This window comes from Phoca vitulina, unplaced genomic scaffold (genome assembly GCF_004348235.1).
Source record: "Phoca vitulina isolate PV1807 unplaced genomic scaffold, GSC_HSeal_1.0 scaffold38, whole genome shotgun sequence".
In the NCBI taxonomy this organism is placed as follows: domain Eukaryota; kingdom Metazoa; phylum Chordata; class Mammalia; order Carnivora; family Phocidae; genus Phoca; species Phoca vitulina.
The window spans coordinates 32,146-159,659 of record NW_022589741.1 but is presented as its reverse complement, the minus strand read 5'-3'; the positions used below and the strand labels follow the sequence as shown (position 1 = coordinate 159,659).

Sequence of the window (127,514 nt, the reverse complement as noted above, 5' to 3'; positions counted from 1 at the left end):
GAGGGGTGAGGCGCCCCGAGGGCGAGGGGCTGCAGCCGGGAGAGGGGAGGGACGGAGAGTGGGGTCAGAATGTAACTGAGCACAGCGACTATAAGAAACGCAACCCCCCCATGTGTGTAATTATTGGCACATGAAGCTGACTGGAATCAAATGGAAAGACATTTTCTAAATTTTGGGAGAGGCGTTGTGCCAAAGGAGCCATGAGCCCATAGGAAAGCTGGAACTTTCAACTCATCTTCTGTGAACACCTCCGGCATAAAGTGGTTTGGGCGGGTGGCATTAGCTCAACTCTCAAAGGTTTTGTGTGTATATATATATATGTATATATATAAAATTTAATACACACACAGTTGTAAGTTTTTGCTTTTATTAGTCAATCCTGTAAGTCTTTTTCTTTATTGTTTCAGCTTTTGGTGAATGCTTAGAATGGCATTATCCACCTGAAGATTACACATTAAAAAAATAAAGTTCACCTGAATCTTTCTCTAGAGGTTTTATGGTTTCTAAGATTACATTCAGTTGGGGCGCCTGGGTGACTCAGTTGGTTGGGCTACTGCCTTTGGCTTGGGTCGTGATCCTGGAGTGATCCTGGAGTTCCAGGGTTGAGTCCCGGAGTCCTGCGTTGGGCTCCCTGCTCAGTGGGGAGCCTGCTTCTCTCTCTGGCCCTCCCCGCCCCATGCTCCCATTCTCTCTCTCAAATAAATGGGCAAAATCTTAAAAAAAAAAAAAAAGATTATTCAATTTCCTAATGCATTGCATTTATTTTATGGCTAAGGTGGAGACCGAAATCTCTTACCTTCTTCCCTTTATTCAGTATGACTTCATTTCCTCCAATGAGTTAAGATATGTCCTTTATCCTACCATAAAATCTTTTATATCCTTAAACCTCTGACTGAACTTTCTATTATATTCTTTTAATGTTTCTATTTTGTGAATATCCATCTATTTATTGTGGTTTTACTAAATCATTTAATGTTTTATAGAGCAAGTTCCTTTCACTGCTTTCTAAAAATGAATTTACTTGCTTTTGTCACATTTATTCTTAGAAAAAATAAATAATAGAGAAAACCTGTCCCTATAGGGGAAGACAATATTGAAAATACTACATTCTAGGTACGCCTGGGTGGCTCAGATGGTTGGGCGTCTGCCTTAGGCTCAGGTCATGATCCCAGGGTCCTGGGATCGAGTATCACATCGGGCTCCCTGCTCAGCGGGGAGCCTGCTTCTCCTCCCTCTGCTGCTCCCCCTGCTTGTGCTCTCTCTCTCTCTCTCTCTGACAAAGTCTTTTAAAAAAGAAAATACATTATACCCAAATTATACATTTAACACCAGTCTCATCAAACTATCAAACTATAATTTGTGTAGACTTTGACTCATTTTAAGTTTATAATTTTCTTTATATGGGTTTTACAGGTCTTGGTTAAATTTATTTCAATTTATTTTATATTTTGTAGACTTTATTTTGACTGGCTATTGCTAACATACAGGAAAACTACGGAATTTTCTGTTTACCTTTATACTCTAACATTGTTCCAAACACATTTCTTACTCTTTGGTTTAGTAATTTCAGTTAAAAATCTAATTTTTTTACAGTAAAGAATTATGTCATCTGTCAACTAATAGATTTAGATTCTTTTTCAGACTTTTCCTCTTATTTATCATGTTTTATTTAGCTTATTGTAGAAGTTCTTAGTTCATGAGTAATAGTAATGTATAGTGACACCTTTATCTTATTCCTTATATCAGTGGAATCATCTTTGGTATTTCTCCATGTTGGTTTTATTTGAAATAGGTATTCTTCACCATAGTAATGATGTGTCTGTTATTCTTAGTTTACTAAGTTTTTTTAAAAACATACATTAGGAATATTGATTTTTATCAACTGTGCATTTTGGATCCCTGGAGATAGTTAATTTTTGAATTTTGTACTTTTTCTTAAAGGATCTTGGTGTTCATTGAATTTACCACAGTTAATATTCATTCACTTTACAGCATATGTAGAAAATTGAGGTCCAGGCTGTATTTGAATACCTCCAGTGATAGGAAAATATGTATAATGGCAGCTCTGTCCATTCTTTATATGTCTGGATTTACTGAGCCTGGGTGACAGCACCCCATAACTGAGCAGTATTCTCAGCCGACCTCCAACTCCTCTATTACCCAGTCCATACTTGTTAATCTTGCTGTCAAATATATTACACGATGCCCTTGGTCAATAGTTTACTGAAAGCATTCTAATCACTCTACCAAAAGAGAAGTTAATTTAGTCCAACATGACCTGTCCTAAATGAAGCCATGTAATCCCAGTGCTTACACAAAATACCCATATAATAATGTTAGGATGCTGGATGTCTATTAAGCTCAAGTTACAGCAAAAATTAAAATAGGTGGCTAATGTTTCACATAATGTTTCTAATGTTTAACCTAATAAAGTTTTAGCTGTAACAGAGATAGTAAATGTACTTATTACAACCTCACTACTTTAAAAATTCCGATACGGAGGCTCAGAGATGTAGCGCCTGCCAACTATCTGCCTCAAACCTTAATCTACACAGACCTTCACTGAGAGACGCTCAGGCCTTCTGATGCTTGTGGGGTGTTCTTGTTTTTCCCCTGTGGAGTCTTCGTGAGTTAGGAGTCAGGACTCAGGGGCTTTAAATTATCCAGATGGTTTCCTGACTCAACTATTATCTGTAGCTGTCGGCCAACTAACCCAAACTGCGTTTCCCAGAAAAGCTCTTGTGTCCGTGGTTTCCCATCAGCAACAGCAGCTGCCCCGGTCTTCTACGCGGCACCTTCTTAGTGTCTTCCTGAGTCAGCGTCTCACAGGGTTTTCCCAAACTCTGTCCCTGAGGCTGGCGGTCACTTTGTTTTCTTTGCCTTTGGGCTCCTAGCCTGAGACCTTCTAGAGGGCAACCCTTTTCTTATTCATTTTGCCTCACTTGACTTTTCAAAATACTGTTATAATAATTATACCAGTTTTTGTAAAATTAACCAATAATCAATCAAACTGTGCAGATGTGTATAGTAAGGTGTCCCTCCCATCCCATAGAGAACAAAGCCCACCTTCATGCCTGAGTCTTGGAGTTAAAACAGAGTGTTCTGTTTCATCTCAATACCTTAAACAGATGACAGGAGCGCGCGGAACGTGAGATTACGTGACACTCCACCTCTGTGAGAACCAGGATTTCCGTCTTCTTTGGTCCACATCCACTCAACACTGCTGGACTTGATTAAGACATGTTACTAGTTTGAGAAGTTGTCTTCTGTTCTACTGTGTTTTTAAACATAATTGAAGAGATGAAACTTCGTAGATAAGCATACAATGCAGAAAGAGACGGAGGGGTCCTCAGTAATTATCACTTACCAATGAATAAATGAAGCAGGAGATTAAAGGTGCTGTCTGAAATCACAAACTTTCTGTTAGGGGAATGGCTAAAGCAAGAACCCAGGCTTTCAGACTCCAACCTGATCCTCTTTGTGCTTCTTCATAAACTCCTGCCTCTGGGGAGAGATGGGGTTTACTCGTCCAGTACCAACTGTATGTCAGGTAATAGAGGAAGACATGTCTTATGTTGCAAAATGATAAACTGATGTCACATCATCAGTTTACTGTAATAACTCTTTCAGTGTGAAGGTTGCTACCTGAGTATGAAAAACCGTGTGATGAGAAAAGGCACAAACAGCTCAACAAACTAGAACAACAAAGTAATTATGTCTCAATTTTTGTTTTTTAAGTTAAAGACTAACACTTCAACTAACACCATCAGTCTTTTCCAACTTTGCTTTGACTCATAGAATTTGAGTCAAGTTGAAAACATTTGGATATTACTTCCCCCACTAAATTGTTTCCTGCACTTCATGTTTCTAAACAGATTACCTTGGTGCTGTTTAGATTAAACATTAACTAATTCATTCAAGCAACAAAGGTGTTGCGTTCTCACAGATAGCATTTGCCATGAACAAACACATTTCAAGCAGAGTATCTTATTGCTATGTGTAATTACCAGAAAATAAAAACTTTAAATCGTGGCTCCAGATGTTGAGAAATCAAAAAAAGGAGATTCTTAAATCAGGAACAACACACTTAAGAATGACTGAGGTTTTTCAGAGTAAACGTACTTTTGGTGGTCTAGAGTGTTTCCGTATATTTTTGGTCTATACTTCATCCATCCATCCATCCATCCCACATACCTGCGCCACATACAGAACTAGGCTCTCAGGGTGCAGTGGTTCCCACCCTCTTGAACTTTAGCTCCTAGTGTGCTGGCAAACTCAAAACCTCTAAATTTGTGATCTCTTTTTACCCTCTATCAAGTTGATTGCTTGTGCTCACACTTCCAACATCCATTTCATTGCTCACCTGTTCATGGGAAGCGAAGGTATCTTTACTTCAGAATTTCAGACCATCTGGCTCTCTTCACTCCAACTGTAATGGGCTTCAGATCTTTTCATGTCTGGCTCCTCACCCTCTCTCTTCACCTAACCAGCACCTCCTTGGAGAGGCCTCTTTTAACCACCTAACCTGAAATAGTCCCCAGTTACTATCACATCACTGTTATTTTCATTGTGGCCTTTGTGTCTGATACTTTTCATTTGCTTGTTTATTCTCTGTCTCCCTTTCTTCCCTGAAAGCCCTGTGAAGGCAGACAGGGCCCTTATCAGGCTAATTTGCCTCTGAATCCTAAAATGGTGCTTGGTACACAGTTGGCATTGATTAAATATTTGTTGAATAAATGAATCAATGGATTCCTAATTAACTACTTCTTGAACTACTATACTGATTCATCCTTGCTGAGAAGTTTTAAGTTCTCACATCTGTGAAGATTAAGTCAGAATTTAAAACTAAATCTTAAAATTAAAAACGGTTTAGAAATGTAGGAAACATCTGGCAGAGAAATAATTTCATCATTTGCAGTGATGGAAGGAAAGGTTTTCTCTGAAGTAAGCAGGTTGCTGGCCTCTTTGTCGCATCATCAGAAAATGCCTATTTTTGTTGGTTTGCTCAGGAACTGGGAACATCTGGTGTTGGGAACATACAACGTTGCTCATTTTAAAGTAAAGTGTTAACAATAACTTAAGGGGTTGGGAGTGGGAGAGAAAATGCCCTAAGAAAATGAAGACAGTCTGGAGAGTCTCTTGGCCTTTAAAACAAACAAAACCAAAACAGGTTTCTTTGGTTCTTCAAGAATCTTAAAGGAACCTTCCTAGAAAGTTCTCAATTTGTGTGATTTCCAAATGAGCAGACTTGGGGGGGGGGGGGGGGGGAAAGAAAGAGAAGGGAAGGAAGGAAGAGGGAGGGGAAGGAAGGATCAAAGAATCAAAGAAAGAAGAAAGGAAAGAAAAAAGAAGGAAAGAAGAGAAGAGAAAAGAAAAGAGAAAAGGGAAAAGCAAAGAAAGGAAAGAAGGAAGGAGCGCGCGCGTGTGGCTCCGCCTAGTTCAGGGTTATCCCGGCCCCGAAAGTGGCGGCGGCCAGACCGGCTGACTTCTGGGGGCCGGTTCAGATCCCTTTAAAGGTGGGGACCCCCGGAGGACGCGGGGGAGGCCGGGGGGAGCGAGGCCGGAGCCTCGGTGGACGCGGCAACTCAGCCGGGTGCCCCGCTCTGCGCTCGCCCGCGCCGCTGCGCCCGCCGCCCCGCCCGCACTCGCTCCGCCCCGGAGCCCCGGCCCCCTCCCCGCGGGGTCCCCTCGCCGGACGCGCTCGGGCCAGGTCCCCTGGTGACCCCCTGAGTGCTGACTTCTCCCCCGGCCGGCCTGGGAGCCGCTCGCAGAGCTCGGAACCGCGGACGTCCGCAACCCCCGCCTCAACTCGGTGCCCGGGGCGCGGGTCTGCGGGCGGCCAGTCGGACGGGGGTGGCGGGCCCCTGCGCGCGCCGTCTCTGCGCACCGGCCCGCCGGGCCAGCCGACGTGCCTGCCCCGAGAGCCGGCCCTCCGCCGGCCGGGCGCTCGCGCCATGAACCAGAGCCCGGTGTTCGCGCCCCGCAGGGGCGGCTCTCCCCGGCGGGCGGCCGGAGCCGGCGCGCGGCGCAACGAGAGCCAGGACTACCTGCTCTTGGACTCGGAGCCCGGAGACGACTGCTGCCCTCAGCCCCCGCGGCCGGCCTACGGCTACTACCCCTGCCTGTGAGTGCGGGCGCCGCGGGCGGGGGGTGCCGGCGGGAGGGGGGAGCCGGGGCCGCGCGCGTCCGGACACGCGTGTCCCTCCCTGGGCCGTGCGAGCCTGGGTTGGGCCCCGAGCGAGCGGAGGGGCGCGCGCGTCTAGGTTTTGTCCCTGGTGAGCACACACGGGTATGTTGGCTCGGGAGAGCGTGACCTCGGGGTACCGACTCCGCGAAGGAGGGGCAGGTGTCGGTCTCGAGCCCCAGCAGCTCCCCGTCCGCTCAGACCCCTTGGCACTGCGCCGAAGGCACGGGCTGGGCCGCGAGACTCGGGGTCTAAGGGAGAGAGGCTACCCGGCTCAGGGTCCCCGGCGCGCCCCGCGTCCGCGCGCGCTGCTGCCCCTGCCCTCGGCCGGGCGCGCTCGGGCCCTCCCGCTGCCAGACCCCGCACAAGTTCGCAGGTGTCAGTGGAGGGGCGAGCTTGCCCGGCACGCCCGGCCCCCAGGTCGCCGGGTTAGGTCGGGGACAGGGAAGCGCGGGAGGCTTTCCCACCCTGAGCGCCAGGCGTTCCCCGAGGGCGCCCAGGGGGTGCGGGGCGGGAGACTCGTCCGTTGTGGAGGCGAGGGGGTCGAGGGCGTTTGCGGGGAACCCAGAGCGACTACGGGATTTTATTTAAGAATCTGGAGGGGTTTTTCTGCGAGGGAGGTTGGGGGTTGGCGGAGGCGGGCAGGGGGTGGAATGAGTGAGAAGCCTTCCATCCCGCACACGCCGGGGAGCTCAGGGGCGGCTGGCGGACAGCCTCTCTGCCTCTTTGTCACTTCCCTCGATTGGGTAGTGTGGGTTCCTGACGTTCTTTCCGCACGCGGTTTCCCGAGGAAAGCAGATCTCAGCAGCAGTTCGGTAAGCAGCTCTAGAGTACGTGGTGGGGGTGCTGGGGACGCTCAGCTCCCCACTCCATCCCCCCTGCCGGCTCCTGCAAACCCTTGGTCAGGTCTGCCCAGCGTCAAGGACTGGTGTGTTCCCTTTCTCAGGAAGAGGCGAGCCCCAGGAAATGGTGCATCTAATTTTTTCCCAAGATAGAAAAAAGTTGGAACTGGTTCCATTCATCTTTGTGCTGTACAATTGGAAAGTATTTACTATTTTCTTTCTTTCTCAAAAATTAAGATATATATCACATACCATAGAGTTCATCCATTTACATTGTACATATCAGTAGTTAATATATCCACAGAGGTGTGAAAAAATCATCACTGTCTAATTCCATGACATTTTCATCATCCACAAAAGAATCTCGTACTTGACATTGAATTAGAAAATATTTCTATGTCTTATAGCACAGTGCTTCTCAAACCTTAATGGGCGGACGAATTACCCGGGAATCTTGTTAAAATGCAGATTCTGATGCAGCAGGGCCCAGGTGCAGCCCAAGAGTCTGTGTATCTAATGATCTCTGAGATGATGCTAGTCCACGGACCACACCCAGTGGAGCAAGGAGGTACATGCCAAGAACAACAGACGGGAAGAAAAACAAATCAATCCTGGATATTCTGAATACAGCTATTTTCAAACGTGCTTTGAGGGTATATGTTTAAAACATAAGTGAATTTTTTTTTTTTTTTGGCTTAGACTTGAGACCCGCTAAGCCTGAGGGTTAGGTATTTGATAATGTCACCTGCAGCTACTTAAGCAACTTTAAAAAGCTTTTTAACAATCAGGCTGTCCTGTAGAGAAAATTTAAAATTTTTTTCAACTGATCGTCCTATAATTTGTTACTGTGTCTGTGAGAAAAATAATTTTGATTTTAAAAACTTGTGTTTGTAAATTAGGAGTGAGAGAGACTAAGTGAAGTAATAATTCGAAATTGTCCTGTAAACTTTTCCCAGTGCTTTCTTCGAATGTGACCCACCGCCTTATTGATTTATCCACTTCTTAACATTACCTGCTCTCTAAAGAATAAGCATTCTCCTCTCTTACTTCAGGAATCTCAGACCATTCTAAATGTGTAGACCAGGACAGCAGAGAGATGACAGAAATATTTTAATGTGCTTCAGTTCATAATGAACACCCCTGTATCATGTCAAAGATACTATAATTGATTACAGGATGAACCATATTCCAGAATAAGAGTTTGTTTTGTCTAAATCTATTATTTCCATAAGATTCTGTAGTTAGTTTTCATTCTGCTTACTCTGGTGAGGTTTTTTATTTTTTCCAGTTGAATAATTAAGTACAGTCTTTAGACCAGTCAACAACAGTACTTCACACCTATGATGTACGAGATGGAACTGAAGAAAATCCCTTCCTTCTGGTAGAGTACAAAAAAGCCCTTCCTTACGCTTTTGACTTGTGATGTAAGCAATGTCATCTATTTTCCTAGAGTGGGAGGTGAATTACTTGTGGAAGTGGCACACTGGAGATGTGGACATCACCATTTTCTCAAATCATTGAGATTTTTCCCTTAGGAGATCACAAATTATTGCAAGTTGTCATTTCTGTGGGATAAATTCTGTAACTTTTGCTAAAAAATTCTGTTTCGTAGTTTTCGTATGTGGAAAGATTTTTATGTTGTTTATATCATGGGGCTTTTACTACTGAAAATTGTGGCAAATCTTCTTGAGAGCAGTTGCATATATTCAGGCCTTAATAGTGTTTAAGTGGTAACATTCGAAATAGTGTTTAGGAAAAAAAAGATTCCCTTTCTCTCTCTTTCCTACTTTTAGTCAGAAATCAGTTAAAACACTCTCTTTTGATCAGTTGGTGATGGTGATTAGCAAGAAATGGTCTAAGTCCTCCCCGGGTCCAGGAGGTATGTCAGAGAGTTACTTCACTTAGAAGTTAAAAGTTTGTCTCTAGTCTATTACTTTTGAACATGGGGAAGAATCCTGGATGTAAAAAATAATATGGAGGGTTTCTAACTACTCAAGATCTGAAATACAGTTCCATCAACCTTCTGCTTGGGAAGGACTAATTGATTAAGCTCTTGCAATGCGGTAGACTGAGATAATCTAAAAAAAAAATTATGGTTACAGATACCTCGTAAAACTGGATAAAATATTTAAAATGATTTCAAAACATTAACTAATTTTGCAATCAGTGAATCAGTGAAAAAGGGATTATTACCATGTGCCCGAAGCAAAGCAATTAAAAGTGAGTATAGCCTGTGTTGAACTGAGCTGTGGCTGCTTCGTGGGTTATGCATTTGCGTGAACACGGTGGTTGGAGTCGAACGTCTGCATGGGACAGATGACGCTAAGGCCTTGGTTCCAGATGAGCCATGGAGCTGGGACTAAGACATGCCTGCCCCCTGTGTAAGACCAGGACCTTTCCTTTAATGAAAAGTTAGGCTGGAAAAATACCACCAGCAATGAGTGAGAATAAGAAACCCAATTAGTAAGAGAAAAAGAAATCCTTGGCTAAGAATTGTATTCTTTGCTCCTGTGTCATGTGAGTTTTTGTTTTTGCACTTGTTTTTTACACCACTTTCTGACCTAGAAATCTTCATGTCAGAAAATACCCTTGGGGATCCTCGAAGAGTAAAGCACAAAGCCATCCCTAAGCGATAGTACCAATCATCTAGACTGCCAAGGATTTTCAAGGAAACAGCAAGCCCGCTGAAGAAATGCTCACTCTAATACATGACCGGACGCACAAGGAAATGATCAATCACGAATGAGAGTGAGCAGATGATATAATCCCTGGGGAGAGTCAGCAGAAGACACAACAGCAGTTTTTAAACTTAAACACTTGACATAATAGAACAACATGAAAGAGAATGTAAAATGGGCATGTATAAAATGTCGACAATATATAACAAATCAGACCCCAAGAAAATAAAAGACTAATTTTTTAAAGACAGAAAAATCTATAAATGAAAAATAAAATTTTGAAATAACTCAATGGGAGGGTTAAAATGCAGATTAATCATAGCATAATTGATGATAATACCCAGAGTGCATAGACATAAGTAAATGAAAAATATGAATATTATTGAGTTATGGAACAAGAAGATAGGAGCCCCAGAAGGAGAGAACACAGACAACAAGAGAGACACAATGTTTGAATAGATAATGGGTGATGATTTTCCAGAGATGGTGAATTCTCATGTTTATGAAGTACAACAATATTAGTGCAAACCAGAAAACTAAACTCCTTTAAACATATGTTGAAATTGCAGAACATTAAAGACAAGGGGAGATATTTAAAATGAACCAAGATACGAGTGACTTGAATAAGTTCTAAAATAAAAATATATACAATGGAAATGTACTCACAATGTATCTTGATACCTGTTACATAATGTGTAGCTTGTAAGCGCTGTGGTTTTTCTTTTACATAAAAGAAATTATTAATGTTTTATACAAAGTCGGTGTTCCATTGCTGATAGGATCTCTTTAAATATGAATATGGACAAAAAGGCATTTGTATGTCATACAGAGAGGACCTTAGTATCCATTACGACCTTTGAAAAAATAGTATCTATAACCATGAAGCAAAGACCTGGACTTTGATTAAGGGTTTGCAGTTTGGAAGCTGCTAGTAGTGGAAAAGCAAATGTAAAAACCACCTTTGCATTTGCTTCCCCTTTTTCATTTATGAATCAACATCTGCCCCAGTCTCTTGGATTTACGGTGGGTCTCTTCTTTGGAGGTCTGTTCTGCACGACAGAAACTACCCATTTTGTTTCCAAACCTCCCCTGGCTTGAAGTACTCAACATCTGCTGATAACAAATTATTATCATGAACACTTTTTTTAGGGGGTGATCTTTGCAGGTTGTGGAGTTACTGGTAGATGTGCTGAAAGGCCCATATTTGTAACAGAATGTTTATCTCTAGGAAGACATTGCATTTTTTTTTCTAGACAGTTATGTTCCTTGTGTTACAAGAAGTAACTTCATAAGGCAATTCATCTTCACCTCCTAGAGAGTAAATCATAAAGGGAAAACATTTTGAGTCCATTCTTATTTTTCTCCCTCTTTTATAAAATATGCTAAATATAATTGGATCCAGTTGGATGAAATTACCATTTCTGATTGCTCTTTGTTTAAGAATCTTCTGGGACTTTCAGTACAGGGAGAAGGGTTCATCTATACGCCAAATTTCAGTTAAACTTTGGCGTCTAAAATTGGTATGCTGTTCAAGACTCTTAAGCCTTTGGAATTGATTGAATCACATTTCTTACAGAAGGTCTGTTTGCAACAAGCATAGAGAAATGAATGTTACAGATTCCCAAACAACATAGATGATTGCAGCATAATTGTTCCCTACCTAATTCAGGTAACTCAGCCAGGACAAGGAGAAGTGATGTTAACTGAGCTACTTACCCTTTACTGGGAGTTTCTTGAAAATATTTATATATATTTGGGCGACTAACAGTTTTGAATACCTACCTTGTAGCCGGACCTTTTCTACCTGTCATTCAAATGTAGTTTGCTCTTCAGAGTGGCCACTGGGCTATTCGTAATGTCCAATTTATAAATGGCAATGCTGAAATTCAGCAGTGTTGGGGCAGTGACACAGCTAGCGAGTTCTTGGGCTGGGAGGTTGCACACAGTCCCTACTCAGCATCCCCCACAGCTGGATACGTGGCGGCACGTGCCCTTGGAGAGCACACGCATCATTTCTTCTCTGTCTTTTCATAGGGACTTGAGACAGCACAGGTTGGCTCTGATCTACTGAAGCAAGAGTGCTGTCCTGTGCTCATTATATCAAGTTATACTCGGGGTGAGTGGACAAGACAGGAAGGAAGGTTACGAAGAGCATAATCAGTATGCTTTGCCTCTACCTTCTCTTTCTACTGAAATCATCATCTCTGAGGATCGAGCTTTATATTCCACTTCGTCTTTCACTAATTTATTAATTTATTGATTGATTCATTTCTGTTGACCTTATTTGATCATGTGCAGCAATAATGGAAACGGTGGCTGGATTTGTTAGGGGCTTTAGCAGCTTCTATGTGGGAGACTCTTCTAAGTGCCTTGTAGGTATTAAGTGACTTCATACTCAACAAGCCTATGGGGTATGCACTTTTATAACCCCCATTTTACTGATAAGAAAGAGAAAGAATACCACAGCAGAGAGGTTAAGTGACTTGCTAAAGATTACACGCTTAGGACTTGACAGAAGGAAGGAAGACAGGAAGGAGTAGAAGACTTCACGTTATCGCTTAACCAGATGAACAGGGAAGCTAGGCTTTGAAAAACTGCCAGTCTTTTTCACCAAAGGAAAATTATGAATGTACCAAAGCTAACTAATCTGTAGATGACTTACTAATTTTACCAAACAATCCAGAAGGTGAGTAGGACTCCGCAGAGGTTACAAAAAAGGAAGCTTTCTTTTATTCTTCATTTCTGTCTGTCATGGGGATGAAGTCATTTCTGTGCAGTGATGTACCAGGTAGTGAAATGCAGATGTCATGGCGTGATCTGCATAGTTTTTAAAAGCATCTTACGTGGTAGTCATCTGGAAGTGTATATTGCCAGAAGAAATTACAGTGTGGATAGGCACGTTAAGACTCACTGTCTACTCAAGACATGTTTCATCTTTAAATTCCAGTAGCTCTGGTTTGTAGCACAAAACCCTCGCACAAAATTGAGAAGAGATCTCTTCGTGGGAATTACCAACAAAAGCATCTTGGGAGTTATAATAAGAATTAGAAGCGACATGTCTCTAAAGCTCTTTTTGAAATTCTTTTAGGCAGTTAAACTGTAACCAATAAAACTAGTTTTTATTGTTACTATGTTAAGTTCTTTTGGACAAGAATTTTGCAATGAATAGGTTGAGGGGTGGCGGGCAGTGGTGAGATGCACATCCCTCGGCACGGTGAGAATCCCAGGGGAAGGTTTTCTGCAGAACATCTTTTCTTGGAGGGACATTCAGGGCCAGACACTGTATTCCATTTTGCAGAATGCATTAATTTCTTTCAACAAATACTTATTTAACTCCTTTGATGTGCCAGGTGTCATATTTGGGAACCACAAACACCATGTTTCATTGAATCTAAAGTTCTATCAGTTGTGTAGCCTGCCCTGATGTTTTCTATGCGTTGAAAAGAGAAGCAAAAAAATCCTATCGATTAAACTATACTTTAGATTTTTGTTTTGTATCTACTGAAACAGCTCTTTATACTTAATTAGATAGAGATTTGGGTTGTATGTGACTTTTATGCACATATGAAAAAAGGAAATCTAAACAAAATAAACTTGGTTAAAGTATTCCCCAAGTTCCTTCACATCCAGAAATGGATTTTTCTGAGTCACTTTTCAACTCAGAATCTTCAATGCCCATGTTTTCCCACACGAACTTGTCCTCGGTGCCAAAAAGAACGATGGTGACACAGCATTTCCTTAAAGAACTCAAAGAGTCCATGATAGACCAAAAGCTGTTGGTGCTAGGCAATTAAAATGACTCTGCAATTATAGGGAGCTAGCCTGTTTTATTAACAGTTCCTAGTGTCCTGTGTGCTAGAGTTAGGGAAAATGAGAGAGAAGATGGGACAGGAAAGATTATAGGGCTAAGGACATCCTTTCTGGTCTGTCCAGAATTTACAGGCTTTGAACTTTATTCTCTAGCTGGTGTTAAAACACAGATAGGACTATGACAATCTTTTGCTTTATTTATATTATTTGATCCAGCAAACCTGTGTGGTAGTTTCTGTGATTTCCATCTGTAAATGAGGAAGCAGAGGTTTCAAAAACGTAAGGTAACTTCCCATTTTATGTTCGTCAAGCATCTGAACCAGAACTTGGGCTCATAGTTGACAGGTTATGTGAGCTCCTATTGGTGAGCTTGCTTGTTTGTTTTCGACCCTCCTTGTCTGTACTTCTTTCCCTCCGTGGGAATGGCACCTCCCTGAGGACAGGGACCTAGCCTGTAAACAGTGACTGGGGACTCATGAGATGTTTGTTGAATGAATGAATCGATGTTTCTTTTAGACAAAGTGATTTCAGTGGGTTGGCCTTATCTCTAAAGTTCTTTTCTCTCTGGGACTCACATGGTGTTGCTAGGTTCTGCTGCTAAAGTACCATGTTTTCCTCTTAGCTTTTTCAGAAACATTGCAATATTGGAGTTTTATGTTCCTGCAGTTCAGGTCATTTGATGAATTCTAAGAGCGTTGTGGTATACGCTTGAGCCCTAAAATAGTGCTTGTTAAATATTTTTAATAATCCTACAAACAAAAAATATTAATATAAATGATTTCTTTCTTTTTTTTTTTTACATTGTTTTGACAAAACACCCAGGGGGATTTGTCTTTTTTGTTTTTACTAAAATGGTGAGAGGAAAGTTACTTGAATTTTTATATAAGTTAAATGGAAACAATTTTATAAAACTGAACTTCCCAAGACCAAAACTCTTTATATCTAGGAAAGTCTTAAGTACTTGAATGAAGTAATCTAAGTTAAAATCAAGAAAATGAGAAAGTCATGGTTAAGTGAAAATGGTCTGAAAGTTGCGTATTATTGATAATATATTGATAACTTTGATTTGGACTGAGTCATGCCTGGGCAAACCTTCAGAAGTCAGAGTCATCTAGTTGATTTTCATTACAATCTGTCTTCTAAAGATTGGATCAATTATTTTCAAATTGTTTTACAATCCCCCTTACACCCAGAGGGGCTTAGCAGCTATCTTCACCCCCTTCTCTTGCAAGAGTCAGAGACACTCTCACTAGAACATTATAGTGAGAGGTATTTACTAAAGGAAGGGTGTTGCACATTATGTGATGTAAACACAGAGAATATATTAGCAGCCTCTTGTTTAAACATATGTACCAGAGGATGAGGACCTGGTTTGCAAATCTGGCTATATATCAGAATCCCCTGGATTGTTTTTTAAAAATATAGAGTCCCGAAGAATTATGAAAGTCCAACTAAATCAGAATTACTAGGAGGATTGCCTAGGAATAACGTTAAAAAAATTCCCCAGAATTTTGGAATTCTATTGTTTCAGGTACTTTAGATTCACTATGAAAACCAGAGTTAGGAACTAAACCTAATTTAAATCAAGAAAACCATTACTATGTATTTATCCAAGAACAAAGCTATGAGATTTAAACATTCATTTTTCTACCTAGGATCCAATGATCAGATATTATCAGATAAGTCGGGAAATATTATATTTTAATTCAGTAAGTTCTCATCAAATACTACTATATACCAGGTACTATTGATATATTTTAGGAGAATAAATGATGTGTCTATATGTTATGCTTGATACAATGTCAGGAAAGTAATGTAGTGTTTTATGAAAAAGAATGAGAAAAATGATCTTCCTAGTTTATTTCATAAATAAAAGTATGATGCAGTAATTTTAGATTTAAACTAGAGGACAAAAGAATTTTATTTCTATCTTCTTGACCTTCTTCCTGATTTGGATTATCTGTAATTTCAGAAAATATGGAGTAGTTTGTTCTTTAGATCACCCAAGATTTTATGGGATAAAATTTCCCAAAGGGTAAAAATTTTCTTATTAAATAAGCTTATTATCACTTAGCTGGATTTCTTTTTCTGAATATTATGAGGTTTTGAAGACTTTTTTGAAATTCTGCCTCCAGTGATGTAGTAGAATAGATTATCTTGGCAGTCATCCTATTACAAAATGACTAGATTCTGCATAATACAATTTGTGTTTCTGTGCTTGCAGGAAGTGAGGAGAGTAAGCCCCCAGCCTCTGTCTTTGCACATACACAGGACCGAGGCTAGCGGAGCCACAGAGCAGTGAGCTCTCATGAAAGGCAGGATTCTTGAAATCAGGTTCAGGAGACCGCCTTGGACCTGAGACTCTTCAATTATCACTGGTCCCCTAGGTTCTCTACAAATTGGTGATCCTTGGTTGTGAGTGGGTATTTATTTAATTCATCTTACAGAAGAAAATAGCCATCATAAGTGGGAGTCAGCAGAAACCACATATGAGCTATAAATCCCCCAAAGAATTTGTATAAGGATTAATGATAAGAATAGAAAATGACTCTGTATGAATTACGTCAAGAAATAAAGATGGAATCCTACAAGTGAACAAGCAAAAGAAATTGTCCAAGATGAGCAAGCATGTTGAAAAAAAACCCAACAAAAACAATACAACTTTCATAAATTAAAAAATATGTGTTGTTGGAGATAAAAAGATCAATGGATGAAAGTGTGGAAGACCGTGTCCGTCCTGAAGGAGAGTTGCTTGTATGGGAGAGAAGTGACCTGTGCCCTAGAAGGTAGGAAACCAAGAAGCCTCTCAGAATGCAGAAGGAGAGTGTAATCTGTAAGAGAGGCTAGCAGATGGCGAGGCTGGATTGGAGAGACATTCCATATATTCCAACCCCTTCCACAAGGAACACAGAGAATAGATGAGGAAATTGCTGACAAATACTGGCGGCATCTTCTGAACTGATTAGAGATGGAGGCACAGTGAAGCTACAGCATGTCTGTGACGATAGGTACGGAGAGGTCCACACACAGGGGTGAGGCGCTGGAGCCAGATTCGGACAGACTCCTTGAAAATGCTCTTGTAAACAGTGAGATAGTATTTGACCACATGCTGCTAGTCCTGGAAAAAAAGTATCAAAATTCAACATTCAATGTACGGTTTCTACTGAATGTGTATCGTTTTCGCACTGTCATAAAGTCCAACAAGTGTACGCAGAGCCATCATCAGTCAGGGACAGTCTGTACTAGACTGGAAAATTTCCCTAGGAGGGTGGTCTGAGGTAGCAAAGGAGTGGGAGCAATATGGGATACATACATAGATAACCTTAAGTAACCATTCTCCTATAACAGTAATTCTAATCTGTGGGTTTAAAGGACAGAACTAAAATGCTCAACAGTATCATGTAAGCTGGGAGGGAGTTATCAGACTTAAAATTCTGAGTGATGTTGCTTGGGAGGGGTGATGCTGTAACTCTATGCTGTAAATTTTCAAAGGCAACCTGTACAAGAATATATAAGCCTAGAAACAGAGTGTAGAACTCTACCAACCAGTGGAGGGAAAATAGAAAGAGGAAAATAGACAAAGAACTGGGGAAAAAGAAGCCTAGAAAAGGAAGCAGGGTAAATTCAAAGCAAAAAATAAGATGGTAAAAACAAGTCCCTATGTATCAGTTAAGATAATAAATTTAACTGACAAAATTCACCAAGGGGGGAAATAACAGATTTATAAAATAGATTTTTCTTAATCCAGCTATTTTTCATTTAATTGTGAGACATATCCAAAATGTAAGGAAATGGAAAAACTGGGCATCAAGAGAGGAAAAAAGATATATCTGGCAAACACAAAGAGAAATATGGGTAGGTACACTAAATTGGAAGAAAAAAAATGCTTTAAAGGAAAAGCCATTAGTAGGGAGATAGAGGACCACTACAAAATTATGATGTTGAGCATCTTTTCATGTGCCTGTTGGTCATCTGGATGTCTTCTTTGGAGAAATAGCTGTTCATGTCTTCTACCCATTTTCTAATTGGATTATGTGGTTTTTGGAGGTTGAGTTTTGTAAGTTTTTTATTATTTTGGATACTAACCTTTTATAGGGTGTGTCATTTGCAAATATCTTCTCTCATTCAGTAGGCTGCCTTTCAGTTTTGTTGATTGTTTCCTTTGCTGTGCAGAAGCTTTTTATTTTGACGTAGTCTCAATAGCTCATTTTTGCTTTTGTTTTCCTTGCCTTAGGAGACATATCTAGAAAAAAATTGCTATGGCCGATGTCAGAGAGATTACTGCTTGTGTTTTCTTCTAGGATTTAATGGTTTCATGTCTCACATTTAGGTCTTCAATCCATTTTGATTTTATTTTGTGTATGGTGTGAGAAAGTGGTCCTGTTCCATTCTTTTTCATGTAGCTGTCCAGTTTTCCCAACACCATTTGTTGAAGAGACTATCTTTTCCCCATTGGATATTCTTTCCTGCTTTGTTGAAGATTAGTTGACCATATAGTTGTGGTTTTATTTTTGGGTTTTCTATTCCATTCTATTGATCTGTGTGTCTATTTTTGTGCCAGTACCATACTGTTTTGGTTACTACAGCTTTGTAATATAACTTGAAGTCTGGTGTTGTGATGCCTCCAGCTTTGCTTTTCTTTTTCATGATTGCTTTGGCTATTCATGGTCTTTTGTGGTTCCATACAAATGGTAGAATTGTTTATTTTAGTTCTGTGAAAACTACTTTGGTATTTTGATAGGGATTGCATTAATGTAGAATGCTTTGGGTAATATAGACATTTTAACAATATTTGTTCTTCCAATACATGAGCATGGAATGTCTTTTCACTTTTTTGTGTCATCTTCAAATTCCTCCATCAGTGTTATATATGTTTCAGAGTACTGGTCTTTCACCTCTTTGGTTAGGTTTATTCCTAGGTATCTTATTGTTTTTGGTGCAACTGTGCAACTGTAAATGGGATTGTTTTTGTAATTTCTCCTTCTGCTGCTTCATTATTGGTGTATAGAAACGAAACAGATTTCTGTACACTGATTTTTGTATCCTGCAACCTTACTGAATTCATTTATCAGTTCCAGCAGGATTTTGGTGGAGTCTTTAGGGTTCTAGGATCATGTCTTCTGTAAATAGTGATATTTTGACTTCTTCCTTACTGATCTGGATGCCTTTGATTTTTTGTTGTTGTTGTCTGATTGCTGTGGCTAGGACTTTCAGTACTCTTTTGAATAAGAGTGGTGAGAGTGGACATCTCTGTCTCCTTCCTGACCTTGGGGGGAAAAGCTCTTAGTTTTTCACCATGGAGGATGATGTCAGTGGTGGGTTTTTCATAGATGGCCCTTTATTATGTTGAGGTATGTTCCCTCTAAGCTTACTTTATTGAGGGTTTTTTTAATCATGAATGGATGTTGTACTTTGTCAAATGTGTTTTCTGCATCTATTGAAATGATTTTATGGTTCTTATCCTTTGTCTTATTGATATGATGTACCACAGTGATTGATTTGTGAATATTGAACCACACTTGCATCCCAGGAATAAATCCCACTTGATCGTGGTGAATGATGTTTTTAATGTATTGTTGAATTCGGTTTGCTATTATTTTGTTGAGAATTTTTGCATCTGTGTTCATCAGGGATATTGGCCTGTAGTTCTCTTTTTTAGTGGGGTCTTTGTCTGGTTTGGTATCAGGGTAATGCTGGCCTCATAGAATGAATTTGGAAGTTTTCCTTCCTTTTCTATGCTTTGGAATAATTTTGGAATGGTTTGAGAAGAATAGGTATTAACTCTTCTTTAAATGTTTAAATTTGCCTGTGAAAACATTTGGCTCTGGACTTTTTTCTTGATAAGACTGGATAGAGGGTTATCAATTTTATTGATTTTTTTGAAGAACCAGTTCCTGGTTTCATTTATCTGTTCTATTGGTTTTTTTAGTTTCTCTATCATTTATTTCTGCTCTAATCTTCATTATTTTCCTCCTTCTGCTGGCTTTATTTGTTGTTCTTTTTCTAGCTCCTATAGGTGTAAGCTTAGGTTGTTTGAGATTTTTCTTGCTTCTTTTTTTTTTTTTTTTTAAAGATTTTATTTATTTGACAGAGAGAGACACAGCGAGAGAGGGAACACAAGCGGGGGGAGTGGGAGAGGGAGAAGCAGGCTTCCCGCGGAGCAGGGAGCCCAATGCGGGGCTCGATCCCAGGACCCTGGGATCATGACCTGAGCTGAAGGCAGGCGCTTAATGACTGAGCCACCCAGGTGCCCAAGATTTTTCTTGCTTCTTGAGTTAGATTTATATTGCTATAAACTTCCGTCTTTGAACTGCTTTTGCTGCATCCCAAAGGTTTTAGACTGTCATGTTTTGATTTTCATTTGTTCCCATGTAATTTTTTATTTCTTCTTTTATTTCCTTGCCAACCCATTCATTGTTTAGTAGCATGTTATATATTCTCGATGTGTTTGTGGTCTTTCCAGATTTTTTTCTTGTGGTTGACATCTAGTTTCATATCATTGTGGTCAGAAAAGATGCATGGAATGACTTCAATCTTCTTGAATTTGTTGAGGCTTGTTTTGTGAGCTAATATGTGATCTAGTCTGGAAAATGTTCCATGTGCACTTGAAAAAGATGTGTATTTTGCTGTTTTAGGATGGAATGTTGTGAACATATCTGTTAAATCCATCTGGTTCAGTGTGTCATTCAAAGCCATTGTTTTCTTGTTGATTTTCTGTTTAGATGATCTGTCTATTGCTGTGGGGGGAGGGTATCAAAGTCCCCTATTATTATTGTATTACTATCAAGTAGTTCCTTTATGTTTGTTACTGTTTTATGTATTTGGGTGTTCCTATGTTGAGTGCATAAATATTTACAATTGTTACATCTTCTTGATGGATTGTCCCCTTTATTATCATATAGTGTCCATCCTTGTCTCCTATGACAGTCTTTGTTTTAAAGTCTATTTTGTCCAATATAAGTATAGCTATTCTGGCTTTCTTTTGACTTTCATTTGCATGATAGATGTTTCTCCATCCCCTCACTTTCAACCTGTAGGTATCTTTAGGTCTGAAATGAGTCTCTTATAGGCAGCACATAGATGGGTCTTGTCTTCTTATCCATTCTGTCACCCTGTGTCTTTTGATTGGAGAATTTAGTACATCTACATTCAAAGTAATTATTGATAGATATGTATTTATTGTCATTTTATTATTTGTTTTGTGGTTGTTTCTGGAGATTTTCTTTGATCCTTTCTTGTCTTTCTCTCTTTCGTGATTTACTGATTTTCTTTAGTGATAGATTTGGATTCCTTTCTCTTATTTATTGTGTGTTTATTAGTGGTTTTTGATGTGTGGTTACCATTAAGTTTGCATAGAACCTGTTCTTCATATAGCAGTCTGTATTAACTTGATGGTGGCTTAAGTTTGAACCCATTCTTTACTCTTCTCCTCCCCACATTTTAGGTATATGTTGTTATATTTCATTTCCTTTCATTTTGTGAGTCCCTTGACTGATTTCTTACAGAAATGTTCACTTTTACTCCCTATGTGTTTCCTAACTTTATACTTTCACTTTTGGTCTTTCCTTTCCACTCAGAGTCCCCTTTATTATTTCTTGTAGGGCTGGTTTATGATCATGAACTCCTTTAGTTTTTGTTTGTCTGAGAAACTCTTTATCTTCTATTCTGAATGACAGCCTTGCTGGATGGAATATTCTTGGTTGCAGACATTTCCCTTTCAGCACATTGAATATATCATGGCTTTTCCTTCTGTCTTGGAAAGCTTCTGCTGAAAAATCTGCTGATAGCATTATGGGTTTTCCCTTATAAATTACTGTCTTCCTTTGTCTTGCTGCTTTAAAATTTTTTTCTTTATCACTGTATTTTGCCAATTTAATCACAATATGTCTTGGTGTAGATCTGCTTTTGTTGATTTTGATGGGAGTTCTTTCTGCCTCCTGCATCTGAACATCTGTTTCCTTCCCAGATTAGGGAAGTTTTTAGCTATTATTCAAATAATTTTCTGCCCTCTTTTCTCTCTTCTTCTTCTGGGACTCCTGTAATATGAATCTTACTACATTTGATGGAATCACTGAGTTCCCTAAGTCTATTCTAATTTTGTGTAATTCTTTTTCTCTCTTTTGTTCAGCTTCATTACTTTCCATTACTCTGTCTTCTAGGTCATTAACTTGTTCCTCTGCTTCTTCCAGCCTGCTGTTCATTTCATCATGCGTGTTTCTCTTTTCATTTTTTGAGCGCTTTGTCTCTGCTATGTTATTCCTTATCTCTGTGTTATGGGTCTCACTCATGCCTTCTAATCTTTTCTCAAGTCCAGTGAGTACCCTTATGATTATTACTTTAAATTCTCTATCAGGCATATTATTCATATCTATTTCACTTAGATCTCTGGCCGTGACCTGTCCTATTCATTCATTTGGAACAAACTTCTGTGTTTCCTCTCTGGAAGACTGGCAAGTTGATTCTGAGGTTTATTACCACTACACTCTAACTAGCTGAGCTAACTGGCCAGCCTTGATTCTGGGATTTACACAGATGTGCAGACAACCAAATTATAGTCAGTACACTTGTGAAGAAGAATCATCTGGAGGGACTTGTCTTACCAAATATCAGAATACATTATAAGGTTATAAAATTAATTAAGCCAGTGTGATATTGCTGTAATAGACTAATTGAATCAAATTTATAAGAAAGAGGTGGCTGGGCAAATCAGTGAGGAAAAAAACATTTTTTATTAAATGGTGTTAAGGAAATTGTATATCCATATGGGCAAAAAACCCAGATATTGGATCTCTACCTCACATCCTACACAAAAATCCATTACAGATGAATTTTAAGGGGCAAAACATCTATGGTTTCTTTAAAATTTTTAATGACTTTGGGGTAGGAAAGGATTCTTATGACACACAAAAATCACAAAGCATAAATTATAAAATTGACAAATTTAATTCATAAAAATTAAGAAACTCTGTTTATCAAAATGTATCATAACAAGAAAGGAAGGACAGACTACAGACTGGAAAAAGAAACTGACCACTTATCAAATACTGAAAATTTATAAATTCCCTAAAAGATGGGCAAAGATACATAGCTTTCTCACAGCAGCAGAAACACAAATGACCAACAATCATCCTCAGTCTTATCAGTAATCTGGAAAACAAAACAGTCACAAAGATATATCATTTGAAATCCACTAAATTGGCAAAAACCTAAATGAGCTTGATACTATCAAATATCTAGAATGATATTGATCACTGAAGCCCTGTACCCTGCTGCTGGGAATATATACCAAAGGAGCAGTCTTGTTAGAAAAAAATTGGGTAAAACTTGGTAAAGGTGATGATGAGAATACCTTAAAACTGGACACTTTTACTCTCCTAAAGCAGTGGTCTTGATGATATTCACATTGGTTTTTCTAAAAGAATGTTAAAAAATATATGCTACTGCACATCTTTAAGGTACCATCTGAAATTTTTCATTATAGGGTTAAATAGTTGCAAAGGATGTAATTGCCAATATATTGCGGAAATCAACATTTGTAAATAGGATGGATCCAGTGCTTTTAAAATGTACCTCATTAAAGCTAAATGCTAGCAATGTAAGATTCATAACCATTAATTTAAAAATACACAAGTTCTTCTTTAACATATTTACTTTCTTCCTTTTACTTGAAATTGTGTTTTCAAATAACTGTCACACATAATATGTCACACATATTTTTTTCTTAAAGGCTTTTTATTGGTGACCTTATAAAAGTTTTCTGAAGCAAGAAAAAACCTATATAAAATTTTAAAATTAAAAGTTTCTTCTGAATTTTTAATTAATAATTACAACAATAACAACTAATCCATAGAGCATTTCCTACGTGCCATGTACAATTGTAATTACTGTACATATATTAACTTATTTTATGCTCACAGTGTTCTTAAACAGAACTTGTTCTTGTCTGCAGTTTACACTTGAGGAGTTTGAGGCACAGGGAGATTAAGTAGCTTTCTCGAGTTTTCACAACTAATAGTGGGTTCAGGATTAGATCCTAGACATTTTAGCTCCAGATTTCAGATTTTTTTTTTTAATCAAAACCTCACACACTTTGCTCAGTAATACTTTATTTTTTTTGTTAGTATACTAATGATCAGAAATGTATCCTTTAAAAAGGTGGACAGGGCAGCTTTGGGTGCCCTGATTAAAGGAGGCTTCGTTTGAACTCTGGGACATTTGTTTCATGTTTAAGGCTGTGCTAGGCTGCATGAGGGCTCTGCTTCCCTCTGTGAAGAGGAAGGAGATTGAATGGAGGTGGGAGGGGAGAATCAGTGTGACAAATGGACTGATGGACTGCAGATGTGTTCTAAGGGAAATCTAGGGGAGGTTTTAGGAAAGTGCATGTGGATATGGATAATTTGAAAATAGATTTTAGTAAAACTCTTCCAGTGTTTGTACCTGTTGCAAAGTCATTGAGTGCTCCAAGGGTGTGGGTCCTTCAAGTTAAAGACAGCTGCCCTAGAGCCTGACTTCCCCGAGTATGAGCCCAGGATCACTGGGGAACTTTCTAGATATCCAGAATGACTGCATCAGAAACTCTGAGGGTGGAGTCCAGCCACGTGCACACGTGTATGTGTGTGTGTATGTGTGTGTATGTAAATGCACAGCCTGACTTTGGACCATGGTTTTCATGCTATAAGTTCGCCACAGTTCTCAGATGCTACTTTGGTCTGTCATTGCTATATTTCACCGAATTGAAGGCATCATCATTGTAAGATAAAATCCAATTTTAAAGATTTTAAAATGCAAAAAAATGGGGTAGCTTTCGATTGAATAAATATGGTCTTGCCTTGCCTACGAGATTGGTCCTCCTGGTGGCGAGCTTCTGGCTTCCTCCCTCTGTGTTCTCTTACCGTTCAAGTGTTCCACTTAGCCAGTGCTGAAGGGTAAGAGGAGTTGTTGAGCAGGTGCTTGCTGAGTGCACGTCAGCGTTGGCCTACTTGGCTATTGTGTGTTCTCTGGGTTCTTACTTTTCCCTTCTCTGCCCAGACAGAGATTCATTCTGAGGAAATACTAGTGCTCAGGAAACATTTGTGGATTCATTGCCTGATTTTAAAAGGAGCGGTCAGCTGGTATCAGAAATTGGAGAACATGGTGGTGTCTCTGGCTGTGGACAAAGGGAAATAGCCCCTGCTTCTGCTCTTGGACAGTGAGCAAGGGGAAAGAGTGTCCTTTGCTGTGAGGAAGATGGGGTTAGAGAGAGCAGAGAAGGAAATAGTCTCTGGGCTGAAAAGTACGTGTCTCTGTTATCTGAAATCCTGGTGTTTGTTTACTGGACTTTTCCCCTTGTATCCCTGCTAGTGTGTAATCTTAATGAACGGATGGACTTGGGAGTCACTTTCCACTCTATTCCTAGTGCCTAAAATAACACCTGTCTCATAGAAGACAATCAAACATGTTTTGAATAAATGACTGAATAAATGTGTTGCCTGAGGTTTACCAATGCCTGAGAGGAGTTTTTGTGTGTGGAAAAATTATTTACAATAATTGATGTTTTAATTTTATTCACTTGCATTGAATTGCAATATGTAAATCCTAGTTTTCTCAAGTTTTGTTTACAAAATTTTATTTTTGAGATATAATTGACATATAGCATTATATTAGTTTCAGCTACAGCGTAATGATTCAATATATGCATATATTACAAAACGATGACCACAGTAAGTCTAGTTAACATCCAGGGCCACACATCATTACAAACTCCTCTTCTGAGAGCTTTTAAGATCTACTCTCTTAGCAACTTTCAGATATACAGTAGTGTTACTGGCAGCAGTCATCTTGCTGTATATCACATCCCCAGGACTTAGCTGTTTTATAACTGCCAAGTTTGTACTTTTGACCACCTTCACCCATTTTGCCCACCCCCCACCTCTGGCAACCACCAGTCTGTTCTCTGTATCTTTAAGTTGGTTTTGTTTTGTTTTGAAGATTCCACTTATAAGCACAGCAACCTGCAACCTGTGTTTTTTTAAAATTTTTTTATTGTTATGTTAATCCCCATACATTACATCATTAGTTTTTGATGTAGTGGTCCATGGTACATTGTTGGTGTATAACACCCAGTGCTCCATGCAGAATGTGCCCTCTTTAATACCCATCACCAGGCTAACCCATCCTCCCACCCCCCTCCCCTCTGGAACCCTCAGTTTGTTTCTCAGAGCCCATCGTCTCTCATGTGCAACCTGTGTTTTAACATCTTAGTGTTTCCTAAGCTTAGTGAGCTTAGTGTTTAGTTCTCCAGGTGATTCTTTTCTAGTATGTGTTAAAATTTGAGAGCCACCACCCATGAGAAGTTCTTACTGATGTGCCCCAGGATATACATACAGGAATGTTCAAAGCATCATTGTTTCTAATATCAAATAATTATGCAACAATCCTAAGAAGATATTGTAGGCTACCTTAGGTGTGTGCGGGTCAGGTCAGAAAACAAATTAACAGCAGAGGATGTTAGCATAGCCTGAGCCACTAACTTTCCCTCACATTAGATTTTTATGGGAGGCGGGGAGCAAGTTCTTTGGATTTTTGCAATGTGTGCATCCATTTCTGTAGCTCCGTGCAGCAAACATATAACCCTGCTCTCTCCCAGGCCATCCTTTCTTCATTCTGAATGTGCAAGTAGAAAATGGAACAAAGAGGAAAAATACTTAATATGAAACTAGTTGGACCATTCTTAGGCAAAAGGAAGAAAACGCAGATCTGCGCTCACCTTTGCTCTGTCCTCTCCACACTCACCTCCTTGCGCTGTGCTCTGCTTACTCCATTTTCCCAGAATCACTGGTCTTTCTCCATATCCTGCCTTCTCTTTCCTCCTCCCTCCAGCCTCATTTCTAGAATTTTCATCCTGACCATCTTCACTCCATTCATATTTGACTTTGCAAATTCATTCATTCAGCAAATGTGTGGGGAGCACAACCGTGTACAAGGAACAGGAAATAAAAATGGTGAACAACCTTGGTGTCTTGGTTTATGGAGTCTAGATTTTAGTCATGGAGACCGACAGCTTTAAAATTCTGTGGTATTTCCTACCTAAAATCTACTCACCCTTGAAGTCTCCTTGAAATTGATTTTCCTGACACAGCAGCCCCACCCCATCCTGTGAGCACATGGGACAAACAGACACTTGAACATTCACAGTATCCTCAGCACTTGATACAGCATCTGGTCCTGAGGAAGCCATCTCTCAGTATTTAACAAGTGCATGACTCAACACGTTCTTGTCCTCATTCCATCCCTTGAGGTCTCTGTTGTCATCATCATCACCATCATCATCACCACCATTATCACCGTTATCACCATCACCATCATCACCACCTTCACCACCATCACCATCATCATCACCACCATTATCACCGTTATCACCATCACCATCATCACCACCATCACCACCATCACCACCATTATCACCATCATCACCATCATCATCATCCTCACCACCTTCACTATCATCATCATCATCACCACAATCACCACCATCACCATCACCATCATCACCACCACCACCACCATCACCATCATCATCATCACCATCATCATCATCACCATCACCACCATCACCACCACCATCACCATTATCATCACCACCATCACCCCATCACCACCACCATCACCATCATCACCACCATCACCATCTTCACCACCACCATCATCACCACCACCACCCTCACCACCATCACCACCTTCACCACCAACACCACCATCACCATCATTACCACCATCACCATCACCAGGTTTTTAAAATTTTTTTAAAAAGATTTATTTATTTTAGAGTCAGAGAGAGTGAGAGAGCATGAAAGGGTGTAAGGGAGAGGGAGAGAATCTCAAGCAGGCTCCCTTGCCTGAGCACAGAGCCTGACATGGGGCTCGAACTCACGACCCTGAGTTCACAATTTGAGCTGAAACCAAGAGTCGGATGCTTAACTGACAGCCGCCCAGGTGACCTCCGTTGATCGGTTTCTGAATAGCACTGTGCAGTAGCACTTCCCGCAGTGGTGGAGGTGCTCCGTGTCTGCTGTGTCCGGTACAACAGCCACTGGTATCCAGCACCTGAAGTTGGCTGGTGCAACTGAGGAACTGACTGTTCAGCTTTATTTAATTGTAGTTAATTTGAATTAAAAGTTAAATTGCTGCTTGTGGCTAGAGGCTACCATACTGGTCAATGCTGGTCTAACCCTTTATACAGGTTAGTTTCCCAGACTGCTGGCAGAGGAAATGTTAATAAGGAACTTAAACTATGTGCCAGGCACTATCCTAAGCGTTTTGCACGTATTAACTCATTTAAACCTCACTATTACCCTGAGGTGGGGTTTAACAGTGTAAGATGAGCCTTTTATTTTGTTTTTGTTTTTTTTTAAGATGATACTTTTAAAGTGAAATTCTCTCCTAATGATGACTTGAGCCCTACCTCATGATGCGAGACTCAGCAGAACCTGTATGATCTTACTTGGAATTGAATTCTCTATTTAATTTTTTTCCTGCTTATTTTTAAATTTTCTTTTTGTTTAACTGGAAAGGAGAGATGATGCTCAGTTTGAAACATTAGAAGGACACAAGTTGCTTTGTTATAATAAAACTAAGCGTGCACACAAAGTATATATTTTTTCCTTAGGTTTTTATCTGTGTGCTCTTTTCACAGCCACTTAAAGAGAGTATTCTGGGTCTTTTATCATAAAATATCCAGAAGGCACAGCTTGTTTTTGTTTTTTACTTTTTTCCCTCTGAGCTGCCCGATGCTCAGCACATCTCAGCCCATCCTCTCCCTGCCTGTGATGGACCCACACCTGACCCCCCCGCCCAGGAGTATCTGGGACAAAACCGAAGCCACTTTAAAATTTCAGGTAATACAGAAGGAAGCATTTTCATGTCGTGAAAGGAGTGAAAAGGAAAGAGAATAGGGAGGGAATTGTAAAGTGTGATTTGCAGAGGGATTTACCCTGCCAAAATTCTGGGACTCAGGGTGAAGCCATAAGCTTCTCGAATGTAGGGACTGCCCCACATTGGTAGGTACTAAATATATAACGGCTTATTCACATCCTTGCGAGTCCTGTTGGAATTGGGTGATTCCCCTAGCTTCTTATCTCCCTCTTCACACTTCTTTCTTTAGTTACAACGTTTCTTTTTAATCCCTTATCTTTCTTTCTCTTCCCTTCTGTGACCTGAGCTACCCAGTGTCAGGAGGATTAGAGAAGGTAGAGAAAGCAGAATTAGGAAGCACTCACGGTCAAAGCAGGTTTGGATTTTTAGTATCACAAGGTATTTATTTTACCACAGGTTCACTTCACTCATCCTGGCAATTTGAAACCATTTTTTTTTGTGATGCTACAGTGCATTTTATGCATTTGTGAGGAATGTACCAAGCAATTCATTAATAAGTGTGAAAGGACCAAAATATCCAAGGATTTTGCTTTCTTAGAAATTGAATTGTAGGGCATTAAAGGTAATCCCTGGAATCCCAGTACTGATACACATTTTCAGGTGTTTTGTTGAGAGAGAGAGAGAGAATGGAGGGGCTTGTGTGGAACGCAGCCTGTTCCGTCCGCCTCCAGCCTAAGGAGCTTCTCTCCCTTGTGACATCCCGATCGGATGTAGAGCAGAAGGACAACAATGATGACAGCCGCAGTCCGGGGACATACTCAAGAGTCTGCATGAAGGCGAAAGCAAATTTAAAAAGTTCGTGGGGAACAGGCTTCTGAGAAAATTAAAGAGTTGGCATGAAGCTAATGCATGCAATTATAAAGCTAAATACCAGACTTACTGCATATGTTTCTAATGGGTTTGATCCTCCCATTTAGCTCATCAGAAACAACAAATAAGGGGAGACAGTACTTCAGAATTTATCTCTATGTCAGTTGCTATCAATTTGCCTAACAATTTTATATATATATCTAAAAAGATGAGTTACTCAAACAGAATATTATTAGTGTAGGAGGAAAGTCTCATAATCTGCAAACCCACTAACAGCACTGATATTTTATTGGCAGCATGGTGTAATGATTGACATTGGTAATGGGACCCTTGAGTCATCAAAAGAGGCCTAAATTGGGGGCACCTGGCTGGCTCAGTTGGAAGAGCGTGTGACTCTTGACTTCGGGGTTGTGAGTTCAAGCCGCATGCTGGGTGTAGAGATTACTTAAACATAAAATCCTTTTTTTTTTTAAGAAACTTAAATTGACGATTCTGAACATTAAAAAGGACACATGTGTGCAATGCATTTTAGATTTTAAATCCAGCGTAGATAACAGAAGCGTTCACGCTGTCTGACCTGGTAATGAGCTGTGAGGCCCCTTATGTGGATGCTCGGTGATGACACTCAGGGACAAGCTGAGCCTCGCTGGGGGGCAGCTCAGCAAACCAGCATCCACAGGCTGACTCCCCTTTCCAGCATCAGCCCTCATCTTCCTCCTGGTCCTACAACAAACATGCGGATGCCTCTTCCTCTTCCCTCTGCCTGCCTTAGGCTGGTCTCCTTTTTGGTGGGGCACAGCCCTTCGGAGAGCGCTTCCCCAGCCTCCCCTGCACCCCGGGCTGGTGCTGCTGGTCCCCGGGGCTGTCATCCCACTCAGAGCAGATGTGTCCCCCTGGTTGCTTCTGCGTCTGCTGCGTGGAGCTTTGGGGCACAGGGCTTAGTAATACACTTGTTGGTTGCAGAGCCGTATGTCATACACACTATTTGAAAAGCCTGATGCTTGGAAGGGTGGTCCAATGCATCAGTCTTGCCGACTCTAATTCCTAGGCAAGTGATGAAAGCAAGTAAAGCAAGTCTGATGTAAATTAGGGACATGATGGCTTTTCGAGGATGCCCTGCTTTAAAATGGCCGTCCCCACTTCGCCCTGGTCAGTGGTCACCATGAGGCACGAGGGGCCAGTGTTTCTAAATCCTCTGATTTCTTAAAAGAAGCCAGAAGTAAGATTTTATATGTGAAATATTCTGATTTTTAAAACTCAAAGAAGTCCAAAAGGACTATGGACCAAATCTAACTCCCAGACTGACAGGTTTCAAGGATTTAGAATGAATAAAAGGTCAGTTTCCAAGAAACCCTAATTAGAGATTGAAGGCACTTGGCTCAGTAATATACTGCCATGATGAAACTCAGTACTCCATTCCCCAACCCCCTCCGAAAAGAAGAAGGTTATCATCTTGGTGTCATAAAAGTTTTAATTTCTATTTCTCATCTTGGGCTGACAGTATTTTTCCACAGCATGTCCAGCTATTAATAGATAATAGATGCTTTCAGCCATTGGAAAAATGAGTTCTGAAAAAATGCTGCAATGATAGTTATTTCAGATTACTAAGAAATTCTGTTAACAACAGAACCAACCAACCAACCAAAGTTTACCTTTAGTTGGAGATACCACCATGATGTATCATGGTTTTCAAGGTTTAAAAGTTTAAAGTATTAAGTCTTAAAGTCTATGGGGGTAACTTCATGGAGAAACACTCCCGAGGGAATGGCTGACATTGTGCTCCTCAAAATTTTATAAATAAAATTGTATTTTCATAAGGTTCTCCACATTTTATATCTCTGACCACAGGAAAAAATGACTGGTTCTCATGAAAACGGGTACAGCCCACCACAAACTCAAACAATCTTTGACATCTGTTTTACATTAAAATTTTGCATCTTGTTCTATACTGTTCCCATGATCATCTGAAAATAAAATAACTTTTCCATCAGCACGTCTTCCAGAAAGATGTAATGTGTTTATCCATAGCTTTTATGCCCTTGGGTCTTGCTGTATGCTCCGGGGCTCCTAATTGGGGGGAAGTCCATGGTTCACATCAAGGATTATGATGGGAAAATACCAACTCCATCTCTTCCCAAGCTCAGGCCACGAGCAAAGAAACTGGGCACACAGGACCCTTCCTAGACAGGAAGAGGTAATGGGGAGCCAAGAGGAGGCCTTTTTAAAATAATGGAGTAAAAGGAAGGTCTGTTTCAGCGTGGGGAAAGAGCAGGATACCATGGGGCAGTGTTGAGAAGAGAGGTGTTTGGAACAGAAAGAGTAGGATGGAGCCTCCCACAGGCTCTCTGGCCGGTTAGCACTGAGCCTGAAATGAAGGCTGATTTCACCTGCAGGAGAGGGAGCTGTGGGATGGCCTAGGGAACGTGACTTCCGCATCCATAGCATGTCACAGGGGAGGACTATCACGCCTGAGCCCTCCCGTTCTCTGCTGAGCCCCGTGGCCTCCTGGGGGGTCGGCACACAGGCAGGGCTCGTGGCTTCCAGGCTACGCTGGCCCAGCGCCGAAAATCATGCACAGTAGTACCAAGAAGTACAGCCTGGAGCGGCCCGACACTGGGAGGGAACTTTGTGGCTTGATTTAGAGTCTGACATACAGAACCCAGACAAGTGTGAGGAGCCTGGAGATGGAGGGAGCAGGGCAGCTCCGTGTCCACACCCAAGGGGAGGATAAGGCAGGGTGGGGAAGTAGGGCCCAGGTCTACTGGGGGAGCATCCAGCTCTGAGGGCTGCACCAGCTACTGTCTGTGTGAGCCTGGTGTTTGCAATAACTTTCTTTTTTAAGTAATAAGGAATTTGGTAGATTGGCTGTATTTCACTTTTATTTAAAATTTTTCCCTCACTAATTCTTTATCTCAGGAAACAAACTGAGGGTTGCTGGAGTGGGGGGTGGGGTGGGAGGGATGGGGTGACTGGGTGATGGACACTGGGGAGGGTATGTGCTCTGGTAAGTGCTGTGAATTGTGCAAGACTGTTGAATCTCAGATCTGTACCTCTGAAACAAATAATGCAATATAGGTTAAGAAAGAAAAAAAAAGAAGAATGTAGCAGGAGGGGAAGAATGAAGATGGGGAAATCGGAGGGGGGAGAAGAACCATGAGAGATGATGGACTCTGAAAAACAAACTGAGGGTTCTAGAGGGGAGGGGGTGGGAGGATGGGTTAGCGTGGTGATGGGTATTAAAGAGGGCACGTTCTGCATGGAGCACTGGGTGTTATGCACAAACAATGAATCATGGAACACTACATCTAAAACTAATGATGTAATGTATGGGGATTAACATAACAATAAAAAAATTTAAAAAAAATTTTCCCTCACTGGGTAAAGCAGAGAAAGGGATGCAGTGAGCTGAGAACTTGCCCCCTCAGATTGCCTGGCTGGCCCTGGGCGCCGGAGGGTACGGTGCAGGCCGGCGTCTCTCTGTGGAGCCAGGGAGTTCACCATATTCCCAATTCATACATACTCTATACACAGGGTCATACAGGCAAGGGAAACATGCAGGATCCCCGCACACTCAGCCTTTGCTTATTCTCTTAATAGTTAGTTTTCCACGTTGCTCACCTTTTGGATAGGCTCAGGCGCCTAAGTAATAGACTAAGCATAATATACATGCAAATAAAAGTTTAAAAATATGAATATATGCAAATCACAGCTTTTCTGTCCAGCTTCTCTGAAACCGACCCCTTAAAGAAACACACACACACACACACACACACACACACACAAGTAGAAAGGAAGAATTTCCACTTTCAGTTCTCCTGTTGAAGTGATACAGGGTACCATCTCAGGCATCCTTCCCATTGTATACAGCGGTCCGTCCGCCCAGAATGCTGATTCTTCCTCCCTCATTACCTACAGACCCGCTTTGCATCCTATCCGTGCAGTAAAGTGACCTCCCTGTGAATTCAGCGGCAACCCAGGCCGAGTTCAGCATGCCTGTTTCTGTATTTCCATGTGCGTTATGTATACCCCAGTACAGTATTTAGACCAAGCATGGAAGATGCTCCAACTATGAACACTTACAACAGTATCTAGTACCGAACAGGTATTCCCAAAATGCTGCTTTCTCCCAAGTGTCTTGTTTTCCAGTGTGTACACCCTCTTGCCACGGGCTTGCCCTCTGGAGCATGACAAATAGTAAGTGAATTTGTGTGGAGAGGATGACGTGCAGGTGCATTTCTCTTCTAGCACTCACTATGGAAACCGGAAGAGTTGTGAATATAATAGAGGAGCTTTCTCATCCATATTTAGTAGAATATTTTATAATTCTTAGTGGACCTGTTACAGTATGTGCTGCGCTGCCAAGAAGGAAAAGAGGCTGGAAACTATTAGGAACATGCTTTAGGTGGGTTCTGAGGTATTGATCAGCATTCTGGATCATAACGCCCAAGGGCGTGAGACTGGTATCACTTGGTTTGGGCTGACATCTGCATCCAAAAGGATCTGATCTGATGGGTGGGCAAGGCGACAGGAATTGACTGGTAGTAATATTTGGATTCAGCTTGTAGTGTCATCTTAATTATTTTTTATTCATCCAGTTTGAAATAGGATATGAGCTATAATAAGGATTAGGATTTAGGGAGAGGATTACAAAGCCTAGTCAGGGGGAAACAAAAGCTGGTCTCAGGGTGGGCAGCTGTGGGGAGGTTATCCAGAAGAGCTCAGGGGACACTAATGTTTCTGCATGAGACCTGTTTCCATTCTAGAGTAATCGGATAGGACGAGTTCAGGCTCATGGTTTTGAGCATCAGCTGCTGAGGCAGACATAGGAAGAAGGGACTTTGGTTCCCCCTCCCCTAGAGCTCCTATCTGACTTCCCATTAATACCCTACTTCCTGAATTTCTGCAAACCCACACTTTAGACTTCTCTTTTCACAGTAACCGAATATAACTCAGTTTCTTTTCTATTTTTGAAGCAAAGAACAATTTCCTGGTTCTGATATTTTAATTTCATTTTTGGCACTTGAGACAGAAAAAAGCACACTGGGTAAACTATTTGTGTTGTAACCAGCATTCATGTTCACACCGTAGCATTTGTACATACTTACTCTAGGCACTGCCCAGGACCCAGAGTGAGACCTGATCCTTGTCTACTGGGGTAAGACAGATACTCAGTACTACAGAAAAATAATAACATAGGAGTTGTGGAGGAAATATGCACGGTTTGAGACATTTATAATCTAGTTAGATTTTTAAAATTAGGTAACCTGATAGCTAAGACTGAATTTCTTTTAGAATTTGTTGTTGGAGTATCAAGCACTGTTCTCTTCTTGCTTGGGGTAACAAATAAACAAACATAAATTGGATAGAAGAAACATATGTCTCAGAAGCAAAACTTAAAAGTTTCTGGCCAACCTCTTTGGTTTCTGTTTTGTGTCAGAATGGATTGACCAAAATTTTATTATTTGGTCCAAGATGCTTCCTGGACCGTCTTGATTCTTGATGTATAAATTACTGAGACAGAAGGTGGTAAGAATATTTAGAACCATGTGATTTCGGATGATTAGAAAATCCTGCCTCATGTGGCTTTGTTATTATTTTTTCAAAAATAGGTCATTGTTTCAAAAATGGGTTATGTGGATTTCTCTGCGTCATCTATTTCTTGTATCTCTTACAGCCGGGATGGGAGCGGAGTACCTGCTGCACAAGTGAAAATGTGCCCTCAGTGGTCCTGGCCTCACTTAAAGAAAAATCATCACTTTATAGGTTCTGCAAATAATTTATAAATTACAAGTAAATTATATGATCTTATGGGGATGTTCAGAACTGTCTAGAGCTTTAGGTTTAACTTCCCTTGCAAACTTACAAGCTAGCCTGTCACAGTTCCGTGGATACTGGTCGAGGCTACAAGCCTGGGTCGGAGGTAAAGGCAGTTTCTTGTCAGAGTGATAACAGACGCTGTGGGTTCTCATCTTCGGATCTGTGCCCCAGGCCCCAGTTTCCACAGGGAGACGTGAAAGGACGAGGCGGTGCTGCCCTCGGTGAGCTGCCCTGCAGGAGAGGGACGCTGACCTGGGGAGATGAGTGGGCAGTCGTCGTGCCTGCCCCATGCTCTGCAAAGAGACCTGTCTGTCTTCCAAGGCTCTACTGGACAGACATCCTTGAGGTTATAGTTTGAAACAGAGGACAGACATTGCCTTGAACACAGGTGTGTAGAAGTTGTAGACCCATCTGTGAATTGGATTTCAGGAGTCTTTTTGAGTCAGTAATTGGTAGAAACCATATATTGGGGGAAAATTGATTTAAAAATTATTTATAGGGGCGCTGGGTGGCTCAGTAGGTTAAGCGTCTGGCTCCGGCTCAGGTTATGATCTCAGGGTCCTGGGATCGAGTCCCGCTTCAGGCTCCCTGCCCCGTGGGGAGTCTGCTTCTCCCTCTCCCTCCCCCCTCCCTGCCACTCGCTCGCTCTTTCTCTCTCTCAAATAAATAAATAAAATCTTAAAAATAAATGAATAGATAAAAATTATAACTACTGGGAAAAAATTGCAGATTCCAACTGTATGAGTAAGTAGTAAGAGCAATTTACCTTAGGTTTGAAAATGATAAATCAGGTATTTCTAAATGTTATTTCTTGGAAGAGTGATTTAAATAACATGACTTTTTTTGGTCTTCCTTTGAACTCAGTTTACTTTTATTTTGAGGTATAGTTGACATAGCATTATGTTAGTTTCAGGTGTACAATATAATGACTCTATTTGTATATACAGTAAAATAATCACCACAATAAGTCTAGTTAACATTCACTACCATACATATTACAAAAATTATTTTTCTTGTGATGAGCAATTTTAACATCTATTCTTTTAGCAACATTCAAGTATGCAATGCAGTATTATTGCATATAGTTATATATATTATTTAGAATATGTATACAGTCTCCATGCTCTACATTATATGCCCACGGCTTATTTATCTTATAACTGGAAGTTTGTACCTTTGATCCCCTTTACCCATTTTGCCCACCCCCACCACCAAACCACGAATTTGTTCTCTGTATCTGTGAGAGTTTGTTTTCCTTCTTTTTTTGGATTCCACATATAAGTGAGATCATGGAGTCTTTGCTTTTCTGTATCTGATTTATTTCACTTAACATGATGCCCTCAAGGTCCATCCATGTTGTTGCAAATGGCAGGATTTCCTTCCTTTTTATGGATGAATACTATGGCATTGTATTTCTGCCTCTCTCTCTCTCCTGCATTTTCTTTATCCATTCATCCATCCATGGGCAATTAGGTTGTTTCTGTACCTTGGCTATTGTAAAGTGCGGTGAACGTGGGGCTGCAGATGGCTCCTCAGGACAGTGATTTTCGTCTCCCTCCCATACATATCCTCCAGTGGAATTACTGGATCAAATGGTAATCCTATGTTTAATTTTTTGAGGAACCTGCACACTACCTTCCACAGTAACTGCAAACAATTTGCTTTCCCACCAGCAGTCCATGAGGGTTTCCTTTTCTCCTCATCCTCTCCAGCACTTCCTGTTCCTTATTATTATTATTTTTTTATATTGGCCATTTTACCAGCTGGGAGGTGGTATCTCATTGTGGTTTGGGTTTGCATTTCCCTGATAATTAGTGATCTTGAGTATCTTTTCATATACTAGTTGGTCGTCTGTATGTCTTTGACAAATTTCTATTTGGATCTGCCCATTTTTAATTGGATTGTTTGGGTTTTTTTTTTTCCTATTGAGTTGTATGGGTTCTTTATACGTTTTAGATATTAACCCCTTATCAATATTTCTCCCATTCAGTAGGTTGCTTTATCATTTCTTTGAAGATATCCTTTGCTGTGTAGAAGCTTTTTAGTTTGATGCATTTACTTATTTTTTTTTAAAAGGGAAATTATGCAAAAAAGAAAAACAGTTCGAATGGTCAAATCTAATATGTTTGGCTTTCTTTTTGACAAACTGTTTATATAAAGACTTTGTTATTAAGATTGTCACCTTAAATTGGCCGTAAAGACGGTTTACTCTTTAGTGCTTTCAAGTACGTTGTGCTTACTGAGGGTCAATCCATGATATTCATTTAGTCCTTTTAATTCATTCTGTAGTTTCCCGGAATGTGTTTACTGATTAAATGCGAAATACTCATTTCCAGGAAGTTTGAAGCTGAATTGTTTATTTATAGAAATGTTGACTTGAAAATATGTTTTTATATGGAGAAGATATTTTCTGATTTTCAGCATTTTCTCCAAGCACACCAGACTGTGGATAATAACTACGTTGCCCTAAATACTTACATACCTATAGTCATATAACTACTCTTAATGGAAATGATTGTTTTAACTTTGGTTAATGCTGCTCCAAAATTAGAGGTTTCATTTTTAAATCACATTTTAATTTATTGTAAATATTACAATCCAATAAAATATAGGAATAATCTTTTATCCCATGACACTATTAAGTGAACCTAATGAACATATAATTAAGTAGATGATATTATTTTTTAAATAACAATGAAATGCAGCAACATGGAGTATTAAGAAGTATTACATTTGGTCAGAGCACATTTTTCCAAATGTAGAGAGGCTATACCACCTGCTGTCCACACATCACATATTTTTTAACTTAATCTGTTTATATTTTATGATGTATCAATGTCTGAGAAACATTTACACATAAACAATGATGTATTCAACTGCCCTCTGTCCTTCTTTATTTATGCTTATGATAAATAATATAAGTTTTGCCATTGAAATTAAAATTTCTTTTTCCTTTTTGCTCTTAAAAAACACTATGCTGTGTTTTAGGGTTATGGGAAATATTATTGGTTGCACAAAGATTTTCATAACAGCAACAACAGAAATCAAAATTAAGGAAAAAGGTATCAATACATCTGAACTCTAGCAAATCGAATTGTATTTCTTTCAGTTACCTTCTTGTACTCATCCATATATATGCATGATTTTATAGTATGTGTCTCTGTATCTTTTTAAATATAGTAGAATATCATACCTGTTTTTTCACATGTGTGATATGTATTCTTTATGATAATCATGTTAAAAGTCACATAAAATTATATTCAGGAACTTTCTGAGGAATTAATTATATGATTAATAATTTACTTATTGTCAGACGTGTAAGTTATGATTCTAAATTTTTGTTCTTATATAAGTGTTGCCAAAAATATCTTACATATATTTTTAATGTACTTTAGATTCTTTTTTAGACTAAATTAGAAGTAGAATTTCTGAAGCACAAAAACTTAATATAAATATTTTCATGATTCTTAAACCATATTATTACTTTTCATAAAGGCTATTCCAGTTTCTGTGTCATCAGCAAAAAAGGGCAGATATAAATTTCACTTCAGTATAATACAGTTTTGGTGATATCATTCTTTATACTGCTGCTAATTTATTGTATGAAAAATAATCCTCTTACTATTTTTAATTTGCATTTATTTAGTTATTAGTTGATTGAATATTTTTCCATGTGTTACTTTACTAATTATATTTTATATTATATGAGATATATTTCCATGAACTTTGACTATTTATCTATTAGGGCCATAAAATTTTCCTCACAATTTTATATAAGCCCTTTTCAAAATACAGTGCCCTAACCCTTTGCTGTCTTACTCAATGTAGTGTTTTTCTCTCAGCCACTTTCTTTTAATTGAAATTATTTTATTATAAATATTTAAAATGTTTGTTTCATTATGTCATTTCATTATGGTCCCTTCTATCTCACTCAGGTTTTTAATTATAATACAGATATGATAAATATTGAATGCCTCTTTTCTTGGGTTTGTTTTTATTTAGTTCACTAAATAAAATACATGAATATTTTATTCACATTTCCTTAGCTATATGATATAATATGAAATACAAATTATACAAATAATTATTTTTCCATATAGTTGACTTATTTGCCTCACATAATTTCCCCCCACATAATTTCTTTTGTAAATATTTTAACTTTTTTATTTCTTTAACTTAAATATTAACTTTTTAATTTATGCATTATGGTAAAATGCATATAAAATAAAACTTAATTTTAAACATTTTCAGGTGTACAGTTCAATGGTGTTAAGTACACTGACTTTGTGCAACCATCACCACCGTCCACCTCCAGAACTCTTTGCAACTTGCAGAACTGATCCCTGTACGCTTTGCACAATAACTCCCATGAGCCTCTTTCCCCAGTCCCTGGTAACCCTGTTGCTACTTCCTTTTTTTTTTTTAAGTCCTCGTCCTCCACCCCCAACCCCCCACCCCCATACTGTAGCCTCTGGTAAACTACCATTCTACTGTCTTTACTATGAGTTCAGGGTGTTTTTTGTTTGTTTTTTTTTAATAAAATATTTTTCACATACAAGTGAGATCATGCACTTTGTCTTTCTGTGTCTGACTTATTTTACTTAGCATAATATGCTCAAGATTTAACCATGTCACAAATGGCAGGGTTATTTTTAAGGCTGAATAAAATCATACATATATCAAATTTTCTTTACCCATGCATTCATCAATGGACATTTAGGTTGTTTCCATTTTTGGGCTATTGTGAATAGTGCTGCGAGGTGCCTGAGGCTGCAGATATCTGTTCAAGATCCTGATTTTATTTCCTTTGGCTGTATACCCAGAAGTAGCATTGCTGGATCCTATGATAATTCTAATTTTAATGTTTTGAGGAACCACCATACTAATTTCCGTAATAGCTGCACCATTTTTTATTCCCATCAACAAGGTAGGAGGGTTCCCTTTTCTCCACATCCTTGAGAATTCTGTTAACTTTTGACTTTTGATCATAGCCATTCTAAGGTAGAAGGTGATACCTTATTATGGTTTTGATTTGCATTTCCCTGTTAATTAATGATGTTGAGCATCTTTTCATAGACATGTTGGCCATTTGTATATTTACTTTGGAAAAGTTTCTATTCAAGTTTTTTACCCACTTTTAAATCAGTTTTTTTTTTTTTTTTTTTTTTTGCTATTAAGAGTTCCTTATATATTATGGATATTAACCCTTTATCAAATACATGGTTTGCAAATATTTTCTCCCATTCCATAGGTTACCTTTCATTTTGCTGATTCTTTACTGTGCAGAAAGTTTTAGTTTGACATACTCCCACTGTATATTTTTGTTTTTGTTTCCTGTACTTTTCGTGTCAGATCCAAAAAATTATTGCCAAGATCAATGTCAGGGAGATTTCCCCCTATGTTTTCTCCCAGGAGTTTTATGGTTTCAGGTCTCATGTTTAAGTCTTTAATTCACTTTGATTTTATTTTTGTATATGGTATAAGATAAGGGCCCAGTTCCATTCTTTTGTATGTGAACATCCAGTTTCCCCAACACCATTTATGGAAGAGACTGTCTTTCCCCCATTGTGTAGTCTTGGCACCTCTCTTGAAAATTAGATGATCATATATGATGGGTTTATTTGGTGGTCTCTGTTTTCCACTGATCTATGTATTTGTTTTTTGTTCCAATACCATATTGTTTTGATTACAGGAAGTGTGATACCTTCAACTTTATTCTTCTTGCTTAAGATTGCTTTGGCAATTTGGGGTCATTTGTGGTTCTGTTTGAATTTTAGGATTGTTTTTTCTGTTTCTCTATAAAATGCTATTGGAATTTTGGAGGGGATTGTACTGAAATCCGTAGATTACTTTGGGTAATATGGGCATTTTAATAATCAATCATCTAATCCAAACACAGGATATCTTTTTACTTACTTGTGTCATCTTCAGTTTCTTTCATTAATGTTCTATGGTTTTCAGTGTGTAGCTCTTTCGCCTCCCTGGTTAAATTTATTCCTAAGTATTTTGTTCTTTGTAAATAGTAATCCAAAATCTCTTAATGAAGAAAAGTGCAGGACTAGAGGGCTTCTAGTGAATTCTATCAAATTCTGGGTGAATTCTATCAATTTAAAAAAGAATTCTATCTATTTAAAAAAGAATTGATACCACTCTTTCTCAAACGCTTCCAAAAAATTAAAGATGAAAGAACACTTCCAAATTCATATGTTGAGGCTGCATTATCCTGATACCAAAGCCAGACAAGGATACTACAAGGAAAAAAAAATCACAAGCCAAACGCTTGATGAACATTAATGTAGAAATTTTCAGCAAAATATTAACAAATTGAGTTCAACAGCACATTGAAAAGATCATATGCCATGATCAAGTTGGATTAATCCCTAGGATGCAAAGATGGTTCAATACATGCAAATCAATAAATGTAATACATCACATAAACAAAGTGAAGGATAAAAATCATATGATCATCTCAATAGACAAAGAAAAAGTATCTGACAAAACTCAACATCCATTCATGATAAAAAACTTTAAACAAATTATATATCGAAAGAATGTACCTCAACATAATACAGGCCATATGAGATAAGCCTGCAGTAATGTCATATTCTGTAGTGAAAAGCTAAAAACTTTTCCTTTAAGATCAGGAACAAGACAAGGGTGCCCACTTTCCACACCCAGCATGGAGCCCAACACAGGGCTTTATCTCATGACCCTGCGATCATGACCTGAACAGAAATCAAGAGATGGACACTTAACCGGTGAGCCACCCAGGCGCCCCCTTTTGAATTTTCAATAGATGCCAGTAGCGACTGTGATAAAAGGTGTTTAGTTGAGTAGTGAGTAAAGAATCCTTGTTAGAGTTAGTGGGGAAAGTGTAGGGTTAAGAGGATGGAGGCCCTAGGTCTGTACAGGAGTTTTGAAAACTGCTATCTGGGGGGAGTTTTTTTAAAACCACACTTCCAGTGTCTAACTCTTGCACCTTTTTCCTACATGAACCTGTTGAAAATACCATAAATGCCCCCTTATCTGACCCTATTGGGAAGTAGCTAATAGTTTGATTAGAAGAATGAATTGAAGCAGAGACTTATGAAAAATGCCTTACCCATAACTTAACACTTTAAGTTAAAACATAAATTAGGATTGATTCACCAGTATTTTGATTTAGCATCAAGGTTGTACCTTGAACATATTTAAGAGTTGGAGTCACTAATTGGTACCTCAGGTCTTTCTCCTGTCAGCCACACTAAAATACATCATTTTTTATTTACAATATCAGTTTTGTGCACATAGAATGAGAAGTTAAAAACTCCTCCAAAACAATCTGAGTATAGAATTCTTCTAGATTTTTATGATTTTCCTTCTTTAGAATTGCTTTACTCCATCTAATGATAGAGCATTTTTTCTTAATAGACTCATCCTTATCAATTCTTGCCAAAGTATCCAAATTACTCTTCATAGAACTGAAAAATCTCACTTTACATCCCTATTAGTAAACACACATAGCTGGTTTTTATTGAGCTGTTGGAGCAGAAGTGTACATTGGCCACAAGCATTCAGTGTGCTGGGAGCATCAGTGCATTTGTTTTCCAGACGGCCAACATTGGTTAATCCAGGGGTTAGGGCCAAGGGGGTCAGGTAAGAGTCATTGGATTGCCTTAAAATTGAAGATTTCACATACATTAAAGAATGTGAGGATTTGAATTTCTACTGAAAATATCTAACTATGGTTTCATGTATGTAGATTTCTTGTGTTTATGAAAAAAAGCAAAGGTAATTAAAAACAACAAAAAAGTAATGATAATAACTTTATTTTTGCCCTCGTGCTTTATAGAGAGACCTAGCACACATACAGAAACGTAAATAAAATATACATGTACAGTTTAAATAATAACTGTAGAATGAGCTCCATGTAACCAATGCCAAGGTCAAGGCACACATTGCCAAAACCCAGAAGACCCCCTTCCATGGGCTTCCTTCCAGTCTGACTCTTGGGATGATCATTTCTTGGTTTTTCTTTGTACAACCTAAGTATTTATCCTTAAACAATATACTGTTTGAAGTTTCTGTAAATGGATTGTGCCATTTATATTCTTTTCTTTTTAGCCTAATTTTTCACTTATAATTTTGGGATTCATCAGTGTGGTATGTAGTTCTAGTTCATTCATTTTCATTACTGTATGGTATCCCATTGTACTATTATCGGTACATGTGTGGTTTCTAGGTTTGGATCCTTCTCATGCTGCTCTAAGCTTTCCTATGTGCCTGTCTTGGTGCATGTGTATTTGAGTCGCTGTAAGCCCTGTCAACTATGGCAGGCACTAGACAATGACTATGTTTAAATTAATAAGATTAAATGAAATCCAAACCTCAGTCCCTCAGTTGTGCTAGCCCTGTCTCAAGTATTCAGTAGACACATCTTACTAGTAGCTGTAATACTGGGCAACACCAATTACAGAATATTTGTCACTCCAGAAAGTTCTCTTGGACAGCCCTTTTCTGGGGTGCGTACCTAGGAGTGGAATTACTGGGACCTGGGATAGATATATCTCCAACCCTAACCAGACAGTGCAAAACTAGTGGTTATACTAGTTTACATACTAGTTTATATTTCACTCAACAGTATGAGAATCCTGCTCCTAACTACACTTCTACGTTCCCGAAAATGGCATTAATCAGGGCTGCTGTAACAGAATACCATACACGGGGGGCGTAACGATGGAGACGTACTACCTTAGAGTTCTGAAGGGCAGGGTCTGAGATCACCCCTCCCAGACCTCTCTCCTTGGCTTGTAGACGGCTGTCTCCTCCTTGTGTGCCTGTGTGTGTCTCTAGGTCCAAATATCCCCTTTCTATGAGGACCCCAGTCATCACAATTAGAGCCCACCCTGAGGACCACATTTTACCTTGATTACCTTTGTAAAGACTCCGTCTCCAAATAAGGTCACATTCTGAAGTACTGGGGGTTAGCATTCAGCATAGATCTGGTGGGGGGCAGAATTGAACCCATAACAAATCCTTTAGATGCCTTAGTATTTGCAAATGTGATGGAAGTTCAGTGGTGTTGCTTTGCCACTTTATTTCCTTTGATTCTACAGAGGTTGGGCACAGTTCTCACACATCGATTGCCCACTGATAAGACCCTTTTTTTATTAAGCGCCTGGTCAAGGTTTTTTACTCTTCTTCTTTTCTATTAGCCTGCCTATTTTTTTCATTTTTAAAAAAGATTTTATTTATTTATTTGACAGAGAGAGACACCATGAGAGAGGGAACACAAGCAGGGGGAGTGGGAGAGGGAGAAGCAAGCCTCCCGCCGAGCAGGGAGCCCGATGCGGGGCTCGATCCCAGGACCCTGAGATCATGACCTGAGCCGAAGGCAGACGCTGAACGACTGAGCCACCCAGGGGCTCCTGCCTGCCTATTTTTTTCAAATTGCTTTAGAGGAGTTCCTTTACTACGCTGCTTTGTTGGTTATGTCTTGCAGTTATATTTTCCTACTCTGTGGTTTGCCCTTTATTTACTTTATTTTAATGAAAATAAGTTCTTAAATATAATGTACATTGTTTAATAAACGTTTCCTTTATGGTTGGTACTTTTTTTTTAAAGATATATTTATTTGAGAGAGAGAGCATGAGCAGGGGGAGCTGCAGAGGGAGAGGGAGAAGCAAACTCCCTGCTCAACTTGGAGCCCTACGCAGGGCTCGATCCTGGGACCCTGAGGTCATGACCTGAGCTGAAATCAAGTCAGACGCCAACTGACTGAGCCACTCAGGTGCCCCTATGGTTAGTACTTTTTGTGTTATTAAGAAACCCTTCCTGGGGCGCCTGGGTGGCTCAGTCGTTAAGCGTCTGCCTTCGGCTCAGGTCATGATCTCAGGGTCCTGGGATCAAGCCCCGCATCGGGCTCCCTGCTCCGCGGGAAGCCTGCTTCTCCCTCTCCCACTCCCCCTGCTTGTGTTCCCTCTCTCTCTGTGTCTGTCACATAAATAAATAAAATCTTTAAAAAAAAAAAAAAAGAAACCCTTCCTTACCCGGAGGTTATGACCATTTTTTTCCTATACTCTCTTCTAAAAGCCTTGTAGTTTTGTTTTTCCTATTTAGGTCAATTTTCTACCTGGGATTGTTTGTGTTAGGTAGGGGTAAAAATTTTTTTAATTAAAAAAAAAAAACAATATTCCCAGCATCATTTATTGAAATTTTACTTTTTCTCCAAAAACTTTATCTGTACAAAATTTCCATAGGTCTGTCAATACTACTTTATTCTGTTCTTTTGGTCTATTTTTCCACAACTAGGTCAATATTATACTTTCTTTCATACCAAAGCCTTATACTTATTAGTCTTATCTGATAGGGCAGGTCTTTGCAGCTTGCTCTTTTTCTTTAAGTTTCTCAGCTACACTTGACCCTTTGCATTTCCTGGTTTTTTATAGCCATGTTTTGTCAGACTAAGTTCCCATCTATTCCTAGTTTGGGAAGAGACTTTTTTTTTTTTTAAATCATAAATAGATGTTGAATTTTATCAAACATTTTTTTCCTGCAGTTGCACTTGACTTTTTTGAAAATTCACTACTTCCCAAATGATGTGCTAGATGCTTTATATACATCATATCTAATCTTCAAATCAGTTTTGCAGAGTAAGTAATATTATTGCCATCTTGTAAATAAAAAAAAAAAAAAACCCACGAGGTTCAGAAAGGCTAAGTAGCTTGCCCATATTTTTAGGTACTAAGTTGAAAAGCTGGGATTCAAAGTGCGGTGTCTCTGGACACTTTATTTGCTTATTCATTCATTTATACACGTATTTATGCAATACCTTGTTATCGAGGGGCCTACACGTTCCCTTGAAGTCTCCACCGTTGCTATCTTCATGTTCTCAGCACGAGTATACAGAATTCTACGATGTGCTGCCAGATCCATCACTTTTCTACTTCCTGGATGAATTCAGATAATCTATCTTTACTTTCTCCTTTATTGCTCTCTTCACTGCATGGACCAAGCTGATGGTCACAGGCAAAACAAATAAATGGAGGGACCCTCTATGTGAAAACCAGACAGTACCAGGCATGCCGCAGGATACACTCCTGCCTGTGTTTAGCACCTGATATGAAAAATACAGTGATCTCAATAGAATTAGGCAAATGGAGAGAGGTAGTGGTTGTGGGAAGAAGAAAGTGATCGTCATCATCAACGTTGAGTGTTGGCGAAACACTCATAATGTGTTAGCTGAGCTCTAGGAAACGTGCTGGGGCTGAGGCTAGATGTGTGTTTGATCTTCACCAGGAGACTCTGTGAGAGTTAACAGAGCATCAGACCAGCATTTGAAACACCCAGGCAGACTATTCCATGTGATGTGTCGAGAAAGCTATTTTATGGATTATTAGCAGAGGTCGTGTGCCTTGTGAACGTATCGATTTTTTTCTTCAAATATGGCGGCAATATTATGGGCACACATACGTGATGTGGGTGTGAATAAACACTAATACAGACCTATTTCTCATTCAGAAGCAAACTCTTATAGGAGTCACCTACCTAAAGGACTAGGTGATCTTCACAAATCAAACCCAACAAATTCCCAAGATACGCTGATAGGACAGAGTTTCTACATAAAACAGACTGCTGGTGCTCCCACTCCATTCCTTGAAAAGTTCAAAAAGTATCAAGTAATCTGAAGACCACTAGGCAAATATCTGCTTTCTATATTACTTTTTGGCACTGGATATTGATGTGTGGGGTTTAGACGAGCTAATAATTTGACTTTCCTTCAAACATTGCTCATCTTAAGTCTAAACATGTCATTTGTTGAAAATGACTGTGTGTGGTTCATTGGCTATGTGTTCATTGACAACAAGATTTGAACAAAGTAAATTCCCACAGCATTTTAAAGGATCTCAATGATTTGGTTGGCATGAAATCTAATTTTTGAAAAAGTTTTATTGAGTTAGAAATTACATACAACAAAATTCACCCTAAGCATATGGTTCAGTGAGTTTCAGCAAAAGCATACAGTCATTAATTTCCAACAAAATCAGGATATAGAACATTTCATCACTTCAAAATTTCCCTCTTGTCTCTTGACAGTCACTTACCTCTCTTGACCCATGCCCTTGTAATCACTGACCTATTTTTTGTCCCTCTAATTTTACCTTTTCTAGGATATCATATAAATGGAATCACACATACTTTTTGTTTCTGGCTTCTTTAGTTCAACAGAAAATTTTCGAGGTGGATCCATGTTATTGCATGTCTCAATAGTTCGTTAATTTTTATTATTGATGAGTAGCATTTCATTGGATGAATCTGCCATAATTTGCTTATTTAATCATCAGTTAATGAGTTGTTTCCAGGTTTTCTTGATTGTGAGTAGAGTTGCTATGGACATTTGCATATACACACTTATGTTAGTATTTGTGCTCATTTATCTTGGAGTAGGATTGCTGGGTCAGTGGGTACATGTAACCTTAACCTTACAAGAAACTGCCAAAGTGCTTTTCCAAATGGCTGTACAATTTTGCATTCCCAGCAGCAGTATGTAATTTCCAGGTGCTCCACACTTTTGACAAACTTGGTATTGTCAGTCTTTTTAATTACCCATTTCATGATTAATTAGGTTGAGCTTTTTTTCATGCACATATTGGCCTTTTGTATATTTACCTTGTTGTAGTGTCTTCTAAATCTTTTGTCCATTTTTTGGAGAACTTGTCTTACTGAGTTTTTTATATGTTCTGGACACAAGTTCTTTTTTTTTTAAGGATTTTTTATTTTTTTTTGACAGAGACACAGCAAGAGAGGGAACACAAACAGGGGGAGTGGGAGAGGGAGAAGCAGGCTTCCCGCTGAGCAGGGAGCCTGATGCAGGGCTCAATCCCAAGACTCTGGGATCATGACCTGAGGTGAAGGCAGATGCTTAACCACTGAGCCACCCAGGCGCCCCTGGACACAAGTTCTTGATCACATATTTTTTTGTCAATATTTTTTCCCTGTGTGAAGTTTGTCCACTTTCTGAGTGTCTGTAAAAGAGCAGAGGTTTTTAATTTTGATGATGTATAGCTTATCAATTCTTCGATGGTTTCATGTTAAGAAATCTTTGTCTAATTTAAAGTCACAAAGATTTTCTCATGTTTTCTTCTAAAGATTTTTATCTTACATTGTCCATACCATGTCTATACCATGTGAATCCATGTTCATCTTTTATTTCCTTTTTAAAAGTCATTTGTAATTACACATAAATCACATTCACTAAGCATAAAGCTAGGCTTATATAAGTATAGCTATAAAGATTTGTTCAAAATTTGTTTAGACTATTTATTGGCCTCAACAGCAAAGTATTTTTACTTTTTAGTTGACACTATTTTCTCTTCAGTTTTGTGTTTTTCTGAGTAATGTGGCTTTTTAGCACTCATGATACAGAGTGTAAATTTTAGGTAATGAAACACTCACTGAAGGTAAAAATCATGATACAGTCATCATTTGGTTTCTGATTGGTTTGGTTTTAAAACTGCTAGTTTTAATAGTGATTATCAGCCAGTTGAAATCAGTATTTATACAAGACAAACTTGCAAAACTAACCAACAGAGCTATATCTGTCCCAGCAGGATATATTTTTAGATTTTCATTTTAGGTCACTGTCTTCATCAGTGGGACCAAATGAAGTGACCAAGTTACATTTTTTTCAGTCAAGAGGTTTAGTTGGCATCCTACTTATGATTGATTGCAGTGTTAATTTATTACCTATTTATATGAGTGTCACGGACAGATGCCCAACAGACCCTGCACTTCTGAGTCTCTATCCCAGCTGATTATGTCCTTGGATTACAGTGGTCAAGACACTAGAGACCAAGACACTAGAGACTGGAGACAAGCAATAAACTAAATACAGCTATGGTTCTAATTTCAGTTATTTTAAGACTATCTAGGGATCTGTCTTCTAATAAAGCAACCACCAGCCACTTTACCATTAACATTTTAGATTTGACATTGCAGATCCCAATCCGAATTGTCCAAAATTTGCCTGCTATTTCCAGATACTTCAGACTTTCAGGCACATTATATATTTTAAGATAATAGAAACTATAGGGTGGTTCCTGCTTGGAGGAGTTCTGGTTAAAGTCCTTCCTCTTGGCCACTTGAGAACGCATTGTCATCAACAATGCTAAACATGCATGTATGTGAACACACTCTGAGCTTTTAGGTCTTAAATTACTGAGAATACTAATAGAGTATTGCTGATTTTCTCCAGCACTGCGTGGCAGTTGGAAGAGGCATCCTCCAGCCCAACATCTTCCAAGGTGTTTTGCAGTTCTTGGCAAAAGTAGGCATGCGTGGAGCCCTCATCAGAGATGAAGAATTCCCTCATCCTATCCATCCTTGCAGCCTGCTCCTGTCATTTTTACATAGGGCAACACAGTTAAACAAGAATGAATTTCAGTATACTCCAAGCATGGGTGATAACTGTGAACATTTAACACTACATAATCTTGGGAAAATATGCATATGATAAAAAAAATTAAATATATGTACTGTAGGGGCATCTGGGTGGCTCAGTCGGTTAAGCGTCTGCCTTCAGCTCAGGTCATGATCTCAGGGTCCTGGGATCGAGCCCCGAGTCAGGCTCCCTGCTCAGCTTCTCCCTCTGCCTCTGCCCCTCCCCCGCTTGTGCTCTCTCGTTTGCGCTCTCTCTGTCTCAAATAAATGAATAAAATCTTTAAATATATGTATATGTACTGTAAAGAATACCTTGTCTTGCCTTTCCTTCATGTCTTTAAGAATAATAAAAATTTAAAAGATAACTGCCCCGAGACCCTAAATCTACTTAGTTCTCAAATTATTCTTTAGACCTTGCACTGTTTTCTGTGTCCGCATCTGCTCTTAGTCTGCTGATAGCCGCCCCATCTCAGCCAGAGAGTGGAGGCCCCAGGCGGTCTTCTGTGTGTCTACCCCATGGTGCTGCCTCATTTCCACTGCAGATAATTGTTTCAACATTTCCTAGAAAATCAACACTTTTACATGGATGCATTGCTCATTGCTAAGAGGGACTGAAGTTTTGAGTAGTTTTTCATCTTCTTCTTATATAACTTCTTCTTATATAACTCACTCAATTCCTTGCTGTATTTTGACATAACTGGAGGCTTTAAAAATGATTTCGTGTTTCAAATCTATAATTAATCACAGAACAGAAGTATACGATCCCACTGAAACTTCCAGGATCAGCCGTGAATGGTTGTTGCATTGGCCACCTGCTAGCTTCTCGGGGTAGACGCACCTCATCTGCAGTGTGGATGTGGCCTCACTTCGCAACACCCCAGATTCATAAGGTGGGTGTCCTGGGACATAGCTCAATACATTTTAAGTAACTTTATAGAGAAACTTAACACTAAATTTCTTTACGAGAGAAGCTGCCATTTGGTGACTGAAATGTGGCCTAATTTTTAAGAATAATTTTACAAGCAATTTTTCAAAAGTGTGGCTAGATTAGGGCCAGGATTCTGGGAAGATGGTGACAACAGAAAAAGCATCATTCTATTTTTTAAAGGTTTTAAAATTATTTGAGACAGCGAGAACAGGCAGGAGGGAGGGGGAAGGGGAGGGGGAGAAGCAGGCTTCCCGCTGAGCAGGGAGCCCGATGCGGGGCTCAATCCCAGGACCCCCGGGATCATGACCTGAGCCGAGGGCAGATGCTTTACAACTGAGCCCCCCAGGTGCCCCCAGAAGCATCCTTTTAAAGGATTCCCAATTATAATTCCCACATATAAACAACCAAGGCAACTATTTAGCAAAACCAAAAACTGATGAACCGCATTCACAATAAAACTGGTGATAAAGTATCTCCACAAACCACAGACTGGCAGGCTGATGGGCCACGGCTAGGGACCAGCGTCTGTCCTGCAGAAAGCACAGGGACACTTGGTGTGGCTGCGAGGAGCTGAGGTGCTCAGGGGCCGGCAGCCTGCGGCTGAGCCTGGGGCGGTTTGCTCGCTCAGCAGCGCGGTGCAGGGGCTGGCGGGAACTCCCACACGCCGGAGCAGTCCAGACCCCGTGAAATCTCAAAACAGAGGCTTTAGAGCTGCTTTCTGGGACGAGACCTCACAATGAAGACTGGAGTTAAAACTAAACGTGCTAAAGAGGACAGAGAAGAGAAAGAGCGGGTTCAAACAGAGTGGGCGAGCCATGAAAAGACTTAAATGCATATCACTAAGTGAAAGACGCTGATCCGAAAAGGCTTCAGCCGTCGGCTCCAGGTATGTGACATCTTGGAAAAGACAAAACGATGGGGACACTAAAAGGATCAGTGGTTCCCAGAGAGTAGAGGGGAGGGAGGGATGCGCGGAGCACAGAGACTCTCTTGGCCAGTGAAACTGTTGTGTATGACCGTGTATTGATGGATGCATGTCGTTATACACTTGTCCAAACTCCTAAGAGGAACCAGAGCAGGCGTGAACTCTAATGTGAACTGGGGTCTCTGGGGGATAATGATGTGTTGGTGGAGGGTCACCTGGTCTAAGAAAGGCACCCTCGGGTGGAGGGTGTTGATAATAGAAGAGGCCGTCGGTGAGCGGGGCAGGGGACCCACAGGAAATCTCTGTACCTTCTGCTCAACATTTCTGTGAACCGAAAACTGCTCTAAATAATAAAGCCCCTTAGAAGGAAGTGGGTGTGTTTGTTTTCATTAACTACTGTAAAAGATTGCCACAGATTTAGTAGCTTAAAACAACAGAAATATATTATCTCACAGTTTGTAGTTCAGCATTCTGAATGGTCTCAGCCGGTTCTCTGTCCCGAGTCTGACGCCAGGGTATCAGCCGTCTGGGCTCTTACTGGAAGATTCTAGAAGGATGCACTTCCCTGTCCATTCAGGTCAATGGCAGGGCTCGGTGCTTGTGGTTGTAGGACCGAGGGCCCCATTTCCTACGCATCTGTTCTGAAGCTTGCTCTCCATCGCTAGAGCCTACAAGCCTTCTCTGGTGGGTGGCCGTCTTCATCTCCTCATGTGGGTTGAGTCCTACTCACATCTCCTGTCTCTCTCCTCTCTGGTTCTACCTCAATTCCTTCCTCCAGCTGGAGAAGGTCCTCTGCTTTTAAGGGCTCATGTGACTAGATTGGGTTTACGTGGATAATCTGGGATCTCTCCTTGTGTTTTGTTTTATGGTTGATGAACTTCCTTATATCTGCAGAGTCCATTTTGCTACATAACACACCTATTCACAGGTTCCGGGGATTAGGATGCAGACATCTTTGGGGGACCACTCAGCCTCCCCCAGTCTGGGAGGGGCACAGAGCTCCGAAATCTCCGGAAGCAAGCTGATGATCAAAAACAACAGAAGAGGGAGCTCTGTGACATTAGGAAAGTTTTCCCGAACTCTGCTTCCTCCTAAAAGTTCAGAGAAAATAAATTCAGGTAAAACAGGCAACAGAAAAGCATCACATGGCCTTTTTTCAAAAACAAACTAAAAGATGATATAGGATGTGGAAGAACAGTATTCAACAGAATGAGAAAAATTCATAAAACTGAGGTTTCAGAAATAAAAAAAAAGTGTAGCACAAGAAATAAACACAACAGAGCATGGTTTAAGGGACGCAAAAGGCGGAATAAGACAATACACTGAGTATAAGAGAGAGAAGAAGGTGATTTAAAGGATTAGAAAATCACACAAACATGAAGAATACACAATTCAACATAAAGATAATGGAGGTCTCTGGAAAAATTAAGAATGGGTCCAGAGACCAGAAAAGAGTCTGAACAACAGTAACTCAAGAAAGCTTTTTGAGTGTATTTGAAATTATATATTGAAAGCACAATGAGTACCTAAGACTATCAGCCCAGAATGACCGATGTCAAGCTACGTTCTGGTAAAACGACAGCACTTTAAAGAAAACACCGATTTGGCTTCTAGGCGAAACTGGCCAGTGATTCCTTAGGGGCAGAAAATCAGGTTATTGTCAGGCCTTTCCTGACAACAGTATTTGATGCTAAGAGAAAGTGGGGTCCTGGAAAGAAACGCTAGCCAGGGATTTTCTGTTCAGCAAACTCACCTTCAGACATAAGGGGTACAGACAAACTGTGAACAACATACCAGAGCTCAGGGACGTGGTTCCCAAGACCTCTGTCTGAGGGAGCTTTCAGGGAATGTGCTCCTGAGTCCCGAGTGAACAGAGGATCATCAGCAGAGGCATTCCATGAATTCTTATTTCTGGAGCTCAGACTGCAGGGTATTCACAGGGAGCGTGTAGAATATGGTCGTACGCTCACACAGAATATGGTCCAACTGCCAAAAAATAGAGGGAGAAGGAAAAGCACATAGGCCAAAAATCAAATAAAGAACAAAAATCCACATTCCAGGGGAGATAGAGGTGACAGTTCCATCAGTATTCGTCCTTTTGAGACAGTCACATATGTAGGGGGATGAAGTAAATGAATATACATGGGAATGGACATGCGATTATGTATAGATATAAAAGAACATTATCTTAGAAGATTTCCCGAAGGAGGTGACGCTCAGCAACTGCATGATGTCCCCCCAAGTCCCAGGTGTGCACGTGTGGGCGACACCACCATAGCCCTGGGTTCAGTCCAGACCCCTTCCGTCCCAGTTCCTCACTCCTCACAGCCCGTCAGTCTGCAGATCCTACCGATTCTGCCTCTGGGGGAAGTGTCCACGTGCACCCTGTCCTCTCTGTCCTCACAGAGTGGCGGCTCTCGCCTGGGCACTGCAGTCGTCCCCTGATGGGTCTCCCTGCACCTCCATCCCAGCGTCAGAGGGCAGGGTGGTGTCTATAAGACACACGAGTGCACGCGCTCCGTGGCTGAACGCATCGGTGGCTTCCTGGAATCTTGCAGTGGAGGATGCAGCCCAGGCTGAGTTGTGAGCCCTGAGGGCCAGCGTGCTTCTTCCCGCTTTCTGGTCCTCCAGCCCTACCCGGCTTCTCCGGGCTCCCCACACAGGCAGCGGCTTAGGGCCATCACATTAACAGTGTTCTCCTCTACGGTGCGTTCTCTTCCTCCTGCCGTATCTTACCATCTGGTTTCCACTGAAGTGTCACTTTCTCCAGAAACACTTGCCAGATCTCAACCCCGGACCAGAGACACGGCCTGAGTGTGTGGCTCCAGAGCTTCTGGGGAGCACTGAGCGCTGGTAATTACATTTTTGATGCCAGTCTTCCCGCTGACATGGAAGTTCCTCGAAGAGAGAAACCTGCCTACCTACTTCCCACATGATCCCCATTTCCTGTCACAAAGCACTTACTGAATGGATAAGGGAATGAGGTCTAAGTAGGACTGGGGTGTAAAAAAGTCTGCTACCTTCCTTCTTCTAATCTTCGCAGTTATTAAAACCAAGTGTGATGTCACCTATTTTATATTTACGGGAATATTATTTATAGGAGATTTCCACATTCATAGTCATTAATCTGCCTCTCAACTTTTTTAAGGCAGGTCATTTAATTTACTTGCAAAATATTTCATTCTTCCCATCCTAACTTCTAACCACAGTAAAAGCTGGTTAACTAGGACCCTCCATTAGTTAGTAATGCTTTTATGTTCTGCTTTTAACAGACTAGGCAAACCACATGGGAAAAAAAAAGTCTATTATCATTAAATTTACTAAATGTAAAGAAAACCACTAAGTCATATCCCAGAGTTAGCCCAGTTTACTACATTTTCTATATTTGAGGTTGTTCAGAATAATAATGACCCTATAGTCCTCTGCAGTCCCAAGTTATGAAAAAAAATGGATTTAATCATCTTGGCACAAAAGTCGATAAAATCTTTTATGAAGACTTCCAATAACAGAGGTTAAAGCAAAAAACAAAATGAATAAATTCTTGGGCTAGTCACTAAGTTAACCACAAAAATAAATTAACCAGAACATCTTACTTCTGAGCATTCTGGAAAGTTCTGAACCCCTCTTTAATATGTTATTCTACATTTCTTAATTGCTCTGGCACCCCAGATGATTTATATGTTTCTTTTCTCACATAAATTTTATAGCTATGTGTGAACAGTACGTGGTTCCTGGTGTGCAAGTCAGGATTTCCTAATAAACCATTGTTTTAACTTCTGAGAAATCACATTGGATTACAAAGTCACTCTGCCGTGAAGTGGGTGTGTTAAAGAGCTGTGAGCCTTCTCTGGCTAAATGCCCCTTTATTTCTAAAGTATGTCGGTTTTTATTTAATCTTCCCTTCAACTAGATCAAGAACGTGTAGAGTTATTGATCTTTTGCCTGTCGTATTATTCGGCTACCTATTTTCTTTTTTTTTAACCTTCCTTGACATTATGGAACTGTAAGTGTAGATGATTTGTCCGTTTTAGGGTAAGGTGGTTTGACTCTTGGCACGACCCTGAGCATGGGTGGCAGCGCGGGTGATACTAGAATGAAAGGGAGCGAGCGAGGGCCAAGTGCAGCACCAGACGCGAGGGAGGGAGAAAATGTCTCGTCTGCAGGGACTCTCACGAAGAGCTGTGCAGCCGCCTGCACTAGATGGGCTGGAAGCTTCCCGATGGGCACCTAGCGTCTAGCGCCCAGGAATCTAGCAAACAAGGAGGGAGGAAGAACAGCTTTTATGGAGAGAAGTTCTGCCTCAAACTCAGGTTCGCCCCGGAGTTTATAAAACAAAGTAAGAGCTCCTCAGAGTGGTGGGAGGCAGCCTTGGGCACAGGGATGCATGGTGTCTGATTTCTAGTTTCCAAGTAGCCGAACTGAATGTAGCTTCAGCCAGGAGCCGATCTAGGCCTTGTGGGGCCTGATGCTGATATAATTTTAAGGGCTCTGTTTAAAGAATATACAAAATTCTGAACATAAGCTTACCAGAGTCCCTCCCCGTGAGAGGCTCTGGAGGTTGAGCTTCCGAGCTTTGGATACATGTGCCCAGGGTCCAAGGTACAGGAGGTTTAGGACCTGACCTGTCCCTGTTGCCCCTAAGTGTGTTTATTTACATATGTGTGTGTGTGTGTGTGTGTGTGTGTGTGTGTGTGTATTCTAAAATGCATGGGCTAAGAAAGCACCCCACAGCAAAGGCAATGGTCCAGCATCCCCGTAGATTTCTGGGATAAGAGAAAACAGACTACATGTGAGAGTTAATACCAACAGCAATACAATAATGAAACAGTGATAATAGCTCTTATTGTATTTGATGCGTGCCAAATGCCAAGCTAAACAGCTCTCTGTAACGTTTTACCCAGGTAATATAGAGGCCAGCAGCACTCTGAGGTATTATTTGCATTTTAAAGATAATTTTTAACCAAAGTATTTCATAGTAAGATCATATTCGTAAATTTGCACCTGCTGCCTTGTGATCTGCATTGTATTGGCAGATCGTACACGGTGGACACACGTCCATGTCCGTATCTCAGGGTCTAATACTGCGTAAATGTTTCCATTACTCTGAATTTTACCTTTTCCATCACGCATGCCTAAAATCATAAAGAATAATACATGTAACAAATTTATTTAGTCAAATAGATATAAATCTCGCTATAGTTATAGATATTCAGACACTGATAAAAATAGTTTCTACTCCATTGCATTCCAGAAAGGATTTGGGGTGGCAGTAATTTGAACGGAATACTAAAAACAACTTAAAAGGAGTAACTATTTAGCTACTTCATTTTAAAACATATCCTTTTGTAAATAATTTCATGAAGATGGGTAATCAGTTTCAAATTGTGCACCATTGTTCTCATGAAAGCGGCAAGGTGTCCATGAAAATAATTAGACATCACAAGCACACACATCCTCATACACACCCCACTTAATGAAGGCATGTTGTCTATTAGGTTAATAGTACTGGGGCTTGTCATAAAAATGGAAATCGTGAAATTCCTGTTTTCCCTCAGTGTTATATAACAACACTTGCTCAGTTCAATCATTATGGGTATAAAATGATCAAAGCAAAAGACTGCTTCATAAATTTTTTAAGTGTCTAGAGGCTTGAATTTTAATTGAATATAGTGGTTTCAAGTGTTGTTTTTCAAATTGGTGAAAACATGTTCAACCAAGATTCAGAGGCGATGATTCAACAGAGCCTTGCAAAATCCAGAAACCCCATTTAGCGTTTTCAGGGGAAGTGCAGATTTCAGCAGGAAGTACATGTATTGCAGGAAATAAAAAAAAAAGAAGAAATAATTTTTATTCCTGACTTAACTGAAATCGCCCTTATGTTGCCTTATCCAGGGTTAGTACCGCTTACGAGAGACCCCACAGCCTTGTACCTATACGATGTCTTGAAATTGTAGCCTTCTACATTTCTTCAGTGTTTATGTGTACAGTGAATAGTATAACTCATTAGAAACAGGATCTAATCCGTTATACTTTTTAAAAAATGCATTCCCTGTATTTTGGAAGCTCAGCCTATTTAATTAAATCATCTTTTGATATTTAGAAAATTCTAGAAGATATTTACATATAAAAACAAAGAGGCAATTTAGTAATCATACACCTAGAAAAGTCCGCTCAGTTAAAAATAACTCTAGTTATATTGGTCCTGATTTTAAAAAGGAAAAAGAACACTAAAATATACAGAAATATTTTTTGACAGTTAAAAAAATATATAGCTTATATATAACCTTCTAAGGGCAGAAAATATACCATAGTTAATTTAATGGTCAGTGTTTAATACAATTCCCCATGGAAATTAGCACTCAGAACTTTTGTGAGGATGATGGTGGTCCTCTGTCCTCTGGAGGAAAGAGTTGCATTGATAGAGGTGTCTGCATCACCCCAGAGTGGTCATTGTTAAAAGGACCCACACAGAGCAGAAGAGAGACATTCATGTTCACACTTTACTCACGCCCATGTTTTGAGCACTGCACATGCCAGAAATTGTGTGAGGGGCTGGACACAGGACATGGTTCTCGTCGCCTTGGAGCTTCCATTCCCCACATGATTGAAACACATGGTGATGAGCACCGAGCAGGGGAGGCAGCTGGCGAGTGGGGGAGGCAGCCCACAGGCTCTGGAGCAACCGCCCCGCCCAGGGAGGCAGGGAAGGCTTTCCTGACGCCTGCCTCAGTCCCCATTCCCGCTACCCTAGTACAAGCCACCCCTGTCTGGCCCCCTAGCTCCTACCTGGTCATTTGGCTCCTTCCCTTGCTCCTCTCCGCTCCAGACCTGATGTGGATGCTCTCTGTGTCACCACATCACCCTCAGGATGAAGTCCAGACATTGTGGTATAATTCAAAGGATCGTCCCCCCTTGCACTGCCATTTTCCTCCCGGCTCAATTTCTAGCTCTCCTGCAGCACGTGACCCTCAAGGCATATCAAACTACCTTGAGTTCCGAAGGTCTGTCATGTTCTTGCTTATCTTCTGCCTTTGGGGCATGCAGAACATCCTCTTTCCCCTTACGGAACCTTTACCGGGCTAGTTCATATCCTTACTGTAGGTCTCCGTTCAGATCCGTTCCTCTAAGCCGGAAATACGAGTGTCATCCTAGTCTCTTCTCTCTGCCTCCTCTTTTTATTTTTTAAAGATTGTATTTATTTACTTACTTAGATAGCGTGCAGGAGCAGGGGGAGGGACAGAGGGAGAGAGAGAATCCCAAGCAGACACCCCACTAAGTGCAGAGCCAGTCGAGGGGCTCGATCCCAGGACCCTGAGATCAAGACTGGAGCCAAAACCAAGAGTCCAAGAGTTGGACGCTCAACCGATCGAGCCATCCAGGTGCCCCAGTCTGCCTCCTCCTTTCCATTCCATCACCAAATTCCAAAAATTCTAGGGCTAAAAAGCATCTTGCCGTGGGCCATTTTAAAATTGTTCCTACTCATTCAAACACACTTACAAGGTTAGTATTCTTATTCCCCATTCTCAGAGAATTTGTTCATCTCAGAGATTAAGTTACTCACTCAGGATCACATACTCAATAAGTCACAAATCTGGAATATCATTCAAATTCCATCTGACTCCAAGGCCAATGTGCTTTACCATGGCAAGGGATATACTAACAACCATTGTGTTTGTTCCAAAAACATCATTACTTTGAGACGTTTAACTTCATTGTGCTTGTTTCTTCCATGGTTATACAAAAATCAGACACTAGATTTTTACATATTTTCATCTTTTTAACAATTCCTTTTAAATCTCTACTTAAAGTAGTTGCCTGTTTTAATCAAGGCAGTAAGACTTCATGGTTGCATATGTATTTCTAAAGGTTAGAAAGTGAGAGATAATTGGAAAGTGAATGATTTAGGTGTTTTTTTGTATCAACGAAAAATTATTTAAAAAGTAGTATAGGCTGATCTCACTTTTATGTGGAATCTAACAAAGTTGAATATGCAGAAGCGGAAAGTAGAATGGTGATTACCGGGGCCAGGGAGGTGGGGGGAGGGGGAGATGTGGGTCAGGGCACAAAACTGAGTTGTGTAGGACTAGTAAGTCTAGACCTCTAATGGAGAGTGTAATGATGATAGTTAATAACACTGCACTGATACTCTTGTGAAAGAGTTCCCGAGACCTTTTACGGTACAACTGAGTAAGTTTGTTTAAGGAGTGCAGGGCCAGGACCCGTGGGTAGAAGGAGATGAACTTTTGCTGTGTGAAGCTGGTGCTGACATGCTGAGTGCTCGAGGGGGAGGGGACGTGCAAGAGAGTCTTAGATCATAAATTTCTTCTTCGAGTTTCTACTTGTAAAACTACTTTTGCACGATTTCTCTGGTCCTTATCATTCAGTTTGATATTAACTATCAGTGAGATGTGCAGGCAGTCATGATGTAGGACAGACGTTAGGGTTCGAAGCTGACGGCCAAGAAAGAATTCTTGAGATGTCTTTGGTACAAAAAGGTGGTTTTATTAAAGCACAGGGACAGGACCCATGGGCAGAAGGGGTAGCACGGGGTCATGAAGAGTGACCCTTTTTGTACTTTCAAGTTGGGAGGGGGTTAGGGATAACGTAAGTCTCAAGGAATTTGGAAACAAGGTTTCCAGGACCTTGACGGGGCTAGCTGTTGTTGGGAAAGGGTCATTTATTACCATCTAATAAAACCTGAGTCGTGAGACCCTTCAGATGTGTATCGGTGGGTCATATGCTTGGGGGATGATTGCCAACACGTATCTTGGGGGGTTTAGAGATAAATGATGTTTCCAATGGAATTTTTATATGTTAAAGTAGACTTACAGGATCCTGGGAGTTGGGCTAGGATTGACTTTTGCCCTCAGCCAAGTATTAATGAGGCAGCTGAGTCCCTGGAGGAAGGTCTCTCTGCCTCTTTCAAGGACTTGTCAGTGGGCTGCAGGGAGTAGGATATTTAGTTTTTCTTCTGTGTTTGTTTTCCTCATCGATGAGAGCCTTTAAGAATGTAGCGATCAGCACTTAATTGATCCTTACCAAAGCTAGGCAGGCTCTCGGTCAGCTTTCTGGGCCACAGGTGAACATTTTTAGGCTTCTATCCCGCAATACAGAAATTTGCTAAGAGAGTAGATTTCATGTACTCTCAACTCAGAGGAGGGAATGTGACTATGTGAGTAGATGCGTTAAGTTAATTAACCTGATTGTAGTAATCATTTCAGTGTGTATGTCAAATCATCATGTCATATACCCTAAACACACTAAATATACACATTCTTTATTAAATAATAAAATAAAGAAATTCTTTTCAGGCAAACATGCCATTAAAATTCTGGATCTCCTATTTTAAAAAAACCAAACAGCACTGTAGGAAATTCTACCACCTACCCATAGATGACCACTGCTGTCAAATTTTATTGTATTTTATAAGGATAGTATATATACATACATACATATATATATACATATATATATATAGCACTGTGTACACACAGATCATACCACATACCACGTAGGGGCTGTTTTTAAAGCGGGAAGGTAGGTAACTGTGCCTCGTTGTCAGTAACCCGTTGGCTGGTTAGGGCCTGTGTATATTCTGAGGTGGGTCATCAGACGCGTTCAGCCCGGCGGTCGCCATGGGCCTCTCTCCTTTCCATCACTCAAGCCTGTCTGCCCAAAGGTGGCCGCTACAAGAAGTATGCATGAGAGGCTGCTTTTAGAAGGAGGAATGCTAATGAATCATTTGGAGAAAGGCAACAGGCTAGCAGTAAGTAATCTCTGTTGACTTTGGCAAGCACAAAGCCCTTCTGCTGGGAGAGATCCCTCCCAAATTAACAGCCATTATAATTTTAAAATGACAAAGGAACACAGGGAGAAATAAGAGAGGAAAGAATATTTTCCTCAAATGACATGGAAGGGTTAGAAAATTTCACATAGAATCGCTCTTTCCATTCTTAATCTTTTGGTGCAACATTAGAAAAATTTTAAATGACTTTCTTTTCTACCCACATGCACGTGCCTTAAATGATCATTGCAAGTGCAGCAGAGTATTTGAGTTGTGATTAGATGTATTTTTTATCTCAAATGTAGAACCACTGAAATGGTTTAGTCTGTCTCTCCTAGAATGCGTTAGTTCTGGTATGACTGATTTAAAATGTTTCATGAGAAAGAAGAATAGAAAATTCCAGGCAGTGGGAGATAGTGGCAAATGTCCAGCCTCCAGTCTTCTGTGGTATCCTTGAGACAAGACAGAAGAAGAAGGGGCAAATAAACCCACAGAAACCATGTCTGTGGCGTAACCTGCAGACACTGTTGGGCAGGAGGACCTTTCTCTGCCCTGTGGTCCTTCTGGCCAGACGTACAATCAAATTGACAGGAGACAGATTAACAGGAGAAGAATCACACCTAATAGACCTGCGAACAGGGAGGCCACAGGGACATGGAATTCCAAAGACAATGAGGCAACCTGAAGCTTCAGTGAGCTCAGGAGAGGGGTCGGGTTGGAGGACACACAGGGGAGGAAGCCCATTAGCAGAAAGGTGAGAGGAGATGTTTGGAACAACCAGGTTGCACTGTGATGCAGATGAGTTTCTTAGGTGGAGCAGACTCTCTGTGAATAGCTCTCTTCCTGGTACCAAAAGGCGGTTGAGGGGGAGTTAAAGAGCTTTTCCTGAATCTGCTGGGTTTGGGTTGCTTTTACTCTAAATCGTGTGCCTGCAAAGGTGGCCCATCTTGGGGCAGCCTGCCCGTGACCCCTACAACAGGGGTGACCAGAGTTGAAAATAACCGCAAGAAGGAAAAGGAGAACCTACTAGATCCTAAGGCAAGATCACGCATCCTCCTGCCCCGCTCCCCTCCATCCTGGCCTGTGAACACAAGGACAAGCAAGGACAGAGCGAGAAAAACTGCGGGAAAGGATGGAGAAGAAAAACTTTAGAAGAAAACTGGTGAATAAACTGGGGTTGATCTAAAACTACAGCCAGAAGGGGCTAAGCTGACCCTCCGTCTGAAAAATACTAAAAAAAAAATCTGTCCAGTAGGTCAGAGCACAGACTGCAGAGAAAGGACTTAGAAGGATGCATGGTTGGAAAGAGTATTCTTCAAAGGACACACGTTCGAGGGAGAAAGGCAAAAATGAAGTGAGAAGTGCCTTTTGGCTACTGGGTAGTGAAAGAGAAAAGAAGCAAGAGGGAAAAAGGTTCTGTCTTGGAATACGGCAGGTAACCAAAACCACAACCCCATCTACTGCCGCCTGAGCAGCCAACAATCCACGACAGTCTGAGCTCTGCAGCACTCCCGGAAGACAGTGCTACTGGACCAGAAATTTTGCACAGTAATAATAATTTAAAATAGGAACAGAAAAAAGTTCCAGTTGTCCTGCATCCTCACTGGAGCATGGTACAATTATTCTTGTTAGTTTTGGCCATTCTAATAGGCATGCAGTATATCTTATGGAGGTCATCATTTGCATCTCTTTCTTGGCTAATAATATGGAGCATTTTCCTCTGCTTATTTGTCATCCATATTTATGTTTTGGTAAAGTGTCTGTCAAAGTTTTGCTTATTTTTATTTGGTTCTTTTTGCCTTTTTTTATTAGATTTTTATTATTGAATATTGTACGCTCTTTATATATTCTGGATATAAATCCTTTATCAGATACATGATTTACAAACATTTTCTCCAAACTGTGGCTTTTTTTTTTTATTCTTTTAACAGTGTCTTTCAAAAAGTGAAAGTTTTTCATTTTGACGAAGCCCAGTTTACCAATTTTTAAAAATTCATGCGTCATGCAGGGCGCCTGGGTGGCTCAGTTGGTTAAGCATTTGACTCTTGATTTTGGCTTTGGTCGTGATATCAGGGTCGGGAGATTGAGCCCCACGTTGGGCTCCTTGCTGAGCTGGAGCTTGCTTAAGATTCTCCCTCTCCCTCTCCCCCTCCTTGCTCGTGTGCTCTCTCTCTCTCTCAAATGAAAATTAATAATAAAATTTTTTTAAAATAAATTTACTCTTAAAAAATAAAATAATAAAAATGTTTTTGCTAATGCAAGCTGTGAAATTTATAGGTATAAGGTATCTATCATATGCTACCATCCTTTTAATGCCTGTAGAATCTGTAATGATGCCTCTCTCATTCTTGGCATTAGTAATTTGTACTTCCTGTCTTTTGTGTTGCTAACCTGGGAGACTTTATAGATTTTACTGATCTCCTCAAAAAACTTTGTGTAATGCTGGCACCGAAGAAACACTCATTTCCTTACAGGCGGTGAATTCGGGCCATCCCTGTGCCTGCTTTCCTTCAGACAGAGTTTCCTGGGAACTCGCTGTGCAGGCCCCTCTCCAGGATCAAGAATGCACTGGGAGATATATAGGATGCCTTCACAGAGCCACTTCTTGTGAGAGAGACAGATAATACACGACAAAGAGGCAAAGCATAGATGTTATGCAGCAAGATGGGGGCAAAGCAGTAGTGGAGATTGAAATGTTAAAGATTAGGGCTTTACTTTCAGTCGTCATGAGGGAAGGCCTCAGTGAGCAGGTGTCTTTTTGGTGCAGACTTGAAGGTGTTGGGGATGTGTTCACAGGTATCAGGGGAAGATCTTCCAGGAAGAAGGTAGAGGGGGTGCAAACACACAAGTGTGCTTGGTGCTTCAAGGAGAAGGAAGGAGGCCAGTGTGGCTGGAGCAGAAGGATGGAGTGGGGTGCATCCAATACAGGGTCAGTACAGAGAACCAGTCCCGGGTCAGAATGTGTGGGGCCTCATGGGTCGTAGTAGAGATGGCTTCTGTTTTGAGACAGGGAGCCATTGTAGGGTTTTAGGATGAGAGGTGACAGAATATGAACGGTGTTTTAAAAGTACTATTCTGACTGCTATGGTGAGAAGAATTCTGTGGAGGGAACAAAAGCCGGGTGGGAGATGATTGCAGCCATCTAGGTAATATGGCCTCAACCAGAGTGGGAGCAAGAGGTACTCAGACCCTGGGTTCATGTTAAGGTACAGTTGACAGGATTTCCTGTTAAAAGCTTTTGGGGTATCAAAGAGAGAAATAAGTGAAGGATGCCACCAGGATTTTTTTTATTTCCTGAGTAATTAGAAGATGGGAATGCCATTAAATGAGATGGGGAGCAAGATCAAAGAAGCAGGTTTTGGAGAAAACATCATAATGTAGAATTTTTTCGCAAGTTCTCACCTGACTTCAAGTTGTTCAGCTTAGTGTCCATGAAGGTAAATGTTCCACTATTTAAAATAAAGAAAGAATCAAAATTACATTAACCAGAATGGCCCTTAGAGATTGCTTTCAGAGCGAGGGAAGCATTGACAGAGAAGGTAGATGGTGCTTGTCCTGCAGGTGCACTGTTGCTGAACATCTGGTCTACCCAGTTGGTCGAGGGTACGGTCGTGTCTTTGGGCGAGTATACTCATGGTTTGTGTCACTACCCTGGCCCTCAGCTAAGAGCTGAAGAATACAGACCCGACCAAGCTTTTACTGAGGCCAAGTCTGCTTTTCTCTGGCTATAATCTAAATGGGAATGAACTTAACATCAGCCATGGGAATATCTAGGAAATAAAACGTTGTTTCTTAAATTTGATATCCTGGGCGCCTGGGTGGCTCAGGTGCTTAAGTCTCTGAATCTTGATCTCAGCTCAGGTCTTGATTTCAGGGTGATGAGGTCAAGCCCCATATCAGGCTCTGCACTTAAAAAAAAAAATAATTGATTTTCATCCTGAGAAAATCTCTCTTAACAGGACCAGAAACTAATTTCCTTTAAATAACTAATTTATTTTAAGGTAATAGTGTCTTGGGATGAACATGCCTCAATAGTTTAGGGTTAAAAGTGGATCCTCAGTATTGGGCAAGTACCTGGGGTCTTAGTTTCCTCACGTAGAAAGTATTTATATAATTAAAAAATAATTTTTACACATTTCCTCTTCTCAAAAATCTGAAGGCAGGTCCTTGAAAAGTGAGAAAGTTGGAAGAGATCATTTCTAAGTGCTCATCTGTCATTTTAGTCTGGGTTCTACCGTTATTTCCCTGGTGGATAAAGTGGAAGCCATGTAGATACATATCCTGTGCTCCCACATTGACGTGACTACATCCACCCAACGACTCACAGCGTCGATAAGGAATTGCAGAGTGGGATGTGCAGAGGAGAGCGGAACAGTGCGCCAGGTTCTCAATTTTAAACCTTACTAGCATATCGATATAATGCAGTTCATAAAAATGGTGTGAGTTGCGTTGACAGGGACTGAAGTTCATTTTTACCCTAAAAGAAGGAGGGTAAGACAAGCATAACTTTTCCCTAGAAAAGTGGAGCCTTGCTTGTTTGTGCATGTGATTCCGAAGCCTCTGAAGAGCTAGTCAGCTAGTTTGCTTCGTGTCTTGTCAAACCAGTGGTGTCAGTGGTCCTCCTTTTCACCTTCCTTTAGGGAAGTCCTACAGCTGTCACAGCTCCAGCCGCCTTGAAAATCCCGTTTTAAATCCAGGCTCACTGACTAGCCCCGAACGGCTGAGTAGAGGTGCAGGTGGAAGGAGACGCGCCCCATTCTTGGCTCAGTGTAAGTGGTGGCTTTCTAGCTACAGTGGTCCCTCACACTATGTAGCTTGCAGTGTAATTCAGTGTTCTGTTTTTGTGAAATTGGTTTTTAAAAATACAGATAAGAAAGGAGATAAGGCAAAAGACCTTGGCTAACAACCTTGCTCCTAAAAGCATTATTATGGAAGAGTAGAAAAAAGGGTGAGACCCCTCTTCCCTCTAAGGGGATTTCCTTGACCTCGATCTCTGTGACAGGGTCCAGAGCAGCAGCTCCGGGGGGCCCGTGCTTCCCAGGACTTACTCGGGGTCAATGCTGACTAGCCCGCAGGGGCCCTAGAAGCTCTCCAAGTGGGGGTACGCGGTGAGGCACACATCCCTCTGCCCGTCTTACTATAGGAGCTCTCCTCCAACGGTGCCGGTCCTTCCCTTTTCTTCTTCGGGTGGGTTTGTGCTAAATATCTACTTTTCCCAAACTAATGTCTATCGTTTAGGGCATGCAAAGATGGAAAAGCTATAAAAATAAAGTGTTGTAGCAGCTGCTTGCCGAAGCATAGAGGCAAGTAATAATTCAGAATGAGCACACAGAGCTTTTCCGGGGGAATCAGTGACAAATTCTTAGGTGGGGGGTTGGGGGGAAGTTTAAATGGTGTTATTTTTATTATTAAAATTATAGCTCTATGTTTCACAAAATAAGAATAAGATTTAAAAAATGAAATACGATGTCTGTGAACCCAGGTAGACATCCTGCTTTACCACTTCTTGTTTAGTATGAATTTAAGAGTTTTCTGTGTATTATAACTAGCTCTAGGTCTTGTAGAGGACTCCATTCTTTTTAAGAGTACTCCATCTTAGCTGTTTTCAGCTGTATTAAAACAGAATAACAACACTTTATACATAAAGCCAACTTCACCAACTACAGTGAAAAGTAGACAAAATAACATTGATCAAGTGACTGGAATGTAGTAAACCTTTAGTAAATGTCGGTTCTCATCCTCACAGTTCTATTGAAATTAATATAATACCCATGTTCATAAGAGTTTATTGGATAGTTTTACGTTTAAAACTAAAACACGAGGGGTAAGTATATAATGAGCTTACAGGTAACTCAACACAATTAGTGTGCTAAAAACCAAACTCTACCAAATTGGCCTGTTTGATTTTACTGAAGGTGGGTAAGTATATTTCAGTTTACTGTAAGTAGAAATTACTTGAAAATACTGTACAATAATAACAAAACTATGTATTGTGCATTTACAATTATCAAGTAGTAAATGGCTTACGCTCTCCTTACGTCAGTGAGAACAGTGAGTATTGCATACATTTATTAGAAGATTAAGACTTGTAGAGCAGGTAGGTTTATGCCAGGGCTATAAATAACATTTTCCACAACATTGTCACCCTCCCACCAATCCTGTGAAATGGGATCATTATCATTCTTATTTTGGAGGAAGCCGGAGCCAGCACATGGCCAGAATAGAGCCTGAATCTGTGTCTCGTTACTCTGGCGTCTGTGATTTTAACTGCTGTGAATCTGGGGTACTTGATGAAAATTTATGAATTTGGTCACAGGATGAGGAAAAAAATTGTGTAGCTTAAAAATGTGTGACATTATGATGGTAAGAATGGTATGATGGACAGAGCATTAGAATACGGATTAGTTTTGAAGGTCATTGGGCAACATTTACAACTTAGGATATTCTCTAACACTTACTTGCTGTGCCAAAGGCACCTGCCCCTGTAGGTTATTGGAAGATCTTGGTTGTATCAAGTGAGTGTGTAAAAATTGGTTGATTTAGTCTTATGAGCATCCTCTTTTCAGGTATTAAATTCCTTTATTCCCACAGATCCATGATCTGAAAACGGGTGTGTTATTGATTCAATTACTTGCTTCTGTCAGGAGAAACCTTAAATGAATAGGCTGGCATTTTATAGGAAGTGAAGCAGATACGGTTACATCTGCAGAGCGGTCTGTGCGCCTTCCGCTCGGCTGGCTGAATGAAGCAGGAGCCTTGTGAACAGTCACTTACTTCATAAATAAAGGCATAGACAAGTACTGGGGGCAGAGGTACTTTGTGTTGGTTATTGATGAGTGACATTCTAAGGGTATACTAAAAGTAGGTTCTTAATAGGGAATAACATCGTTTGAGCAACTAAAAAATGTGAAAAAACACGATGCTCTCCACTCACTTTTCTTTTCCTACTTCTTTTCCATTATTCACTCATTTGCAGATTCATAAGGCATTTGGGCACTGTAATATGAAGGTGAGTCCAGGTTTTAGGAGCACACGTCCATGCCGTCGGGGAATGATGAGGGAAGCCGAAAACAGGAGAACAGGGCTAGCGAGGCTGGAGCACAGAGTACACCGAAGATTAAAAATATACTAAGGCAATAAAAATGCCTTTCTAGCCCGTTGGTGTACAGAGAAAGAAAAGTCAGTCTGTTTCGGGCCCACGGTAGAGATTGTAAGAGGTCATCTTGTTTATTCAGAACTCCTTCAGAACGGGAAAGCACTCAACAATAACGATTGAGGACATTGAAAGTCCGTCATAGATGATAATCCATTACCTACAGCCTAAGTTCACAAATCACGAATTGCACAGTAACCCTGCAAGATCTTACCTGGTCCACGCCCTCACCCACCCACGTTCCAGCCACGGAATCTGCAGCTTGGAGAGACGAACCCGGAGCAAGGCGCAGAGTCAGGGATCCCGATAAAGCCAGTCCTTCTTCAACGCTGTGTTCTTCCAGTATCTCGAAGGCTTCCCAGAGTTGCCTCAAGTCCAGATCCCCAAGAACTCTGTCCTCAGCAACCCTGAATTTGTCCTTAATTTTTCTAAACTTGGGACTGCAAATGATGCAAGCTCCAAACCCCTCAGAACAGAACTCCTTGAGCTGGAGACCAAACCCTTGGGTTCTGAAGCTTGAATCTTCTAAATTGGAATCCTTAGCTCCTGGGGAGTTACCTAAATGTTCACCTTCCTCCCTGAGGTATAAGTCCTAAGTGCTGAACTGAGAACCCCAATGGAACCCACAGCCCAGCTTCGAATCCTGAGCCTCTCCCCCTTTAGTTCAGCTGAGCCAGGAGTCAGAAAGTCCTTGGGGGACGGAACCCCGGTGCCTTCCAGCTGTAATGGACATCTTGCCCTTTCCTCTGGACTCCTGGCATAGACAAGTACGGTTCTGTCTGCCCCAACAGCTTCTTGCCCTCCTCCCTCCCCTCTGCTGACTTCTCCCTGACGCACAGACTGAGTTGAGAACTACTTGTTGTTAAGTTATAGAGTACACAGTACCCTTCCTTTAATAATAGTCATTTTCCTGTAGTGTTTTGTTGACTGCGCTCTTTTCTGTGCTACCTTGAGTGTCTGTCCCTGCCGTCTCTCATGTCACATGTCCCATGTGCCTAGCACAGTGTCTGGTACTGTAACGATTTGAGCTGATGAATGAATGAATGAACGAACTGTTAGGATCGTGTTGGTGCATGTGAGGTCTGAGGGCTGTGTCTAAAATCATCCCCCATCAGCAAGGAAAGGCATTCCATAAGTGTGGCTTCTGAACGAGGTGACCGTGGGCTGTGTCGTCCAGTCATCTTTCCCTCTGTGTGTTCGCTGCTGCGTGCGTGCCAGGCTTGGGTCACCTGGCCCCTGTGGGAGAGGCTGGGAGCGTGTCCATGCCGCTTACTGAAGCCCGTGTCTTTGCTCTGCCAGCTCCACTGGTCAGCAGCTTCAGTGTGTGCTGGACACACAGTTCCAACAATTCCAAGTGCTTCTGTGACATCACATTACTTCCCTCCTCACGCTCAGCGTCAGAGTGACTCGTGCTAAGCCTCATGTGAGGACTGACTTAAATGCAGGTGGACGAACCTTAGTCACAGGCTCATTTTTAAAGATAACTGCCTGGAGTTCAATGTGGGTGTTTTTCCTGACAGCGTATAGAAGGGAAGATAAGCTCAGAGAGATGAGAGCTGATGCATCTGTGATTCATAATAAAAATCTACACTTGCCATCTCTGTGCACACGTTTTCAGCAGCAGTTTCTGAGGGCGAAAATCATGGCGAGGTCAGGGTCTCTCTCAGAGCGTGCGCTGGGTGATGTGGGCTTGGCCCTCCAGGTACGCTCTCCACCGCGCCCACCGTCCTCAGCCTGTGGGGGCTGGGCATCAACGCAGACTGTGGGAGGCATCCATGGGCTCCTTTGTCCCCAGGCTGAGTTGGGAGCAGCCCATGGGAGGCCCCTATGGGATAACAGAGGGCTGGAGACTGAGGTCAAGGGACCAGTTCCCCAGCTCTCTCCTTGAGGGTTGGTTGTTGCCCTTACCGAAGATCAGAAACTCTGTGATGGGCCCTCACCTTACAGTTAGCTGTCTAACTTGCAGTGACCCTTCATCCTTATGCTCCTTCCGGACTAAGCCAGCACTGTCCTGGACCGGGGTAAAGCATAGCGCCATGTTGGATTTCCATAATTCCTGCCCACACATTCCTAGGGTCTCCTCATTCAGCTCCTCAGATTCCCCCAATTTAAGTATGCTATTTTTTTCCTGCCTGGAATCTGTCTTACACAGTGGTTACTTGAGGAATGTGAGAATAGGTTTTTGTGGGGCGCCTGGGTGGCTCAGTCGTTAGGCTTCTGCTTTCGGCTCAGGTCATGATCCCAGGGTCCTGGGATCGAGTCCCGCACTGGGCTCCCTGCTTGACAGGGAGTCTGCGTGTCCCTCTCCCTCTGCCTCTCTCCCGGCTTGGGCTCTCTCTCTCTCAAATAAATAAATAAAATCTTAAAAAAAAGGAATAGGTTTGTGTATGTGCAGCCCTTTGACAGTTTCTGTTAATAGAAGCAAACCATTTAAACCTCTTTTTTTGATGAGGTAATTGGGATATATTTTGCTTGTATTACACATAAACTTTTTAGTATTCTTGAGAATACTCTATTAAAATAGATCAAAATAGATGCATGTGCCCAGAGAGCTACTGAAGAACGTTTCAAAATAACCCACAAACTGGAGGCTCACAAGAAACTGACATTTCAGACTTAGTTATTTTATAAAGAATCTGTAACTGTTTCATTATTTACTCCTGTTTTCATCCTCTCACAGGGTCAGGTTTCTAATTTATAAAAGCAAAATATCAATTGGTGATAAAAATAAAGAAAAAATATGTAACATACACAAGACATGCTGGCTCCCAACGAAAGTGACAAACAGTTCGGGCATCAGCTGTCACTCGTCGGACTCGGCAGCGGTGTGACTCGTGACACATTCATGTGATTTGTGTGACACATTCGTGTGACACATTCGTGTGACTTGTGTGACATTCGTGTGATTCGTGTAACACATTCGTGTGATTCGTGTGACTCGTGACACATTCGTGTGATTCGAGTGACTCGTGTGACACATTCGTGTGACTCGTGTGACACGTTCGTGTGATTCATGTGACACGTTCATGTGACACATTCATGTGATTTGTGTGACTCGTGACACATTCGTGTGATTTGTGTGACTCGTGACACATTTGTGTGACTCGTGTGACATTCGTGTGACTTGTGTGACACATTTGTGTGATTCGAGTGATTTGTGTGACACATTCGTGTGACTTGTGTGACACATTCATGTGATTCGAGTGATTCGTGCGACACATTCGTGTGATTCGTGTGACTCGTGACACATTTGTGTGACTTGTGACACATTTGTGTGACTTGTGTGACACATTCATGTGATTCGTGTGACACATTCGTGACTCATGTGACATATCGTGTGATTTGAGTGACTCGTGTGACACATTCGTGTGATTCGAGTGACTCGTGTGACACATTCATGTGATTCGAGTGACTCGTGTGACACATTCGTGTGATTCGTGTGACTGATCACCCAGAAGGACAGTGTTGGATGGGACGAGACGCCTCCTGGGGGAAAATGGAAGCTGATTGAGTCAAAATCAAGACTTGCTCTCTCAAAATCCCTCTGGAAGTCACAGGATTTGGTAATACATTGTGAACATGGGTGGTTATGCTCTGTGTGGGGTGTGAAGGACAGGAGGAGAGAGCAGGAAAGGTGACAGGAAAGGACAAGAAAATCTCCACTTCTGGATTGAGGCAAGTCACAAGGATGCCATTAAAAAGATATGCCTTTCAATTTCCTCTGTCCCTATTAAGCTTGATGCTAATTTGAAAGGAATATGCCGCGTTAAACATACAGCAGGACACACTGAGGCTCAACCTCTGTTTTCGTTTGTAGGGTTGTATTTGCTGTTGGCTTAATGGGAACAAATGGGCTCCAGGCTTTGAACTTTATTCCTTTAATATTTTGCAATGTGCCTTTCTTCTAAGCACTGGGGATCTCCTGGTGAATAAGGCCAAACAATCCTTGCTCTCCTGGGACAGAGAAAACCACTCTCATTGTTTACTGCTCCTCAACCCTGAAGGGGCAGCCAGGGGTGTGTGTGGCCAGGGAGGAAGCAGACAACGTAAACACAGTGTCATGGTTATAAAATTAGAATAAAAGTACTTTTATCCTTCATCCTCCTAAAGTGGTTGCAAAATTGCTAGTTGTGTTGACTGTTAATCTCTAAGTACTCAAGTCTAATTTTTCCCATGGATAATTGTGCAGATAATAAAACATATGCTCTGGAATTCCCTTCATTTTCACCTTCTGGCTTACATCTGACTGTCCACTATGGTGGCTCTTCCATGCTGCGTGGATAGTTACACGCCACTTACATTTTTCACATGTCTGCTTGAGTAGAATTGTGCTTTAATTTTAAAATTTCAAGGGTTTTTGAAGCAAAAAAAAATAAAAAGTTAAGCTACGTACTTAATATAAAGCTTAGTTTGTATAAGAGCAGTTCCATTTGGTAAGAGCACATTATACTTGAACAGAAAATAGAGGAATTACTACACATGCTCTGGGCTCAAAGCACACAGTCCAGTCGACTCAGAAGCTAATTTGCATTGCCGGCATTTTCAATAGAGATGGATTATTCCATCTCTCACTATCTGGGGTAACAGGCAATATTTCGCCAGCAAAAAGAATCAGGAAAATGAGGGATGTAAAAACTGTTGATTTTCATCACCTAATCAATATTTGAGTACCAAGGAGGCAGTGGCTCATTACTTTCCTTCCTAGAACTGGTATTTATGTATTGTGATAAAACAAATTTTTAAAATACAGACATGAAAATGTAGGTTAGTAAGCATCCAGTCATGCTACATATGACTAAATGGATGAAGAGAAATTCTTAATAAATATTTTTCTTAAATAGAAGAACTGACTTGGCAAAAATGTGCCCTTTAGCACATCTAGTAGATGGTTTTACTAGGTTTCTTTGCAGTTAATGTACAGTTCTACAATACAGCCTTAGAAAACCCATTCTCAGAGGGGTAATATAATCCAGCAGCATTGAACATCTTTCTTGAAAGTCTTAAAATGTGTATTCCTTGAGAAGTTGTTTTACACATTTTGCTTTTGCATTTGAAAGGCAGGGATTAAGCAAGACCACTTGTGACAAAATACCATACATAGAGCCTTTTCAGGCTACAGTTCAGGGAGTCCGAGGCAGCAAAGTATGCATCTTGTTTGGTCACCTTGCTGGCAGCCCTCCCTTTATCTCACCGCCCCTGCAAGGAGGACTGCCTGCCTTGTGTGTGCAGTGGTCATCTTCCTCAAAGCAACCTCAAATGCCTCTCTCAGCGTTCTGTATTGGTCTCCCCTGTCGACAGAGTGCCCAAGAGATGATGAAAATCCAGGCCTTTTCATAAAAACGTATCTGACATGTATGTCACTCCAATGGATTAATGTTAGTGCTTGCAACGAGGAGATGCTTTAAAACTGAAGGAAGCATTCTCTGTGGAAATGTTTTTGCTGTTTCCTCAAAAGAACGGAATCTATAGGTATGAAAGTCATAATAGTCCAGAAGGAAAATGGGACATATCCTTAGGAATAGTGGCTTGCCAGGGTTGAACCTGCCATTTATTCAGATAAACAGGCATTCAAGTCATAAATTGGTATTTTAAAATTTTAGAATTAAAGATGTCACAACTCTAACTCAGTGTAAATTTAGAGGTGTTATGTGAATGAATAAAACTCTGGAAACCAGATTAAAAATTGAGATATGAGTAAAGTTACTGATAATAATTTTTCTTTCTTTAAAAAGACAAGTCACTCAATCTGCATTGCAGTCCTTGCTTTTCCATGGGTTTTCCACTTGAGTAAGGCTGAGAACTGATAAAGTTGTGGTCTTCTTGTTCATAGAAATGCATATTCCTGCGGCTGTAAAAAAACAATGAAGCCCAAAGTTAGGCACTTTCCACATTTGTAATTTCAGTTGACCCTGGAAAGGTCCTGTGACATGGGCTGGAGTAATTATTTCACCCATTCTTATAGAAGAAAAAGAACAAAACAGACTTGGTTCTTGGTCTTTTGGTAATTGGTACTAATTTGTGTCCATTTTGTGCTTTTTTGGTTTTGTTTTAATAGCATGAGAACTTTTCCCCCACATCCTCACTCCCAGTACTTTCATCTCACTTTTATAAATCCCCTCATCTTAGCTCTTTTCTCCTTTGATTTTAGTTTTTCTTTTTCAGCACATTGCTCATGTTCAGCAGACGCTTCCCCTCCCCCTCAGGTTTGACGTTCCTCTGGCTCACAGCAGCAGCTAAGGGGGCAATATGTGGGGAGGCAGGACTGGAGGGGGTTCTTAGAAGCCAGAAGAGTGACAGAGAGAAGGGGCGGGGCTTCAGAATCTCAGAAGGAAGGTGATGGATGGCTGCTTTGTGACAAGTCTCGGTGACCTCTTCGCAGTTCTACCTCATACATTCTGTTAACTCAGAAATAATGCCGCTCTTCTAAAAACTCACCTCCAAGAATCACCTTTTGCCAATACTGACATTAACAAATTCTTCTGAGGGAAAATTGCACTCTTTTAAGAAAGACATTGGAATTAATACTTATTTTTTTAATGGAAAAGAATATCTACTAAGGATCACCAGCTTTTTGAGGAAAAACTCTGATATAAAATACAGAGTACAAAATATTCATTGAAAATCAGTATAGGGGCGCCAGGGTGGCTGAGTCAGTTAAGCGGTTAAGCATCTGCCTTTGGCTTGGGTCATGATCTCGGGGTCCTGGGATCGAGCCCCGTGTCAGGCTCCCGCCCAGTGGGGAGTCTGCTTCTCCTTCTCCCTCTGTCCCTCCCCACCCCCACTCCTGCTCTCTCTCTCTCAAATAAATAAATAAAATCTTTAAAAATTAATTAATAAATAAAAAAATAAAAAGCAGCGTAGGAGTAAATTCTCTGAATTGTTCTGATCTGTGTAGAGTCTTTATTACTAATGTCTCTGGATTTAGATAAGAGAAGATAATGTGTCTTTGAAAGCAGCAAAGGTGTTATAAAGAACAAAAAGATGAGAATTAAAAACATAATAGCAGAGAAAAACTTTCAAAACACATATTAGAGGATAAAGTTAAAGAAATGTCCAGAGTCTGTGAATTGTGTAAGACTGATGAACCACAGACCTGTACCTCTGAAACAAATCATACATTATATGTTAAAAAAAAAAGAAGAACATAGCAGGAAGGGAAAAATGAAGGGGGGGAAAGCGGAGGGGGAGATGAACCATGAGAGATGATGGACTCTGAAAAACAAACTGAGGGTTCTAGAGGGGAGGGGGGTGGGGGGATGGGTTAGCCTGGTGATGGGTATTAAGGAGGGCACGTACTGAATGGAGCACTGGGTGTTATATGCAAACAATGAATCATGGAACACTACATCAAAAACTAATGATGTAATGTATGGTGATTAACATAACATAATAAAAGAAAATTAAAAAAAAAATGTCCAGAGTATAATGCAAAAAACAAAAACAAAAAAAGAAAACACAAAACCAACCAAACAAAAAAAATACAGAATTAACTGGAAAATCAGAAAGAAAAAATAAGAAAATTAAATAGTAATCCCAGAATGTCCAGCATCCAAAAGGAGTCCTAGAAACAACACTGACAGCCAGAAACAAAATTATCAGGGACATGAGTCAAAAATATTTCTCAGAAAAATAAAAAATATTTCTAAGAAAAGGCCACATGTTTCCAGATGAAAAGATTTACTGGGTGCACAGAACCATGGAGGGAAAGAGATTCCCTCTAATAAAAAATTATGTAACTTTAGGGTAGCAGAGGCAAAGAGACTATCCAGAATCATATTTCCCAATAACAACTGCAAAAACTAGAATCTAACAGAACAATTCTTTCAAAGTTATTGTCAACCTAGAATTCTCTACCTAGCCAAACTACCAATAAGATTGTTGATAATACAAAGTCATTTTTAGACATGCAACATCTGAAGAAGTCTGCCTCCCATGCGTACTTTCGCAGTCAGCTCCTGGAGCATGGGCAGAACTAAGAGAGAGGAGGTTCTGGGATACAGTACACAAAGAACCCAACACAAAAGCAAAGCGAAGAGAATCCTTGGGAGGATGCCAAAAGGAAGATCCAAAGACAACATACATTCGAGTCTAGACTGCATCCGGGTATAGGTTAGCAGATATTCTTCAAGAAGCTAAAATTCAAAAAACACATAGTATGTTGGACGAGTTTAAAGAAGATACAGATTGAAGGAGAGTAGAGTTTTGTTGAATTAGTCATAAGTACACAGAACATGAAGTGTATGAATACGGAAAGAGAATTTTTAACTACTGGGTTTCAGGACACAGGGGGAAGTGAGGAAAGACACCATGGTGTGCTGCTTGTCACGGCCGGGACTAGCCCCGCATTATCCGAGCATCATAGTTACCTGGCAAGACTTACGCTGTAACTATGGAATAACAGGGGCCGTGAAGTGTGTTTATGTGTGTCCATGTGGGTGTGTGTGCGAGGGGAGGGAGATTGTGAAAGTGAGATAAATGCTCAGCTTTGGTGGGAAGTCTACAGATAATGACAAACTTGGAAAATCAGAAATCACAATATTACTAAGTTATATGGATATAAGGATTGAAATTATAAAATAATCAGCTAAAATAGTTGATAATATTGCCTCTGTGGATCAGGAAGAGGGGAAAATGAAGAACAGAGGGTTGCTGTTTTTTTATAACATGCTTATAGAGTCCTTAAATTGTGCACATGCATAACTTTGATAAAACTAAAAATGGAATTGAAAACAAAGCAATAGCTAAAGAAATCAAAATGTAGAAATAATTCCCTTATTACTTAACAAAGGTTCCTTATACAGTATCTAAAGACCCACTTTTTTTTTTTTTGAAAGATCTGAGTTCATTACAATGCAGTTGACTAGAAAACCCAGGTGTATCTGTGATACACAACACTTCAGTAATTAGAATGTCAAGAGATGACCTTATATCACGATACATGAAAACTTTAGAAATTTCATGTACTTTCTGGAACACACATAGCATTTACCCATACAGTATAACTCAACATTTATCATTGGTTTGACAATGTTTCTCATGTAACTTAACATACCAAATAAACAAGCCTAATTAGCCAAAATGACTTCAATTATATCAAATCTTGGGAAGTTTGTTAAAAACCTCAGAAGGGTTTAAAGCACATGCCTAGATCATTACACAGCTTAATATTTAGTTCTCTATTTACCCAAGGTGGCAATAAGAGTTTCTACAGAAAGTTATATAGTTGTTAGCAAAACTTAGCCCCTTTAATAATGAGAAATTTTAACTTTCATAAGTGATCAAAGACCTGATAAAGACAAAAATATAGAAACTTTGGCTTTCTGGGTAGATAAAAGAAAGAAGAAACTTTGTTTATAATTTCTTATCAAAAACAGACCAATAATCCAAGAAAACTTTGTCTCTCGAACGGAAAAGCCAAATCTCAATCTTACACTAGTGTAGTTTTATTTTTATTTATTTATTTTTATTTATTTATTTTTATTTACGTTCAGTTAGCCAGCATATAGTACATCATAAGTTTTTGTTGTAGTGTTCAATGATTCATTAGTTGCTTATAACACCCCGTGCTCATCACATCATGTGCCCTCCTTAATACCCATCACCTCACTACCCCATCCCCCCACCCCCTTCCCCTCTAAAACCCTCAGTTTGTTTCCCGGGGTCCATAGTCTCTCATGGCTTGTCTCTCCCTCTGATTTCTTCCCGTTCAGTTTTCCCTCCCTTCCCCTATGCCCTATGGTCCTCCATGCTATTCCTTATGTTCCACATATGAGTGAAACCATATGATAATTGTCTTTCTCTGCTTGACTTATTTCACTTAGCATAATCCCCTCCAGTTCCATCCATGTTGATGCAAATGGTAGGTATTCATCCTTTCTGATGGCTGAGTAATATTCCATTGTATATATGAACCACATCTTCTTTATCCATTCATCTGTTGAAGGACATCTCGACTCCTTCCACAGTTTGGCTGTTGTGGACATTGCTGCTATGAACACTGGGGTGCAGGTGTCCCTTCTTTTCACTACATCTGTATCTTTGGGGTAAATACCTAACAATGCAATTGCTGGGTCACAGAGTAGCTCTATTTTTAACGTAAAGACCCACTTTAAAAATTACTGGAATTGTGGCATATGTCTAGCCATTGGCCCTTGACATCATTTTTAATTTATTTTTATTTTTTTATTTTTAAAGATTTTATTTATTTACTTTAGAGAGAGAGAACGGGGGGTGGGGAGCAGAGGGAGAGGGATGTGCTCCTCAGTGAGGAGCATAGAGCTTGATGCAGAGCTCAGTCTCACAACTCTGAGATCATGACCTGAGCCAAAATCAAGAGTCAGATGCTTAACTGACTGAGCCCCCACGTGCCCCCCTGGACATCATTTTTTAAATTTACGAAGTTGTCTCTTTAATAAAACATCGGCTTGGTTACTTTTGAAGAGACCATGGATGGCTGAAGGGCTTAGTGTTGAGCGAGTCTATGGAAAACACTGGTGAAAATGGCAGCATACTCTTTGAGCTCCTTAGAGAACCATAATCCATTTCTGAGTTGCTGACGTCTTGCTACTTCTTTGGCCACCACACTACGATAGACAAGAGATTTGGTATCGAGATGGATAAGGACTCATAGAAAAAGATAATTAGGCCCCTTGGAGAGGAGGATCGTTTATGGGGTCTTTGGACTTTAAGTCCCAAAGTTCTCTTCCTACTGGGAAATTTGTGACAGTCTTTTGAGGGATGGCTCTATAAACATTTATAAAGAGAGGAAACATCTATCACATCTATCATCAATCACACCTTTTTCCTTCTCTTCAGCCTCTCACCTTCCTAACATGGCCCTTCCTTGTTCTGCAGGGAATTGCCCATTTGAGTCTCTGGTTGGTGATAGTGATAAGGATTGAGCCTTAAACTTTAAGACATAAAGTTATAAATCAATAAGGAAAAGAAGGCATCACTTTCTCGTATCCCACACTGAAGGCTTACGTTGAAGTCTAGCCACCTCCTTGAACACTGTCTCCATCACAGAAGTGTTCTTTTCCACCTACGCCTTAATCACCCTGTTTTCATTTCCAGTGATTTTTACACCTTGTAGAGTCCAGGTCCTATTAATGAAACCTGTGCTGTAGCATTTGGTTGATCCCTCCTCTGGAGAAGCTCTCTACCTGCACCCAACCTCTGTCCCACACTCCCAACACACCCTCGCCTGAGTCTTACTCATCCTTCCGTGTTTAGCCTATAACTTTCTCCTGGAAGCATTGCTAGATGACCCTGCTCTGGGTTTATCATGACAAACAGCTGATAACAAGGCACTGTGCTGATTCCCAATTTCTCCCAAGACTATAAGATTTGTAAGGGCAGAAAAGTTTTCTTTTCTCACCATTGGTTTTCCTGGGCCTTACCCTCTGTGATTGAAACACACCTATTAATCCCGATGTGAATGGCACAGAGAGATTGTGGGAATTGCCAGAGTCTCCACCCCAAATGGAAACATTAAAATCTGCAAAGTGCTTGGCTTTCTTAAAGGAGAAGCTCTTGGAATCCATTAACAAATAAACGCATCTTCATTTATATTGTAGTTGGTCTAGAGACGATGAGACAACATCTAATGTACTTGAGGGTTGCATTAGATGAATGGCAGGTCATTTGGCACAGTAAAATGCTCTTAATAGGATTTGTTCCCAATCTTTCTATTTTATTACAGCCGAGACACCGACAATAGGCTGGCCCACCGGCGGCAGACGATTCTCCGCGAGAAGGGGAGAAGGTTAGCTAACCGGGGACCAGCATACATGTTTAATGATCGCTCAACAAGCTTATCTGCTGAGGAGGAACGTTTTTTAGATGCTGCTGAATATGGCAACATCCCGGTGGTGAGGAAGATGTTAGAAGAATGTCTCTCGCTGAATGTCAACTGTGTGGATTACATGGGCCAGAATGCCCTGCAGTTGGCAGTGGCCAATGAGCATCTGGAAATCACAGAACTGCTTCTCAAGAAAGAAAACCTGTCTCGTGTTGGGGACGCCTTGCTTCTCGCTATTAGTAAAGGTTACGTTCGGATTGTGGAAGCCATTCTCAGTCATCCAGCTTTTGCAGAAGGCAAGAGGCTAGCCACCAGCCCCAGCCAGTCTGAACTCCAGCAAGACGACTTTTATGCCTATGATGAAGACGGGACACGGTTCTCTCATGATGTGACGCCCATCATTCTGGCTGCCCACTGCCAGGAATACGAAATCGTGCACACCCTCTTGCGGAAAGGCGCTCGGATTGAACGGCCTCACGATTACTTCTGCAAGTGCAGTGAGTGCAACCAGAAACAGAAGCACGACTCCTTCAGTCACTCCAGATCGAGGATTAATGCCTACAAGGGCCTGGCAAGTCCAGCGTACCTGTCCCTGTCTAGCGAGGACCCCGTCATGACCGCTTTAGAGCTGAGCAACGAGCTGGCGGTGTTGGCCAACATTGAGAAGGAGTTCAAGGTAGGTCCTGGACGTGAGGGCTTCACTCCCCAGAGCTGGAGTCCAGGGTATTTGTAAGCTTCCATTGGGTGCTCAGTTAGTCACTGTGGTTGGAAATAACTATGTGTTTTCTGAACAAGCTCTGTTATAATGAAATGTAGTAAAACTTGTGATCACTACCATTTAGAGATGCTCTACTGTAGACGCTTTACCTTTGTTATGTCTAATTCTCATCACAGCCTTGAGAAGATACTAGTTGCTTTTCAGATGATAAGATGGAGGCATAGAAAGGTGATTAAGGCCCAAGACCAACGACTGGTAGTTGGCGGAGCTGGGATCAGAATCTGGGTGTGCTGTACTCCAGAGCTGGGTTCCATCTCCCGTGGGACCGTGTCTGGGTTCAGAGCACAGTGGGAGGTGCTGTTGAGGCCAGAAAGACGAGTGAGCGGAAGGAAGTCATGGTGTGACCGGGGGACACATGCACCCAGAAGTAGGTACACTACAGAGAGAAAGCACTGCATGAGCTCTGCAAGTCCAGAGAGAGCAGCGTTCAGTTCGGATTAGTTCTCAGGGAAGTTACAGGTACGATGGCCTGTCAGCGGCTTAGGGCAGAACGCATAGGATTCGGGGATGCCGAGGAGGGAAGAGCTACTTCAGAACAAGGTAACAGCAAAAACAGAAGTTTGTAGCTTCGAAAGAGGTCGTCACTCAGAAGGAACGTTGGGGAGTGTTTCTATAAAGGGTACGTGGAGAGAACTGCCACATGCCACTTGGTCCGCATGCTTGTGCTGCCCCAGAGGGGATGAAAGCCCGGATTCCCAGCCCGATCTCCGCCGTCTGTCATCTCTCTCCAGCTCAGAGGCTGTCAGGCAAACACTCACCTCTAATTTACTAATGTGTGGTGCGGCCCAGAATTAACCCACCAGCCTCACTGTCTCTTGCAAGGCTGTACTTTGCACATGCAGTGTAAACTTGTTTAATCTCACTAAACCTCAGTTTTCTCATTCGTAAAATGGAAATAATAACAGCACCTACCTCACAGAATGGTTTTAACCTATCTGAGATCACAAGACTAAACAATGGAAGATCTGTGATTGGATTACAGGGATATTTACGTGTAAAAGCCCCAGCCCGTAGCCACTCTACTGGATAGTGAACCTGGGGAACATACCCGCTTGCAGACTTCATGATCTTCCCCAGGACCCTAATTGACTATTGCATGAAAAGGGTAAAACTGTTTCCTTGTGACTGTGCATACTATCTGACCAGATAGACAGTTTGGAAGTAGCGTGAGCTGTTCTCAGTTAAGCATAATGTGTTTTGTCAAGTTGCCCTTAGAGAACCTGTTTGCACCTGAGTTAGCAAGGGTCGCCTGTGTAGACGTCACTAACCTGTAATGGAAGGCCACTTGGCGTGATTTACAGAGAGGAGCCCAAGTAGGTGCTTCATACTTATAGACTTCCCCCAAATATCACCTTACTGACTAACATCCAGAGCCACTCGTAGTCCAGCGTCTTCCTCTCCTGATTCTTTCTAGGGGTATTTCCATCCAAGCACACCAGTGGTTTCAGGATGGAGGAGACAACTAGCAAAGCTGTGTCTCCAAGAGTAATCTGCCGCTCAGGCTGTGTGACCTCAGGGGACCTTAGATTTTTGATGTGCAAAATGGGAATAGTATTGGCCCTACCTGCTTCCCAGGTCTTCAAAGATCAAAATAGAAAAACATTCTACGGGGCTCCTGGGAGGCTCAGTTGGTGAAGTGTCTGCCTTCTGCTCAGGTCATGATCCCCGGGTCCTGGGATCGGCCCTGCGTCGGGCTCCCTGCTCCTCGGGGAGCCTGCTTCTCCCTCTGCCACTCCCCCTGCTTGTGTGCTCTCTCTCTCTGTCAAATAAATAAATAAAATCTTTAAAAAAAAAAAGAAAAGCATTCTACAAAGAAGAGACAAAGTGGCATAATTCTTAAAGGCAAAGAGTTTGGGGCCAAATAGAGCTGGATTTAAAGCCTGATTTTGATACCAAGTGTCTGCATTGGACACATTATTTAACCACACTATTTAACCAAACTAAGCAAGGTGACTATGAAGATTACAGGACATAATGGAATCCATTTGCAATGCAACAGACTCGAGTTCGTAGGTTTTCTTGATTAACGTTGGGCTATAAATGGCCTCATTTCAATGGAAGAGAAAAACCAGGGAGGAAGTATTAGAAAGACCTGAATGAAGATATTAATGCCTGGTATATATAAGTTAGAGTTTTTTTAACTGAAATGTGGTTGACACGCAGTGTTCCATTAGTTTCAGGTGTACAGCCCAGTGATTCAACAAGTCTGTATGTTTTGGTGTCGTGTGTCACCACACAACACTATTACAAGACCACTGACTGTATTCCCTGTGCTGTGCTTTTAATCCCGTGAACCGTTCATTCCATAACTGAAAGCCTGACCTCCACTCCCCTCCATCCATTTTGCCCAGCCCCCTGCCTCTCTGGCAATCATCCCTCTGTTCTCTATTTATGGGTCTGTTTCTGCTTTGTTTTGTTTCTTAAATTTCATATTTGAGTGAAATCATACAGTATTTGTCTTTCACTGTCTGACTTATTTCATTTAGCATAATACCCTCTAGGTCCATCCCTGTTGTTGCAAATGGCAAGATCTCACTCTTTTTCACGGCGGAGTAATATTCCATTGTGTGTATATACCACTTCTTCCTCATCCATTCACCTGTCATTGGGCACTTAGACCGCCTCCATATCTTGGCTGTTGTAAATAATGCTGCAATAAACAAGGGGTGCATGTATCTTTTCAAATTAGTGTATTCACTTTTCTTTGGGTAAATATCCAGTAGTGGCATTACTATATCCTATGGTATTTCTACTTTGAATTTTTTGGAAAGATTTATGTGAGAGAGGCCGGGGGCAGGGGGGCATGCGCATGTGTGCTAGAGCAGGGGGAGGGGCAGAGGGAGAGGGAGAGAATCTCAAGCAGATCCCCTCGTTGAGCACAGAGCCTGACAAGGGGCTCAATCCCAAGACCCTGAGATCACGACCTGAGCCGAAACCAAGAGTCTCTTGCTTAACCCACTAAGCCACCAGGTGCCCCTTAATTTTTTGAGGAGCCTTCAGACTGTTTTCCATAGCATCTGTACCAATTTATATTCCCACCGACAGTACATGCAAGTTCCCTTTTTTCTATAATCTTGGCAGCATGTTATTTCTTATCTTTTTTATTTTAGCCATTCTCACAGATGTAAGGTGGTATCTCATTGTGGTTTTGACTTGGATTCTCTGATGAATAGTAATGTTGAGTATGTTTTCAAGATGTAAATTTTTGATGACTATGATCTACACTTCCTAATCTTCCCAACATAATATTAGGTCATCAGCAATAAATTATAACAAAAACATTTTCTTAAATTTTCTTTTCTCCAAAGAGAAGAATCTTGGTTTTCAGGCTTTATATTAGATCTTCTCTTTTGACCCTGATTTTGGTACATAAAGTTCCTCGATAGTGATTTATTAAATAGATAAATGACATGTTTGCTTTTCTCTGAAACCTCTCCAAATGTCCTGTGTTTCTCAAGTTTACCAACATAGTTTACAAGATCTTCCAAAAGATCTATCATATGTGGGTTATGTGCTTACTGATGAAACCATGAACATAAGAAATACTATGTATGCAAAGTACCATGATCAGGCTGAGGGAAAGTTGCTTACTTTGTATTTTTCCTGAACCCACATGTGAGTTTGGCAGGTTACATGACTTTTTGTTAGCTTTGATTATGTTTTAGACAAATCTCCTTTCTTTGGATATGGAGAAAATCTTTATGGTGCTAAGATATTTCAGAAATCCCTCAGCAGAACAGCAATTAAAGCACATTAAAAGAACAGTAAACCAAAAGAGAGTATTTTTCTGTTTGTTTTCTCTACAAACCATCAAGTCACTGATAAATCTCACTGCGTAGCATAGTAAGCGTAGTACTTCTCTGTTATTGATTTTTCCTTTGCTTTGTCTTTCCTAGAATGACTACAAAAAACTGTCAATGCAGTGCAAAGATTTTGTTGTTGGACTCCTTGATCTGTGCAGAAATACTGAAGAAGTGGAGGCCATCCTGAATGGGGATGTTGAAGTGTGCCACAGTGGGGGAGATCACGGTCGTCCAAATCTAAGCCGTCTAAAACTAGCCATTAAATATGAAGTAAAAAAAGTAAGGTCAGGCTTAAAGCCCCATTTGCATTATTTCCATTTTTCTTGGTGCCATGTAAGGATGAAGGGCTTCCATGATTAGCTTGAGCTGGCTTTTTCTAATATACAGGTGCACAAGGCAGGTTCTCTCAGCAATCCCAAGAGCCTAGCTGTGAGTCATTTTAATCTACTCGACATGCCAGTCTTTGAAATCTAGACTTGTTTATGCCGTGATTGTCGCTTTCCTTTCCCTAACTAATGATATAAAAATGACAGCGTGTGTCCAGATTATAAGGTATTGGTTATAGGGGAGGAACATCAGTGTTTGAGATCCAGTGCCATTTCCCATTTGTTGATGTGTTCCTGCTCGGGACCTGAGCCCTCAGACCCCTCTAACAACACTATTTGTGGAATACTTTCCATCTCTGTCTTCACAGAATGTCCCCATTCGTGATTGCTTTCTTAGGTTAGGTATCTTTATAAAAACAGTTTTTAAGGATGGGTTCTATAAAAAAAAGTCTATGTAGACTTTTTTATTATATAATAAAATAGTCTAATAAAAGTCATATATGCTTACGGTAAGTTTTCAAGCAGTATAGACGTGCCCACTTTTTCTCTTCCCAATTCTTTTTTTTTTTTTTTAAGATATTACTTTTTTTAAAAGGTTTTATTTATTTATTTGACAGAGAGAGACACAGCGCGAGAGGGAACACAAGCAGGGGGAGTGGGAGAGGGAGAAGCAGGCTTCCCGCAGAGCAGGGAGCCCGATGCGGGGCTCCATCCCAGGACCCTGGGATCATGACCTGAGCCGAAGGCAGATACTTAATGACTGAGCCACCCAGGCACCCCTAAGATTTTACTTTTAAGTAATTTCTACACCCAACGTGGGATGAACTCATAGCCCCAAGATTAAGAATCGCACGCTCTAGGGACTGAGCCCGCCAGGTGCCCTTCTATATTCCCAGTTCTTTTTTTTTTTTTAAAGATTTTATTTATTTATGTGACAGGGAGAGACACAGTGAGAGAGGGAACACAAGCAGGGGAGTGGGAGAGGGAGAAGCAGGCTTCCCGCAGAGCAGGGAGCCCGATGTGGGGCTCGATCCCAGGACCCTGGGATCATGACCTGAGCCGAAGGCAGATGCTTAACCGACTGAGCCACCCAGGCGCCCCTATATTCCCAGTTCTTAATGGAGAGTAGTTAATCACTATTATATTCCTCTCCACAAATTTATATCTTGAACATCTTCACATTTCAGTAAATAAGCATCCATCTCATCTTTTCAAAGGCTGTGTTGTTATATTATTATTTCATTTAATCTGCTTACTATTTAAGAGTTAATTTTTTGGGCGCCTGGGTGGCTCAGTCGTTAAGCGTCTGCCTTCGGCTCAGGTCATGATCCCGGGGTCCTGGGATCGAGCCCCGCATTGGGCTCCCTGCTCCGCAGGAAGCCTGCTTCTCCCTCTCCCACTCCCCCAGCTTGTGTTCCCTCTCTCACTATCTCTCTCTGTCAAATAAATAAATTTAAAAAATCTTTAAAAAAAAAAAAAAAAAGAGTTAATTTTTTTCAGGTTTTTGTTAATTCAAAATATTTGCCAAGTTTCCCTTCAGAAAAAGTGTACCAGTTTATATACATGCCAACAGTGTATCAGAGGGCTTATTTTTTTCTACTCAAAATGCGTGTTATTAAATCTTACCATTCTGAGAAGATATACATTGTATCATGTTTTAATTATCTTCAAGGTTAACCATCCTTAAGCACTGGTAGTCCCTTTATCTAACCTTTCAATATTTTTTATCAATTTTTATTTCACATTGTTGCTTTTTGTCTATCAAATAATGTTGCCCTCTGTCATATGTGACATTCATTTATAAAAAGTAAATATGCGAGAATAGAAAATTTTTGAAAAAAAAAACCAGGTAGAATTTAATTATAAAGTTTTCTTAATTGAAAGAGTTTATGGCACAGGAATGAAAATATATCAATGGAATAGAATAGGCAGTCCAGAAATGGGCCCATATACAAATGGGAATAAGTAGGTGTAGCATTGTAGGTCTGCAGAAAAGGTGGCGTGCTTTTTTAAAGTATTTAAATATCTGGGCCAGTAGGATGTTTACACCACTCTTTCAAGATGGAAAAAAACATATGAGTCCTTGTGCAAAGCATTGATGAACCTTTTTATAATATTAAATTTCAGAAATTTTTCTATGCTTTCAAAGAAAGCCCATTAGTCATAAAGGAAGAGTTTGATAAATTGGAATTTTCAAATTTATATGATATGTGTTAGAACCTCCTGCCGTCTTGCTTGATGCCTGTCAACTGGATGTTTTATGTTTGTTCTTTCTCTAACAATATTTTTTGTCAGGGACCACAGAGCAAAATACTAGAACACAAGGAAGGAGTTTCTGAACTTTTCTCTAATGAAACTATTAAATGATCTGTTGCTTCCCTGCTAGTTTGTAGCTCATCCAAACTGTCAGCAGCAGCTTCTGTCCATCTGGTACGAGAACCTGTCCGGTCTACGGCAGCAAACGATGGCAGTGAAGTTTCTGGTGGTCCTCGGGGTGGCTGTCGGATTGCCCTTCCTGGCTCTCATCTACTGGTTTGCTCCGTGCAGCAAGGTACATCTGTGAAGCCTGCCCGTGCGCCGTCCCCCCGACGTCTGTCCAGCTGTGTAGGTCCGAGCCAGCTGAGCAGGGAGAATTCTAACTCCCGCATGAAAATTTCATGGAAGCCACAGCTGGGCTGAAATCATATTATTATTTTTAATATTACAAAAATAACATCTATTTGCTATAGGAAATAGAGGGGGAAAATGGATAGAAAATTAACCCATAATACCACCACTGCTGAGTTGAGAAAGGGTACCGAGTTACTGTTCAGTATATTTCTTTCCATCCCCTCTGTAGGTGTGTCTATTCATATATATCTATAAATTTTAATGAGGTCATAGTGTGCATTGAGCAGATATTTCAAATATAATCCTAAAAGATAAATTTTTTTTTGTCTTTTATTCCTCCTCTGGCAAAGTTTGAGATGAAAGTTCTTTTTCTTGTATTTATTTTGGCTTAACCTGACCAGATAAATCTTATTTCAAGTAAAGAACAATCAGGTAAACTCTAATGTGATGCTTGTGTCAGTGAAGAATACTTATTTTAGGGACAGAATACACTGTAACCGGACAGCAAAACCCATCTGCCCAGACTTTGGTGGAAATCATATGTTCGAATGGACCCGCCTTTCCTGAGTGTGACAATTCAGTCTGGAATACAGTTGACCTGTCGTTTCGGGAACAGGCACAGGATTCTGACAACAGTCTTATTCTTCATGTTTTTGAAGCCACATTTCTGGAATGGCTCAGTCTCAGCTCTGAGAGTCAGACTGAAATAATTCTACAGCTCTATGGCTAAGATCTCTGCCACACCATCCACGTGCTGTGTAGAAATGCCAGTCGAATCCTCGCTGTTCTTGACACGTGTGGGCTCATCTTCAAACACCTGTAGTAGGTGGAGACAAACACCTGTGTCTCCATGACCAACATGTTGTCTTCTTATTACTTTGTCACATATTTGATGCGTCAGCTTGAAGGGACCTTTCTAAGTGGGTCCTGGTGACAGTTGGTGCCGGGCTTCCCGTATAGAGGGACCTACAGAATTCCTCCCAGTACAATGATGCGAGCTGCTGGAAACTGAGTAGTTTTCCCTGAGGGTAAAACCTGTCACTTCCCTTAAAACATGTAAGGCCCCCAAATTGAGCTTTTATAAGTAAAACATAAATGATGAAAAGAGTGAGATTTACTAGAATGAGAAGTTAGTAGCATAGATCTTCTGGAAAGTTATAATTTTCCTTTTCCTGCCTTTGTCATAGGCATGACAGATTTCACTTTGAAACAGAAATTCTGAATTATCCTTGCTGCCCCACGGGCCACATCCGTGTATGTGGGTGTTCTCTTCGTCCCTTACATTTCCCGAGCGTCCAGAGATTGCAGCTGAACTGCGTGAGCGGGGGCGGGGCTGTTCTGAATTACCCTCTGATTCCTGATTACTCTGTGATCAGTTAAACCGTAGTATCTTTCCGAACTGAATGATTGTCCTTCTCCACGTCCAGTGCGTTCAAACGCATGATGCCTCCCAGAATGCTGGTGTTTCGACAAGAGACTATTTTTGGCAGTCCTTAGAGTTTCTTAGATTTTGATTGAATCCTCATTAACCTGATTTCCTTTACTATTTCTTCTTCCCTGGTCATGTTTCTTTTCTGGCATCTGTTTTCCATCCCATTTATGAACCCTGAGGCAAATAATCAAATTAAAAGGACGCTGTCAAGGTATTTTTTTTTTATCTAAAATCTATTTTACTGCCTGTTATTTACCTTTGAAGTATGATGGTAAAGTCGGTTTTCACCGTTTTTCCCTTAGCAATGAACATAAACATTATTTACAGGTTATGGGGGAATATTTGCTTAAGCTATATTAATGCTTTTATTTAAAATACTATTTTAAATACTAGGGGCGCCTGGGTGGCTCAGTTGGTTAAGCATCTGACTCTGGATTTCAGCTCAGGTCATGATCTCAAGGTTGTGAGTTCAAGGCCTGCGCTGAGCTCCACACTGGGTGTGGAACCTACTTAAAAAAAAAAAATACTACTTTGAAGACTAAGAAGTTTCCAACATATCCATGAGAGTTAAGCCAGATCAGATCGCAGGCTTGTGCACCTTGACGGAGTCTCTGTCCATGTAAAGTTGGTTTTCTTTCCTCAAGTCTGCTTTCTTCTTGCAGAAAGTTTTTTCTTTACTTGTTTTCTTTTTTCACCATAACCCAAATATATTTTATGTTCATTACAATAAAAATAGGTCATGTCGTGACTTCAGATCATTTTAGCTTAAGCTAGCTTCAAACTTGTTATAGTATATTATTAGTTTCAGGGGTAGAATTTAGTGATTCATCAGTTGCATATAACACCCAGTGCTCATTACATCACGTGCCCTCCTTAATGCCCATCCCCCAGTTACCCCTTCCCCCCACCCACCTCCCCTCCAGCAACCCTCAGTTTGTTTCCTAGAGTTAAGAGTCTCTCATGGTTTGCCTCCCTCTCTGTTTTCATCTTATTTTTCCTTCCCTTCCCCTATATTCATCTGTTTTATTTCTTAAATTCCACATATGAGTGAGATCATATGGTATTTGTCTTTCTCTGACTTGTCTTACTTACAATGGAATATTACTCAGCCATCAGAAAGAATGAAATCTTGGGGCATCTGGGTGGCTCAGTTGGTTAAGCGTCTGCCTTCAGCTCAGGTCATGATCCCGGGGTCCTGGGATTGAGTCCCACATCGGGCTCCCTGCTCAGCGGGGAGTCTGCTTCTCCCTCTGCCTCTGCCTCTCCCCCTGCTTGTGCTCTCTCTCTGTCTGTCTGTCTCTCTCAAATGAATAAAATCTTCAAAAATAAAAAAAAAGAAAGAACGAACTCTTGCCATTTGCAACGATGTGGATAGAACTAGAGGGTATTATGGTAAGCAAAATAGGTCAGAGATTGCTTCAACCTTTTCTGTTCCTATTGGTATTTGGCAGTTAGGTATTTAGTCATCAATAAATACTTGAAGAAAGTATAATATATAATATCCAAAACCAAATATTTCTTTCAATACTTAACCTCAAAAATTTGTCAGGTGCATCAATTATTCACCTTATTCAATTGGTAAGTCCCCTTCTTTACAGTTTTTTTTTTTAATAAATTTATTTACAGCTGAGCATATATAGATGACAGATTTTACTAAAATGGATAATTCAATTCCTGAAGTCCACTGAATAGTGCCAGAATCTCTGTTAGTTTAAAGGGAAACAATGCTTAATGATTTATAGTAAGAAATAGAGGTACGGGGGCGCCTGGGTGGCTTAGTCGGGTGTCAGACTCTTGGTTTCTGCTCAGGTCATGATCTCAGGGTCGTGAGATTGAGCCCCGTATGGGGCTCCACACTTAGTGGGGAGTCTGCTTGTGATTCTCTCCCTTCCCCCCCCACTTGCACTCTCTCTCTAAAATAAATAAATAAATCTTTAAAAAAATGAAAAGAAATAGAGGGTTATGAATATCCAAACACATCATTTTAGTTTCCTGCTAACCAAATTCTTATTTGTTTGTTTTTTTGCTTTTTTTTGCATTTAAACTGGCACGTTTCATAAGCAGCAAAGATGCCTGGTTTGATTCTCCTCTCCCCTTTCTGAATCAAACCAAGAAGGGCCACACCCCAGAGGAGGAGGGAGGCAGGAATTGCACGCTCTGCCCCGAAGGCAGGACGCTGACTTCATGCGTATCTAGGACAGTTGAGCTCACGTCCCAGAGCTCTCTGACCTGCGGCCCACCCCACTGTGGGCAGCTTTGTTCTCTACCCCATTTTTATCCCGAACTTTTTTAATATATTCATATTTTTACAGAAACGTAGTTCAGGAAAAGAGGCAAAAGAAAATCAAACCTACCCCGTCACCCATTTGTTTTTGCTTCACCCTTATTTGATTACTTGAGAGTTCTGTTTAAACAGGATCTTTAAAAACACAAACAAAATATACTCTTTGATTCAATCTAATGAGCATTCTTATGGAAGTATGATTTTTAGACATTTTTACAGCTGATTTTTATGAAGTAACTGTGGGTTGGCTCTGCAGTATATCTAAGTGTATCTAATTCTGTGGATCCATTGTCTTAAAGCTGGCTAGCTAGATCTAGACAGAGGTAGATAGATACCCGAGCACGCATGCATCCTGATATTCTGCCTGGCGTAAGATTCTCAGTATCGAGAGAAGAGACTAGGGCGCCTGGGTGGCTCAGTCGCACGTCTGCCTTCAGCTCAGGTCATGATCTCACGGTCCTGGGATCGAGCCCCGCGTCGGGCTCCCTGCTCCGCGGGAAGTCTGCTTCTCCCTCTGGCCCCCCACCCCTGCTCATCCTCACTCACACGCTCTCGCTCTCTCGTGCTCTTTCTCTCAAATAAAGAAAATCTTTTTAAAAAGAAGAGAGAAGAGACTGAACTGTATGATTTATTTCAGCTTTAACTTTTATGATTTTGAAAAACATATAGACAAGTAAGGCTTGTAGGAACAGAGAACAATGATCACATCCCTCCCATTACAGCATTTAGCTTTTTTCAGTAGAAGAACCTTTTTTTCCTCGAAAAATTGACATAGCTCTGTACTTTAATGAAAAAATAAGCAGTTGTTTGTAAACCACACAGAAGCATTAACTGTGAAATGGGAATACCTGCTTTTAGACCCCAGGTCCACCACTTCTGAGCTGGGTGACGTCTAGGCCAGTTTCCGGATCTCCCTGTCTCAGACTTTTCATTGTCTACATGGGCATCTGAGCGGCACCTGCCCTCAGACTGTTGCCATGGTGACATGAGTGGCCAGAGTAAAGCACGGAAGTGACACCTGGCACATACGAGTGCTGGCTAGGTGGTGGTGGTACTAGTTGACACATTTTTCTGTTATAATACATTCAATTGAGAATCTGTTGAATGTGTTGAGCGGTCTTCTAAGAGAAACTGCACATACATACTGAGTCATTCAGCATTTCAGGGGAGGCGCAGAGCCCTTGAGACTCATCCCGGACACGTACCGCCCCTCTGCCCACCGAGGATTCGTGCATCTCACACGGATACTCATCCTGCACTGTAGGAGACAGGAGCTCTGACTGCCTGCGTGTTTCATATGAAGAACCTGATTTTCACATCATTTAAGACTTTTACTCACTGCCACTCAGCTCATGAGGGAATGAACCTGGAACCTGAAGTTAACATGTTGGGCTTTAAATCCAGCGTCGTTCCAGGACAGGGCTCCGAGTACTTCATGGGACCTGCCTGCTGTTGGGATCGTGGTGCTCAGGCTGCTTCCCTGGTCAGCAGGACACCCAGCACCCAGCCTCACGTGCGCCCGCGTCACTGACAGACGCCGGGAGGAGAGCAGACAGGCGGATACGGACCAGTGCAAAGTCGATTCTGCTCCAGACCTTTACCGCTGCTTCTTCGATACTTTATCCTCACTAAAGCAGTTTGGTGTTTATGAATAATGATGATACTATGCTCTGCCTTTTGTTGTAAAATATTATCTTGTCAGTGTTATATAATATTTTAAGAACTTAAGTATCATTTAACAGAGGAGTGAGCTGATTGAATTATAAATCCAGAATATCAGCGTATGTCGATGAGGGGTGTGACTAACATTTTCAAATGGCGTGAAGAATTGTTATTCTTTCATCAGTTATATAAATATACATAATTATCTTAGGAGAACATTGGAATACACATTTATTCTTGTGCATGTGCATGTGTGTTTGGCAAAGTGTACGAAACAAAGTTAAGATTTTCTTTCGGTGTGTATTGTGGCAGATGGGGAAGATTATGCGAGGACCATTCATGAAGTTTGTAGCACACGCTGCGTCCTTTACCATTTTTCTGGGACTGCTAGTCATGAACGCAGCTGACAGATTTGAAGGCACCAAACTCCTTCCTAATGAAACCAGCACAGATAATGCAAAACAGCTGTTCAGGATGAAAACCTCCTGCTTCTCGTGGATGGAGATGCTCATTATATCCTGGGTAATAGGTAAAGACTGATATTCTGTCATCCTTTGTGTGTGTGTGTGTGACATTCGCAGCTGGACCAACCAAGGCTGGTTCCTTCACCATCGGGTACACAGATGAATCCCCCACGCTGCAGTGCACCACACACCAGGATTTTCTTCGTGTTTTTAATGCGTGGTTATCTTGAGTTCATTATCAGGGGCACAGTCTTCTCACACACCACGTGCTTTTTAAGTTTCCAAGAAAAACCTGGAAGAAAACAGTAGGATAGTATTGATCAAATCTGGCCAGTGACGAAGTAATGCTATTCATATTTTGGGAGAGCTGGGACTTCAGATTTAAAAACAACCACATGATTTTATGTTGAGACTTAGTAGGAACTGAGCTAATAGTCACTCACATTTATTGAACAGCTATTATGTACAGAACTGTTCAAAGCACTTTACATACATCAGATCGCACAGTTCTGTAATCTGTAACATGACACTAACATCTACTTTATAGTGTTTGCTTTAGATCCCCCACAAAGTAAGCGAAGCAGAGAGAATGCTTAACTACTGCACTCTTTGTCTTTGGAATCAATCATACACATGGCTTGTTGTTAAGTATAATGCAAATGAGAAAGGTATTTCAATCGGATGTTTATGAACAAATAAATTCAGTAGTTAGGTGGTGCCTTTGTTAGGTAAGGAGGGTACCCAGGTGAATGAGACAGAGCCCTTGCAGGGAAGGAAGTTAAGTGTGGGGGTCAGGTCAATACGTAAATCGATGGCTGAAACCTATGTGACAAATACTATAATTGAGGCGTTATTAGGATAATATGAACATACACAGGTTGGGTATCTAAGTCTGAGTGAGGTGGGATGTAGGAAGGGCAGAGAAGACCTCCCTGCATAGCAGCTTCCATCTAAGACTTTGGAGCGAAGGCAGTGTCACCCGACTGAGTGTTTGGGGACTAAGGACACTACAAGGCCTGGAAACATTGCGTGCAAAGCTGTGGAGCTAGGACGGCCCCTGGCACACCTGAAATGTCAGGTGGTGGGCCCTGCTGGGGCGCAGGTGCATGTCAGGAGGTGGGGCCCTGCTTGTATGCAGGTGCATGTCAGGTGGTGGGCCTGCTGGAGAACAGGCGCATGTCCGGAGGAGGGCCCCGCTGGAGCATAGGTGCATGTCTGGAGGTGCCCCTACCCCCCCGCTGGGGCACAGGTGCATGTCAGGTGGTGGGTCCCTGCTGGGGCATAGGTGCATGTCAGGAGGTGAGGCCCCGCTTGTATGCAGGTGCATGTCCGGAGGCGGGCCCTGTTGGAGAACAGGTGCATGTCCGGAGGTGCCCCTCCCCCCCACTTGGGCACAGGTGCATGTCAGGCAGTGCCCCGCCCCCCTCCACTGGAGTGCAGGTGCATGTCCAGAGGGGGGCCCTGCTGAAGTGTAGGTGCATGTCCGGAGGAGGGCCCCGCTGGAGAATAGGTGCATGTCTGGAGGTGCCCCTACCCCCCCGCTGGGGCACAGGTGCATGTCAGGAGGTGGGGCCCTGCTTGTATGCAGGTGCATGTCCGGAGGCAGGCTCCGCTGGAGTGCAGGTGCATGTCCAGAGGGGGGCCCCGCTGAAGTGTAGGTGCATGTCCGGAGGGGGGCTCTGCTGGAGTGCAGGTGCATGTCTGGAGCTGAGCTCTGGCTAGAGCGTAGGTGCCTTCGAAGGCAGGGGTGGTGGTAGGCGGGGTGGCGAGATGGCTGATGGTGGCTTTCAGCATTGGGGATGGGGTGCCACCACATCTTAGCGAGGTGACAGCAGCTGAGAGGTGGGTAAGTCTGGAGGCTGAGAGAGGACCATGGCCTCCCCCCAACCAAGTCGGGTGAGGGCAGGGACTCAGGCCTTGAGGAAGCGGGGCTGGGAGTTCACTGCGCACACAGGGGGAGCAGTGTGGACTCCACCTGGGATCACTGGGTGGTGGCTGCGCTTCTCTGGTGGGGGGACAGAGGGACATTCCTGCTTGGCACCAAGAGCATGGTGGGTCTGGGTTGTGGTTGGCTTTGAAGGGCCTGAAAATGGGATTTTCAGGTGACGATGTCCACTAAATACTGGAACGCACAACACTGCATCACCTTAGAGAAAGAAGGAGAACTTGATTTGTCACTATTTCTTTTCTAATTTAATTGACATTTACCAGATACCATAGAACTATGAGAAATAAATTACATTTCACTGTGAGCATTTGATTTAAAATAAGAACAATCATTTGGACATTGGCTTTATCTCATTAAACTAACCACCTACATGCTGGTTTTTCTATATTTAAAGTATATACAAAGTTTTATTTATATGTTTTAGTATATATAAAGTACGTAACACAGTGCTTGGCACATAGGGTATGTTTAATAAATTTCAGATAATTATGATTATTATTAAACTTTTCATTAAGAGTTCATGTTACTTTTAGGGGCGCTTGGGCGGCTCAGTCAGTTAAGTGTCCTGCTCAGGTGTTTTTTATTTTTTTAAGATTTTATTTATTTGAGAGGGAGAGAGAGAGCACGAGCTAGGGGAGGGGCAGAGGGAGAAGCAGGCTGCCCGCAGAGCAGGGAGTCACCATACCTTACCTGCCAGGTGCCCCTGAACATCTTTTAAATATACTTCTATGTATAGAATCAATGGATTAAAGATTGTCGTTTGATGGGGTGCCTGGGTGGCCCTGTCGGTGAAGCATCCAACGCTTGACATCAGCTCAGGTCTTGATCTCAAGGTTGTGAGTTCAAGCCCCGAGTTGGGCTCCACGCTGTGCGTAGAGACTACTTAAGAAATAAAAAAATAAAGATTGTTGTTTGAGCCCTCTCGAGCTTTGTCAGATTGCCTTCCAGGATCCACTGCTATGGCTGGCCTCAGATCTGTGGGGACATGGGAGTTAGGGTTGGATGGGTGGGGTGTGGCCAGATTTTGAAGGGATTTAAATCTCAGGCTGAAACCTTTCAAACTGATTTTGTTTTACTGATGAGCTAAAGCTGGAATGAAATTGAATTGCATCATTTTAACCCCTTTCCAATGCAGGCATGATATGGGCCGAATGTAAAGAAATTTGGACGGAAGGCCCCAAGGAATACTTGTTTGAGCTGTGGAATATGCTTGATTTTGGTATGTTAGCGATCTTTGCGGCATCATTCATTGCAAGATTCATGGCATTTTGGCATGCTTCCAAAGCCCAGCGCATCATTGATGCAAATGATACTCTGAAGGACTTGACCAAGGTCACATTGGGAGACAACGTGAAGTATTACAATTTGGGTGAGTCTGTACTGCACAATGTAAGTTAATAAAAATGCAGAGTTTCCCGATAAAAGAGAGTCAGTCAGAGTTTGGTTACTACTCAGATCTCACAGAATTACTGGCTTCTTCAGGAGCATCTGTGTCTGAAGAAGCAGACTCCCTGCTCCTACCTGTGGTCTTTCTCCTGGCTGGAAACCTCTGAATCACAAGAATCCTGTCATTTTTCTCTCTTGGACCAGTTGGCAAACTGCCGTTGAGAATGCCTGTCGTATGTCTTAGATTGATTTTCTTTGTGTCTGCTGAAGACAGCACACGTTTGAGTGTCACTTCCATTTGAGGTACTAAACTATGTGACCACAAGGGACCGGTTGGAAACCCGGATGGCTCCTCGTAAGTCACACCACTGTTCCCCAACCAGGCTTTGAACTCGATGCGAAACAGAAAGCTGATCAAGTTCAGGGTGGATGAGCTAGTCTCTTAGCCAGTGGGCTCAGTACAGTCCCCCCCAGATGAGGCAGATGTGTCCTCGGGTCTCCAAACAGTGGTGGACAGGGTGGCCAGTATGAGATGGTGTGAGATGCCTTCATGGAGGAGCAGATGAGATTCTCAGGAAAAGGAGGACGGAGCTGAGCCCAGTATACTCAGTTATCCACCCTCCCAGGGTAGCAACCAGAGGAGGCTTTCCACCCCCCAGGAGGAAGGGGAATCAGGATGCAAACAGATTCAGTGGGTGCTTAGGGGAAGTCCCTCCTTGAAGAACCCTGAAGTGGGGACGATAGATCCCCTTTTCAATACTCATTTCAAATGCCCTGGTAAGAAATCCGTTAATGTTCGGCTGACATCTCTGTGGGTTTATTGGCTGTATCACATAGAGATATCTTTATTAGCATTTTTAAATATTTATTTTAATGGTTAACACTTCTTCAATACACAGAATTTTAAAAAGTCACAGCTATCTATCTATGCATTGTACTCATAGACTTACTATAAAACAGGAAACTGCTTTTACTAGTCTCTTGTATCCCTTCCTGATTTCACGTCCCAGCAAATAAGCAAATATAATCCTATTTTTCCTCTCTCTTACACATCGTTTTGCATTTTTCTTCATAATGGTTTCTTAATTGGGTTTTGATGACCTAATATAATAATGCCAGAAAAATGAAAAAATGAATACTTGCTACATTTTTATGCGAAAAATGGACATTTTTGAGCGACCAATAAGAATTACTTCTAGTACGTTGAAATAACTGCCAGGATTTTGCAAACCCCAGATTACATTACAGTGGAATTATAAGTTTAAGGTTCAATGATAAATGCTACCCTTTGTGTAGTGCTGACATGTTCTACGCACCAAGTATATGTTGGCCTATTGAATTTTCAAGTAGATGAGAGAGGGAGGAGCGGTAGTATCTCATTTTTAAAGATGGGAAAATAAAAATAAGAGAAGTTAATCTGTACCAGTTTTTACACACACACACACACACACACACACACACACACGAATTTTTGCAGATACCAAGTCCCTAGTTTGAACTCTTAACCATTATGCTATATTCTTATGGAAAATTACCAGCAAATCAGGAGGGTCATTTTCTTCTAATTCAGAAGCTTCAATATACTCAACCCTTAAAGATCAAATTTCCAACAGACATTTGATTGCTAATGTAATTATATTTCTTTAGCAGAAAAGAAGTTACCTAAGTAAACAACTTACAGAAACTCATGATAACTCTTGTCTTTCCTCTTTCCTAGCCAGGATCAAGTGGGACCCCTCTGATCCTCAAATCATATCTGAAGGTCTTTATGCAATTGCTGTAGTTCTGAGTTTCTCAAGAATAGCTTATATTTTACCAGCCAACGAAAGCTTTGGACCTCTGCAGATATCGCTTGGGAGAACAGTGAAGGACATCTTCAAGTTCATGGTCATATTCATCATGGTGTTCGTGGCCTTCATGATTGGGATGTTCAACCTCTACTCCTACTACATTGGTGCAAAACAAAATGAAGCTTTCACAACGTATGTGATCTCAGATGTTCTGATGGTAGAGATTGCAGATTAACTAAATGTTAGCTTAACAGCGTTCATAGGTGTCCTTGGGGTGGGTGATGTTTTGGCGAAGACTTCATCTCCAGTGAGAGAATTTTTAAATGAATTGGAAAAACTCAAAAATGTAGGCACCTTCCTAATACTAAGTCGTTAATAACTAACATTTTTAGCGCCAGTTACTCTGGTAAAATACCTCACTCACATCATTTCATTATCTCTGTTTCACAAAAAGAAGAAACTGAAGCTCAGAAAAGTTAAATAATATGCTGAATGTTGCATAGCCGCTAGCCTATGGAAAAGCCGGGACCTCAGCCCTTGTCCCGGACTCTAGCCCCTGCACTCTTATAACGTATGCTTAGAATCGATTACTCAAATGTTAGGTCGTCTGTGTTACAATGAGAAGCGCCAACTGAAATGTGACCTATTATTAGCCATAGTCTTGTCAGTGCAGTTTATCAGAGAGATGACACCAGCTTGGTTAAGCCAGGGGGCTTCGCTTTGGTCAATAATTACGCATAAAGCATTGACATTCCCACCCAAGACTTGTCAGTGATTTTGGTAGTAATGTCTTTGTTTATACTGTCATATTTTCCTTAAGACACACACTATTATTATCTACTTATTGGACACGAGTAGAAGTATAGATAAGCAGGAAACCTAATAGGACTCTAACAAACTGTATTATTTTTATTTATTAATACATTTAACATTTCCATTGCCAAGGCTATGGATTGCTTAAACGTTGCTATCTGTGGTTATGAAGTTATGTTAATAGCATTTTTTAAGTCCTTATTATGTGCCAGATATTGAGCTGAGTGCTTCATCCCTGCAACCATCTGGGAAATAAAAATTATTGTACCCATAGTACAGAAAACAGGTTCAGAGAAGTAAAGAATTTTGTCATGAATATCTGGTGATTCACAAAGACACTAAATCAACTCACTTTTATTATGGGATTATTGTCATTTATATACTGTACTATCTCTTTATTTTTCCCCAGAGTGGAGGAGAGTTTTAAGACACTGTTCTGGGCTATCTTTGGACTTTCTGAAGTGAAGTCAGTGGTCATCAACTATAATCACAAATTCATTGAAAACATTGGTTATGTTCTTTATGGAGTCTATAATGTCACAATGGTCATTGTTTTGCTCAATATGCTAATTGCAATGATCAACAGTTCCTTCCAGGAAATTGAGGTATAATTTCTATACATTTGTATGCTCTGTGACTACATGTTTTAACTTATTCCAGGCATCAACTCAGCAATGTGGTGAAAGTACATTCTCCTTTTCCTCATTTGTTCTTTGCCTGTTTTATATACTTGTCTGGCCAGTAATCTAGAAAATATTAACTCTTTGCTTGGAGAAATGTTGTCCAACTCATTATGTAAAAAAAAAACAGTAGAAATACTATGTCAGGTTGAATTTATATTTTATTTAAAAAAATTATTGCTTATAAATACGACTAGTCTCCAAATCCTTTTCGTAGTGGTGTTCAAAATTGACCCTTTCCCAAATTTAGCATGATAGAATAAGTTTTTATTCCAGAAATTTTGGTCAAATTTATGATCTCCTGCAGAACAGATTAATCAAATTTATGATCTCCTGCAGAACAAAAGAGTGAATAATTTTTCATGGTGTTTTTTAGAATGTAGAAAAATACATTTATATCTTTCAGAGTATTTATAAACATATGCACATTTTGAGATCTTTCGTTCTGTAAGTCTGGTAAAATTTCAGATTTTGGAAAGAGTGAGTAGAACTTTAACATTTAAGAAAAATCTTGGACTGGTTTTTGGGGTCTGAGAGTGTTTGCAAGCTCTAGCTACACGGTGTTAGAAGAATCTGGGTGATTCTGTTTATGCCTCTCTTTGTTCAACTGTCATGTGTGTCTGTATAGGATGATGCTGATGTGGAATGGAAATTTGCAAGGGCCAAACTTTGGTTTTCCTACTTTGAGGAGGGAAGAACTCTACCTGTTCCTTTCAACCTGGTGCCAAGTCCAAAGTCCCTGTTTTATCTCTTACTGAGACTTAAAAAATGGATTTCTGAGATGTTCCAGGGCCATAAGAAAGGTTTCCAGGAGGATGCAGAGATGAACAAGGTAATTTGACTTGATAATTTAAAATTATATTTTTAAACATTATGATCATTAAAACCATGGTACTATATCCTTTTAAAAAGAAGTGGTCCATGATGACATGTCCAGTCATTCCCAAATCAGCATGGTCCTTTGGCTTGTGTCTGTTTAGCAGGAGCTTACTGGAAATTTCCTACTTAAAAGAATGTAGGAAAAATTCATGACCTGTAACTATAATAAAGTATCACCTGTAGTGGGCGCCATGTTTGCTCTTGTGGCTTCAGGCCCCCCCGCCCCCCCTTCAGTTCACACAGCATGGTGAAGCATCAGTAGCCGATGATGATGTGGGGGACTTTGACAGACTCTTCTACATTGAAAACTTCAGAAATCAATTACTCGCATGTAATATGGGAGACTAGGCTTGGCATTAAGTAGTTCAAGAAAGAAAGATCGAAGGGTATTAACCAGAAACAGTTACCCCATGTGGCAGTGTGATATCAAGAAGCCATAAAAGAAAGACATTCAGCGTGTAGATGAGCAGGTAGGATGTTCAGAAGTGTTTCAGGCACAGGTGGGATGTTGTGCAGAAGTGTGTACGGGGTGAGGGCTGTCCTCTACACCCAGGGGAACATTGAGATAGATTCATTCAGAGGAGAAGGGCCAGCGTGGGGACAGGTGTGGATAAGGTGTCATATGATGGGGAATGGAAGGATCTGGCTGTTACATCCAAAGAAGGAGGATTGAAGGGGAACAAGGTAAATATCTTTAGAACTCCCAATTTTGACTAGGGTGTATACTTGGTTTTTTTTTTTTTTTTTTTTTTTTGTCTCTTCAAAAACAGGAAGAGAGGAAATGGGCAAAAGTTGCAAATAGTTCAGTTTTAGTTCTGTGTAAAAACAAACTTGTTATAACAAGATCTATCCAACAGAGGGGGCTGTCTTGTGAAGTAGTGAGTTCCCCATCATTGCAAGCAATCAATAAATGCTGGATGACCAATATTAGGAGTTTTTAGAAGATCTTCCTACAGCTAGTGGGCAGTTGAGCCAAATGATTGTAAAAGTTTCTTGGAATTCTAAGATTCTATCACTGAGAGAAAAGAGAAACATTCTAATTTCTGCTCTGTTTTGCCATTCACCACTTGGGGTTCTCAAGTAAATAATAAGCTCTCTGAGCTTCAGTTTCTCCAAGTGTACTATGGGAATTTATATCTACATATAAAAAAAAAATCAAATAAATATGTAAAAGGGCTTTGAGAATTATAAAGCCCTCTTTAAATGTAGTTATTATTATACTATTTGTGTGAAATTTTTGGAAAAATACACCATTTTAATTACCCTCTTAATCTTCCAGTGTCTAACTTCTAGAACTCAGTGAGTTGATGGCAGGAATTTCTCTCACTTTACTTTTAAGTGTGACATTTACAGGTCTAATTAGAACTACAACCTGAGGGGCGTTCAGTCGTCTGAACATCTGACTCTAGGTTTCGGCTCAGGTCATGATCTCAGGGTCATGAGATTGAGTCCTGGGTCAGGCTCTGCACTCAATGGGGAGTATGCTTGAGATTCTTTCCCTCTCCCTCTCCCTCCGCACCCATAAATATATAAACCTTAAAAAAAAAAAAAAAAAAAAACTGCAACTGAGGGAACTTAGTGTCCAGATGAAGTTTCTAAGTGCTTACCAATGGGAAGAATCCAGTAAGAACATGTTTCTCTTCTTGAACCTTGCTATAGAATTAGACCCAGGTGGCTTTTAAAATATGGAAAAAAGAGGGGCGCCTGGGTGGCTCAGTCGTTAAGCGTCTGCCTTCGGCTCAGGTCATGATCTCAGGGTCCTGGGATCGAGCCCCACGTTGGGCTCCCTGCTCAGCGGGAAGCCTGCTTCTCCCTCTCCCACTCCCCCTGCTTGTGTTCCCTCTCTCGCTGTGTCTCTCTCTGTCAAATAAATAAATAAAATCTTTAAAAAAAATAAAATAAAATAAAATATGGAAAAAAGAATGAAATTGTTTTTGTAATTCTAAATGTAGAATTTGCAGTTGTATTCATTTTACTGTCTGTTTTTAGTTTTATTATTTGTTTCCTATCTATTTTTAAAAGAGAAATGAAGAAAAGAAATTCGGAATTTTGGGAAGTCACGAAGACCTTTCAAAATTACCACTTGACAAAAAACAGGTGAGATCACATTTGAAAATACGAAGTCATGCATATGACCAGGCTTATGTTTTCAGAGAAAAGGACAAATGTTCAGAAGCAATTTCAAGAAACAGGTAATAGACTCACAAGAGAAGTTAACGATTTTAATAATGCCTCAAAGAGTCTGTTATTAAGAGGTGAAAATAATCCGTGTATATATTTAAGAATTGCATATAAATTTAAGGCAGATATTAGACATATATTTCTGGGTACTTATGGGTAATGAAATATAGGAAGGAAGAATTAAAAGGGTAGAGGAACTCATCGGGGACTGAGGGGGCATATGACTGGGGTCCCCACAGCAATGCAGGTGCCCAGGACGCACCCGTAGCGGCTGGTTGGGGAAATCAGTGCCCACTGTAGTCAGTGCAGCTCATAAGGAGCAGTGGGCCCTGCAGGTGCGTTAGCCCCTACCATGGGCGGCAGCATTCCCAACCATGAGGACGTTTGCTTCCTCCTCGTGTGCACGGTGGGGGCACAATACAGGCTGTCACCAAGGGGCATTATCGATGAAATCATTAGGGGAAGGGCGGGGTGTCCAGTAGGACTTGCGTTCAGCTGCACATAATAAAAGCATCGCGGAGGTTTAAACGAGACAGCTGTGTGTCCCTCTCTTGTTGAAGTCCTCAGACTTAGGCCCTGCAGGACTGTTGTCAGGTGGAGGCTCCGTGATTCTCCCAGGTTTGCTGTAGTCAGACCCAGATGACAGCTTCGTGTCTCCCGTCACAGCCGCTTGTCAGACCGGACGAGGAGTCCAGGTCAGAGGCCATTTTGCTTTGTTTTCAAGCTAAGTCCGTTACCTCCCCCAACAAAACCAGAATGCTAGGAAGTATTGATACAGTATCGATCTAAGTACTGGGAAGATTGGGATCTCATCTCACTTCCCGCCCCACAGCAGTAATTCAATGTGCTTCCCAAGCCTTACTTTCCTCATCTGTAAAGTAGGGAGGGCCAAGTTGTGAACCCATCACACAGGATTGTTGGGAGGATTCGGTGATGCTTTGTGAACGACAGACATACTTGTGCTGAACGGATGATGCATGCATGAGAACAAATCATTGCAAAATATGAGAAAAATTCAAGGGAATAAAAATTTCTGTTTTCCTTTATGATAGAAACTATAGTATCTCAGAAATCAAATAACTCTATTTTCTTTGTAATTTCTCCAAAAATGTAGAAAATTAAAATTTATTCTAATCGTCTGAAAAATGCATTTTATATCCTTTGGTAAAAAGATTTATTTATTTATTTTAGAGAGAAAGAGAGAGCATGTGCATGTGGGTGGGGGGCAGTGGGGCGTGCCAGGATGGAGAATCCAAGCAGATCCCGTGCTGAGCACGGAGCCCGACGTGGGGCTCAATCCCACAACCCCGAGATCACAACCTGAGCCAAAACCAAGAGTCAGATGCCCAACCAACTGAGCCACCCAGGCGCCCTGCATTTTATATCTTTTAAAGAGGGTTGGATCACCTGACAGTTTCCAATACCACCTATTTTAATCCTGGATTAAAATAAAGTCTTTAAGAGCAATATTGAGCCTGTGTATCTGACCCCAGTTGTGAATCAATGAAATGTCAATTCTAATGTCAGTTGAACCATCCTGAGACCCTTTGGTGTGTTTTTTTGTTGTGCCATTGTGGAGATGTGCTGCTCATATCTTCTTTCAAGGAATGTGATCAGCAGACAGCCTCTAGTGCCTTTGGGGTCCCCCAGCTTTTCCACGGTAGCCACACTCTAGGTCCCAGGCATTTCCCGCAGGACCCGTCCTGGGGCCGTCTTTGTGCTCAGCTCCCTGTTGGCTTGGCTGACTTTCTGAGTCTTCTTGCCCTCCGCGCTTTCACGGGTGAGCCAAGCCTCAGGTTCTGGAAGCTTTCTCTGCCTCCCCTGCTCCTACTCCCCGTTGTCTCTCAGAGGCATGATTCTGGGTACAGCTCATACTTCTAACTTGGTCTTGGCATTTGATTCCCAGAGGACTAAAGTAACACAACTATCTCCTTTACTTTCCCTGGCTGTGTAAGCTTGTGATGAACAAAACTTGGGGCACATACCTTGCTTTTGCTTGATACATCAACTGCATTCCTGGGAGAATGCTTTTTAAAGCAACCATTTATATTTCTAATGGATTTTGCCTGTTGTTACTGAGAGGGACTCCCACTGGGACGTGCTTGGCCCTAACAGGTACTAAGAAAAACCCTCATAGTTCATTCTTCCTTACCCAGTGTGCGTGGCTTTGCTTTCTTTTCCATAAGGTCTACGTCTGAAACAGTCAGGTTTCCATTTCACTTGGATCTTCTCTCTGACCCCTTGAGGGTTACCGAGGTCAGGCTCATGAGTACTGTCTTCACAGCTCTGCAGACCTGCCACGGAAATCAGGAGGATGAGCCACGTAATAATGCTGTTACCTTGGATGATGCCCTGCAGCTCTGAAGGTCACTGAGTTGGGTGGCTGCTAGCATTAGCTTTTCAGACTCAGTCTGAAAGGGTGGCGTAGTTAAAGTCAGTTCCGCCGTCCTGCATGCCCTGCGTAAACTGAAAGTGCCAAATTACTTCTTGGAGAACGGCTCTCTGCAAGCTCCAGGAAAGATCACGCCCAACTGGTGGGTTTGAGAGCGGCCTGCGCGCCCGACACGGTAGACCGATGAGGAGCACACACGTTATTGCTGCATTTTCTGTCCACTCGGCTCTGGGTTGAGTGAGATGTGGAGGTCATGTTTATTAGTTATATATCTGGGAACTGATTAGGTCAGAGGCTGTCTAATCAATCATCGCTGCCCCAGGGCGGCGTCTCCACTTGATTTTGCACAAAGTCCCAATCCCCTTCTCCGGGCACATTGAGTTAAAATCTGTGGCGGTGGGCTTGGTTGGCAGTGTGTATTCTAATAAGGAGTTCGCATATTCTAACGCCATCCGGGGTGGGATCACAGAACGCTCCATTCCCTGAATGACTGTCACGGACACGTCCGTCCACAGCAGTATTCAGCGTGAAGCAGGCGTGAGCCCACACAGTGGGTAGGGGATACTTACCTCCCACAGCCGTGCGTGAAGCAGGCGTGAGCCCACACAGTGGGTAGGGGATACTTACCTCCCACAGCCATGCTGGCTGTTAGCCTCGTCGAGCACTGGCTGTGTACCAGCTGTGTGTTCTACACAACTTATCTCTTTAATTACCACGAGGAGGGAGGGAAAACTATTTCCCCCGTTTTATGCATTAGCAACCTGAGGATATAGGGCTGAAGTTCCTGGCGCAGAGTCGCATTTGAGACAAATGACGGAGCCAGAATCGAATTCACATCTACTGGATTCTGGAGCAGGAGCTCTGGAAGCACCGACGCACGGGCGCGCTGTCTCCTGTCTGCATCCCTGCCGACGGCACAGGGTGTCTGCACGGTTTGAGCTCCTCGCCTCGTTCCCGTCCTCAGGCTAAATGCTTGCATCAAGCTAACTCCTGGGAAAGGGGCGAAAGAAAGCATGAAGAAGGCAGGAACTGGGTATAAATGCAGAGAATAGGCAGCAGCTCCTTGGGTAGCTGTAGACGCCGCGTCCTGCCCCCAGGGGGTCATGCAGCTTCCCGGCACCACGAGGGAGTTTCTCCCCATGTATGATTTCTTTCCTAGAATCGTCTGACACATATTTATTAAATACCTATGTGTTAGATAGATACCTATGTGTTAGATAGATACCTATGTGTTAAATATCTATGTGTTAGACACTGATTAGAATTTTTTGTTATATTTGCATCCAATTTCATATTTCAGGTTTAGAGAAGAGCTAGTCACATAAAAACGATCCGAATGAATTTGTAACTGCTTAGTCATAGACCATTGAATGCCACCCGTGGTTCCCAGCCAGGGGTGGTCTGGATCCCCCACTACCAGCGCCTCAGGATGCATTCGTAATTCCTGGGGACACTGTGGCTGTTGCAACCAGAGAGGGGAGCTGTTACAGGCATCTAGCGGGTAGAGGCCGGGGATGCTGCTAAACATTCTACGAGGCACAGGAAGCCTCCACAATGAAGAATCATCCAGCCCAGAGTGTCAGAACTGTTGCAGTTGAGAAACTCCGGACTCTGCCCGTGGAGTGCATGCCCTGTTGGGGGGGTGGGGGCGGGACGCTGTGTGTCGTGCTGAAACCGTATGAATGCACGGTAGCTGTGGTCACGGACACCTTGACATCTACACTCTGGAAAATCTACAAGCATACACATTCTCCGGTGAACAGAATACCACTTTCTGGCTTTGCTACCACTCTTACCTCTTCCAAGCCGTCCAGGGTAGGGCACCAGCCTCCTGCCCTAAATTCATTCTTCGTGTTTCAGATGTATCTTTACCTTGTTGCTGAGCTGCCACCCCCTGGTTTATGAACCTGGATTGTACTTGTCTTGTAGAGCAAGGGGTCTAGAAAGCGAGTGGACCCGTCAGGGACCCAGAAGCTCTTCTTGCTTTCACCATCCACTGCTTTTTCAGCACTTGCCCTCTGTCGGGCGGTGCTTGCTCTGGGGACACTGGGATGAGGTAAACAAAATCCCTCCTTCATTAGAGCCTAGCAGGATGTAGACAAGCCAGTGAATAAAGTAACTGTCAGTTGTGAAACATTGTAAAGGATACAGAAGTCGTAGCTTGCTCAAGATCTCTTTTTCATGGGGTGGGCAGGAAAAGGCTCTCTGAGGAGCTTATGTTTGAAGCTAAATCCCAAAGAGTGAGGCAGAGCAAATCAGCCAGCCAGGCAAAGGGTGTTTCAGGAACTGGGAACAGCAAACACAAAGGCCTTAAATTAGAAAAGAGTAAATGAACGAGGGCCTCGGTGATGTTAATACACTTTTAAGCACGCCCCACCCCCCCCCCCACCAAAAAAAAGATGATCTCTATAGGCATGCAGTGTTGTGAGCTGCCTTAATTGGGGATGGTTGGCATATTGAGTTTTAAGGTCCACACATACATCTTCAAAAAAATCCCAAAGAAACATAATTTTTCACTTTCCTGTTTCCATGAACACCTTTTGGATGTACTAATGGCCTCCAACGAAAGAAGAAATGATTTGCAATCATGAAGCTGTGCATTCATGAATAGGTGGTAAATAAATCAGAGGCATGATGCACTAAGAGTCCCCCTGTCTGGATCCTTTTCCTCTAGGAACCTGTCCTCACCCTCCATGCTTTATCACAACCAGTGGGGGATGAAACTGAGCTTGAATCTAGTCATCCCATTTCATGATGATGCCCTTACGGCGTAAATCACAGTGAAAACCAGGAAGAACTGTATCATCATAAAAATAAGGGAATAGGGGCCTGGGTGGCTCAGTTGGTTAAGCAACTGCCTTCGGCTCAGGTCATGATCCTGGAGTCCCTGGATCGAGTCCCGCATCGGGCTCCCTGCTCAGCGGGGAGTCTGCTTCTCCCTCTGACCCTCCCCCCTCTCATGTGCTCTCTCTCTCATTCTCTCTGTCTCAAATAAATAAATAAAATCTTAAAAAAAATAAGGGAATAACTATATTTTTAAAAATAAATATTAAAAATTACATTACTAAAAATATAGTTGAAGTTTGCGTTCATTTCATGAATTCATAGATCAGTAGGACTTGAAGGAGCACAGGTGTCCCCTGACTCCCTTTCTTGTCGGATCGAGTGCAGAAAGTTCCGGCGTGTCTTCTGCCACTCCCCAGCAGCCTGTGACAGAGCAGAGTTCAGCCTTCAGCTTTATGTCAGGAGCTCGTTCAGAGAACCCACGCTGCCTCTCTTTGCTTAATTTGGCCAATGATATAATTATATCTTCATGTTTTTTGAAGTGAATATAAAGTAAAAGAATATGGATATTTTGCTGACACTTTTAGAGAGGTCGAAAGGAAAGCAAAAACAGCTACGGGGAAAGGCGTGCTGTCTACAGAATATTTTCAGAATTGCATATTGCGCTTTATGGGCCTTACCAGCCTTACTATATGTTTTTCTATTATTATAACTTGGCTAGATCATAACTGTTTTGTTCTCCATTGAATACCCAGACCCTATAGCACAGCATCTACCTATAAACACTCAGTCAGTGTGTACCTGTTCAGTGGGTGAATGTGTGCCGAGCTACTTTATTTCAGCATGTGGCCATTTAAAACATCAAAGCATTGAAGTTAAGGATTTAATTCTCAATGAGCTTTACTTAGAGCAACTTAGATGTCATTGGGAAATATAAACCATGCCTGTCTTTGAAGATGGTCTTGGAGTTTCTTGTCCTCTGCAAAATAGTTGTGCAGCCGAAAACAAGCAAAAAAAAAAAAAAAAAATGGAGCTGCTGTGTTTTGCTCAGGTTTTCCTACTTATTTCTTTTTAAAACCAGTTTTTCTTTTTACAAAATGCCATAGTTTCTTTAATCATTCTCTTAGCATTGTAATATGGTCCTTTACAACCTTTATTACAGATTGCTTTAGATCTTTGTTAATTGCCTGTTCAAGCAAATAGATTTTTTGAAAAGTACTGCCCAAATGTGATACTATGCAGATCCTGAAATTCAAATACAGTCATTGGTTACTTCTTGGCACCTGAACAAAGTCTTAACCCTGGTGTTACCCTGGGACCCCCATCACACCCTACTGCAGGTGTGGATGCTGTGGTCATTTCTGCTGGCCTGATGCTCCCTTATCAATGGACTTCTGAGATCACCACCATTACTTTCTCAGCTTGTTTGCCTCTCCCTCTATCAGAGACATACCTGTGGTAAGGGTAAAGTGTCATTCTCATGGCAACACGATTGATCGTCATGAAGTCGAGGAGGCTTCTCAGACAGTCTTGATTAGCCATCAAGAGGCTGAGCACATTCAGGCACCTGTGATTTATCTTGGAAGACAGACTGTCAAGCAAATTAAATGAAAATGTACATATGTAATGAATAAATTCCTATATGTAACTAATAAATATCATCGCATTATTTAAAAGAAAAAGAAGAATTTCTAATTCTTTTCAAATTACAGCTTGGGCATAGTAAACAATCAAGTGTGAGGAGCTCAGAAGATTTCCAGTTAAACAGTTTCAATAATCCTCCCAGACAATATCAGGTAAGCATGATATTTTTCTTAAAGAACTAAGGCTAATTATTTGTAATATTTAAAATCCCAAACTATGTGATTCTTTAAATGAAAATAACCTATTATGTTGTTTTTCTCAATATCAAAATAATGCATGAATTCACATATATGCTAAGTACTGGAGATACGTAAGTAAATAAAATAGATGAAGTCTTGGCATCTCAGAGCTTAGAGTCTACATGTTCATTGTAAAGAGTCTATTCTCACGAAAAAACATACAGAAGAGAGTAAAACGTACCTCAGACCCTACCACTGAGATTTAAGGACTACTTACTTTCTGCCAGGTGATTTATATGTATATGTATAATTTTACATATAATTCAATATTATTTACATGTATATGTAATATTATATAAATGAGAATAAATAACAGTTTTTCACGTCACAAAACATATATTCATATTAATTTTAATGGATATATAGTATTCCTTTGTACAAATATATGATAATTTATTAAAATAATTTCCTATTGATGGACATTGAAGGGTTTTTTCTACTATTATAAGTAGTACTAATGGGGCGCCTGGGTGGCTCAGTCATTAAGCGTCTGCCTTCGGCTCAGGTCATGATCTCAGGGTCCTGGGATCAAGCCCCGCATCGGGCTCCCTGCTCCGCAGGGGGCCTGCTTCTCCCTCTCTCTCTGCCGCCCCCCTCCCTGGCTTGTGCTCTCTCATTTGCGCTCTCTTTGTCTGAAAGAAATGAATAAAATCTTTTAAAAAAATAAGTAGTACTACTATCAACATACTTGTCCATGTCCCCAATTACATCCTTAGAATAAGTTCTTGAAAGTGATATTTTCCTGTCCACCATTTAATTTGGGGTTTAGAGAGTCATATTTGGCTTAACCGTGGATCCACCCAGGACTTCCGGCCCACGGTACTGAGCCTGCTACTCTTCATGAAACGTGTAGGGTGAACGCAACATTCTCACCGAAGAAACTTTGTTACACTGAAACTAGCCATTCCTGAATTACTAGCAAATATAAAACCAAAACTGATTACATTTCTTGGTAAGGGAGGTCAAAGAACGTAAATGAGTGTGTATTTGCTTAATTTCCAGTTTCCACATGCGGTATTATCCACACCTTTAACCTCCCCAACTGAAAGGCTGTGTTTTTCTCTAATACTCTGCAAATAAAGTACAAGCAATGAACATCAAGGAGTAGATGTTTGCTCTAAAACTATTCTTTTCTCAGGAATTAATCTCTGAGTCATTAGCTCCAGTAATGTAAAAATTGCTTTAATAATCTGGTGATAGTATGCATTCCCTGCCAGATAAATCATCTGAATCTTTGTTAGGGATCACTTCTGAAGTCCTGAGGAAGGAAAGACTCACTTATTACAAATGAGAGATTTGTCATAAACATAAAACTGAGGTGGATTTCTCCTTTCTTGGTCTAGAAAATTATGAAGAGGCTCATTAAAAGATACGTACTACAAGCCCAGGTAGATAGAGAGAGTGACGAAGTGAATGAAGGTGAGTCGAACGGGGATGGGTGAGGGTGTGGGGCCTGAGGCCGAGCTGCAGGGAAGCTGGAGGGAATGGGGTGGGAGGGCGACCCTCCAGGGGGAAGAGGACAAGGTCCCCCAGCAGTCAGTGTGAAGAGTGTGGGGACATGGGCTCATTCTCCACAGCCAGGGCAGACGGCACTTGCTACGGAAGTAACCCTCGCTTCTGGGGGCACCTGGGAGGGAGGAGGAAGGGCTTGGGAGGAGAAGGCTGCTGCCCCCAGCTCCTACAGACATGTGCCACTAGTGCCTCCTTTTTACTTTAGGACATGCATTACCATTCTTTCTCTATAATCTTTTCATTCACCAAAAGCTTAGCTGAGGAAATAGAAACCTGCCCCATTAGGAAGTTTCCTTTGAAAGGATTCAAACGACAGATGTGTGTGGAATTAGGACTGGTTTCATTCTGTTCCAGCATCCCTAGTTTCTCTGCATCTGTATTTACAGTTGACTCCCTATCATTCTTGTTTTTCAAAGGGGAACTGAAGGAAATTAAACAGGACATCTCAAGCCTCCGCTATGAACTCCTTGAAGAAAAAACTCAGAATTCAGAAGACCTAGCAGAACTTATTAGAAAACTTGAGGAGAAATTATCAATGGAACCAAATCAAGAGGAAAGCAATAGATAATGCAAAGACTTCCTTTAAAAATCGTATTTATTTGTCCACTTGAAGCCATATTATCTTCCAATTTATTTTTTTAAGTGACAGCGTGACCACCTTTTAAACAAGAAAATGTCCAAAGATAACTTGGATCATCCCATCATCCGAAACCCTAATATTTAATATTTTTGGTCATTGAATTTCATTGTTCAGGCTAAAGTTTGCAGATTATGATGGGAATTGTGCCTGGTTGTTTGACACTTGTTTTTATAACTGCCTTCTTGGGTATAACTATTGTGATGATGTGATTCTGTGTCGTGTCTGCTTGGGGACACTCTCCGTGCAGCATTTCTCTTGAAGGTCACTTCAGGTAACTTCTTGCCTGCTTTATGGGTCCCCTGATGGTGATTTCCAGCCCTGAAACCTAGGGAAAGGTGATCTATGGCTATTTGGAGAATGCTGTTTAATCATCTACTCTGCTTGGCCCCCACAGACTATGATTGGTAATATCTGTGCAAAATGCGATTGAATCTTTCCTGAACTTCCTGACTCATCTCACTGAAAATGTTACACTTAACAGTGAAAAAGTGCTTCCTCTACTGAGCTCTGGAAACATGGTTTAGTTTGTGTGCATGCGCATGTGTGTTTCTGCGCTCACACATGAGTGCGTATGAGATGCTTGTCCTGTTTTCTTTTGCAGCCAATACAGACTCTCGAAACCTCTTATCTTATGGTTTCTTTCTTTTTTTTTTTTACTGTGACTTAAAGATTATTGACCAAATAAGAACGCTTTATTGGAGAAGTATCAAAGTCACAAATGATTGCGGTGATTTGGTCCAATGATAGCATAGTTTTGTGCCATTTCTGAGGGCATTTACAGGGGAATTCCCACATTTGGCGTCGAGTATAAAGAAAAAGAAGTGTGGAGGGAACTTGCAAATACTTACCTGTCACTCCAGTATGTTCTCCCCTCCTGTCAAAATATATCGAACAGGAATCTGCATTTGTACGCATTTGCGGGTGTTCTTACTGATGATTTGACGCAATATCTAAAACAACACAGAGAGAAATGAACATTCATCTGTTCGACCTGACAAACTGCCAACATTTAAATGACGCTGGGCATTAACGGGAAGTGTTGCTTTAAACTCAATAAAGGGAGGCTTCAAATACAAATTTTTAACTTCATTCTAGAGATAAAATGGTCACAAAAGTCTAGTTAACCCCAACTTTGGCTAAATTTAAATCAAAGAAGCTTTATGTAACCAGATCAGAAAATACATCTGAGATTTTATATTCAGTGATTTTGTATTTGTGTGTATTGTTTATTGAGAAGTTACTTGGTAATACAGTAAAGGTGTGCTTTCAAATGTTTTGTGATAATATTTGAATCAGAAGTTGTAAAAACCAACCTCCTACCAAAGGCTCTGTCAGCACATTAAAATAACCCAACATCCACAAAGTCTGTGTAGCGTGCCGAGCAAGACGTTGCCCTCCGTGCCAAGGGGCGCTCTGGCCGCGAATGGGCTCGACTCCAGAGAATCAAGAAAACATACTCAGATTCCCCGGTGTCTTTAGGTCGGGCTGGCCTGACGAGATACAGGTTTTAGGAAGTGCAATAGGCATGATTCTGGCTCTCCCAGTAAAAACACCACCATCAGGTGCTGTCTCGTGACTCTGCCAAATCAATATGTCCTCAAGTCAGTGGATTCTCCTCAAAGTGCAGCTGAGTTGGCCCCTTTTCTAATTTCTTTTCGATTTGGACATGAAAAGAGAAACCAACCGTTATGTTAAGAAAGGCTTTAAAAATTGCAACAAGAGCTTAATTAAAGGCATATTGTCTGTCAAAGATGGTCCTGAGCGTGACTACCCTTCGTGAGTCTCAAGACCGTTGGCTGTAAATCCTGTATTCATGTTGCAGTCAGCCTAACCTTTAAAAATAAAGCGATTCCTCGGTTGAAATGTATTGATCCAACTTGTTCTGTTTGTCGTATTTCTCTTCTCAGATTTGGTGCTTTCTGGAGGCTGGGGCTCCATAAGGAGGGCAGCCCAGTGACGTCTGTGACCACGCGGGTCCTCCGTGAGGGCCAAGGCCACAGTCACGCCTCCTGGCAAACCTGCTCCCACTGAACAAAACCAAGTCCCTGTGTTTGTAGGTCCAGGCCTAGTTTTACTCTCTGCCATGCTCCTTATGCCAAAGCTGAGAAATAATCCAAATTCAGTATGATTCTACTAGGCATAGCCGATGAATTACCAGAACCTACTACTGTCTGCTTAAAACTTTCCCAGGGACTGAGAAGAATGAAAAATGAATGTCTGACCTCAAGGAGCTTGCAAGCAAATAAAGAAACGGGACTTAACACAACTGTTGTTGTGTTGCTCAGTGTTCACTGAGCCTCTACCGTGTGCCAGGCACATGATAGGTGCTTTCCATGAAGAACTGAATTCAAGCTTACTCTATGCTTATAACAACTGTTTGAGGTAAACACTGTTAAGACTCTCATTTTAGAAATGAGAAAATTGGAGCCTCTATTATTCTTTTAAATTTAAATCCAATTAAGTAACATATCATGTATTATTGGTTTCAGAGGTAGAGGTCAGTGATCCATCAGTTGCCTACAACACCCAGTGCTCATCACATCACGTGCCCTCCTTAATGCCCATAACCCGGCTACCCCATCCCCCCACCCCCCGTCCCTTCTGTAACCCTCAGTTTGTTTCCCAGGGTCCAGAGTCTCTCATGGTTTGTCTCCCTCTCTGATTTCTTCCCGTTCAGTTTTCCCTCCCTTCCCCTGTGGTCCTCCATGCTATTCCTTATGTTCTACATATGAGTGAAACCATATGATAATTCTCTTTCTCTGACTGACTTATTTCACTCGCATAATCCCCTCCAGTTCCATCCACGTTGATGCAAATGGTAAGTGTTCATCCTTTCTGATGGCTGGGTACTCTTCCCTTGTATATATGAACCACATCTTCTTTATCCATTCGTCTGTTGAAGGACATCTTGGCTCCTTCTATAAAAACTGGAGCCTTTAGAAGCTAAGTAACTTGCTCAGAGAGGGTCAGAGCCAGGAACAGAACCCAGGCCTGCCTCACAACAGATGCTTCACACTTCCCTGTGGTCTCCACAGACGATGTTGGAGCACGGTTGTCTTGTAAAGCTCACATTTCAATCTCTAGGTGCAGAAAAGTGGGCTGCACCTGAAAACCCTACATTCCACAACCTGCCTGATGCAGAGACAGACAGCAGTGTTACTCATGGAGGCTGTGGGTCCAGAGGAGGTCTGGCTTTGAGAGGATTGCATATTAAAAAAAAACAAGAACAACAGATGGGGATGTGTATGAAGGGTGGAGGCAGTGTGAGCAAGGCCAAGAGCTGGGCGTGAATATGGGACACGAAGTCCTTCAGAAGGAAACGGTAAATTCGGTGGCTGTGACTTGGTGAGAACAGGTTTGGCAGTCCATCGTACCCATCCGGGACTGTTCCAGGATGGAAACTGACAATAGTTCTTATCACCATGCGAATAGTAAAATCTAACCAAACATTTAAAGTGGAAAGACTGCATGGTAGTATTTGTCAACCAGACAGACCAACCAACCAACCGACCAAAAGAATCACTGTCTGGACCAATTGCCAGTTTCAGGCTGAGGTTGGGAAACTGAAGGACTCCATGAAAACCTGCTCTTTGCTCCTTTTCCTGCTTCTATTCTTGCAAGGACCTGCACCCCCACTCGACCCAGGCCTCAGAAGGCTAATAGTGCACGTCCTCCTTGTAAGGGACAAGGAGTTAATGATTCTCTAGGACAGATACGATCTAAGGAAGGACCAGGTGAGAATGACCGGCCGAAGCTATCATACACGTATTCCAGTCCGTCAGAGCCAGATATCCAGAGCGAGACATCTCAACGCCAAGACCACGGCTTCAGGGAATAAATGACTTAGGATGGACACCTGGGCTCTTGTCTTTGTTCTGACCAGTTTGTGGATGCCTGAAAGGACAGGTCCACCAGACCACAATCCTCAGTAAAAACCCCAGACCCTGAGCAAAGACGAGACTCTCTCCTTTCCTTTCTGAGTCTCCCGGACGCTCTCTGTACCTGCCCTCTCTATACCCTCACTAAACTCTGCACTCACCTCCTGCTGGCTCACGCATGATTTCTATCCCGCACACAGCCAGGGACCCTCTTGACTGGTCCTGCAGGACACCTCTGTGTCCCTGGACCCAGTCGGCCAGCATCGAGGCCAAGGAGGAGCTGTTTCTCCGGGTGCCACAGTTAAGTGTGAAGTGCATCTGTTCTGATTCTAACAAGCAGATAGGACCTCCTTCTTCACTCTGAAATTCTCCTTCGTCATCGTCGTGTGCCAGGTGGGGTTTATGAAAGTCACACCTGCCGTCCCCGCAGCGTGACTGATGGTGCTGGAGGTGGGATCCTATACGACTGAGTCTCTGCCCTTCGATGGAGAGCGAGCAGATTGAGTCACCGGAGAAGCAGAAGAGAATATGAATTCCCAGCCCAGACCTCTGCGTTGTTCTCCCCAAACCTATCTAATGAGTTTCTACCTGAGCCAGTTAACCAAAGTTGGGTAGGCAGACAGCCCAGCGTCCTAACATGGATGGAAGTTGAAAATGCATCTAAACATCTGTTCTTGTACAAAATCTTGACTCATAGTCTAAGTCTTTACTTTTATGTGTGATTAGCCAAGCTGAGAGATACACCATGAACTCTCGGAAAGAACTGGAATGAAGGCAAAATATTTTTTTCTTGATTCATTAGAATGATTGCTTGAATTTTCTTTTTCACTCTGTGTATATTATAGCTACAGCCATAAAAGTTTTCAGACACTTTTTCAAACATTTTCCCAGCATGAATTTGATGGTAACACCTGGTCACAAATTATAAAAAGCTCTTATTTTGGAACCAGTTTTTGTAGCGATTTTTGCACTGTTAAAAAGAAAACCGTAGGCCCCAAATGGTATCACTTAGTTGAGGCCCCACATCAGCACACGAGACTTCCTGTTAACTTAACTGCACTTTCGGTGCTCCAGGGTCAGCATGGGAATTCCCTGGTCAGCCCTAGGACACTGACTGATGGTCTCCTTCCGTCCCGCTTTCGAGGGCAACCTTCCTAAAACAATGTATTCTTTGCTCATGATTTCCTTTTTCCCACTCCCATTCTACCTTTAAAAACCTTTCCTTTCAGGGGCGCCTGGGTGGCTCAGTCGTTAAGCGTCTGCCTTCGGCTCAGGTCATGATCCCAGGGTCCTGGGATGGAGCCCTGCATCAGGCTCCCTGGTCAGTGGGGAGCCTGCTTCTCCTCCCTCTGTCTGCCGCTCTGCCTACTTGTGCTCTCTCTCTGTCAAATAAATAAATAAAATCTTTAAAAAAAAAAACAAAAAAAACTTTCCTTTTGTGAGCTCTTTGGGGCTCCCCTCTACTTGGTAGGTGGGATGGTGCCTGATGGGTGAATTGATTCATAAAGCCAATTAGATCTTTAAGATTTACCCAGTTGAATTCTTGTTACTTAACAGTACATTTGAGAAAATAACTAGAGACACTGACCAACTATATGATAGTTTATTTTTTTCACTTATGCCATTTGCTGGGTAATCGGTTTATCCAGTGTAAGTGGATCACAGGGGTATTGATTCATGCTTTTCCAGACTCTTGTGAAAATGACATATTGAAGAGCCACCTTATTCAGTGTGAAGGGGTGTTACACCTGCTAAGGAGATCATATGTTCATAATAGTTATACCCTAAGTATGATGTTATCTAGAATATTGAAGTAAAAACCATGAGATGGAATCTAAAAAATTTTCACCTTTCTTCTGTTCATAATGCCTACTCTGCAAGCCGTAGCTTTTGTCATTGTCCACCGATGAACAGTAGGAACAAAGTGTAGAAGCAGGCAGACAGGCGTGTCCTCAAGGAAATGCACAGAACATTATGAATTTTTTTCTAAATCATTAGAAAAAACTTTGGTGGTGCCTGGGTGGCTCAGTCGTTAAGCGTCTGCCTTCGGCTCAGGTCATGATCCCGGGGTCCTGGGATCGAGCCCCACATCGGGCTCCCTGCTCAGCGGGAAACCTGCTTCTCCCTCTCCCACTCCCCCTGCTTGTGTTCCCTCTCTCGCTCTCTCTCTCTGTCAAATAAATAAATAAAATCTTTAAAAAAAAAAACTTTGATGATGACATTTGGGAGGTGAGTCTTGAACTCCACTGTCCTGCATTTTTCTCCTAATCACTGTCCATGAAAATAGACTTTCATATCATCACAAGAACAATTTCAGAATAAAATAAGTTTACTTAGTATCATGTCTCAGACTAAAAGAACCATCGTAACGCTCTGCTTCTCTGCCTTAACCTTTTCAGTATGCTGCGGTTTCGCCACCTGACATTTACCCTTCCCTCTTCTTCAGAACATGGACTATCCTGTGGAATAATTGGAAAAGGTCAAATTTTGTATTTTCTTATATTTCAAAAATTGTTAACATGTCATATTGGTGTTATGATTTGTTAATATGCAGAGGAATGTATATATACACATAGTCATCTATATAGTTTGTCATGGTATATAATAGATATCCATAAAATGCATACCCAATATATACATATATGGTCAAATACATTTTTCAAAGCATAGTTTTGATCCTAGAAAAAACATTATGTTTATAAATACTGATTTTGTTTTGTTTCTCCTTCCTTCATTCCCTCGTTCCTTCCTTCCTTCCTTCTTCAATGATTCCAACTTTTTCTAGTCGCTGTATGTTATTTTCAGCCTGGTAGTTCAGGGTACAAGATCTAAGCCAGAATATGTGGGCCTGAACGTCAGCTCTGACAGTTACCAGCTGTGTTCTTCCCTAAGTTTCTTAACCTTTCTGGGCCTTAGTACCGATTCTACAGATAAGAAAAAAGAAAACTAAGATTATCACCTGCATAGGGTTTTTGTAAGAATGAAATGAGCTCATACACCTTAGACTCCGCAAATATCCACATTCAGCCAATTTTAGCGGCTGTAGAGAAAAGATGGGTCTCTTGAATCACTTTTCTACGTGGTCTTATACCACCGCTTCTGAAACCTCATACAATCTAATCAAATTCAGGTTTCCACGTACATTTCTCTGACCTGGTGGGACAAAGCGTCTGCAGCGGTGTGTTCGGCAGGATTCTGAAGCCTGGGTCAGCAGGAAAGAATGACGGATGATTAATGGTACTTGCCAGCGACACGGGGAGTCAGCCTTCATGTCACATATTTATCATCCTTGAAAAATAAAAACATATTTGAACAAAATAATAAATAAAATCTTAAAAAAAAAAAAAAAAGAACAGATTTAATTAATACGAGCTGGTTCCACAAGGCCTACTTTAACTTATTCATTCTAGAGAGCTTTACAAACTTGAGAAGAACTGCCCACAAGGAACCATCCACAAGGTGGAAAAATGAAGCCTCGGCTCGTTTGTATCAGGCTGAGTCTATCTGCCGTGTGCTTACATCCCAGTTCTTGGCGGACGTCACACCCCTGTGATGTTGGCGTTGTGCAGGCCCTGGGTAGCTCCTGGTTAATTTCCACCCCCTCTTAGGGGCGAACAGCTTCATTTGCTTCAGGACTTTATACTTCGTTAATGAGAAAGTTACCCTTCATGCAAGAAGTAGTAGAAGATACACCAGCCTTTTCTTGCGAGCTGATTTACAGGTCTCGAGTGCACATGCTTTCGGAGGGCTGCAGGTCAGCAAGCCAGACAGCGATGGTCCTGGAGGAGGTGGAAGGAGGCAGAGCTGGCCTCATGGAAACGCGGCTGCACAAGTGGGCAGAAGACAGCGGACGGCCGGCGGACGGGACGGTGGATGTGGAGGCCTGAGCGCCCCAGAGTCCGCCGGCCCAGACTTCAAAGGGGCCAAACATAGGCAGCGCCCAAGCCTGGCACTGGGCGCCTGGCGTACAGGGCATTTGCACAATCCACACCATCTCCCACATCTCACTCATGTCCTCCCTGAAGGCAGAGCGGGAGCCGTCTGGATTGCCTTGGCGGAGAGGGTCCCCTGGGAGCCGCTTCTGCTGGCGAGGCCTCCAGCCCGACCGTGTCAGCCAGGTTCAGTTTGCCCGTTCATGAGGGTTGTGTGTGCTCCCTCCACCCTGAGGCCTTCAGGGGCTCGGGGGTTGACCCGCACTCCAAGAGGCTGGCGTGTCCCCTGGAGCCGAACGTGGGCTGGCGAGGGGCAGAAGGCACATCTCCAGGCCAGCCAGCTCAGGATAGCTCGGGGCCTGAGGCAGCGGTAGGAAGGGGCCGGGGCACAGGAGGAGGCTATCTGGGGGTACCTGGAATTGGCCATGTTGGAGGTCTTAGTTGACACAGATTCTCCCTGAGGGCCTGCTGGTGGGTGAACCTGTTAGGGAACCTGGACTGGATCGCCCGAAAGAAGAACCAAGCGGCACTCGGAGATCTTGGAGGACAGGTTTATTTAATGCCGGCGGGCTCAGAGGAGAGTGATCTCCAAAGGTCTGAGCCCCAAACACAAACAAAGGGGGTAATTTATACACTTCCACGTCTGCATACTCGGCACTTTTGGTGCCGCGGGAAGCGGGGCAGGGAGAGGAACCCGGATTGGCCCGCACACGGGAAGCAGAGCAGGGAGAAGAACCCGGAAGAGCCCCCGGGGCAGGGGCTGGGACTCCTTTGCTGGCTGTTGGTCATCCTAAGACACAGATTTCCCTTATGAAACCCTCCCACAAAAGACCCCTGGGAGCCTTGGTTGCGGAGAAGCCGAGGACCTCCCCTGGCAGGCAGGTAAATGGGGACTGAGTGCTGCGGCTTCTGGAAGAGTCTCTGGGGTGGGACCTGTACCTGCAGGGGCCCATCCAGGTGGTTCCCGAGGGCGGGGACTGCACGGACTGAGAGCTGGCTTCTCAGAAACGGGTAGAGGGGAGCCTAGTGCGCATCTGTGAGCCACGTGGGTGTGGGGAGCCTGGGACCCCGAAGAGGGTTAAGTGTGCGGAGAGCCTGGATGACGGTGGTCCAAGACCTCTGCCTCATTTCAGCCCAAGACAACACACATGTGCCCAGTTTCACACCCGCAGGGAAAGCTGGAGGAGCATGGACTGCCCTGGCCAGCTGGGGCCGTACGGCTACCAGGGCCCTGCACTGAGAGACATCCGGAGCCTGCGTTCCGCGTAAGCCCAGGACCCCATCAGGCGGGCAGCCAGTCAGAGAGGGGACTGACTGTCGCCTCAGACACGTTTTGGAGGGAAGGCTTCTAGCCCGGAGGGTGTTTGTGTGGTTTGAGATCGGCTGAGCCCCAGGGATGTGGAGAAGTGGGGGTTCAGACCGATGGTCAAGAAAGAATTCTTGAGACGTGTTTGGTGCAAAAAAGTGTTTTTATTATAGCTCGAGGGACAGGACCCAGGGGCAGAAAGGGCTGCACTGGGATTGTGAGGGGCAATTGATCATACACTTGGGAGTTGGGGGAATTAACAAATGCTAAAGAAGACTCTCAGGATACCAGAGGCCAGGCTTTTGTCAAGCTAAGGCTGTTTTTCCCTCTAGCGAGGCATTAACATGACAATTCGGAGTTCCTGGAGGAAGCTTCTGCTTTGCCGGCCTCAAGTACTTGTCAGTGGGCTGCACGTTACCCGGACATTTCATTTTGTCTGCATTTCCTCTGCCTCGTTCTCTACGCGGGCAGCCTGCAAGCCCCTGGCCGGTGGGAGGGGTGGGCAGGAGCCGTACCGCCCGGGGCAGCCAGGGACTTGGGAACAGGGCTGGCGCCCCGGCTGTGGGTGGTTAGGGTAGGACGAATCTGTCTCATTTTAATCAATAAACCCCAGGAATGAGCGTATTTGCCCTGATGGCACAGCTGGATGGAATCTGGTCGGCACGGCGGGGACAGGCCGGTGTGGATGGTCCGGTGACCCTCCAAACACAGACCCCCGGGAGCCTTGGGTGTTGAGGGATCCCTGGGTGACCCACTTGGGCATCCTGTCTGTCATGAGCGCACGGTGTCTTTCCACAATGTCAGCTTTATTCATTCCTAAAGCAAAGTTAATCACAAGTACAAAGCAGGGTCAGGATTCCAAACTCAGTGACGTTTCAGCACGTGATTAAATTTGGCTTCTTACACGGCACACAGAGCAGGATGTGAGACAAACCACACAACAAACAAGATAATGGGGCGGGGGGGTAGAAGGCAGGGAGGTCGGAAGTGAACGTCAGTCTGTGGGGTGCACTGGGATAAGGCCTCGGTCCGGGTCAGCTCTGGGCACCCACTACTGCTGACGTTCAAGCAGGGAAGGCTCTCGCTTCGGAGATAATGGGGCAGAGCCTTCGGGGGCAGCCGCCTGTTTGAAGTGCTCAGACATGGAGGGATCAGTTCTGAAGAGTCTGATCCTGCCCTTTTTGAAGGGATTGAAGCAGTTTCGGGTCTCTGCTCGATATCAGTCCGGGGTCCAGGCGATATCTCGTAGCTGCGGTATCTGAACGGCTCCGGTCATTGGTTGACCCAGGTTCCTGCCTCTCGTGAGAGACGGCATTTTGCTGTCTACACCGTCCACAAGGGGTCTGTGTGTGGCTGGTTTCCAGCTGCTGGCTTGGAAAGAATCCCAGAGAGTAAGCACTGTCCACTCTCTGGTAGGCAGGGTTGAGTTCCCCTATGCCACACGGGAAATGACAGGCGAAGCTGAGGGCTGGGAGTGGGGTGACGGGAGGCCCCCTGCACATATTGGGGGGCGGGCGGCTGCAAGTCCGGCCTTGACAGTAAAGGGGAAGTTCTGTGCAGAACCGGGGCCTGGCATCAGCAGAATCCCAGCCACATCGCCCACAATTACCCATTTCTCCCCTGAAGGCGCAGCTGGAGTCTTCTGGGCGGCCCTGGCAGGGAGGTGTGGGTGAACAGTTGAGCTACTGTCCAGAAAGACACCGGGGAGGCCTGGAACCCCTCAGGCAGGCAGTTCAACCGAGAACTGACTGTGACCAGGTTGGATCGACGGTTTCAGAAAGCCTGTCCCGCTGTGGGCATGCCCCAAACTGCCCGTGCAGGTGCTCCCGGTAGACCGGGAGCTCCACGGGTCTGGAGAGCCTCCTGCAGCCCAGAGTGGGCTGTCTTCAGGCCAGGGGGCTTGGGACAGCGCCGCGGGAGGAAGAGGCTGGGTCACAGCAGGAGGCTACATGGGGCGCCCGGCTGGAATCGGCCTCCTTCCAGGCCTTTGTTGACACGGAGGCACGTATTCTCCGTGAAGGCCGATCGGAGGGCACCTGCTGGGGGCTGCTGGCTGGGGAGCCCCCGCACTGAATCAGGGACCACTCCGGGCAGGCGGGCCTCATGGGGACTGAGGGCTGCCACAGTCAAGCGGCCGCCTCTGGAAGATTCTCGGGGGTTCAGGGCGGTTTGGGAATGGTGGCACGGCCACGAAGGGAGAGCCAGCTGGCTGCCTCCTGCCTGTGCGTGAGCCCTGCGTGTGCGGGGTCCGGTTGGCCAGAAGGCAGACCTGTCAGTCCAAGGCCTCTGCCTGAGTCTGAGCCCCCGCCTCACCCTGGAAGGTGACGCTGGAGAGTGGGGGCGGCCTGTGTGCCCGCTGGTGTGGTCTTCTCTGACAGATACGTGTTTTTCCTTTTCCAGATTTTTATTTAAATTCAATTTAATTAACATATAGAGTACTATTAGTTTCAGAGGTAGAATCTAGTGGTTCATCCTTTGCACACGACACCCAGTGCTCATTCAGTCATGCACCCTCCTTCGTGCCCGTCCCCTGGTGACCCCAGCCCCCCCACCGCCCTCCAGCCCCCCGCAGTCTGTTTCCCGGGGTCCATAGTCTCTCATGGTTTGTCTCCCTCTCTGATTTCATCTTATTTTATTTTTCCCTTCCTTCCCCCATGCTCCTCTGTTTTGTTTCTTAAATTGCACATATGAGTGAAATCATTATGGTATTTGTCTTTCTCTGACTGACTTATTTCACTTTAATCATACCCTCTAGCTCCATCCTCGTCATTGCAGTTGTCAATATGTCATTCTTTCTGATGGGTGAGTAATATTCCATTGTAGACATGAACCACATCTTCCTTATCCATTCATCTGTCAGGGGACATCTGGGCTCGCTCCATAGTTTGGTTGTTGTGGACTTTGCTGCCATAAACACTGGGGTGCAGGTGCCCCCTCGGATCTAATAACAGACCCGTTGGAGCCCTGACTCCTGGAAGTCTGGGACTCCATCATCAGGCTGGCCGACTGTCCCAGTGGGGACTGACTTTCACCATTTCAAGCTGTCACCTCAGAGAGTGTTTGGGTCGATGGCTTGTTTTTTCTGGAGCATGTTGAAGTGATCCAGGCTAATCTGCTGGCAGGACGTCCCATTGCAAATTCCAGTACACACTCCTTTCTGAGGTGTGAAGGGGCTTGCTGTTCTCTGCAGCATTACACGCTGATCTTGGGTAAGATTCAGGGCAGTGGCCCTGTCCCGTAACTTCTGTACCCGTTCAGTACTGGGGGCGACAGCAGGGGCTCCCCATCTGGCATGTGGGGCAACAAGCCATTCTGCTTGGCTTCCCAAGTATGAAACTGGACAGTACTGTGGTCCACCCAGCCAAGGTGGTTTTCCTGTTAGTGATACGCCATTTTTCTTTCCACCAACCCTGCTGCTTGAGGGTTACAGGGAAGACGGATCCTCCACTCACCGCCATGTTCTTTCCCCCGATCTTGCACATTATGATCTTTGGAATGTGATCATGGTCTCTTTGATCACGGTCTGTTCAGTAAGCAAACCCACACCTGATCTCACCTTCTCTGGCGGCCTCGTGTTTGCAAGCCTAGTTCCCACGGCGACAGGGCCAGCTCGGGTTAGGCCACGTGCAGTGTCTACACGAACCACCACACACTCAGAGGAGGGGGCCGGCTAGTGTGATCATTTTGCCCGTCTCGTCCTGGTGGGGGGCCCCACTGGATGGCGCAGGGTTTCTCCGGCAGTTCCCTTGGGCATTGTTGCGAACATGCAGGGCGTGCTGTTACTTCAAGCGCCACGGGCATCCATGCTAAGACGCCACCCCACCAGGCACTGCCTTGGCCACCCTGTCCGTGCCCCCACCCTGCTGTATGTCCTGAGGAGTCAGGTGCCTCATGCTTCGGCTGGGGCATCTGCACCCGATGGCCAGGAGCTCAGAACCGTAGGATCCCGGATATGAAAACAGTGATGGGTTTGGACCGAAATGTCATTCCGCGTATCTTGACCCTGGAAGGGCTTCTTGATGATCATTGCCCCTCGGCGTCCCATGATCCAAGCCGTCGGGTTCATCCCTGTAGATCAGCCCAACTGCCGGTGTAGTGGGTTACAGGGCCCGGCTCGTGCGGGAGCACCCCCGGCCTTGTCCGCACTGGCTGCTGGTGTGTTTGTTCCATCCGGGTGGTGGACGGCGTCAGTCGGACACACGGGCCCAGACTCCACCGTCATTTCCCCGCTCCCTGTCCACAGGCCACAGCGATGCTCCAGCAAGACAGGCGGTGATGTTTGAAGGATCGACATACTCTCCGGGGCCTAGTGGTGCCCTTATTTCTGGAGACAGTGGGTGGTCGGGGCGGTCCTCTGCTGCAGATGGGCACAACCTATTGTCACAGTGGGAGTTCGAGCCAGGACAGCGGTGGGGTGGTGCCTCGAAAGGCAGAGACGTTCTGAGCACAACGTTCTGTTCCTATGACCGCCTCTACCTGGAGGGGAGCACGGTGTACATTGCTCGGAGCTCCTGACCCGTGGGTAGCCAGCCCCAGGAATCAGCTGGGCATCCCAAATTCTGGAAAAGGCCGGCACCCTGTCAGCAGCCTGTGTGCATGGCTGTTGAGAGCTGCCCCCGCCGGAAGATGTTCGCTGCAGGTGCTCACTGGGCCCATCAGCCCTGCGGGGGGTGAGCGCTGGCCCCCACGGCCCCGGAGCTACCCAAGGCCGCCTGACAGGGCCAGAGCAAGCCGGCAGGACATGCAGGCTGCGGGCCCAGGTCCTGCAACATGGCAGCTGTCGGGAGACCCCGAGCCACAGAAGGAGGCCCCTGGGCGCAGCTGGGTTCTGCCTAACTCCAAACCTCCAGCTCCACAGGTGTATCTGTCCTGAAGACAGACCTGGGGCGGGGGGTCTGGCCTGATGGGGCCCCATGGGAGGTCAGGGGTCCCCTCTAAGAAGACACCCTCGAGAGGCCTTGACTGCTGAAGCAGCCTCAGGCCCCACAGAAGGCGCCAGTCCCCAAAGGGACCGACCGTCCTTCGTGTCAGAGGAAGCCCAGAAGGCCATTCAGAGTGGGTGCCCCCTGCACCCTGGAAGCTCTGTAGGTGGGTGGGTTAGGTCAGCCCCCTGCAGCCTGGGGCCTGCTCCTAGGCTGCTGACCATGTGCGGGCAGTGGGGCAGGTCAGGGAGCCGGGCCCTGGAGCAGGGCAGTGTCCAAGAGAGGACTACTGGGGGATTCAAGGCATCTGCCTTTTCTGAAGCCTGAACCTGCACCACTGGGCCCACTGGTCACCGCTTAGGACTTGGATCGATCCTGCCTGGTTGGGGCCAGGCTCCTGGACCGGGGGGCCAGCCAGAAGCAGCCCCTGGGGGCCTCGTGTTCTGGAGAAGGCCGGGAATGCGTCAGGCAGCCTGTCTCCAGGGTGAGTGATGGCTGCCAGCTCTGAAAGAGTTCCAGGGGGTAGGGTCCTTACAGCCTGGAGCCTCCGCAGGTGGTCGTGGGTCAGCCCACAGCCACAGGGTGGAAGAGTCCTGGAACCCCAGGGCCAGCTGACTGGGTCAAAGGGAGCTAGCAGCCCAGGCAGGACCCGCACCAGGGCGGCCGTAGGGGGGGCCCAGGGCCCAGGTCATGGTGACATGCTTGACTGACTCTGCGCCCACACAGAGGCTCCCACAAGGCAGAGCTGGAGAAATTGGGACTGCCTGGCCGGGACAGGGAGGCGAGGGATGGTCAGTGTATGCCCCCACTGGACACAGGTTGGATGTTTGGGAAAACCCTGACCCCCTCAGGCAGCTGGGATGAACGGGGACTGATGGTCCCTGATTGCAAATGGAGCCTCAGCAAGATTTTCTGGGCGGGGGCTCTCTCCCGCTGGGGGGCTCTCCAGGACTGGCCCCACGGGATGGGCTGACTCTGTGAGGATGGCACGGGAGCTGGCAGCACAGGGCAGGGACGCAGGGACCAGGGCAGCCGTGGGGACAGGCTGGGCCACAGTAGCCAGCGACGGGGTGCGGCGGGCATCTGCCTGACTCCAAGCAGAAACCTCACACGTGTCCATCTCTGCCCTGAAGGCTGACCTGCAGGAATCTGGAAGCCTTGGCAGGCGGG

General features: G+C 42.4%; 1 protein-coding gene across 3 annotated transcripts; it reads left to right on the top strand.

The window, feature by feature from the left end:
* The first annotated feature begins 5,922 nt into the window (after positions 1 to 5,922).
* TRPC6 (transient receptor potential cation channel subfamily C member 6) lies at positions 5,923 to 114,158 on the top strand. 3 transcript variants are annotated; one of them, XM_032427915.1, is made up of 13 exons: positions 5,923 to 6,124; positions 79,961 to 80,735; positions 84,734 to 84,919; positions 87,353 to 87,517; positions 93,267 to 93,483; positions 96,502 to 96,735; positions 98,470 to 98,734; positions 99,765 to 99,960; positions 100,664 to 100,867; positions 102,937 to 103,011; positions 109,984 to 110,067; positions 111,498 to 111,573; positions 112,083 to 114,158. In XM_032427915.1, exons 1-13 carry the CDS (start codon positions 5,955 to 5,957, stop codon positions 112,232 to 112,234), a joined length of 2,799 nt encoding a protein of 932 aa, XP_032283806.1. In that variant the 5' UTR covers positions 5,923 to 5,954; the 3' UTR covers positions 112,235 to 114,158. The 3 variants fall into 3 exon arrangements, with proteins under 3 accessions (XP_032283806.1, XP_032283807.1, XP_032283809.1); XM_032427916.1 differs by lacking the exon at positions 84,734 to 84,919; XM_032427918.1 differs by lacking the exons at positions 109,984 to 110,067; positions 111,498 to 111,573; positions 112,083 to 114,158 and adding an exon at positions 103,656 to 104,109.
* Positions 114,159 to 127,514: the final 13,356 nt, after the last annotated feature.

Coding starts and splice junctions, on each gene's coding strand:
- TRPC6 (XM_032427915.1), top strand. CDS start 5,955: ATGAACCAGAGCCCGGTGTTCGCGCCCCGCAGGGGCGGCTCTCCCCGG. Junction 100,868..102,936: donor AGGATGCAGAGATGAACAAG/GTAATTTGACTT, acceptor TATTTTTAAAAG/AGAAATGAAGAAAAGAAATT. Junction 111,574..112,082: donor GAGTGACGAAGTGAATGAAG/GTGAGTCGAACG, acceptor TGTTTTTCAAAG/GGGAACTGAAGGAAATTAAA.